This window comes from Bos taurus, chromosome 8 (assembly GCF_002263795.3).
Source record: "Bos taurus isolate L1 Dominette 01449 registration number 42190680 breed Hereford chromosome 8, ARS-UCD2.0, whole genome shotgun sequence".
Taxonomy (NCBI): domain Eukaryota; kingdom Metazoa; phylum Chordata; class Mammalia; order Artiodactyla; family Bovidae; genus Bos; species Bos taurus.
In genome coordinates this window covers 6532637-6676815 of record NC_037335.1, presented here as the reverse complement: position 1 = coordinate 6676815, position 144179 = coordinate 6532637, and the positions used below count along the sequence as shown (strand labels likewise).

General features: G+C 38.4%; 2 protein-coding genes across 15 annotated transcripts; one reads left to right on the top strand and one right to left on the bottom strand.

The window, feature by feature from the left end:
- Positions 1-42166: 42166 nt before the first annotated feature.
- Positions 42167-81219, bottom strand: CEP44 (centrosomal protein 44). Of its 14 annotated transcripts, none has more exons than XM_059889019.1 (15): positions 81003-81219; positions 79699-79807; positions 78217-78264; positions 74513-74569; positions 73892-74005; positions 72862-73000; positions 69654-69801; positions 66505-66651; positions 65784-65906; positions 62509-62670; positions 61617-61823; positions 61091-61166; positions 58430-58554; positions 58140-58177; positions 42167-44292 (listed from the first exon to the last, which is right to left on the bottom strand). In XM_059889019.1, the coding sequence occupies exons 6-15, from the start codon at positions 72948-72950 to the stop codon at positions 44082-44084; spliced, it is 1326 nt and encodes a 441-aa protein (XP_059745002.1). In that variant the 5' UTR covers positions 72951-73000; positions 73892-74005; positions 74513-74569; positions 78217-78264; positions 79699-79807; positions 81003-81219; the 3' UTR covers positions 42167-44081.
- Positions 81220-81463: 244 nt separating this feature from the next.
- Positions 81464-120917, top strand: FBXO8 (F-box protein 8). The gene is given in 6 exon segments (NM_001015667.3): positions 81464-81706; positions 97602-97938; positions 99478-99604; positions 116678-116796; positions 118826-119022; positions 120284-120917. Coding segments are annotated over 5 exon segments (960 nt in total). The 5' UTR covers positions 81464-81706; positions 97602-97609; the 3' UTR covers positions 120472-120917.
- Positions 120918-144179: the final 23262 nt, after the last annotated feature.

The following is a 144179-nucleotide window of genomic DNA, read 5'->3' as shown; positions in this document are numbered from 1 at the left end:
GAATAAAATATGAAAAAAAAATATTCCTCCCCATATCAGGTTATCTTACTATCCTCTTCAGACTTGGTAAAAAACAAATAATTAAACTATATGAACCTTCCTTGGATCTATTTAAATGTTTGGCTTATGCACCCTCTATCAGGGAAAACATTTAATCACAGGTTCACATGGTAATTACCATTAGGCTATGGTTTGCTCATCTGAAAAGTGGGGATAAGGATAGTACATACACTGTAGGATGGTGAAAGGATATCTCCTTTCATGGTGTGATGGCAGAGCATCCAGGTAGAATACATAGGCACTGAAAAAGAACATTCTTCAGCATGGTCCTTATGCTTTGCTATAAACAAAATATAGCTATATTGTATGCAGGTCAGGAAGCAACAGTTAGAACTGGACATGGAACAACAGACTGGTTCCAAATAGGAAAAGGAGTTCGTCAAGGCTGCATATTTTCACCCTGCTTATTTAACTTATATGCAGAGTACATCATGAGAAACGCTGGGCTGGAAGAAACACAAGCTGGAATCAAGATTGCTGGGAGAAATATCAATAACCTCAGATATGCAGATGACACCAGCCTTATGGCAGAAAGTGAAGAGGAACTCAAAAGCCTCTTGATGAAAGTGAAAGTGGAGAGTGAAAAAGTTGGCTTAAAGCTCAACATTCAGAAAACGAAGATCATGGCATCCCGTCCCATCACTTCATGGGAAATAGATGGGGAAACTGTGGAAACAGTGTCAGACTTTATTTTTCTGGGCTCCAAAATCACTGCGGATGGTGATTGCAGCCATGAAATTAAAAGACACTTACTCCTTGGAAGGAAAGTTATGACCAACCTAGATAGCATATTCAAAAGCAGAGACATTACTTTGCCAACAAAGGTCCATCTAGTCAAGGCTATGGTTTTTCCTGTGGTCATGTATGGATGTGAGAGTTGGACTGTGAAGAAGGCCGAGCGCCAAAGAATTGATGCTTTTGAACTGTGGTGTTGGAGAAGACTCTTGAGAGTCCCTTGGACTGCAAGGAGATCCAACCAGTCCATTCTGAAGGAGATCAGCCCTGGGATTTCTTTGGAAGGAATGATGCTAAAGCTGAAACTCCAGTACTTTGGCCACCTCATGCGAAGAGTTGACTCACTGGAAAAGACTCTGATGCTGGGAGGGGTTGAGGGCAAGAGGAGAAGGGGACGACAGAGGATGAGATGGCTGGATGGCATCACTGACTCGATGGACGTGAGTCAGGGTGAACTCCGGGAGTTGGTGATGGACAGGGAGGCCTGGCATGCTGCGATTCATGGGGTCGCAAAGAGTCGGACACGACTGAGCGACTGATCTGATCTGAACATCCACACGATCAAAAGTAAATGCTGGGACTTCCCTAGTGGTCCAGTGGTTAAGAATTCACCTTCCACTGCAGGGGACACAGGTTTGATCCCAAGTTAGGGAATTAAGATCCTTTATGCCATATGTAGTGGCCAAAATAATAATAATAAAATTAAAAGAATAAAAATTAAAAATACAAAACCTGCAAATTGGCTTCTCAGAAAAAAAGTAAATGCCAACACATAAATCAACCAATAAAACCAACATGGGCTCAAAAACTTCCCCAGACTTCCTCAGCCCACCAAAAGCATTCCTTTTCTCAGGTTAGCAAATGGGCTTCCTTATCTTTGTAGTATTAAAGGTTTAAAAAGACAAATAAAAAACTTTATGCTTCAAAGCAATATGAAACAAAGTCCTACTTATGTTGGAAGACCTTACAGAACTTGTTTATGTACTTCTCACCTCTTGATAAAGTGATTAAATCAGCACTTTTATGACAAATGACTGGGCTATCACACACAGAACAATCAATCCAAGAAATCACATCTTTGAGGGAAGCTCAAGTTTTTAGCTGTATTATATCTTGGACTAGGAAATGAAAGTCATCCACATGTCTGTCTGATTATGCTATCTCGAAAAATAAGCATTAATTAACAAATTTCACTTTGTTTGCTGTGCTTAGTCACTCAGTCAAGTCCAACTCTTTTGAGACCCCATGAACTGTAGCCTGCCAGACTCTTCTGTCTGTAGGATTTTCCAGGCAAGAATACTGGAGTGGGTTGCCATTTCCTCCTGCAGAGGATCGTCCAGACCCAGGGATGGAATTTGAGTCTTCTGCATCTCCTGCATTGCAGGTGGATTCTTCACTGTTGAGTCATTCATGGAACCCAAGCTTCACATAAGTGATTGAAATTCTAGTATTTTAGTGCAGATTAAAAAATAGGATGTAAACTGAATCCTCTGTTGTCAACTGATGGGTCCCTTGAGCTTATTATAAGAGCAAACTTAATGTAAACCAAGATGCTTCAAGAATTCAATCAACTGTTTCAATTGATGACCATCAGATTCACAGGATTTCTGAACTCATGGAAATATATTTTTAATTTTACAAGAGTTCTCATCAGAGCTTCACACTGGCTAGCGAGGATGGTCTCTTTGTGTTGGGCTCCCTACCTCATTGACTTTCCGGTCTCCAGTTCTTTCAGAAATCCAGAGCAGCCTTCAGTCCTAATTTCTGGCTCAGCCCTTTCCCTAGTCCCATGCTCCTGTGGATGGTGCACACAGGACCTTCTCTTGGACAATCTGCAGTAACATCTCCTGGTAACTGCTGGTGGGCTAAGGTGCATACTTTCATTTTTGTTTTGCATAGAACCTTACATCCTACAAAGTGAAGCATACCACCTTCTGACACACCTGTTTACTTTATGTCTAAGAACTGTGGTCCCAGAAATTGTAGATATCTACAAAGATGACAAAATCTTTCTAAAAACAACCCAGGCCATTATGAGAAACATTCCAATTGGACTATTTACTTAAGAAGTGAACTCAAAAGCAAGGACTCCCAAATCAAACATACTGAATATCTATTTTAATTGGCATGCAGAAGCCTCCAAAGGCTTAAAAATTGAAAAATAGCTTTGTGTAAAAATTTGTTGCACATGGTAATGTATAAATGGCAACCCCAATCTCCCAATTCATTGCACCTCCCTTCCTTGCCCCATGTCCAGAAATCCATTCTCTATGTCTGTGTTTCTATTCCTGCCTTGCAAATAGGTTCAGCCGTACCATTTTATGCATTAATATGTGGTATTTGCTTTTCACTTTCTGACTTACATCACTTTGTATGACAGTCTCTAGGTTCATCTGTGAATGATCAAAATTTGTTCCTTTGTATGGCTAATAATCTAGGGGGTCCAAGATGGAGCGGGTACATGTATACATATAGCTGATGCTTTTTGTTGTACAGTAGAAACTAATACAACATTGTAAGGCAACTATATACCAATGTTAAAATATATATATTGAAAAAGGTTAGTGAAAAATTAAAGACTGAGGTGCCTAAATCAAAAGATTGAGTGACATAACTTTTACTGCTCCCCTCTGTCCTCCTTCAGGTGTCTGTCTGCCTACAGCATCCAGTCCAGACAGAAAATTAAATTTTCCATTGTTCCCTCCTTTCCAAATCCAGACCCACTGTGAAACTGAGTCCCCCTAAAACTGAGCTCCTCTTCTGAGTTTATGATTAAATTATCTACCCATTATCCCCCTTCTCATCCAACACTTATTCTTCTCATGACTGATGACTATCAAAGAAAGGGGGTATTGAAACCAAGCAGGACCCTGTGGGTATGAATCCTTTCCTTGTTCCTCATTTTTTTGTTTGGTCTGTTTTCCTGTCTCTGGCTAACACCCCAAAATTAGTGAACTTTGCTTCCAGGCTCTGTAAAAAAGAAAAGGAACATGAGATAAGGGTAACTAGAATAAAACTTCTTGTGTTGTCTACAGACACTTAAAATTAGACTGGAATCCATGGCTGTCACTTTTTTCATCCTGATTCAGATACAAATTCCCAGGAGCCATTCGTGATTCAGTACTCACTTCCTCTGGTCAGGTCTTACTTCACTGGCCAAGGCTACCTGCTTCACCCAGATTAACACCTCTAGGGAAGTTGAAACTTAGTCACATAAGATCACTGAGTAAGCAGTGGGCTTAACAAGGTGGCTCCATCAATGGAGTCTTTCTTCGATTTATTTGATTTTGACTGGTTTGGGTCTTGGAGACTACGGTTCTGACATGAACACCAGACACTGGGAATTATCCTGTGTATAGTAGTTACAGAGTCTCCCTGGCATGCTCTGTACTCTCAAGGTTTTCAACGCCTGTCCACAGCCACTCACCACCAAGCACATCATCTTCCTGAGACTGAAACATCAAAAAAAGGAACAAAGAGAAACACTGACTTAAATATTGTGAACCTAAAGTTGTGGCATGTGAATATCAGAGAAATTAAGGTCATAAAAACATTATGAACAATGACTATCACACAAGGATCAACAAAACCTGCAAGAACTTCAGAATGGGAGCTGGAAATGGCCCTCATGCCTTGCAATTTGATTACATTTTTCAATGAAGCTGAGTGTCTAATCAAAAGGGGAGAATTGTTTAAAAAAAAAGAGAGAGAAGAGAAGCCCAGAATGGGGTCACTTGCTTCACATAACAGCAAATCAAGATTTAATATCTAACCTAATTACAGTTTCCGCCTCTCCCAGAAATGTGACCTTTAACCAGTTAATCTGGAATTACCTGATCAGTACTAATGAGGTCACCTGCAGGATAGAACCCCACCCATCTCCCAAAATACGACCTTGCTGGAAACAACCCACTCTTTGTTAGAAACTTCCATTTTCCACCCCTTTCTGCCTAGAAAACCCTTCCATTTTGACAGCTTCTCAGAACCCCTTTCTGCCTGCTAAATGGGATGCTCCCTGATTCATGAATCATTAAATAAAGCTAATTAGATCTTCAAATTTGCTCAGCTGGGTTTTGCAGAGACATCACTTTGCCGACAAAGGTCTATAGATTCAAAGCCATGGTTTTTCCAGTAGTCATGTATGGATGTGAGAGCTAGACCATAAAAAGGGAAGAGCACTAAAGAACTGATGCTTTCAAACGTGGTTCTTGTGAAGACTCTTGAGAGTCCTTTGGACAGCAAGGAGATCAAACTAGTCAATCCTATAACCCTGAATATTCATTGGAAAGACTGATGCTGAAGCTGAAGCTCCAATACTTTGGCCACCCGATGTGAAGTGCTTACTCATTGGAAAAGAGCCTGATGCTAGTAAATACTGAAGGCAAAAGGAGAAGGAGTGGCAGAGGATGAAATAGTTAGATGGCATCTCCAACTCAATGGATATGAATTTGAACAAACTCTGGGAGATAGTGGAGGACAGGGAAGCCTGGTGTGCTGCAGCCCATGGGGTCACAAAGACTCAAATATGACTTAGTGACCGAATAGCAATAGCAAACAAATCCTTCAAAACAAGTGCCCTATGGAAAAGGCAGTGATTTGCTTCATGATGAGTTCTATTCTAAGTACTTCAGATATCTTTTCTCACATCACACTATATTTATTCATTCATCTGTTAACAGATATCGAAGTTGTTTTCATATACTGGCTGTGTGAATAATGCTACAGTGAACTTGGAAGTGCAGATACTGCTTTGAGACACTTCTTTAAATTCCTCTGGGTATGTACTCCAAAGGAGGATTGCTGGATTACATGGTTAGTTCTATTTTTGGCTTTCTGAAGTATTTCCACACTGCTTCCCATAACGGCTATACCAATTTACAATGCCACCAACAGTGTACAAGTGTGCCAAAAAGGACTAGGTCTTGAGGTAGACAAATCAGGGCTTAAAACCATGATCTGTGAATTTATAGACATTTTTGCCAAGGGGGAAGGTTGGTGGGGAGGGACAGTTAGGGAGTTTGGGATCGACGTGTACACACTGCTATATTTAAAATGGATAACCAATGAGGCCCTACTGTATAACACAGGGAACTCTGGTTAATGTTATGTGGCAGCCTGGATGGGAGGGGATTTTAGGGGAGAATGGATATATGTATATGTATGACTGATTGCCTTTGCTGTCTTAAACAATCATACTTAAAATTATCATAACATTGTTAATCAGCTATACCCAACACAAAATGTTTTTGGTGTTAAAAAAAAATGAAAAAAAAAATCTAAAAAAACAGTAAGAACCGTGTTCTACCTTTTTCAAGCTATGTGATCAAAAGTCATCTCATCTCTCTGAATTCTAGTTTCCTTGTATGTAAAAAGAAATTTTCATCCTAGAGCTGTAAAGATTTGGTGATAAAGAGCAGTTTTATAGTGTGTGGCACAACACCCATCACATACAAGGTGTTAAAACAATTTTGGATTTTTTTTTCTACCTGCCCTGATTTCCACTCAGTTGTGAATTTGATAGCACAGATTAATAGCCTGCTCACAGAAGTAAACTGCATTTTCATAGGTACCGCCAAGTGCTTCTCAAGTGTTGGAAACCATCTTCTCCAGTGTCTTCTTACTCTCTGCTTTAACCTTGGCACTAATAAAAATGGAGTAACTGCCTCTTGCTACCTTGCTAAGAAGGCAGAGATGAGGTTGCATGTGATGCTGCTTAAGATGCGATCTGAGCATTTAAAAAGAGTTTCCATGTAAAGGACAAAGGATGCCAATCAGGTCAGCTGTGGGCAAGCTTGGAGGAAAATCTCTGACTTATTTATTACGATTTTAAAGCATGAAGTATTGAAATTTTCAGTGAGATTTATTCCAAAAAGTCTCTTCTTTATGACTCAGTGGACAATTTCTTTCCTACAAAGATTCAGGCAATTTTTTCAGGAATGTGAATTATTGGGAGCCAATGCTGAGCACAGGAATCAAATTAACTCTTACAGTAAAACATTCATCTGTTCCCCAGTGCTTTTCCTGAAATTACTAGAAATAAGCCTCTTAAAAACTGTTTCTAGGAGGTTCTAGAGACCAACTTCAAGAAACAAAATAGGTAAGGTCAAAGCTTTATCAGAATATGACAGTATTTAATCCGACAGGACAGTTTTGATATATATTCATCTTAAAACATAACACCTGGATTCTGAGGCCCAGAGCCATATTCTCTGAATGCCTGTCTGTAGCTATCTATATTACATATATTCTCCAAAAGATTCATTTGGATCAAGGATAGATTTCTCAAGGAGAAACATCATCAGCAAAGAAAAAACAGAAAAATGCAGGTGTTGAAAGGATTGAAGACAGTGGAGTGAAGAGACAAAAATACATGTTATGCAAGATTATCAGGTGTCTGAGCCTGTGCCAGGTTTTAAAGAAAAATGAAACTGAGGGGAAACAAGATCAAAAGTATAAAGCTGAGAGGATTTGAGGGAATCACTTTTAATTATTGATTTCTGTGTTAGCCTCAGAAGCCCCAGAGAATTTTCTTTAGGAAACTGTCTAATTTGAAAGTCCAAGATCCTGTTTATTATCAAAGCTAAAGCAAAGTAAAAAACTGATAAATATTTGTTGAGGTCCTTTAATGGACCAGAACCTGGTGGTCTGGAGTCGACCGACAAGAAAGTAAAGGAGAGAGAAAGAGGCTGACATTGCTTGGTTTACGCAGAAAACCAATAAAGCCCCTGCACGGGGCTTGTTCTGTTCACGAAGGCCTCAGGCACCCTCTCGATGGGGTGAAGGAGCAGGGAGCCTTCTCGAGAGGGTCTTAGAAGCCCAGGCAGGAAAGTGAACTCAGAGAGCCTCTGCGCTCCAGGGAATCAGCCTGAAAAAGAGAGAGAGAGAGAAAGCAAGACACGGGGACCAAAGCTTGATGGAGCAAAGGTGTTTTATTCAACATTGTGTAGATATTTATAGTATCTTACAAGATAGCTATTTTCAGCAGAGATAAAATCAAAACTTACAAGGAAACATGAGGTCATCCATATGAAAGAGAGAGGGTTGTAAATAATCACTTTTACCATATGGTTCATAAAAAGGAAGAGGGTACTTATCACCATATAGAAAAACTAACAAAGGAAATGCCTGGATTCCTAAGCCCCCGGAAGGAGGGGAGAGGCTTGCCTCTCCTCTTAAGTCCTGAAATTCAGGAATTAATAAAGAACAGAGAATTCCTGACAGATCCAAAACAGCACACAGGAAGCCTCCTGTTAAATGCTTCCTGACAATTCCCCCTATTTTATTATATTCATTAAAAAAAAGGTCCTGACCAAATGAGTTTGGTTAGTATTAATCAACCTTACAGAAAGTCAATGGTAAACAACAAATATAATTATCAAGACAATCACCAAAGTTACAGTTCCAGACCCGATACTGTGTGTAATACTTTGAAACCATCCTCATGGGTCTAGCCCGGATAATTTTTTCAGCATAAGTTTCCAAATTAGGGGAAAAGGGAAGATTTTTAGAAAAAGTTTTAAAGATTTCCTTTTGCTGTAATTGTATATTCAGAGAGGCATTGTCATGCATATTTTGTAAATAAAACTTGATTTGTTCCCAGTTGTAGGCACTATGATTGAATTGAACAGGAGTAACACAAAATTGAGTAGCTTAAAGAAATAGAGCAGTTCAGAGAGGTATATAGTCTGCAATTCATACAAGTTACAGAACGTAAAAGTCTTATTCAGTTCAGTTCAGTCGCTCAGTTGTGTCCTACTCTTTGCCACCCCATGAAATGCAGCACGCCAGGCCTCCCTGTCCATCACCAACTCCCAGGGCTTACCCAAACTCATGTCCATCGAGTCGGTGATGCCATCCAGCATATCATCCTCTGTTGTCCCCTTCTCCTCCTGCCCCCAATCCCTCCCAGCATCAGAGTCTTTTCCAATGAGTCAACCCTTCACATGAGGTGGCCAAAGTATTGCAGTTTCAGCTTTAACATCAGTCCGTCCAAAGAACACCCAGGACTGGTCTCTTTTAGAATGGACTGGTTGGATCTCCTTGCAGCCCAAGGGACTCTCAAGAGTCTTCTCCAACACCACAGTTCAAAGGCATCAATTCTTCGGTGCTCAGCTTTCTTCACAGTCCAACTCTCACATCCATACATGACCACTGGAAAAGCCATAGCCTTGACTAGATGGACCATTGTTGGCAAAGTAATGTCTCTGCTTTTCAATATGCTATCTAGGTTGGTCATAACTTTCCTTCCAAGGAGCAAGCGTCTTTTAATTTCATGGCTGCAATCACCATCTGCAGTGATTTGGGAGCCCCCAAAAATAAATTCTGACACTGTTTTCACTGTTTTCCCATCTATTTCCCATGAAGTGATGGGACCAGATGCCATGATCTTCGTTTTCTGAATGTTGAGCTTTAAGCCAACTTTTTCACTCCCCTCTTTCACTTTCATCAAGAGGCTTTTTAGTTTCTCTTCACTTTCTGCCATAAGGGTGGTGTCATCTGCATATCTGAGGTTATTGATATTTCTCCCGGCAATCTTGATTCCAGCTTGTGCTTCTTCCAGCCCAGTGTTTCTCATGATGTACTTACTCTGCATAGAAGTTAAATAAGCAGGGTGACAATACACAGCCTTGACGTACTCCTTTTCCTATTTGGAACCAGTCTGTTGTTCCATGTCCAGTTCTAACTGATGCTTCCTGACTTGCATATAGGTTTCTCAAGAGCCAGGTCAGGTGGTCTAGTATTTCCATCTCTTTCAGAATTTTCCACAGTTTATTGTGATCCACACAGTTAAAGGCTTTGGCATAGTCAATAAAGCAAAAATAGATGTTTTTCTGGAACTGTCTTGTTTTTTCCACGATCCAGTGGATGTTGGCAATTTGATCTCTTGTTCCTTTGCCCTTTCTAAAACCAGCTTGAACATCTGGAAGTTCACGGTTCATGTATTGCTGAAGCCTGGCTTGGAGAATTTTGAGCATTACTTTACTAGCGTGTGAGATAAGTGCAATTGTGCGGTAGTTTGAGCATTTTTGGGGATTGCCTTTCTTTGGGATTGGAATGAAAACTGACTTTTTCCAGTCCTGTGGCCACTGCTGAGTTTTCCAAATTTGCTGGCATATTGAGTGTAGCACTTTCACAGCATCATCTTTCAGGATTTGGAATAGCTCAACTGGAATTCCATCACCTCCACTAGCTTTGTTCATAGTGATGATTCCTAAGGCCCACTTGACTTCATATTCCAGGATGTCTGGCTCTAGGTGAGTGATCACACGATCTTGATTATCTTGGTCATGAAGATTTTTTTGTACAGTTCTCCTGTGTATTCTTGCCACCTCTTCTTAATATCTTCTGCTTCTGTTAGGTCCATACCATTTCTGTCCTGTATTGAGCCCATCTTTGCATGAAATGTTCCCTTGGTATCTCTAATTTTCTTGAAGAGATCTCTATTCTTTCCCATTCTGTTGTTTTCCTCTATTTCTTTGCATTGATTGCTGAGGAAGGCTCTTTTTTCTCTCCTTGCTATTCTTTGGAACTCTGTATTCAGATGCTTGTATCTTTCCTTTTCTCCTTTGCTTTTTGCTTCTCTTCTTTTCAAAGCTATTTGTAAGGCCTCCCCAGACAGCCATTTTGCTTTTTCCATTTCTTTTCCATGGGGATGGTCTTGATCCCTGTCTCCTGTACAATATCACATACCTCCATCCATAATTCATCAGGCACTCTATCAGATCTAGTCCCTTAAATCTATTTCCCACTTACACTGTATAATCATAAGGGATTTGATTTAGGTCATACCTGAATGGTCTAGTGGTTTTCCCTACTTTCTTCAATTTAAGTCTGAATTTGGCAATACGTTGTTCGTGATCTGAGCCACAGTCAGCTCCCAGTCTTATTTTTGCTGACAGAGCTTCTCTATCTTTGGCTGCAAAGAATATAATCAAATTGATTTCAGTGTTGACCATCTGGTGATGTCCATGTATAGAGTCTTCTCTTGTGTTGTTGGAAGAGGGTATTTGCTATGACCAGTGCGTTCTCTTGGCAAAACTCTATTAGCCTTTGCCCTGCTTCATTCCATATTCCAAGGCCAAATTTACCTGTTACCCCAGGTGTTTCTTAACTTCCTACTTTTGCGTTCCAGTCCCCTATAATGAAAAGGACATCTTTTTTGGGTGTTAGTTCTAAAAGGCCTTGTAGGTCTTCATAGAACCGTCCAACTTCAGCTTCTTCAGCATTACTGGTTGGGGTATAGACTTAGATTACTGTGATATTGAATGGTTTGCCTTGGAAACGAACAGAGATCATTCTGTCATTTTTGAGATTGCATCCAAGTACTGCATTTCGGACTCTTGTTGATCATGATGGCCACTCCATTTCTTCTAAGGGATTCCTGCCCTCAGTAGTAGATATAATGGTCATCTGAGTTAAATTCACCCATTCCAGTCCATTTCAGTTCACTGATTCCTAGAATGTCGACGTTCACTCTTGCCATCTCCTGTTTGACTACTTCCAATTTGCCTTGATTCATGGACCTAACATTCCAGGTTCCTATGCAATATTGCTGTTTATAACATTGGACCTTGCTTCTATCACCAGTCACATCCACAGCTGGGTATTGATTTTGCTTTGGCTCCATCCCTTCATTCTTTCTGGAGTTATTTCTCCACTGATTTCCAGTAGCATATTGGGCACCTACCGACCTGTGGAGTTCCTCTTTCACTATCCTATCATTTTGCCTTTTCATACTGTTCATGGGGTTCTCAAGGCAAGAATACTGAAGTGGTTTGCCATTCGCTTCTCCAGTGGACCACATTCTGTCCGACCTCTCCACCATGACCCACCCATCTTGGGTGGCCCCATATGGCATGGCTTAGTTTCATTGAGTTAGACAAGGCTGTGATTTCTGTGATTAGGTTGACTAGTTTTCTGTGATTATGGTTTGTGTGTCTGCCGTCTGATGCCTCCTGCAACACCTACCGTCTTACTTGGGTTTCTCTTACCTTGGACGTGGGGTATCTCTTCATGTCTCCTCCAGCAAAGTGCAGCCACTGCTCCTTACCTTGGATGAGGGGTATCTCCTCACAGCCGCCCCTCTTGACCTTGAATGTGGAGTATCTCCTCTTGGCCCTCCGGCGCCCTCGCAACCACCACTCCTTGGATGTCGGGTTGCTCCTTTCAGCCGCTGCCACATTAAATTGTAAATTTTCTATGGCTATAACAAAAGGAATTGGGACACAGGCTTGTATAAAATATAACTGATTATAGTGCAAGAAATAGTTACTATGACCATGACTAGTCCCTCAGAAATGCCTGGTCCAAGTTCCAAGTTCTTTGGTGCTCTGGTGCTTGCAGCAAGTTTCCAAATGTCCCATTGTTCCGGCCCACTCTGTTTACCCAGGACGATCCTAGGACGAGATGGGGCTAACCCGCTGTCAAGCCACCCAAGAAGTCCTTTGTCATACTAATGTTCCATCTTAGTGTCAGTGACCTTCCATCACACACAGTGTTGTTAATATCATCTGAGCAGTCAGATAACCACATACTATGGGGCCCCCAATCAACAACTGTATGATTAGCCACAAACATTGATTTTCTTGATTTGGTTTGACATTTGTCCCAATGAACAGGAGTATAAGTAAAGTTTTTATAAGTAAACCCCTTACATAATGTTCTTTGTTCTTTTCCTAACTCTTTCCCTAAAGTCTCAGAATTATAAATATGGTTCACAGACAAAGAAAGGGCAGTAAATAGTCTAAGCAATGTCTGAAAATCCTTTTGGGAGGCAGGGCAAAAGCCCAAGTTTGTCAGCTGACATTTATGCACAATTTTGCTGGGTCCATGCACAAGGGAAGGACTTCATAGCCTAAAGAAATGTTAATTAGTTTTCTTTCCTCCCCAGGGTGTGAAGGCCCTTTCACGTTCCTGGGAGGGGGTATATGGGTGGAATCATTGGTTGATAGGATCGGTGTTTTCTCTGTCCATTCTATGACCTGCAATAGAGGGGGTTGGGTAAGTTAGAGCTCGAATGGGAGGAGGCCATGCGCGGCGGCTGGGCATTGCCAGGAAAATGTATTCAGGACTCTGAGGCAGTCCCTGTTGAAAGACCAAATTTTCAGCTCGATTAGCAAGGGTTTTTATTTGTCCCCAAGTAGGGAGATCATAAGTTTGATGTCGCCGAGGCCGGTGCTTTCTGGAGATCTTTAGAGTGGACATAGCCCATATTGGAATTTCTTCTTCCTGGAGTTCTTGGTGTTTAATCTCCATTTTGAATGCTGGGGGCCTCCTTGGGTCAAATCTTCCAGAAGAGGTTAAAAAAAAATTTAAACAAATAAAGCTGTATTAACAATAGTTATAGGTTTAGAAAATATCTTATGTTGGAATCTAGTAAAGTCTGCCTTAGATAAGGAAGACAGTAGTGTACCTGTGTATTCCCCCTTTAATTTTTTTATTTGTAACTTTAGTGTGTGATGTGTTTGTTTGACTATGTCTTGTGCCTGTGGATTATAAGGAATACCTGTAATTGTTGAATAGAAAAAGATTGTAAAAATTGTTTAAAGTGTCTAGAAATATAGTCAGGGTATAGCATGTTGTGTAGCTTCACCGCAAAGAGGTGTGGCCCAGATAAAAGAGGAATTTGTGTCTATACAGAAAGAAAATGTAGGAAAGAAAATGGAGAAAGTTCAGGGCAATAAGTTCCATCCATTTGTCATAGTTCATTAGGTTGTAAACCACAAGGATTAATACCTTGTGTGATGGGTAGAGGTCTACAAGTAGAGCAATTACTAATAATTTCAAAGCCAATTAGAGTTTTAGTCCTATTTTTTTTATTGAGAATTATTAGAGCAATTAAATCAAGGTAGGGTGTAAGTGACTTTATTTTCTTAAAATGGGTATAGATCCACATTACTGGGTGTTTTAGTTGGGCAAGAAGACTTGTGAAAGAATGAAGAGAGGGGAGTAATACGTTGTCTATTAACAGCAAACCCAAAGTAATGGCAAGGTGTAGAGGTTTGAATTTTTTCAGGGGCGATGATTAATCCAGAGTTTTTTAAGCATAGTTAAGCTATATCAAACATGTGTTGAGTTTCTGAGATAGATGGAGCCGAAAACAATATATCATCCATATAGTGAATAACAAGAAAGTTAGGAAATTGCTTTTTCACAGGCTCCGGGGCTTTGGCTACGTAGTACTGACACATGGTGGGAGAATTCATCATCCCTTGTGGCAGTACAGTCCATTGGTACTGTTTATGAGGTCCAATATGATTAGGATAAGGGAGAGAGAAAGTGAATCTCTCTTGGTCTAAAGGGTGTAAAGGTATATTAAAAGAGCAATTTTGTAAATCAATAATAATAATATACCAATTTTGAGGAATAGTGGTAGGTGATGGGATTTTTGGTTACAATACACCCATAGGTTTCATAGATGTATTAACTTCTCTAAGGTCTGTTAGGAGATGCCATTTGTTAGATTTCTTTTTTATGACAAAAATAAGAGAGTTTCAAGGAGAACAAGATTCCTCAATATGCTTTAATTTTAGTTGTGTATCTATAAGTTCCTTAGCCACCTGTAATTTCTCTTTCGTGAGGGGCCACTGCTCTGCCCAAATAGGCTTGTCATACTTCCAAGTTATTTTAATAATTGTATTGTTTGTTAAATGAGCAGTGGCCCCCAGGAAAAATGTGGAATGTATATCTGAGTTTGTCATATCTTATATCTTTTTATTAAAAGCATATATCTAACTTTTCCTTAGCAACTATGAAGTGTCTGAATATTTATTATATCATATTATAATATATATATTGATCATATATAAATATATATATATATCAATATATTATACACTATACAATATATTTGTTAATAGTTTAAAATCTCTTTAGTTTTTCTGTAAGAAAAACTTTTTGTAAGAGGAAGTTAATGTTTAGTAATTAATGTTTTAAAATCTTATTTTATTTGGAAATGACCTAGCTATTTAATAAACTTTTATTATTTAGTTTAGTACAGCTCTAGAAATTTAAGTTATCCCAAGACTTCCCTGGTGGCTCAGACGGTAAAGCATCTTGCTTATAATGCGGGAGACCTGGGTTTGATCCCTGGGTTGGGAAGATCCTCTGGAGAAGGAAATGGCAACCCACTCCAGTACTCTTGCCTGGAAAATCCCATGGACAGAGGAGCTTGGTGGGATACAGTCCACGGGGTCACAAAGAGTCGGACATGACTGAGCGACTTCACTTTAATCCTAAGAGATTATTTTAGATTGTAATAATATTCTATCAAAAATATAATTATTTTAAATATAGTTTATCTAAAAGTTTTTATCTCATTTATATATTTATATATATATAAAGAGTTACCTTTTGTTGACAAATTTAGTTTACCTTAAACCTAGGCATAATAAAAGTATTATATAATGTTGATGACTTAAGACATGTCTTAATTAGATTAGCAAACAATTTAAATTATATTTATATTTAAATAAACATTGTATTTAATATTTTTCAGTTCATGTGAATTTGAATTTAAATAGAGCTCATTAACTTCATATTATGTAAAAACAAAGCTGGTATACCGATGGCAGCACTGCCGGATGTTGAAGATTTGAGGGAAAAGATGGAATTTGCCCCAGGTTTTTGTTGAAGGGGACCTGGGAGGGGGGTCCCCTGTTTGGAGTTTCTCGGAATAGGTTTCCCTTTAATGTGAATTTTAGATTTACAATCTTTGGCCCAATGTATTCCTCTATGGCAGTGAAGGCAGATATTTGGAGATTTTTTATTTTTATTTATTTATTTTTTTTTTTAGCTTTCTTAGGGCAGTCCCTTTTTAAATGGTTCTTATTTCCACATGTAAAGCATCCTTCATTCCCCTTTCTTAAGGCAGCAACCATTGTTTCAGCTACAATTTGCATCTTTTGAGTTTCTAATCCTAGATTGCGACAAGCCTTCAAATAATCAATAATAGTCCCTGTCTCACGAATTGGAGCTACAGCTTCTTTACATTCCTGATTTGTATTTTTATAAGCAAGTAATTTCTCTAGTTGCCTTTTGGCTTTTTCTCCAATTACAGTATGGTAAATAGAAGTTTCTAACCTAGCTAGAAAATCAGCATACATTTCATTAGATCCCTGAACTTTAAATAAGTGATGAAGTAAATTAGAAAAGTGATGGGGCTTTCCAGCCGTTTTACCCATGTCTTAATACTTACTGGCCTCAATAGGCCCTGGGGTCACTCCGTCCAAATCTCCCTACGTGTAACAAGTCCCTGTTTGGGTGCCACTTGTTGAGGTCTTTCAATGGACCGGAACCTGGTGGTCTGGAGTCGACCAATAAGAAAGTAAAGGAGAGAGAAAGAGGCTAATATTCCGTGGTTTATGCAGAAAGCCAATAAAGCCCCTGGCATGGGGCTTGCTCTGTTCACTGAGGCCTCAGGCACCCTCTCAGTGGGGTGATGGCGCAGAGAGCCTTCTCTAGAGGGTCTTAGAAGCCTGAGCAGGAAAGTGAACTCAGAGAGCCTCTGTGCTCCAGGGGATCAGCCTGAAAGAGAGAGAGAGAGAGAGAGAGAGAGAGAGAAAGAGAGAAAGCAAGACACAGGGACCAAAGCTCTGATGGAGCAAAGGTATTTTATTAAACATTGTGTAGGTATTTATACTGTCTTATAAGATAGCTATTTTCAGCAGAGATAAAATCAAAACTTACAAGGAAACATGAGGTCATCCATATGAAAGAGAGAGGGTTGTAAATAATCAATTTTATCATATGGTTCATAAAAAGGAAGAGGGTACGTATCACCACATAGAAAAACTAATGAAGGAAATGCCTGGATTCCTCAGCCCCTGGGAAAGGCTTGCCTCTCCTCTTAGTTCTTGAATATTCAGGAATTAATAAGGAACAGAGAATTCCTGACAGATCCAAAACAGCACACAGGAAGCCTCCTGTTAAATGCTTTCTGACAAATATTGAAGTAGTGAAAAATATTTTAATTGCTTCATCTCATTATCAGTTATAGTAAAATTATAGTATAGAAGAATTAACTATCTTTATTACTCACTTACAGAAATACAGAGAAAATAAACAATCTTATTCTTCTACTAAAAAATAGACCTTACATGCTGGGGGAAAGAGTTAGGGAGTTTGGGATGGACATGTACACACTGCTATACTTAAAGTGGATAACCAATAAGGACATATTGTATAGCACATAGAACTCTGCTCAATGTTATGTGGCAGCCTGGATGCGAGGGGAGTTTGGAGGGGAATGGATACATGGATATGTACGGCTGAGTCCCTTTGCTGTCCACCTGAAACAACCATATTATTAATTGTTCAATATGAAATAAAAAGTTTAAATTTGAGATAACAGTAAAAAAAAAATAGACAAAGACACCCACATTCCTTGAAAAGCTTGTTTTGCTATTTATACCAAAAGTGGATATACAGAAGTACTACTATGTCATGAAAGTCAGATTTCTTAAGGTTTGCTGATGTGTATAAAGTAAATGAGAGAATATCAGATATTTTTCTCTGCTGCTGCTGCTGCTAAGTCGCTTAGTCGTGTCCGACTCTGTGCGACCCCATAGACGGCAGCCCACCAGGCTCCCCCGTCCCTGGGATTCTCCAGGCAAGAACACTGGAGTGGGTTGCCATTTCTTTCCCCAGTGCATGAAAGTGAAAAGTGAAAGTGAAGTCACTCAGTTATTTCCGACTCTTAGCGACCCCATGGTCTGCAGCCTACCAGGCTCCTCCATCTATGGGATTTTCCAGGCAAGAGTAGTAGAGTGGGATGCCATTGCCTTTTCCAATATTTCTTTCTACTAAAGCATTAAGAATACTTGTTTATTTTTAAAGTCTGTTGTTCCAAGAAAATACCATGAATTAGCATCTTCTTATTTCAACCAGGTTCACAGACAATAGGATTTACTGATCACCTGCTCTGGGGTAGGAACAATGCCAGCCCCACCTTTTTTTTTTTTTTTTTTTTAATTTGGTTATGCTGAATCTTCCTTGTGGTGCACAGGCTTCTCCAGTTGTCAGTATGTGGGCTTAGTTGCTCCAAGGCATGTGGGTTCTTAGTTCCTGACCAGGGATCAAACCCTGGTCCCCTGCATTAATAAGGTGATTCTTAACTACTGGACCACCACAGAAGTCCAAATGCCAGCTCTTTCTTTCCTGGCACTTTCACCCTCAAACTCCAGGATGGTGCTGTTCTGTGTTACCATCCCAGCCTCACCATTGAAGTCTCATGGTAATATCACTCCTCCTTCAACATCTAGCATCCATAAGGTTTAGATGGCATTGTAGAAGGCAGACCAAAAGTTGGACCATTTGTTGTAAAAATTGTTCTGATGCCTGACTCATGTGGAAATTTGCTTTCACAATTCTGTGAATTTTCCACTGAGATTTTCAATGTATCTCTCCTACACAGAGAGCCCCAGACATAATACTCATTGTTTCATTTCTTCTGACATTAGGATGACACAGAGGAATAATAACATATGCAAATAAATGCCTCAGAAATATTCCTGATGACAGTATATAATTAGAGTGAGAAGCATGAATGGGTTAACCTTATCAATTAACCTATAGGAAGAAAAGCATAGGATTTCTCTCTCTCTCTTTAACCTAGAAAGTGTTTCATTAAAGACTAGGATGGAAGCCTCATGGGTCTGTCAACCTCCACTTCCTCACTTCCCCATTGCAACCCCCATCTCTCAAACCTTAATATTAAGTCAATGCTTCAATTTTCCCTAGCAAATAAATTTCACAGAAAATCCAGCAAGTGATATAGAGATTTTTCAAGATGAAAAGATACTGAGTATTTTGAAATGTGATAACACAAAAACAGCAGAATTTTTTTCCTCTGCTTCATATGGCCTTAATCTGTAATCTAAAAGAGGAAGACTTTTTCCCAGTTATGAAATGATGGAGTGGAGATAGAGGATAAATTAAGAGTCTGGTCTTAATATATATACATTACTATATATAAAATAGATAATAAGCAAGGACCTACTGTATAGCACAGGGAACTCTACTCAGTATTCTGTAATAACCTAAATAGGAAAAAGAAATCTGAATAATAATAGATATAGTGGCTCAGATGGTAAAGAATCTGCCTGCAATGCAGGAAACCTGGGTTCAGTCTCTGGGTCAGGAAGATTTCCTGGAGAGCAGAATGACTACCCACTCTAGTATTCTAGCCTGGAAAATTTCATGGACAGAGAGGAGCCTGGTGGGCTCCAGTCTCTATAGGATCACAGAGTCAGACACTACTGAGGGACTAACACTTTCACTTCATTTTTTCTTTTTCATAATTGGATAAGTTTGCTGTATACCTGAAATTAATACAACATTGTAAATCAGCTATACTCCAATACAAAATTTAAAAATAAATTAAGTTAAATTCAAAAGAAATGACAAGCAGCAGCTGAACTTTGAATAATCATTAGTGGGAGGAGTCAGAAATAAAAAAAATAGCTTAAAATTTCTGAAAGACATTAAGATTTTGAACTATAAAATCTCACTTGCCATCACAGAGCTCAATGCCAAATGTTTGTTCTCTGAAGTTGTTCATTTTCATCCAGACTGTTATCTCAAGATTTATTTTACAAAGCTTACTCTGCCTGTGATCTTTCAGTTTGTTATTTTTCGCAAGTTTATTTAACTTACACCATACTGATTATTTTTTAATGATAGCATTTGCAGCTTAAACCTTGCTAATTTCCAATAATATTTATCATTACAAATATTTATTTTTTATTTGGTTCTGAAAGCAGAACCAAATGTGTCCCTTATTTTCTCAGCCTTCCCCTGCCCCGCTCTCCTCCCCATGTGCCAGGCAAACAAAAAAGCAAACCTCTACTGCCATCCAGTGGTGCCTCTGAATTTTTTTCAAATAAAACCTCTGGTGCAGCAAACCATGACCAGATTTTAAAAGGATTCTCTCTCTTAAATGGCTAGAATGTTTTAGATATTTTAATCTGAAACAACTAGATATAAAAATTTTTTCAAAGAAACTGTGCATGTCTATTATATGTACATTATTATTGATAATACCATTTTTATCATTACAATAAGATCATGAATGAAGTGATGGCCCATTCCCATCTTACCATGTTGGACATGTGATTTCTTTAACTTCTTATTATAAAACAGAGATTCACATGAAGCTAAAAAATAGCATATAGACGCCCATGGAAAAAGTGCCAAACTCTTTTCAGAGTAGTTGTACCATTTTAGATTCACATTATAATTGTGTGAGAAATTTAGGTTCTCAGCATCCTTGATAGCATTTGGTCTTATTACTGTTTCTTATTGTACATACTGACACATATATAGTGATGTCTTTTTGCAGCTTTCAGGTTTATTTCCCTAATGGCTAAAGATGCTAAATTTCTTTTCATGTGCTTACATGCTGTCTATCTCTTCTCTTTGGGAAATACTTGTTTGTACCTTTTGCCCATTTTCTATTTTTTTTTTTTTTTTTTTGCTGCTGACTTTTGACAGTTCTCTATATTCTAAATATAACTCTTTTGTTAGATAAGCAGCTTGAAAACATTGTCTACCAGGATATAGCTTGTCTTTTTATTCTATTATTAACAGGAACTTTCATGGAGCAAAAGTTTTTATTTTTTTATTGTAATATAGTTGATTTACAATGTTGAGTTAGTTTCAAGTGTATATTAAAGTGATTTTATACATTTGTACACACATGCTGCTGCTGCTAAGTCGCTTCAGTCGTGTCCAACTCTGTGCGACCCCATAGATGGCAGCCCATCAGGCTCCCCTGTCCCTGGGATTCTCCGGGCAAGAACACTGGGGTGGGTTGCCATTTCCTTCTCCGATGCATGAAAGTGAAAAGTGAAAGGGAAGTCGTTCAGTCGTGTCTGACTCTTCGCGACCCCATGGACTACAGCCTACCAGGCTCCTCCATCCATGGGGTTTTCCAGGCAAGAGTACTGGAGTGGGGTGCCATTGCCTTCTCCAATACACACACACACACACACACACACACACACACACACACACATATATATATATATATATATACACACATACACACACACACATCAGATCAGATCAGATCAGTCACTCAGTCGTGTCCTACTCTTTGCGACCCCATGAATCACAGCACGCCAGGCCTCCCTGTCCATCACCAACTCCCGGAGTTCACTGAGACTCACGTCCATCCAGTCAGTGATGCCATCCAGCCATCTCATCCTCTGTCATCCCCTTCTCCTCTTGCCCCCAATCCCTCCCAGCATCAGAGTCTTTTCCAATGAGTCAACTCTTCGCATGAGGTGGCCCAAATACTGCAGTTTCAACTTTAGCATCATTCCTTCCAAAGAAATCCCAGGGCTGATCTCCTTCAGAATGGACTGGTTGGATCTCCTTGCAGTCCAAGAGACTCTCAAGAGTCTTCTCCAACACCACAGTTCAAAAGCATCAATTCTTCAGCACTCAGCTTTCTTCACAGTCCAACTCTCACATCCATACATGACCACTGGAAAAACCATAGCCTTGACTAGACGAACCTTTGTTGGCAAAAGTAGTATCTCTGCTTTTGAATATGCTATCTAGGTTGGTCATAACTTCTCTTCCAAGGAGTAAGCGTCTTTTAATTTCATGGCTGCAATCACCATCTGCAGTGATTTGGGAGCCCCCCAAAAATAAAGTCTGACACTGTTTCCACTGTTTCCCCATCTATTTCCCATGAAGTGATGGGACCAGATGCCATGATCTTCGTTTTCTGAATGTTGAGTTTTAAGCCAACTTTTTCACTCTCCTCTTTCAACTTCATCAAGAGGCTTTTAAGTTCCTCTTCACTTTCTGCCATAAGGGTGGTGTCATCTGCATATTTGAGGTTATTGATATTTCTCCTGGCAATCTTGATTCCAGCTTGTGCTTCTTCCAGCCCAGCGTTTCTCATGATGTACTCCATGGTTGGTTAATCTTTTAATAAAGACTACTCCTAAAATTTAAAATACTGATTATCATCATTGACTGTTATCAATAACATCAAATGTTTCTGGAGCCCTGATGTGTACAGAAAGTCCTGTGTTGGCTACTAGAGTTAAAAAGCTATAAAAGCAGTTGTTATGCAAGATTGCATGTTACAGTCCACAAGCAAAAGTAGGCCATTCAAAATATAAAAAGGAGGAAAGTGGCTCCCAGAGGCTTATGAGACTAACCAGGTTCAGTATCCATCAAGCCCAAAAGTGGTTAAAGGGCTGGACAATTTCAACTCCAACAACTCTATTGACCTAACTTTTAAAGACAGAGCCAGCTCCACAAAAACTCATGCAAATCAAGTTTCTCAGCTATCCTAAGAGAAAGAAGCAGAGATTAAGGAAATCTTCAGCTACAGAAGAATAGCAGACTCTGGTCAACAATTAGCATACCTGAGAATTAACCATCAACAAACAAAATTCCTTATGGTGCATTCAAGCATCACAGTTATTTATTTCTCATGAAGATAATGATCTACTTCATAATATTATTCTTTATATTTAAATATTTATATTATATTACTATAATATAATAATATTATATTTAAAGAATAATATTATGAAGTATTTAATATTTGGGCTTCTGCAGTGGTTCAGTGGTAAGGAATCCATCTGCAATGCAGGGTACACCAATTCAATCCCTGAGTTCAGAAGATCCTCTGGAGGAGGGCATGGCAACCCACTCCAGGATTCTTGCCTGGAGAATCCCATGGACAGAGAAGCCTGATGGGCTTCAGTCCATACAGGGTCACAAAGAGTCAGACATGATTGAAGCAACTGAATATGTATGCGTTTAATATTTAATAGCATTATTTTGAAAGAAAAGTATCACAGGCTGCTTGTTTGCAAGATCCTGGAACCTGTTAACATTCTAGAATATGCCAGATCACTGCCTACATCACCACTGCCTCCTGACAAGGCACCAATTTTCAGCAAATACAGAGTGACATCTTGTTGATTCAGCTCACCTTAGTGACAGAAAATACCTCCCTTGCCCAGAGAAGCATGATGACTCAGAAAAGTTAACTGAGCTCACTATAAGCAAAGCCACAGCTTGAGCAGGGGAGCAGTTGCCGGAACAAAACCACGAGGGGCTTAGCAAGTTTAGACTGAAAAAGTAAAGTTATTCATATTCATGTGATAAATAAGTAGATGCAACTTGGAAATCAAAGTCTCCTCTTGATTTTAGAACATCACTCTCTCCATCCTAGTCTATTATTTTTGTTGTTGAAAAATCGTAACAGCATTATACTTTTCCCTATGGATTATTTTGTTGAATATTTAACATTTTGAAGACAGAAAATCTTAGCACTGTTATTTATTTAGTCATTCATATATTTATTTTCAGAATCATGTCCATGTCTTTTCAGGAAAGATAAGAGTCCCAGTAATGTAGCCAAGATCTGAATGGCTCACTAAAGCTGAACCATTTCTGCCAATGGGAGCAGGAAAGAGAATTCACTTGCTGATGCAGTGCAAACCCTGAACCATCCTGAAACGCTTTGGTCACCAGAAATGCCCACGTGTCTGCTGCTTTTGATTTGCAACAGCCTGTCTCTCTGTTTTCTTGCACCTAAATGTAGTTCATAAACCCAAGGAAGTGCGATCCTAAGCAACTCAGAGCAAGAAGCGATGTAGGAATTGAGACCAAGATAGCTTGTTACCCTGTGAGGTGAAGGGGTACTGTTTGTTTTGGTTATTTTGAAGAGGGCTCAGAAAGCAAGAGAAAAGACTAGTTTCAACTGAGGGACTGTGGGTGTTTTATTTCAATAGCATCCCAGGGTCTCCCTGGTGGTTCAGATGGTAAAGAATCTGCCTGCAATGACGGAGACCTGGGTTTGATCCCTGGGTTGGGAAGATCCCCTGGAAGAGGGCATGGCAACCCACTCCAGTATTCTTGCCTGCAGAATCCCATGGAGAGAGGAACCTGGTGGGCTACAGTCCATGGTGTCGCAAAGAGTCAGACACGACTGGGTGACTAAGCATACACAGAGCCCAGGGCTGTCCACAGGTAAATTTCCATGGGTCAGTAAGACTTACGTTCTTGCTCCTGGCTCCATCTGGAATTTCTCTGAATGTGAGTTTCTCCCACACCTCCAATTCTAATTACAAAGACTGTCAGAGAAGGAACAGGAAATTGGAGCAAAATTCAATGTGGAGATCTCTGAGGAGAAGGGAGGAAATGGCCCAAATAAAGATATAACGTCACTGGATGGCGGAGGAAAATTTTCTCTGAAGAAAAAATTAAAAATTGACAACACTTGACTTTGTAGTTGAAGTTGCAAAGAAGAGACCTATGAAGTATAACTTTAAACATACCTCTGTGAGAATAACAGTACATAAATAGTTTCATAATCTATCTCCATTTAAAGAGTATGGATAAAGAAGATGGTGCTACATATACACAATGGAATATTATTCAGCTACTAAAAGCAATGAAATAGGGTTATTTTGTAGAGATGTAAATGGACCTACAGTCACACAGAGTGAAGTAAGTCAGAAAGAGAAAACAAGTATTGTATAGTAACACATCTATGTGAAACCTAGAAAAATGGTTCAAATAAATCTATTTGCAGGGAAGGAATGGAGACACAGATGTAAAGAATGGATATGGGCACATGGGAGGAGGGAGTATGGGGGTGGGACAAACTGGGAGATTAGGATTGACATATATACACTGGATCCTCAGGTGGTGCTGTGGTAAAAAATCCTCCTGCCAATGCAGGAGATGCAAGAGATGCAGGTTTGATCCCTGGGTCAGGAAGATCCCCTGGAGGAGGAAATGGCAACTCGCTCCAGTATTCTTGCCTGGAAAATTCCATGGACAGAGGAGCCTGGAAGGCTACAGTCCATGGGGTTGCAAAGAGTCAGACACAGCTGAACAACTGAACATACACACACGCACACACACACACACACACATATATATATATATTTATATATATATACACTACCATGTGTAAAATAGCTAGCTAGTGGGAAGCTGCTGTACAGCACAGAGAGTTCAGTTCAGTGTTCTGTGATGAACTAGAAACATGGGATGGTGAGGGTAGGAGGAAGGTGCAAAAGGGTGGAGGGTTATATATATGCTTATAGCTGATACACTTCATTGTACAGCAGAAACTAACACAACATTGTAAAAAAAATGCTTCAATTAAAAAAAATAAAATGAAACAAAACTAAAAGCACATTTTATCATTATGATCTTCGGTAGAGCAATTTTACTTTTCTCTTCTGATGACCATGTAAGCAAGAGTCGTAGATGCACAGGGATGTATTTGGCTTAGGAAAAGTCAAGACTAAGGTAGCACAGGTGAACAAAGAGGATATGGAATATGATTGACGTGAACAGAAGGATTTAACCTAAAGAATCTCATTCTATGTTAAAAATAAATGCCTAGTCATGGAGCCAACTTTGAAACAGTGTGAACTCTTTTCTGGTGTCTTTATAAATTGGTCTAAGTCATGTGTCATGTGGGAGCTCATCTGATCCTTGGTGAGCAAGGTAAACTTGGACTGAACCCCATGCTTCCACTTGCTGCTGAAATTCAAAGCCATTCTAGGACCCTTGGTGAATACCTAGACAGTTTACTATCACACAGCTTCCTCTACTTCCTGGGCTCCACATAGACTGACTAGGTGCCACCTCTCATCGATCTGGTTATACACACAGTTCCTGTATCATCATTCTCAGACGATGAATTAGAACTAAAGCATTTGTTAGTATGTGTGATTTTACTGATAATTGGAAAGGTGGGAACAAAAACACATTGCTTTTTTAAGGATTTTTTTCACGTGGGCCATTTTTTTAAGTCTAAATGTGTTAGTGCTTGTATTTTATGTTTTGGTTTTTAGGCCATGAGGAATGTGGGGTCTTAGCTCTCTGACCAGGAATCAAACCTATAACCCCTGCATTGGAAGGGGAAGTCTCAACCACTGGACCACCAGGGAAGTCCCCACATCACTTATTATATGCCCTGTTCTCTGGTCCATTTTACCACTCAAGACCAGAAGTTTCTCTCCTGGCTTTTTCTCTGAAGTACCTGTTCTTCTGTTTGGCTGGCTTATGTCGCTCTTCTCCTAAAACTTATCTCTCTCTCCTCCCCTGGCTTCCTGGTAAAAAACAATACATTCCTGCTCTCACCTCACCCATAGTATCCCCTGTCCTCTGAAGTCACCAGCCGAAACTTCCCCAGCGTTTATAAACTTGTTTTCTAAGCAGAAACAGCTCATAGAGAAGAATTCTGGCCCAAATGTTAGGCTGATATTTTCTAACCATATTATGTTATGTCTGCATTTGAATGAAAGAAATCTGGTGTGATGATGCTGAAAATCATTAGACTGGAGCAAATGACTTCTCAACAGTTAATCTCATTTAATCCTTACAAGTATAGGGATGGAGAAACTTTTCCTCTATCCTTTTGGGCTCAGTATGAAGAACTTGAGAATTAAACAGGCAAGAGACACATTAAGTAGAAAAAGAAATGTAAAATTTATATTGATGTTAATATTTTTACATGCACAGAGGCATCACAGAAATGAGAAAAACCTCAAGAAGTGGTCAAATTAAGGGGCCTATGGAACATTTTAACAAGGGCCAATAAATTGTAGGGGTGTCACAGTTGGTAAAGAATCCATCTGCCAATGCAAGATGTGGGTTTGATCCTTGGCTCAAGACAATCCCCTGGAGGAGGGAATGGCAACCCACTCCAGTATTCTTGTCTGGATAATTCCATAGACAGAGGAGCCTCGTGGGTTACAGTTCCTGGGGTTGCAAAGGAGTCGGACACAACTGAGTGTGCACATGCACAATAAATTCTGAAGTAGGTAGAGAAAAGAAGAGGGATTTGGGTCTTCTAAGGCTGATAAATTATGTGAGGAAAAAATATATATGAGAGAAACTGATGCTACAAACTTGACCTCTGTGTACCAGTGCCAAACCAAATCTCAGAGACAGAGTTTTGAGTGAGGTAGAAAAGAATAGCTTCATTGCTTTGCCAGGCAAAGGGGGACACAGTGGACTGGTGCCCTCAAAAATTGTCTGTCCCAACCTGGAGGGATTTGGTGAGGTGTTTCATAGGAATGGTTCAAGGGCAGGTTTATTGATAAGGATCAGCGTGCACATAGGGACTGGATTCCTTTAATCTGGCTTTAGGTGGTCTCCTGATGAGCTGTGGTTCCTAAGGTTCTCAAACTTTGACCTTCTCTCTGGGATGAAGAATGCTTCCTCAAGTAGTTAACATCTTCCATTTGTTGATGGTTTTATTTCTGCAGTTGAGCTCAAAGATATTGTTATACATATCCCTTCAGGAAAAGCTATGACAAACCTAGACAGTGTATTTAAAAATAGAGACATTACTTTGCCAACAAAGGTCTGTCTAGTCAAAGCTATGGTTTTCTAGTAGTCATGTATGGATGTGAGAGTTGGACCATAAAGAAAGCTGAGCACAGGAGAACTGATGCTTTTGAACTGTGGTGTTGGAGAAGACTCTTGAGAGTTCCTTGGACTGCAGAGAGATCAAACCAGCCAATCCTAAAGGAAATCAATCCTGAATATTCACTGGAAGGACTGATGCTGAAGCTGAAGCTCCAATATTTTGACCACCTGATGTGAAAAGCTGATTTATTAGAAAAGACCTTGATGCTGTGAAGGCAGCAGGAGGAGAAGGGGACAACAGAGGATGAGATAGTTGGATGGCATCACAGACTCAATGGACATGAGTTTGAGCAAGCTCCAGGAGATGGTGAAGGACAGGGAAGCCTGGCATGCTATAATCCATGAGGTTACAAAGAGTCGGACACGACTGAGTGACTGAACAAAAAATCCCTTGAAGGGGAACCAGGACCTTGCCCCAAGGTTGGGCAATTGTTTCTCCACTGCTCTTCCCTTGTCTCTGCATACCCTCCCTGAGTAGCAACTGTTTGAAACTGCCCTTTGGAACTCAAGAAAGTTCAAGAAACAGGGGACACAGAAAGAATTTCAAGCCCCAGGAGCCCCATAAGGTTCTATTCAGTTTCAGAATTAATGGAAGTAAAATGTTATTTTAGTAAGGTTTTTCTTTATATGGACTCACCTTGGTGCCAGCTCTCCAACTCTGGTGATAAGAATTGCTATCCTCATCTTGGTACAGTGTTTTTGGGAGGGAGTAGTTTGTGCGTATATGCTCAGTCATGTCCAACTCTTTGCAGCCCTACAGCCTGTAGCCCTCCAGGCTCCTCTATCCATGGGATTTCCCAGGCAGGAATCCTGGGAAATCACTGTGGTAAGCGGGTTGCCACTTCCTCCTCCAGGATATCTTTCTGACCCAGGGATCAAACCCACGTCTCTTGGGTCTTCTATACTGTCAGGCAAGTTCTTTACCACTAGCGCACCTCGGAGGAAGTTTATACTCTGCTTTTAGGTAGAAGGGTGAGGGCAAAGGACTTTTCTTGGATGTGCTGTGTCTCAGTTGCTTTCAGTTAAAAAAAATGAATATGTCAAAGTAGCAAATTTGGGGTGGTGTGTCCTGATCCCCTTCACAAAACAGTGAAGTGTCTTTATGCTCACTTTATAGATGACAGCTCTAAAGCAATAAAAAGCTAGGAAATTTCCTCAAGATGGCTCTGGAACTGTCTGGAACCAGGATTTAAACAAGATGAACAAATATTTGAGCAGAAGTATTTGGAAGCATCATCACTCGGGATTAAACTTTAGCAAAATGCTATGAAATGCAGTTTGACACATATAAATCAGCCAATCTCATTTTCCCCTTATTGTTGTTTTGACCTTTCCCAGGAGTTCTTTTTTCCCAAGGTTATTTACTTTAACTCTTCTATCTGGAGCCTTGTGTCTCATTAAGCCCTTCTTTCTATCTACGATATCAGTCAAGAGAATTCCTTGACAGTCCAGTGTTTAGGACTCCATGCTTCCATTTCAGGGGCATAGGTTCTATCCCTGGTCAGGGAACTATGATTCTGCATGCTGCTAGATGAAGCCAAAAAAAAAAAAAGATATGAGTCAAATAAAACTATGCAGTTAAACAGGATTAAAAAAAGAAAGAAAATCAGGTTTCAGATATGAGTTATAAATATCTAACCATTCATGGTGGTTTCTGATGTTATTTCATTTCTTTTTTCTTCTTTATCTTTCTTTTTTTCTGAGAAAGGGGAAAGAAAGGAGTGCTGAGGGAATGTTAGAAATATTATATCACTAGTTAACTAGAACAATTTTTGATTTTCATTATGTCTATTAAGCCCTCATCCTATACATAGCCTTCAAACTTTCTATTCCAGAATTTATACATCATAGTGCACTGGTTGGTTCAGACGTCTTCCTCTACTAAACTGTAATCTTCTAGCACAATTGTTTTTCAAAAACTATTTTTGGAATAAGGCAATAAGTATCAATGCAATTTTATTGAAATTACTAAAAGAAGTTCCTCAATTTTCCTCTAGAGGCTTGATATTCAACCAAAATAGTGGATTGAATCAAAATGAGTCAATCTTGAATTGGGGTTATTAACATCTTGCTCCAAATGGAGGAGGAATTCTATCTCACAATGTTTCATTCATGTTTCATTAAGTGTTATCCACTTACCCACAAGGGATGTGAACTCTCATTATTTGGTTTTTCTCTAATATTCTGTTATATGCTCCCAGAGCCACAAAAACTGTGTTGGTTGGGTTAGAGTAATTTATTTTCACAATTTCCTTGATGAATGTGTAGCTCAGAGAAGTAAAGTGAGCTGCCCAGTTCTTCATTATGATTATCAAAATCATGCTCAGGTTTTCTAGAAAGAGCATCCGTGCTGCAAGCCAGAGTACCTGGAGCACAGCTGATGAGTAACTGAAATGTATTAAATTAATAAATCAACAAGTTAAAGCACAAGGGGGTTAAGTCCTAAAAATACACATACTTTCCCCTTTATTTAAACCATCGGCCTTATCCTCCCTGAAACAGTGGTAAGAATTTGTCAATCAGAATTAACCCCCATCTTTGACCTGATGTGCAGGAGAGGAATGGATACTTCTCTCAGTGACTTTTTCTAAAACAAAGGCCCACATTATCTACCTGAGGTCCCCCCCACTCTGCTTTTTTAATTTTTTTTTTTTTTAACCTGCATGACTGGGCCTGAAGGATCTTAGTTCCCCAACCAGGAAGAGCCCCTGCAGTGGAAGTGCTAGAGTCTTAACCACTGGACCACCAAGGAAGTCCCTTAGCTTATCATGTTTAATTGTTGCCAGTTTCTTTGATTTTGACTCCAGGTTTCTCATCAGTGAACACTTGCCAGTAAGTCTCCCTCATGGGAAGGTTGTTCATCAGAGGAGGACGTGTACTTTCTCTACCTTCTGCAGAGCACCGAACAACACCTGGGCCACCCCAATGATTATAGGATCACAAGGAGCTCTCTTACCCTTTGTTGAGGTCCTTTAATGGACTGGAACCTGGTGGTCCAGAGTCGACCAATAAGAAAGTAAAGGAGAGAGAAAGAGGCTGATATTCCTTGGTTTATGCAGAAAGCCAATAAAGCCCCTGCACGGGGCTTGCTCTATTCACGAAGGCCTCAGGCGCCCTCTTGATGGGGTGAAGGCGCAGAGCGCCTTCTCGGGAGGGTTTTAGAAGCCTGGGCAGCAAAGTGAACACAGAAAGCCTCTGCACTCCAGGGGATCAGCCTGAAAAAGAGCGAGAGAAAGAAAAAGAAAGACATGGGGACCAGAGCTCTGATGGAGCAAAGGTGTTTTAATCAACATGGTGTGGGCACATTTACTGTAGTTATTCTCAGCAAAGATAAAGATTAAAATTCCAGACTTACAAAACATAGGCGATCCATATTAAAGAGACAGAGAGTTGTAAATAATCACTTTTACCATATGGTTCATACAAAGGAAGAGGGTACGTATCACCGTATAGAAAAACTAATGAAGGAAATGCCTGGATTCCTCAGCCCCTGGGAGAGGCTTGCCTCTCCTCTTAATTCCTGAATATTCAGGAATTAATAAGGAACAGAGAATTCCTGACAGATCCAAAACAGCACACAGGAAGCCTCCTGCTAAATGCTTCCTGACAACCCTCAACTGATTTTCTGGGCTAAATTGCAAGGGAGGCAGAGTGATTGAAGAAAATGACAAAGCTATTGATTAGAACGTTCACTCCCACTTCACAGCACAGGTGGCCAAGTTCAGCATCCTCTGAGCACTACTGCCTTCTCCCTAGGGTGTGCCCTTGTCTGCGTAACGCGCCTTCCCAAAGCATGACTGGGAGAAAACAAATCAGGGCAGGATTCTGGGCTGATGTTGTTCATTGCTGAGTGTGATGAACCCTTTCCAAGGCTGGGAAAGACAACCAGGAGCCAAGGTTTCTCCAGGAGAGGAGAAGCTGTGCTCTCCTTCCTCCCCATGAAATCTTAGCCCAGCCCTTACCTCTATTTTTTAAGGTTTAGAATGATGCTGATTCTTGTCCTGCACCAAAATAATCATATTAGATGCATCAGCATAATAGGCAAAATTTGAGGCAAACATTTGGCTCTGCTCAGAGAAGCCACATTTAGGAAAGCTCAGTTAACAACCACTGGCCATTGCGGGAGGCAAAGAATGCAAGTGAAGAGGCCCCTGTGGGATGAGGTTCTGTCTGCCTTTGACAGAAGGATGAGGATGCTTCAGAGTCTGCAGGGAAATAAGTGCTGTGCTATCGGCCTCAGGGGCCACCCCGTCAGGTCCAGACACATGGTTTAACATGTCAGCACTTCCACCTGTCTCCAAAGGCACCCTCTTCACAGATGCTATGACTCCAATAACTTCAGTTTTTATGTGTTTCTTTAAGAATAGATGCATTATTATCTTGAAATGGAACACCAGAAACACATCACTTTTACATCTCTCCCTTATCTAGAGTTCAAAGTATTGCAACAGAGTTCTATTTCTTTTCTGTAAGAAACCACGGCAGGTGACCCAGAGGTTTCCCCAATGTGAAGAGTCAGGGGTTTGAAGATTTTAGCTCGTGAACTAAACGTCCACATTAACCATTATGTCAGTTTGGAATGACCTGCTGTTGGAAAATAAACTGCTCTAATAGTTCAGAGCAAACACTGAGTTTTGTCAAAAATCTGTCATCTTCAATGAGAATGAGGATGACATTTAAGGAATCATTCTGCTTCTTGCTTTGCAGATGTACTTTCCGACATTGCCTATAAAATGAATCTGTGGAAGTGATCAAGACTGTCTAATATCCAATGATGATATAAAAGAATCACTCAAGAATTATTAGTTTATTTTGTTTTGCTACATACTCATCACAAAAAGGTTCCAACCTACTTTATTGATAATGGATGTCATCTATTTGGATTTAACTCTTTAAGTTCATTTCTCGGAAACAAGGCACATGATTCTCTCTGTGAAAGTTCAATTACCAGCTGAAACCGCATTAGGTTTTTAAGCTACTGAATAATATTAGGTGCTTTGAAAACAGTCATTGACTGAAGAGCTTAACATCAAGCTTTGAGAACACAGAGACATTTGCAGTGAATCAATGGTATTGGCAAAGCTATCTCCTGGCTTGCCTGCAAATAGTGAATTGCAGCTCCTATTTTTTGAAAATTAATGTGTTTTCACACTGGGAGTAAAATTGCCTTTTTTTCCCCTCAAATATTCATCTTAAGAAATCAAATCTGAGAACAGGGAGAGAGTTATATTTTAGGGAAAGAGGCCACCAAACAGCCTCCAAACCCTGAAGTGGAGGCAGTGAGGCCTTCTTTGTTTAGTTCCTTTTCTTCAGGCTCCACCCCTAAGCATGCAGACCTTTCTGCTCTTAGGACCCACAGCCCCATCCTCCTCTCCCTCAGCTTGGGGACCCTCTGTGTCCTCTGGAGGAGAATGTGTTCCTTGATGTTCTTCCTAGGCATTCTCTTTTCAAATTATACCCCACCCCCACCTCACTTCCTGCTTCCTCCTAAACCTAACTTCCCTGAAGGTTTGAGCCTTTGAAGATACCAAAGAATGATTTGCAAGCCAGTTGCACTTTCTGCCCTGCCTCTAAATTGTTTAAAAGCAGAAAATACAAAGGGATAATATGCATTTACACACACACATCATATGCCAGCATATATACCACACGTTTTACATATATTGGCTCATTTAAACCTCCTACAACCACATGAGACAGTATTATCTCCATTTTATAAGTGAGAAAACTGAAGCTTAAGGATATTAAATTATTTGTCCAGGTTTAAAAAAATAGTTCAAAGTAGAAGAATTCAAGCAAAAAAACTTCTTCCCAAAATCCATCTAATTAATCACTTCACTAACCTATGCCTAATGATAAGTTTTCTGAAGATAAAATAATGTGGTTCTTTATATTATGTAGATCTACTGAAACAGCAAGGGACTTCAGAATGACCTGCCTTTTATTTATAGTTACGTAGAGTTTAAAGTGGAGAAGGCAACAGCACCCCAACTCCAGTACTCTTGCCTGGAAAATCCCATGGACGGAAGGGCCTGGTGGGCTGCAGTCCATGGGTTCGCTAGGAGTCGTACACGACTGAGCAACTTCACTTTATTTTTTCACTTTCATGCATTGGAGAAGGAAATGGCAACCCACTCCAGTGTTCTTGCCTGGAGAATCCCAGGGATGGCGGAGCCTGGTGGGCTGCCGTCTATGGGGTCGCACAGAGTCAGACACGACTGAAGCGACTTAGCAGCAGCAGCAGAGTTTAAAGACATTAGTCCTGTTTCCCAGAGGAATTTAGGAAAAAGAACTTTAACATGGATATAATAACATCCAATATTTTTTTGAAAATTAGTCTTGAGACTTTTTGAGGACAGGGTTAACACTCCCCTCAAAAATGCCTAACACATCCGCTCTAAATAGTAAATAATAAACAGTAATTTATATTCCTACCTGTAAATAGATCTGGGCAATTGCTCAGTGAGGCTCATACAGGGCTCAGGGTGGAGGTACAATAACTATCTTGGGAAAGCAAAGCTTTAAATACTCACTGCCAGAAAACCTTGTGCTTATCTTTACACTAGTGCTTTTTTATTTTAGGAGGCTTCTCAACTATGCTGTTGATTCACAGGTGGCGCTAGTGGTAAAGACCCCACAGGAGACATAAGAGACAAGTTTGATCCCACATCAGGAAGATCCCCTGGAGGAAGGCATGGCAACCCACTTCAGTATTCTTGCCTGGAGAATTCCGTGGACAGAGAAGCCTGGCAGGCTATAGCTCATAGGGTCACAAAGAGTCAGACAGGACTGAAGCAACTTAGCATGCATGCATGCATGCATTGTGGTGTAGGTACCCCATTACCTTCTTGGGGTAGGTGGTCTGGTATTTATCCCAAGAAAATTCAGGGATAGAGTGGCAAAGCATAGAAAATTGTGACAATCCTTTAGAAAAGGGACTTAAATATATGTATCAGATTTGGGGGTGCTTCCCAGGTGGTGTAGTGGTAAAGAACCCACCTGCCAATGCATGAGATACAAGAGACGTAAGTTCAATCCCTGGGTCAGGAAGATCCCCTGGAGAAGGAAATGGAAACCCACTGCAGTATTCTTGCCTGGGAAATCCCATGGACAGAGGAGCCTGGTAGGCTACAGTCCATGGGGTTGTAAAGAGTAGGACACACATCAGAATTTATTTTTAAGATCCATTTCCTTTAACTCAGTAATTCTACTTCTAAAAACTTTAGCCCTGATGGTCTTTGTTGTTGTTGTTGTTCTTGACGGTCTTTTAATGAGTCAACTTTGCTAAGCTGCTGCTGCTGCTGCTAAGTCACTTCAGTTGTGTCCAACTCTGTGTGACCCTATAGATGGCAGCCCACCAGGCTCCCCCGTCCCTGCGATTCTCCAGGCAAGAATACTGGAGTGGGTGGCCATTTCCTTCTCCAATGTATGAAAGTGAAAAGTGAAAGTGAAGTCGCTCAGTCGTGTCCAACCCTTAGTGACCCCATGGACTGCAGCCCACCAGGCTCCTCTGTCCATGGGATTTTTTCAGGCAAGAGTGGGTTGCCACTGCCTTCTCCTGCTAAGCTGCAGTCCTCAGTTATTCATAAACACTTATCCAAATGTTGCCATGAAGGTTTTTTTTTTTTTTAAAGATGTGATTAAAGTAAAAAAATCAATTGACTATAAGTAAAAGAGATCATCTTTGTCCATGGGGTCACAAAGAGTAGAGCACGACTGAATGACAAACACTTCACATTTTATTTGGTGGGATTTTTAGGACTTCCATGTCGGCTCAGATGGTAAAGCGTCTATCTACAATGCGGGAGACCTGGGTTCGATCCCTGGGTCAGGAAGATCCTCTGGAGAAGGAAACTGCAACCCACTCCAGTACCCTTGCCTGGAAAATCCCATGGACGGAGGAGTGTGGTAGACTACAATCCATGGGGTCGCAAAGAGTCGGACACCACTGAGTGACTTTCACTTCACTTCACTTAGGACTTTGAGCCCAAAGACAGCATCTCAAGTAACCCTGAGAGAATTTCTCCAAGGAGGTGAGGGGAGGAGCCAGGTTATATAATAATAGAAGTTTTGCAACAAAGGGCAGGTTATTGTTAACTAAAGAAAACCCAGGTTAAGGAATTTAATACTTTTCCATGTATGGGAACATGCAAGAGTTTGGGCTTACTGAAATCATTCCTATGATATGAACCTCAACTCTCTGGTGCCAGTTTCTTTGTGTTTTCACACCCTGAGTTTTCTCAAGGCTCACCAGCTCACCATCCATAGTGGCTAATAATTGCTGATGAATGTGACATCCTTTGTTTACTGGTATGGCAGGAAATTTTCCATTTCTCACCTGCAGTTCCATACTTGGCTGGCTGGCCTCCACGGGGTGAGCCAGATCCTTACAATAAATCCCTTGGCAAACATGTCCTACTGCTTCTGCTTCATAGGGTAAGTCCTGACTGATACTATAAAAGAAATAATCTGAAATGTGTGAAACTTTCACATACTAAGGTTACCATGAGAGCTTTTCTATAATAGCAAACTTAAAGGTGCCCAATGGCTCAGAGGGTAAAGAATTTGTCTGCAATGCAGGAGACCCTAGGTTTGATCCCTGGGTCCGTAAGATCCCCTGGAGAAGGGAATGGCTATCCTCTCCAGTATTCTTGCTTGGAGAATTTCATGGACAGAGGAGTCTGGAGGGCAGCTACAGTCCTTGCAGTCCCAAAGAGTTGGACATGACCTAGAAACTAAAACTTTCACTTTATTATGAATTCAACTAAAGTAATTATGGCACAGTTACTTGTTGTATTTATATGTCTGAAATTGTGATAATATCATAAGAAAACATGCTTAAGTTTAAAATGCAGGATAGAAACTATAGGGAGTATGGTCCCAGTTACATAAAAGTGTATCCAAAAAAAAAAAAAAAAAAAGAGCCTAGAAACGAACTTGTATTAAGAGAGGGTGTCTTTGGGAGGTAGAACTATTTATTATATTTTAAACTGAGACAAAAACAAGAGGAAATTTTAATCCTTTAAAAAAAATCTAGCAGCTTATGTTGTGCATTCTTTCAGAATTAAGGATATATCCAAATATACATAATTTTAAAACTAGTGCTTTAAATTCATGGGCATTTTTCCAAGAAATCTAGTGCTTTAAGATTTTATGCAATGTTAATATATTCTTACATAATACACAAACTTGGATAACTTTATTGTAAATCTGGTGGAGTACTTGATTCTAGAACCAACAACATAAATAAGATGAAACCAGAAATCATTGTAAACAAAGGGATGAGGGCTCTAAAGTTTCAAATATTAATGACTTGCTTTTATTTAAGTCACACATTGTGATACATTCTGTAGAGTGCTAGGATAGGCTTACTATAACTAGCACAACCCGTCAGAAAAATATACACATAAAAAGCACAGAAAAGATTGTTCCTACAATTCTGCTTGCTGAATAGTTGCCTGAAATTAGATTTTGAGCTAGATATCTTTCTGTCAAAATGAACCATAATTTTAGCAGATGTTATAATAAGAATATATTTTAACACTTGTGTATCTGTTGCTATGCAAAAATATATATATGACGAATGTTTCTCACAAGCCCATGCCCCTCTCACCCCACGATCTGTGTGTGCACACGTCTGAATACGTCTTCCCTCTCTTAATCTGTCTTTGAAAATCAACAGTTTTTGTTAGAAAAAGTCAGGAAAGAAATAAAAAGAGATAGATGGAATCATGGTTATACACCCATGAGACTTTTTCAGCAGTTAAATCTGATTGTGTACAGAAATGAGGTATAAAGTGAATTTTCTGTCTTCTAGGATTTTTCCAACAGGGATTAAAAACTCAGCAATATGCCTTAGTTCAAGCTTCCACATTCAGTTATCGACCATCTAACCTCTTAGCACGTCTTAAACATACTTTATGCATACATTTAAATAGACATTGAGTCTAACCACTACAGTGGAAACCATTGTTTTATGTTATGTTGTATTTTATGTGTAAGAACCCATCTTTTCTTTTATATCGTGAATGTATGTACTGTGAAAATACACGTGTATATTCAGAAGGATAATGACATTTAGATAGGTTAACTTTGAAAATGTATACTTGAAAGTCACAAGAATGTGGATGCCAAATACGGGGTCAGTGGCTTTCCTTTTCTGCTTGCCTTGTGTCTCTAGATCTGGAGTGCCTCGAGATTGTCAGATTTGAAAGAAGTCAAACTTCGGAGATTCTGAGGTCAGACAGCAGGGTTTACATGGGGGACATCCTCCAATATGTGTGTGCATCTCCCTTCCCCCCACTCCAGGGGGTAAGAGCTTCTTTGGAAAAGGAGAACATCCTGGGGAGGCATGCTCTTTAGCCAATAGTCCTGAGTGCTATGAGGTCACAATCATAACTTCATAAAGAAATGCTGGAAGAAGTCAGTAAGGTTTGGCAATGTGCTGTGGGCATATGAGCTTGTTAGGGAAAACATGTAGTGACTGTGAAGAGTTGATGACAATTCTGGATCCTCTTCTTCGAAGCATCTGTTTTCATTTATATTCAGTTGTTCATCTGCTATTCATTTAGGAAGGATTTTTAGTAGCTTAGATATATATAAAAGCAGTTGAACAGTTGAATCTATCAGTTTAGTTCAGTTCAGTCGCTCACTCATGTCCGACTCTTTGTGACCCCGTGAATCGCAGCATGCCAGGCTTCCCTGTCCATCAACAACTCCCTGAGTTTACCCAAACTCACGTCCATCGAGTTGGTGATGCCATCTAGCCATCTCATCCTCTGTTGTCCCCTTCTCCTGCCCTCAATCCCTCCCAGCATCAGTCTTTTCCAATGAGTGAACCCTTCGCATGAGGTGGCCACAGTATTGGAGCTTCAACTTCAGCATTAGTGCTTCCAATGAACACCCCGGACTGATTTCCTTTAGGATGGACTGGTTGGATCTCCTTGCAGTCCAAGGGACTCTCAAGAGTCTTCTCCAACACCACAGTTCAAAAGCATCAATTCTTCGGCACTCAGCTTTCTTCACAGTCCAACTCTCACATCCATACATGACCACAGGAAAAACCATAGCCTTGATTAGACAGACTTTTGTTGGCAGAGTAATGTCTCTGCTTTTTAATATGCTATCTAGATTGGTCATAACTTTCCTTCCAAGGAGTAAGCGTCTTTTAATTTCATGGCTGCAATCACCATCTGCAGTGATTTTGGAGCCCCAAAAATAAAGTCTGACACTGTTTCCACTGTTTCCCCATCTATTTCCCATGAAGTGATGGGACTGGATGCCATGATCTTTGTTTTCTGAATGTTGAGCTTTAAGCCAACTTTTTCACTCTCTTCTTGCACTTTCATCAAGAGGGTTTTTAGTTCCTCTTCACTTTCTGCCATAAGGCTGGTGTCATATGCATATCTGAGGTTATTGATATTTCTCCCAACAATCTTGATTCCAGCTTGTGCTTCTTCCAGCCCAGCGTTTCTCATGATGTACTCTGCATAGAAGTTAAATAAGCAGGGTGACAACATACAGCCTTGACATACTCCTTTTCCTATTTGGAACCAGTCTGTTATTCCATGTCCAGTTCTAACTGTTGCTTCCTGACCTGCATACAGGTTTCTCAAGAGGCAGGTCAGGTGGTCTGGTATTCCCAACTATTTCAGAATTTCCACAGTTTATTGAGATCCACACAGTCAAAGGCTTTGGCATAGTCAATAAAGCAGAAATAGATGTTTTTTCTGGAACTCTCTTGCTTTTTCCATGATCCAGCATATGTTGGCAATTTGATCTCTGGTTCCTCTGCCTTTTCTAAAACCAGCTTTAACATCTGGAAGCTCACGGTTCACATATTGCTGAAGCCTGGCTTGGAGAATTTTGAGCATTACTTTACTAGCATGTGAGATGAGTGCAATTGTGCAGTAGCTTGAGCATTCTTTGGGATTGCCTTTCTTTGGGATTGCAATGAAAACTGACTTTTTCCAGTCCTGTGGCCACTGCTGAGTTTTCCAAATTTGCTGGCATATTGAGTGCAGCACTTTCACAGCATCATCTTTCAGGATTCAAAATAGCTCAACTGGAATTCCTTCACCTCCACTAGCTTTGTTCGTAGTCATGATTACTAAGGCCCACTTGACTTCATATTCCAGGATGTCTGGCTCTAGGTGAGTGATCACACCATGGTGATTATCTGCGTCATGAAGATCTTTTTTGTATAGTTCTTCTGTGTATTTTTTTGCTACCTCTTCTTAATATCTTCTGCTTCTGTTAGGTCCATACCATTTCTGTCCTTTATCGAGCCCATCTTTGCATGAAATGTTCCCTTCGTATCTCTAATTTTCTTGAAGAGATCTCTAGTCTTTCCCATTCTGTTGTTTTCCTCTATTTCTTTGCACTAATCACTGAGGAAGCCTTTCTTATCTCTTCTTGCTATTCTTTGGAACTCTGCATTCAGATGCTTGTATCTTTCCTTTTCTCCTTTGCTTTTTGCTTCTCTTCTTTTCACAGCTATTTGTAAGGCCTCCCTAGACAGCCATTTTACTTTTTTGCATTTCTTTTCCATGGGGATGGTCTTGATTCCTGTCTCCTGTAAAATGTCATGAACCTCAGTCCATAGTTCATCAGTCACTCTATCAGATGTAGTCCCTTAAATCTATTTCTCACTTCCACTGTATAATCATAAGGGATTTGATTTAGGTCATACCTGAATGGTCTAGTGGTTTTCCCTACTTTCTTCAATATAAGTCTGAATTTGGCAATAAGGAGTTCATGATCTGAGCCACAGTCAGCTCCCGGTCTTGTTTTTTTCTGACTGTATTGAGCTCCATCTTTGGCTGCAAAAAATATCAGTTCAGTTCAGTCGCTCAGTCGTGCCTGACTCTTTGCGACCCCATGAATCACAGCATGCCAGGCCTCCCTGTCCATCACCAACTCCTGGAGTTCACTCAAACTCACATTCATCGAGTCAGTGATGCCATCCAGCCATCTCATCCTCTGTCGTCCCCTTTTCCTCCTGCCCCCAATCCCTCCCAGCATCAGAGTCTTTTCCAATGAGTCAGCTCTTTGCATGAGGTGGCCCAAGTACTGGAGTTTCAGCTCTAGCATCATTCCTTCCGAAGAACACCCAGGGATGATCTCCTTTAGAATGGACTGGTTGGATCTCCTAGCAGCCCAGGGGACTCTCAAGAGTCTTCTCCAACACCACAGTTCAAAAGCATCAATTCTTCGGCACTCAGCTTTCTTCATAGTCCAACTCTCACATCCATACATGACCACTGGAAAAACCACAGCCTTGACTACAAGGACTTTTGTTGACAAAGTAATGTCTCTGATTTTTAATATGCTATCTAGGTTGGTCATAACTTTCCTTCCAAGGAGTAAGCGTCTTTTAATTTCATGGCTGCAGTCACCATCTGCAGTGATTTCGGAGCCCAGAAAAATAAAGTCAGCCACTGTTCCCCCATCTATTTGCCATGAAGTGATGGGACTGGATGCCATGATCTTAGTTTTCTGAATGTTGAACTTTAAGCCAACTTTTTCACTCTCCTCTTTCACTTTCATCATGAGGCTCTTTAGTTCTTCTTCACTTTCCGCCATAAGGGTGGTGTCATCTGCATATCTGAGGTTATTAATATTTCTCCCGGCAATCTTGATTCCAGCTTCTGCTTCCTCCAGCCCAGTGTTTCTCATTATGTACTCTGCATATAAGTTAAATAAGTAGGGTGATAATATACAGCCTTGACGTACTCCTTTTCCTATTGGGAACCAGTCTGTTGTTCCATGTCCAGTTCTAACTGTTGCTTCCTGACCTGTATTCAGGTTTCTGAAGAGGTAGGTCAGGTGGTCTGGTATTCCCATCTCTTTCAGAATTTTCCACAGTTTATTGTGATCCACACAGTCAAAGGCTTTGGCATAGTCAATAAAGCAGAAATACTGTGCTGTACAGTAGGTCCTTATTAGTCATTATTCTTGGGAGTTAGATTTTTTCTTTTTCTTTTTAATTGGCATATTCTTGGGAAATTTAAATGAGATCATACATGTAATCCTCTCTGCTCAGTCAGAGTACTCAACTATGTTAGCCATGATAAGAGTTATTGCTATTATCATAATCTTTATCTTGTGTGGGAGGGAGCTTTTTCAAAAGTCTTGGCACTTCAGGTGACTAATGTTATAGCCTATGAAGCTTCCCACTTTGAGAAAAAATATCATTATGAGCTATGGTGTAGCCCTTCTATAACACTGGCTGAAAATTACTCTTCCTGACAAGGAAAGTGGAGGCATTTCTCCAAAAGATGGCTGTTGAATGCAAATATGTTGCTGGTTAAGAGAGGAAGAAACTTTGCGGTTCTTCTCCCTATTAATCTATCAGCTTATGCACGCATGCTAAGGAGCTTCAGTCATGCCTGACTCTTTGTGACTGTATGGACTGCAGCCCACCAGGCTCCTCTGTCCATGGGATTTCCCAGGGAAGGATATTGGAGTGGGTTGCCATTTCCTTCTCCAGGAGTTCTTCCTAACTCAGGGATCAAACCCTGGTCTCCTGCATTGCGGGCAGTCTCCAGCACTGCAGGCAGTCTCCTGCATTGCTGGCGTATTCTTTACTGACTGAGCCACCAGGGAAGCCACAATAGAGGCTGATCAAACACTAATTCTTTTTAAATCTTCCCTTTAATTTTTTTGCATAATTTTCAAATTTTTACAAAGTCTTTCTCAGAAGTACATTAACTGTTATACTAACAAGTGTTAATGTAGTTCCTGTCTTTCCCCGAAAGGACTATAAAAACTGCAAGGCTTTTAGGATTTAAGGCATGGATAGAAATACTCAACCCAGGTGTTTCTAAATCACCTTCCACCATCTCAAACGAAGCTGTACTTGAACAGGTCTGGCAAAATGTCTTAGAATGTCATCTGTGTTTGTATCAAGTTATGTTACATCCAGAATAAATGCATAAAATAAAGAAAAGCGTGCTGACATATTTATTTTCAGGACACTTCTGTCATATGAACTTTATAATCATATTTGAAAATCCAGCTGTAGAAAGGTATGTGTACTAGATGAACGGCTGTTGGTCATTTGCCAGACCACAAAATTGAACTGCATATAGTAAAGAAAATTACAAACCAATGTTGGAGCAGTTCATCCTTTCAAGTCAAATTCTTCAATTAATCACCTAATTGCTGTCAATATCAATATAATAACCCTTCTAACACCTATTAAAAATAAAAAAGACTACAACATTTTTCTGAAATCTTGCTAAAAGTGATTTCTAGCTTTTAAAAGCCTTATCTAAAGTGTTTGTATAAATATAAATGTCCTCTGTGGCCAATGTAATCAATTTTCCATTTTCAGTAAATTCCAGAGAATTCTGCCCTCTGCAAGAAGTGTTGGCTGGATATCCTGGTGGACTGGTTTTACTAGCAAAAGTGTTCGTTACAGAGGAATGTCTCCATGTGGGATAGACTTCAATTCCAGGAAGGCGACAGGTTCAAGCCTAAGTATTATTTCTCCCCAATTAAGAACAAAATTGTGTTTATTACCCCCAAAATACATTGCTTGAGCCGGAATTTATGGATCTGCGTAACTAGAGTAATTTTCTTTTTAGGCTGAGACCCTTTCTGGTGGTAGCCCTATGCTTTGAGCAAACATACAAACCAGAACTCTAAGTGGTTGTGGTTAATGCACACATTGCCGGAGATCTTTGGCAGTTCAAACATGAAGCACATAAAATCTCTGCCACTTTGAGACCCAAGACCACTTGGGGAGATATTCTCTGTTTTAAATATGGTCATAAAAATGAAAGTGAATTTTATTTGATGAGAATGATATGAAAAAAAAATTATACGTTAGGTATTTGAGGAGTCAATAAACGGGCTGAATGGAGCCAAGGCCTCTTACATGTGGTCTAAGGAAATGTGTTTACAAGATGTGAGTGATGCAATTAATAGAATGGATCTAGCACTGCCAATGCTGCAGGCTCTCAGGCTAAGCAAATGGTATCCCCATTATATTCCCCTTTTTTCCTTTGCCACTGCTTTCTCCTACTCCACTGAAATGAATGCCATGGTATAGCTTAGAATATATTACCACTCCAGGAGGAGCAATCTTAGATACAAGGACTCAATCTGCTTTCTCCTTGTTGCCCTAGCTCCTGTGAACGCTACCAACCCTGTGTGTGTGCTCAGTGGCTCAGTCTTATCCGACTCTTTGTAACCCCATGGACTGTAGCCACCAGGGTCCTCTGTCCATGGGATTTCCCAGGCAAGAATACTGGAGTGGGTTGCCATTTCCTCCTCCAGGGGATCTTCTCAACCTGCGGGTTGAACCTCTGTCTCCTGCATTGGCAGGCAGGTTCTTTACCACTGAACCACCTGGGAATCCTTACCAACCCTAGAGAACTATCTTATTTGCCCTGCCCAGCTTTTTCCTAGTTTTCATTGTTGAACTACATTTTAATTCCTACCTCTTCAGCCTGTTTGTCCCTTTCACTATTCTGGTTACACAGTCCTTTACATTTGTGTGGACTTAGTTGAGGATGGGAGGAAAGTAAGGACGGGTGTTTGTCATATCTGAATATTTTTCTAGCAATCTTGCCCTAATTTTGTATTTTTGTATTGTAAAGTCAATGAAAATATTTGAGTGAATGAAGCACGTTTTCTATTCGAAGCAAGCATGTATTTCCCTGCCCATGGGGCCCTCCACCCCGTTTACCACGACAAAGGTATAGGTAAGTTATAAACGCACATGAGGAATATGGGTGAGGGGCCATCAGCTGGGGTTTTCATGAGCTGGTGGAAAATGGAAATCAGATGGACAAGAGCGATGCTGCAGAAAGGAAAAGCGGAGGGTGAAGGTCCACCTACTGAGAGACTTACTGCTGAAGAAGGGGCTCCAGGTTTAGTGGAGGAGCTCCCCTAAAACATCCGAGTGCAGCAAGGGAAGGGAGACATGGGGTCCCAGAAATGAAGAGGCAACCTGGGAGAGGGACCAGGGAGAGTCCAGGACGAGCTGGCTGGAGGAGGCCTAGAACGCAGCCGGCTGGGGTGGGAACAAGAGGATGGGACACTCCATGTGGGAAGGTTCTAGGAAACAGAAAACACAACACAAGAGATTAAAATAGTGTATAAACAGATTAGCAGGATGGGTACATAGCACTTAGAGTGCTAGTTCTTCCTATTCCATAATAGGTGGTCTAGAGATAAGGTCAGAAGTAGACCAAATGAGCAAAAACTAACCAGATTATTTACAAATACAGTTAAAACACTAGAGAAAGACTTAAAATGGTCAAGATTTTTTCCTCTGGGGAGTGGGGCTCAGGTGAAGAGCTGTAGGGATAAGAAGCCTCAGCAATCATCTTAATCTAATAAAAAATATATATAGTAAATACAATGATGACATCATAATGTAATAATATAGGTATTGATACTAATTAGTAGAGATCTACAAAGTGAATATATTCAATTATGGCAAGTGTATACTTCAAAAGTCTTGTAGAAGATATAACTTTTGTGGACATAAAGTCAGAAATAGATACCAATTACCTTAATCATTGCATATCTTAAAAACTTATCCCAAGGAAATATGTACCATCAAAGATTTACATGTAGGAAGGCTTATCATGGGCACTTTTTCTATTTAGGAACTTTATAAACCAGTAAAATGCACAATAGAGAAATTATTTAAAAGATCATGGTATTATGCCCAGCACATTGAAGAAGGTCAAATGACTGTTAAACTTCTAGGACAGAATAGTGTGAAAAATCCATATTTTATATTTAGAAACATAATGACATGGAAAATGATCACTAGTCCCATGAAAAAATTAAAATTATATCTAAAATATAATCTCCATTTTAATAACCCACACAATTCACATGAATGTGCACATAGAAAAATAAAAAAGATAACACCAAAATATTAACAAAGTTTAAGGTGCTCTTTGTACTTTAAAAAATTTTCAAAATGAGAATAAAATGAACATGTGGTACTTTGAAAATGTTAAAAACAGAGAGTGCTATGTAGTAAAATAAAACCATAAAAGACTGTATTTCTTAATCATTTTAATAAGAAGCATGAAAGTTGAAACTATAATAAGTTTTCTTATCTAAAAAATTTGAGTTTGCGTATTCTTTTTGACCTCAGGGTAGAGGATGTTATTTGTAACTCATCCAAACTCATCTTTTAAAATTTAACAAGACAGTTCAGTAGTCTATTTTTACTATAAATCTATCTTGAGCAAGAATGTTGATAACCTGAAGGTTAACATATATTCATTAGCATTTTTTTTACTAAGTCAGAGAACAACATAATCCAAACAGTCTTATCCTTTCTCTAAACTTAAAAAAAAAAAAAAAAGGCAAAAAGTCATGGACTACCTTTTGAACTTTTCCCTTCAGTTTCTCATAACAGGCTTCATTTTCCCATGAGTACAGTACATTCTTAAAGCTATAAAGTGTGAGAACATTATCCTGGAAGCAAAATGTTATTGTTAAACTACCAGATATATTTTAACACTGACTACTTTATAACTTTGAAGATACACTGAAAACAATTTAAAAACACATGTCTCCTTTAACTTTAGCTTTTACAACTTAAAATCAAATAAAACTGGACTAAGAGGGGAAGAGGTGGCAACTTATCTGAACATTCTTATGACCAGCTCTTTTTAAAATGTAATTTTTTTGTGTGTTTGAGCAAAGTGCTTTCCTGTGTATTTTCCTACTCCTCCTGATTCACTTTCCTGATAAAATGGGAAAGTATAGTTGTCACAGGGTTTCCCCAGTGACTCAGTGGTAAAGAATCTGCCTGAAATCGAGGAGACGCAGGTTCAAGCCCTGGATTGGGAAGATCCCCTGGAGAAGAAAATGGCAACCCACTCCAGTATTCTTTCCTAGGAAATCCCATGGACAGAGGAGCCAGGCAGGTTACAGTCCATGGGGCTGCAAAGAGACATGACTTAGTGACTAAACAACAACATAGTTGTAATAATTCTTTACATCCTACTCTTAAACGTTAAAGGCTCACTGTTGTTATTGTTGTTAAATGATAGTTTGGACCTGAAAAGTTAAGAACAATTGATACCTTCTATGTTGAAGCTAATTTGCTTGAGTTGTATACTTATATCTTTTACATGTGTCAAAGTATTAGGGTTAAGAAATCATATATATCAAATAGTTCTTGTCATGAGAAAATAATTAAAGAAATAAGGTTGATTTTTCCCAAGAGTTACACATAATTTTCTGGGTACGTCATTACACCCATAAGGTCTCTAATAATAGCAGTGTACTGTTTCATGGCAGTGAAAGTCCACAAGGAGACTTGGCTTTGCAAGAAGCTTCCTTCAGCATCTTAAATGCTGTGACCCCGTACCTTCCTCTGTGGGTTCCACATGGCAGCTTTTCACTCAGGTGCAAGCAAGTATATCAACTCCAGAGCCACACCCTCACATCACACTGTACAGAGCTAAGGGTCTTTTCTGATAGCTATGGAGGCAAGGGAAGGAAACTCGTCTTCCCCAGAAGACCAAGCTCTTTGCCTACAGTTGGGTGGCCTGCTCATCTGTCAATCAGTGTCTGGGAATCAGTAGAATGAGTTATAAGGCAAGTGGGCTTATACCTGAAGTCATTTTGCTTGAGGCTTATAGTTGTCTTAGGGCTTCCCTGGTGGTTCTGTGGTAAAGAATCCCCTGCTAATGCAGGAGACACAAGAGATGCAGGTCAGGAAGATCCCCTGGAGAAGGCAATGGCAACCCACTCCAGTATTCTTGCCTGGAAAATCCCATGTATAGAGAAGCCTGGCAAGTTACAGTCCATTGGGTCGCAAGAGTCAAACATGACTTAGCAAGTAAACAACACAACAACACATGGCTCAGAAAGGGAAAGCATTGTTACCCACTAGGAAATTTGGGTAAATCCCCCAAAGAAAGTTAAGCGTGAGAGCAGACAGCCAATGTGTCTACAATCCCCATCACCATTTAGTAGATTATTGCACATTAATAATTATACTTCTTCACTTTTCAGGGAAAACAAACAAAATGAAAAGACAAACAAACAACAACAACAAACCCCCCAACCAATTCTATGGTCTTTAATTCCAAAACCAAAATGAACGTCATCTGTTTTTGACTTGAAGATAGGCCCCAGTTGACAAATCCATGCACAAAAGTTGCCTTTTGATAGCACTGGGAGAACAGAGGAAACAGGGCCAGTCCCAGGACATAGCAGAGACCATCCTTAAGTAGTCCTAAGAAAAAGGGCTGTAGTTGAGTCTTTTAGGAGAACTTTGTAAAACTACTGCCAGAAAACTGATTGCTACTATGAAGCAACTAAATCATTGTTTGAGGTAGACATTATACTAAATTGATATCAACCAGTATAAAAGAGCACAGCCAACAAATCAAAATATTTATCTGAAATGATCTGTTGGATGTTATTTATCCTGTTGGACTCATTGGAGATAGGGCTCTTTAAAGTGACTCCATGGGACTGCTGTCAATGCTCTCGGGTGATTATCACCCATCCAAGGCAGAAACACCCTTCCTTCCTTATCCAGTCAGTATTTCTCTTTTCTGTCCCCTCTTCATCTCCAATGCTCCTTCTTTACCTTCAGCCTCTTTCTCTCCTGGATCCTGTAAGCATTCTCTAACTAGTCCCCCAGCCTCCAGCTTTGTCTTCTTCTTGTTCCTCCTCCAACACCACCAGGGACATCTTCCTAAAACAATATTCTAGACCTCGTGGCTTCCCATTGTTTCACAAGGTAAAGCTCCTTAGGATAATATACAAGATTCTACCTCTTCAGCCTCAGTTGTCACCAGTGGTTACTATTTTTGTTGGCAATTTGATGAAATGCTACTATAAATACTATGAATATCCTTATAAATTCTGTCAATACTTATGAGGGAATTTATCTAAGGTATATGCTGTGGTGCGGCATTGCTACTTCATAGGACATGCACATCTTCCAAGTTTTTTGCCAAACCATCTGCAAAGTCATTGTACTGACTACACTTCAGAGTTATTTAAGACTTTGTTGACCACAACCCTAATAAAACTTAGTAATGACTTAAAATTTTGCACATTGACTGTTTTTATTGTATATTGCTCATCCAGGATGTCTTTTCTCAGTAACTCATCTTTTGTATTCTATTGGAATATTTATTTAGGGATGTTCTTTTTACATGCTGAATACCAACTTGTTGGTTATTCCTACTGAAAAAAATTCTGCTTTGTCATCTCACATCTTCTGATAGACTGAAATATTTTTAAGGGATTCTCAAATTTTTATTTCAGTGGTAAAAATCACATGGGAATAAGTCATATAAGAATAAAATTTACAAATGGAGAGGGAGGTATCGGCTGGGAGTCATGGGGGACGAGTGCTCAGAGTTCCTGGTGCTCCTCTCAGGGTTTCTGTGCTTCCTACCAAAGTCCTCCAGGAACTTCTGGAACCTCCATGGGTTCCACAGTGCCCAGTTTGAGAACCAGTACCCTAGCGCAAACTTCCCTTCACAGGAGAAGAAACCAAGCTCAGATGTTGAGCTATTTGCCCCAAGAACCCTGGTGGTGGCTTCCTCCACCACGGCTATCAGGAAGGAAAGGATGGGGAAATATGCCTGCATAGTGGCCTTGGTCTCAGAGGATGGCCCTCCTCCAGCATGGTCACTCCTCGTTTGGCTTCCAGGTGTGTGCAAACTGAGGGCTTCAGCCAGTGCTGCTCCAGAGTGACCTTGCACCCATGGCATCTGTGTGGCCAGCTCACCTCTGCAATCTCAATTGGCTCCACTGTGGACATATTATGTGATATCAAAGAAGAAATGTGAGTGCTGGAACCACTGTCTTCTCACACTCTGTTGGGGAAGATCAGGGCTCAGAGAGTGGGTGAGGTGGAAAAGGAGAAAGTAGAAAATACAGATGTGCAATGATCTGGCCATTCTCCATGACCCGCAGTTTGGTCTCTTGCCATTGAGGTGGAAGGGGCGCTCCAGGTTGCAGGTGCATCTCCAGTTGGTACAAAGCAGCTGAACAAGCCTTCTGGAGATGGGAGACTGGGCTTGACAGTCAAGCCAGAGCCACCAGCACTAACTCATGCCTCTTTGAACTCATCCTGTGTTTCGTCCATATGAACATCTATATCATCTTGAGAGGCACAAAGGGTGCTGGTTTCGGAACTGTTAAAGCCCTTTAACATTGACAGCATTTCCACAGACAGGTCTAGACAGTTGCCCCTCAGCATTCATACCTGGGCTTTGTGGGCAGACATCCTGTGGGATGGCAGGGGGTGGGGAGATGGGATAGCAGGGCAGTCATGAGCCCTAACCACCTCTCCTGCACACACACCATGGCTGCCCACACTGGCCCGAGCCCCAGTGCCTGATTCTCATTCCCTTCCAGATTGGAATGCCTGCAGAGCTGTTTCCTCCTTCTCGGTGAGATTTCTGGGCTCTGCCATGTCTATGGTTCCCTTTACCCATCACATTGTTTCCTGTTTTGGCTAGTTTAAGCCAAGCCATTTGTGCAGGAGGTGTAGGACACTGGGGGTGCTCAGCAAGTACCTTCCAGCCAACACATCTGCAGGGAGAGCTACCTTCTGCATGAACAACCAACCCTCCAGGAAGCCACCATCTTTCTAGTCAGTAATTCAACTCCCGTATGTCAAGTTTATATTTTCTTTTATGACCTGTGCAATTTGAGTTAAGAACTATTTCCACAAAGATCATTTTTTCCAGTGCTTCCCTAACGTTCATATGCATATTTTTAAATGCAGATTTAGTTCGCACGTGATGCTGGTGCTGCTGTTCATAGACCTCACTTTAATTTCTATTTCCATATTTATGTCTTTCATCTACCTTTAAATGACTGAATGGTATAAAATGAGGCTCTAATTTAATCTCCCGCACCCCTTGACAGACTGGCCTTCCTAAAACTATTCACTGAATGTAGTCTAACACATGCTCAGTCGTGTATGACTCTGAGACCTCATGGACTGTAGCCCTCCCCAGGCTCCTCTGTCCATAGGATTCTCCAGGCAAGAATACTGGAATGGGTTGCCATTTCCTTCTCCAGAGGATCTTTCCAACCAAGGGATCAAACCCATTTCCTGCATTGGCAGGCAGATTCTTTACCACTGAGCCACCAGGGAAGCCCATATTCACTGAATAGTCCATCCTTTTCCCACTAGTCAGTAATGCAGTTTGTCATAATCTTTATTCTGTGTAGAGTCTGGTAGGAAGCTCTGTACTCTGCTCATTGCAATAGCCTATTTTTCTGCCCTGCAATACCATAACTACTTAGCAATCATAGTTACTGTTATAATTACAACAGTTTTATAATAATTTCAAATACCTTTTAGGAAACCTCTTTAAAAAATAAATAAATGTTTAAAGCCAAAATAATGACAATGTTTTGTGGAATTAAAACATGTAGAAGTAAAATGCATAACAAAAAAGGCTTGAGGGGTGAATGTACATGTAGTTATAATGTTCATATACTATACTTGGCGTGGTATAATATTACTTGAAGTTAGCCTGTGGTAAGTTAAAGATGTATCCTGCAAACCTGTAGCAACTACACACATTATAAATATAAAATATAATTAATAAGTCAAGAGATAAAATAGAAATATTAAAAAATACTCAACTAATGCAAAATAATGCATAAAAAGAGGTTAAGAAAAGAACTAAGAACAAATGGGAAATAAGAAAACAAATAAGGTGGTATATTTAAACCTAACCATGTCCATAATCAAGTTAAATGTAAACCATCTAAACACTCCAGAGATTTACAGATTGCATGCAAGAGCAAGGACAGCGTACATATTCTCTTCAGGAATACCACTTCAAATAGAGATGCAGATACATTAAAAGTAAAAATTTGGGGAGTAATACCATAATAATACTTTCTAAAAGAAAGTTGGAGTGGATATATTAAATTAGACAAAGTAGATTTCCAGATGAGAGAATATTACTCAAGATAAAGAGGGCCATTTCATAGTGATAAAGGAATAAATTTATCATGAAGAAATAACAGCCCTAAGCGTTTATGAATCTATGTAACAACAGATTCAAAATACAGGACAGAAATGAAAGAAATGAGAATCTTCTGCAGCCTTCAACTACAGTTATAATTGGAGATTTCAACACTCCTGTTACAACAACTAATACATTGATCAACTGAATGTCATTAAAATTTAAAACTTCTGCTCTTTAAAGTACCTAGTTAAGGGAAATGAATTTGAGAAGTCAGAGAGTAGGAGAAAAATCTTTGCAAAACAGGTATTCAACAAGGGACTCCCACAACTCAGTAGGAAGACAAACCACCCAATATAGAAAAAAATAGGGACAAATTGAAGAAACTTTCACCAAAGAATATACACAGATAGCAAATAAAGACATGATACTCAACATCTTAGAGGAATGCACACTAAAACCACAATGAGAGGGACTTCCCTGGTGGCTCAGTGCTGGAGAATCTGCCTGCCAATTCAAGAGACACGTTCAGTCCCTAATCTGGGAAGATCCCACGTGTCACGGAGCAACCAAGCCCGTGCGCCACAGCTATTAAGCCTGTGCTCTAGAGCCTGGGCAGAGAAGGCGATGGCACCCCACTCCAGTACTCTTGCCTGGAAAATCCCATGGACAAGGGAGCCTGGTGGGCTGCAGTCCATGGGGTCGCTAAGAGTCGGACACGACTGAGCGACTTCACTTTCACTTTCATGCACTGGAGAGGGAAATGGCAACCCACTCCAGTGTTCTTGCCTGGACAATCCCAGGCATGGGGGAGCCTGGTGGGCTGCCATCTATGGGGTCGCACAGAGTTGGACACGACTGAAGTGACTTAGCAGCAGCTAGAGCCTGGGAGCCGCAGCTACTAAGCTCACTTGCCCCATAACCCATGCTCTGCAACAAGACAAATCACCACAGTGAGAAGCCTGCACACTGCAACTAGAGAGTAGCTTTCACTCACCACAACTAGAGAAAAGCCTAAACTGTTTAAAAAAAAAAAAAAAACACCATGAGGTACCACATTGTCACCTCCTGTTTACTAATCACTGGTGAGGAGGAGCGTCCTACCTTAGGGTGATGGAGATGCCTAATCTTAGGACAGGTGAGGTCGCTTAACAGTTTCTCAGTTAGGTGTGCTCACCACCTGTGGGAAGAGAATGCTGCAGGCCAAGTGGGGTTGCGCTTGTTAAGTGACCAGCCAGGGTCACACACCCACCAAAGAACTGACAAAACCAAGTGTTGGTGAGGATGTAGAGCAAGTAGAACTCTCAGACTGCTGGTGGGAAAAGTAACAGGGCACAGCCACTTTGGAAAACAGTGTGGCAGTTTCTCATAAAAGTTAAACATAACCTATCACATGACCCAGCCATTCCATTGCTAGGTATTTACCCAAGAGAAGCAAAAGTGTATTTTTAAATAGACTTGCATCCTAATGTCCACAGCAGCTTTCTTCATTAACATTCCCAAACCAGAAATAACCCAATGTCCATCAACTGATAAGTCATCTAGAAACTGTGGTATTTCCACACAATGAAATATGGCTCAGTGATATGAGGGAAAGAACTAATACAACATGCTGCTGCTGCTGCTAAGTCACTTCAGTCGTGTCCGACTCTGTGTGACCCCATAGACGGCAGCCCACCAGGCTCCCCGGTCCCTGGGATTCTCCAGGCAAGAACACTGGAGTGGGCTGCCATTTCCTTCTCCAATGCATGAAAGTGAAAAGTGAAAGTGAATTCGCTCAGTCGTATCCGACTCTTAGCGACCCCATGGACTGCTGCCTACCAGGCTCCTCCATCCATGGGATTTTCCAGGCAAGAGTACATGAATGAACCTCAAAAGGAAAATACTGTATGATTACATTTATGTGAAATTTTAGAAATGGCAACATTAAAATGACTGAATGCAAACCAGCGGTTGTTAAGACAAGGGTGGAGGTGGAGGACTGGGTACAGAGCAGCATGTTCTAGATCTTGATTAGGGAGGTAATTGCATGAACATAAAAACTCACTGAATTCTGTTAACTGGTGAATTAATTTAAAACATTTGTATGTAATTAAAAAAAATTTTATTTATTTTTGGCTGTGCTGGGTGTTCTTTGCTGAGCACGGGCTTTCTCTAGTTTCAATGCATGGGCTTTTCATTGTGATGGCTTCTCATTGCAGCGGCAGCTTCTTTATTGCAGAGCATGGACTCCAGGGCTTGAGCTTCAGTAGTTGTGGTACTCTGACTTTGCTGCCCTGAACTTCCGGACCAGGAATGGAACCCTTGTCCCCTGCATTGGCAGGCGGATTCTCAACCACTGGACCACCAAGTAAGTTTTATTATATGTAAATTATTCCACAATCAGGCTGATGAGAAAACAAGAAGGAAAAACCCTCAAGGCCTTAGGTTCCTACTGTCAACAAACTACCCCAAGTCAGCTGCAAGCCCTCTGAATTCTTGCTTCCTCTTCTTTAGGGCCTTAAGAATTTCTTTCTATTTCTTGTGATAAATATTTAGCGCATTTCCTCCAGAATGTCTGATGGTTTCTTGCAGGAGTTTAAAAAAATTCTTTCAATATCTTGTCATATTGCTGCAAACAGAAATCTCACTTTTTTTCTTAGTAAAAATTCTCTGGCTTTTAGTGCTTTATATTAGACCTACCTAGTTTTGTGCAAGCTTTTAAAAATATGGTAGTTTCTAAAAATTGCTCACCTTTTTTACTGGGAGAAACTTACTGCATTAAGGCTCAGAAATATTAGTGCTTTAAGTACGGGAAACTATGTTAAAAATTATCAACTTATAAATTCATGCTACATATTATTTTCCACATTTAAATACATTACCAGATACAGCAAGATGATATAACATTTAAATGACTGATGTTAAATTGAAATTAAGATGTCAGATTCAGAAATCAGTAATTATGACGCCCTCCTTTATCTTAATACCCATCCATAATATATAATTCAAATAATTTATACATTTGGGATACTTATTGAATAAATGCTTTTTTTTTTTGGCTATACTGGGTCTTTGTTGCTGCCATGGGCTCTTCTCTAGTTGAGGTAAGCAGAGGCTACTCTCTAGCTGTGGTGTGACAGCTTCTCACTGCAGTGGCTTATTGCAGAGGACAGGCTCTAGGGGCTCAGACTTCAGTAGTTGAGGCATGTGATTTCAGTAGTTGTGGCTGCCAGGCTCTAGAGCATAGGCTCAGCAGCTGTGGTGTATAGGCTTTAGTTGCTCCGCAGCATGTGGGATCTTCCCAGCAGGGATGGAAGCCATGTCTCCTGCAATGGCAGGTGGATTCTTTACCACTGAGCCATCAGGGAAATCCAAGTGCTCTATTCTTAATCTTAAAATGTTGAGTTGAATATTTCATATTAAAATTTTTTTAATCAAATAATTTTTGTGATTTGTGAACTTCAGAGACAAATAAGACATACATACTATACAGTCCCCATTCCTACAAGTATTAGATATAAAAACCATAATCAAATGAGTATGGGTTTTGAAAGATCCCCTCCCACCCCAATAAATCTGCATGTTCTCCGTGTCACTACTGCTGTCTTTTATCACTCTTGGAGTGAGTAGGGTAAGAAACCTGACATTTTCACTAGATGAACTTGGGAATTGTTAAAAAGTAAAAATTAAACCTATAATGTTATTGGATCTCAGAAAGTGTTGTAGTTTGTAAAATTGACAAGGTTCATTTACTTTTTAATGCCTCCCCAAGTGCCTGTCAACGATGTAAAGCTGTAGGAATGAGTAGCATGAAATGCAGCCTCCAAAGTCTTGAAGTTTTATTTTTCAGGGAATGTATTACATGTTAAAACATGACATTACAAAGTGTTAGACTGAAACAAACAAACAAATGTAGAGCCATTTTTTCCAACTTAGTAGTCCTGAGTTATGCCTACAATTTTCATAGAGTTGACATTACTTCTTACTTCACCTTATGAATTCTCAGTGTTTCTATCTGATCTCTTTCCAGATGTATTCAGAGCACAGTATAGGTAGGGCCACACCAGCTGCTGATGCCTTTGTGGGCAGTATAATAAATACCTTTCATCCCACTTAGGGGAGAATTAAGGGGATGGAGTTCGTGAAAATTCTAGTTAACTGCGGGTTTAATTATGTAGCTCCAAATAATCTCACCAGGAGCCCCTCCTTACTTTCTTAAGAACTTCAAGTGGCTGGTTTATGGTTTCAAGCTACTCACCAAATTACCTAAGAGGAAAAAGTTTTCTACTATTTCCAGGAGAGTTAGAAGAATAATAAATAACTTCAATGAAGTCAAATTTGCTTTCTTTTCCCCAAAAATTACATTCTCAAAGTAGTAAGATTCTTTGTAAGTGTAAACGCATGGTGTTCTTGTGAGTTGTTTTCATTAAGTCCTGTGTAAGTGTGTTAGATAAAAGCATGAAAAAATTTGGATTCCAAATTCTACTAGATAATATGACATCTTTTATTATATTTTCAATAGAAATTTATATTTGGCACACTTAATGTATATCAGGAAATTTAAAATGTTTAAAATCTTTTAATTGGTATTCAGGGCTTCCCTGGTGGCTCAGTGGTAAAGAATATGCCTGCCAATGCAGGAGATGCGTGTTCTATCCCTGTCAGGAAGATCCCCTGGAGAAGAAAATGGCAACCCACTACGATATTCTTGCCTGGGAATTCCATGGACAGAGGAGCTTGGCGAGCTACAGTCCATGAGGTCGCAGAGTGGACACAACTTAAGAGCCTAAACAACAACAATTGGTATATGTGTATACTACACAAAGGAGAGAGAGGGGAAAAGAGAGAATGAGAAAAGAAGATAACTTCTCTTTTGTGCAGAAAAGAAGATTCCAAAACCTTTCTTTTAAAAACTGGAATCTGGTTTTTCAAAGGGAAAATAAGATCCTGTGTTTCACGGGAAACCACGTATCTTAATAAAAGGTAAAGTACCAGCATATAAACCACAAGGTGGTGCTACAATTCCACGCCTACAGATACTAAATTTTTAGAAGTTTCATTGATAAAGTGGTTTTTCATAGTCTCTTGGTTTATAACTTTTTGCAACTGAAACAAATAAAGCTAAATGGATTCATTAATTCTAGAAACATTTACTGAAACTACTAAACTCAAAGTTGTATGCTAACTTCAAAAGTTCATAATTTTAAAGTATGATGACTACACATGTCCCTGTATTAGAATAATAAAAGTATTTTTTAGGTTACTTATACTTAGAATTTTAACTTACTATTAATGTTTCACATGTGGGAAATATCAAATTACATTATATAAATATATGAGTAAATAAAATAATTCATCTAGTTATTTAAAATGAATTCCACTTTTCTCTAAGTTCATCTAAGATTATTTTCTCTCTCAAAAAGAACATAACTTCCCATCATTTAAAAAAACAAACAAACAAAAATACTCATTGGGTATCTTGTAATACAGACAGCCACCATCTGTGTCTGAGCTGCTGGTCTTAAAATGTGTTACGGAATAGAGTACTAAAACACTCAACACATTTTCACAACTGTCCATCTTGCTTCCAAACACAAAAGGAGAATCATGCCATGACTTCCTCAACATTAATTGAAAATGTGTTGCTGCCTTTTGACTGCGCATGAAACAGTTGTATTTTTGTTTTATTTAAATTTCAATGAGTATTTTCAACTTTTCATTACAACATATTCGTTAGTACAGATGGCAAGATGGTATGTACGAGAGCCTCCTGGGGACAACATGCAAGTCCCAGGTGGAGCGTTTCCAACAGGATGTAAACCATGGTCCTCAAGCCTGTACTTTAAAAAACATATTATTTAGCACACTGTCAACAAATGTCGACACAAAAATACAGTGCTGGAATGACTTCACGCTCTAAAAGAAGCGTACTGGCACCTCAGCTGTCCTAAGAATAGCAAAACAGTAAAGCAGTATAATCAAAGCACAAAAATATTTAAGTATTTATTCAATATGGAACCAAAAAGCAAATATACCAAATGGAATTCAAATTCTAATAAGAACATTCCAGTGTATTAAAACTGCATAGAGAACTCTTTAAAATATACAACATGTACAGTAGCCAAAGTCCTAGAGAAGTTCATGCAGACAATTCTATAATTAGTGATTTGGACATTTCAGTAACTCTGCAGTTTCTTCAAACCTGAAATATAATACATAAATAATATATTAAGTAAATAACTAATCCATAGCGAGGTGTAGGATTTAGGTTGCTGAAATTATGGTGTTGAGCCTTATATAAACTTCAGTGCCTATTTATGGGTACAAGTACTGCTAATAAGTACACTGTGGCCAGGAGGTAAAGTAAAACAACTAGAGCCAATTTTAAGTCTTTAAATCGTGGAGCATAAGTTATTTCAGCACATTTCAAATTTCAAAAAAAAAAAATTATAGTTTTTTAAAGTAGTAGGCTGCATGATAATCTTACACAATTTCATATTTTATTTCAACTTCTCTTTAAAAAATACATATAATTTATATTTGTATTAGATGAAAGTATCATATTCAGTATTATCATACCAATAACTTTCTGAAAAAGACTAGCAACACTTTAACAATACTTTTATGTCCCCAAACCATTCATCTACATACATAACTTAATAGTTTGACAAAGTAGTTATCAAAAATTGATAATTTCTTGATTAACTATTAATATTAACCAAAAATATCACCGCACTCTTTAATCTGCAATTAATTTCATTAACAATGTTTTACATCGATTGTTGGAAACAAAAACAGTGACTCATCTCACAAACACATAACTGTAGATGGATTTATTATTCACTGGAGTCTTGAAGGAAATTCCACACCTGATTGAGAGACCTTCAAGGTTTGAAACACACATGTACATTCTTTATGTACTGTAATCCAACACAATTCCCTATAGAGAAATGAATCTCTGTTGCCCTTTTTTTGGTTACTTACATTTTTTTCATCCTTTCCATTTTCTGCATTGTTGTTTCCTTTAATTTAAAAAGCAACAAATTTAGGCGATTTCTCAAAGCAAATCATAATCCAAGATGGACCGTGAACATATAAAACACAGTCTAAAACACTGCACTAAGTACTGTTTATTTATCACAAAGAATTTTTATGAAATTAAGATTTATAGTTTCACTATTTTTCTTGCCAATGGCATCTACAACTAAATCTAATGCTTACTTTTTCTGACATCACAAAGGAAATCATGTAAGTGGTTGCCAGATTCTTCTTACCTCTGAGATCTCTTTCAAACCACAGTAATTAACAGTTGAGGTTCTGGGAGTTGAATCTGATGACACTGTACTATAACCAGAAGACAAAGGAATATTTGCATGCCTTTCCTCTTTGCTTTTTCTATCTGTGGAGAAATTAATTTTTAGATTACCTTTTCCTTTCATGGAGAGTCAAATATCTAAAATATTATGTATAGAGGGAAGGAAAATAAACATCTCAATATAAAATGGCTACTGGTATAGGTCTAGATGAGTCCTTAATATTCTTTTAGGATAATGACCTGCACATGAAGATCTAGATGTTAAAAATTGGCCAATAAAAATCAAGGAAAGCAATATCTTTATAATTATCTTTATCATGATAGCAATCAACTGAATATACAGGTTAATGTATTTTTAAATATAGGCTACTGACCCATGAATTTTCTTTTCTTAAAACAGTGGCAATTATTACTAAAACTGACTGTATATACTTCCTAAAAATCAAGAAACATTCTACCCTTAGTTGATATGTATGGGAAAAATTGCTTAAAATTCAGGGTTCAGAGATTTATTTCTCTCTATAACTGAATAACTTTCCTTTTCCAGTATCCTGATATTATTCATTCAGCAAAATGATGGCAAGTCTTTCCTACAACTGAATCAATTACAGAACATCACAGAAAAGACAAGTTTCTGTCCAATCAACCCCATAAGCCCTGCATTTTTAGTCATGGTACATTTGCAAAAACAAAGCAAAAAAAAAAAAAATCAGGTACCCACTTAAACTATCGTACACAGTTTACCATAAGCCTACACAGACAGTCTTTGTATTGTGGAACAGAGTATTACCACATGAGAACCTTAGTCTCTCATCAAGCCACAGTCTCTTGCCTGTTGGCTCCGTTCCTCTACTCACTCATCAGCATGAACTTCACAGAAACCACCCCCAACCCAACATGATTCTAAGACCAGATTGGTGAACTGCTGCTCTCAGCATCAAAAGAAGTCAAACCCTCTTCTTCCAGGCAGCATGTATAGATAAGATATAATGCATAAACTTCATAAATTTGACTCTTAATTGATCAGGGTCAGACTAAAAATTTTTTGAGACAAGTATTCACCTCATTCCTAATCTATAATCCATGTCAGACAGTAGTCTGTCTGCTCATCACTCTGAGTCCTAGCGCAGGTCTTAAACTTGGTTATGTGTTTAACTAAGGGGTTAATAGCATGTGCTGCAATATGTTATTTAAAAAGTTTAAGCCCAAACAGGCAACATCGAACTTGGCAAAGACAATGTTTGCAAATAGCAGGCATTCAGTATTCTTGCAATGCATGAAAACTTGATTTCTACCACAAATATTTACTGGGGACAAAAATACAGACATTATGCTGGACAGACCATAAGATAAAGTTCTTGCTCTCAAGGGTCTTGGAACTGAGCTTAGAAATTTGTTGAGTAATGAATGATAAAGAGAAAAAAAGTCAACTTTTACCAAATCTGAAACTTGTAGTCTATAATAAATTTAGTGCCAGAAACAGCATCTCTAATAACTGTACCTAATAACCTAAATATTGAAATTGTTCTCTGTGAAATGAAACTGGCATGTACACTTAAGTATGCAGTGCTGATAAGAAAATGTCAGAGCTAATTTGCCTCCATTCAAACACGTCCAATCATTCAGTAGCTATGTGGCTTTTGGCAGTTAAATATTTAATCTCTCTTCCTCATCTGTAAAATATGGATAATAAAGCACTTGTATTGTCCTGAAAATTAAATTTTTATTACTACAGCTTCATTATGAATTCTCAGTTGGAAAAATATCTCTTCTGCAAATATGATTTAATTATAACATGAGACAAAATTTAGACCTTTGTCTTTTCAAAAAGTTTAAGAATCAAAAAAAAAAAAAAAAAAGCTATCACTGAAAAGCAGCTTAGAAACCTTATCCCTGCTGTTCAGTCACAATGGAAATGCCAGTAGCCAAAGAAGGGACATGGAGATTTGCCCTAATTTTAGGTCCTTCACATTCTATCATCATCAGTGAACTGTTGAAATATAAGAGGTTTGTAACACATTACAGGTTACTGAAAAATGTGTTTTTTTTTGTTTTGTTTTACATATATTATTCACATATGTGAAAGTTATGATGTGTTAGGCACTCAGCTGTGTCCAACTCTTTGTGATCCCATGGACTGTAGCTGCCAGGCTCCTCTGTCCATGGGATTTTCCAGGCAAGAATACTACAGTGGGTTGCCATGCCCTTGTCCAGGGGATCTTCTGAACCCGGGATTAAACACCCAGGTCTCCTGCATTGCAGGCTGATTCTTTACCATCTGAGCCACCAGGGAAGCCATTCCTGGTGAAAGTTACTGCTTAAGTTTAAATGAGAAACTACAGAGGTCCATTTATTATTCTAAAGCACTTTGCAAATAAAAGAATAAAATGCCTCTACAAGTTTGCAATTTTGTACATTGGAATTTATTCCACTGCGATATGTAAGTTGGCTTTTCTAGCAACTCTTAACTTATCTATAAGTTCAGTATTTTCTTTCTTCTTAGGAGTTTTGCAATTTCTAAAAAAATAAGGTTCCAGGGATTAAAATAATCGAATACTATAAAAACATTTTTGTAAAATCTCCTAATCATATCACCAATTCCAATACACCAAGAGCTCACCTGGATTGAGACTGTCCATGTCGCTACTGGAAGAATAGTCTTCACTCATCTCATTAAACTGTATATATTCATCATTCTAAAATAACACAATTTAGCATTTAGAATAAAATGAAAAGATATATTCTCAATTTATATTCTTACTGCTAAGCATAACATATATAGATGACATAAAAATGCTTAGATACTTTTATTTACAAGCAAAACATAAATATCTCTACATATAAAATTGATCTTTCAAATGTGGAAGGAGATAGAAACCTTGAATCTACTTTTTAAGAAGGAAAGATAGACTAGGACCAGAAGTTGATACAAGTTCATCAGATTATCTTACTGGATGAAGGGAAAAGCGGTAGTCACAACAGGCACCACCAAACGGGCTGTGTCCAACTAGGACTTCATTCCAACTAAACACTTCCCAAGACCCAAAATAGTCTCTTACTTAGCATCCCAAAGAACACACACATAATAATGAATAAAAGTACTTTATTATCTGAGATACTCTGTAAAAGCAAAGGAAAGAAAATACCTTTTTAGATAAAAGCATTTCTGTTTCAAGTAGAGTGACACGACTCAGAAGATTAGCCCAGGTTTTTTCATTCACCAGCACTTTCCCTTTCATTTTTTCTTCCAAAGATTCTAATCTACTCTCTATGCAAGTCAGTTTCTTAAGCTTTTCTTGGCATTCAGCAAGCATAGACTGTAATGCAGTAACCTCAGGATTGACTGTTATATCCTAAAATGATAGAACAGTATCAGTTAGGAAAATAAAACTGTAACTAACTAGCTTCTTATAATTAGGAAAACTAAGAGGAAATGACCAACAAATGAAAGTACACTGAGATTGTTCCCTTTGCTGTAAACAGGAAATAAGCCTAATGGATATCTGGTGGCTTTTACATGTCAACTATATACCAAGATGTAAGTCACAAGGCATAAAAGACAGAAAAAGAAGTTTAACAGAAGCAGTAATGACCAGACACTGTAACAGGGGTCTGCGACTACAAAGTAATACAAATAATACTCATGGAGAGAGAGGGAAAGAGGGCACAGAGGACAGCAAGGGTCCCAAGAGGAAAATGAAAGGGCTGTAGTGCATCACGTTTTTCCATTCATCAATATAGGCAGGAGGTGGAAAAGAACCTTCCCTACAAAGCAGTCTGAGTCTCTCACTAGATTGTAAAGCTTGAAGAAGTCCTATGTCTTATTCATCTTTGCATCATCTCTCCTAGTACCCTAAACATGAGGAGCAAATAATATCTTTTTAATTATATTCAGTAAGACTTAGTGATTCTTAAGTAATGGTAACATGCCATGATCAATAGTTTAAAAGACTAGAAATGTTACAAAGGTTAGACGCTTAAATAATTATATACATCAAAGCAAGACATCCATCTGTTCAAGAAGCTCCAAATTCTTACTTCTTGCTCACAGTTAATGTCAGGAACCTGTAATTCAGGAATTGTTATTTCAGCAGCCTTTATGTCACAAACATCAAATGCTTCGTTAACATCTGTAACTGTATCTTCAGGAATGTTAGCACCATCTTCATTGTACAGGTGTCGGATCACCACAGCTTTCTTCTGCATAGAGAAAAACACATCAGAGATGCTTTCATGCTCTCTTCCACAATTATGTTAAACACACACATAGTAATTTTTCAAAACAAACATCCTATTTTCCATTTAAGATTTATAGAAGTATAAATTAACATATATGCATACACCAAATATTACAAATTTATTAATATTTTATATGTGATGATAAAGTGTGGTCATGATTTTTAAAAAGCATTTTTATACTTTACAAAATATTGAAATAATCTATTCAGTGACGTCTGTGACTTGTTTCAAAAGGTTTCATTTGGGGGAAAAGATGTTGAGAAAAGTGATTACAATTAAGATAAAAGAAGATTAGCAAAGAGTTGACAAATTGCTGAAACTCTGAATGGATACTTTGGTAAGTGTTTGAGACGGTCCGTGGGCTCCAAAATCACTACAGATGGTGACTGCAGCCATGAAATTAAAAGACGCTTACTCCTTGGAAGGAAAGTTATGACCAACCTAGATAGCATATTCAAAAGCAGAGACATTACTTTGCCAACAAAGGTTCGTCTAGTCAAGGCTATGGTTTTTCCTGTGGTCATGTATGGATGTGAGAGTTGGACTGTGATGAAGGCTGAGCGCCGAAGAACTGATGCTTTTGAACTGTGGTGTTGGAGAAGACTCTTGAGAGTCCCTTGGACTGCAAGGAGATCCAACCAGTCCATTCTGAAGGAGATCAGCCCTGGGATTTCTTTGGAAGGAATGATGCTAAAGCTGAAACTCCAGTACTTTGGCCACCTCATGCAAAGAGTTGACTCATTGGAAAAGACTCTGATGCTGGGAGGGATTGGAGGCAGGAGGAGAAGGGGACGACAGAGGATAAGATGGCTGGATGGCATCACTGACTCGATGGACGTGAGTCTCAGTGAACTCCGGGAGTTAGTGATGGACAGGGAGGCCTGGCGTGCTACAATTCATGGGGTCACAAAGAGTCGGACACGACTGAGTGACTGATCTTATCTGATCTGATAAGAGGAAGCTGTTTTTAAAAGGTTAACACACTATTCATGTATACAGATAATTGAGCTGGCTTTATGAGTAGGACTCATTGCAATGTTTTTTTCTATTAACTAAACCACAAAACATCAGACCCTCAATAACAATTACAAAGGTAAAGTTTTGAGAGGAAGGCTTTAGGTGAAACTGCATTTATGCAGGACTCTTCTGCCTACTTCCTTTCCTACAATCTGCATATGTACAATGAAAACTCAGCATACGTGACACAGAAGTCACAACTAGCACTCCAGAAAAGCATGGGAGGAGACAATTTGCTTTAGCACTGACTCAGCTTCTCATGTAAACCAGTGTACTTACTGACTCCAACTTCTCTAGATTGGAAGAATTTTAATTCCTACCCAAATTTCTGATAATTTTGATATAATTGATAAAACTTTGATGGATAACAAAAAGAAATTTTAAGAAAATTAAAAACAAGTCTAATGTCTTAAAATTTTATCTTTTTCTGTTAAGACAATTTAGATCATTCCTCAGCCCCACACTGAAATAGAAGATTGAAAAATGTATTCAGTTATATCAACTGAGAGGAGAAGGCAGTGGCACCCCACTCCAGTACTCTTGCCTGGAAAATCCCATGGACGGAGGAGCCTGGTAGGCTGCAGTCTATGGGGTCGCTAAGAGTCGGACACGACTGACTTCACTTTCTCTTTTCACTTTCATGCATTGGAGAAGGAAATGGCAACCTACTCTGGTGTTCTAGCCTGGAGAATCCCAGGGACGGGGGAGCCTGGTGGGCTGCTGTCTATGGGGTCACACAGAGTCGGACACGACTGAAGTGACTTAGCATAGCACAGCATATCAACTGAGATTCATTAAGTCCTTACAGTGTACCTAATACTGTGCTAAAAAAGCACAATGAAGATTTGAAAAATTCCAGAATAAGAAATTCCTTGGTTAGATAAATTCTAGTTGGGAATGGATTCAGGACAGTTTCATTTGTTTTCACAGTGCCCTCATTACCTGAGACAGAACAGGCACAGTTTTCTTTTTAAGTTACTGACATAGGAGCCTTTTTCTTATAGTTAAGTGTCACTACATTTTATAATGGAGTAAAGTATAAATAAATTCACAGCTTGTTTATATAACTCATATTATGAATTGGGGAAAAATAATTCCCTGAATCTTACTTCAGCTAAAATATACTCAAATCCTGTATGTAATGACACACTGATTATTTGTCTGGTAGTCTATCCTTCAGTCTCGATGGGTTTACCCCATGTGGAAGACAGCTGAAAGCATATTTACCATTATAAAATAATATTATGGCTTCATTTTCCCTTCGGAGAAGGCAATGGCAACCCACTCCAGTATTCTTATCTAGAAAATCCCATGAATGGAGGAGTCTGGTAGGCTGCAGTCCATGGCGTCGCTGGGAGTCGGACACGACTGAGTGACTTCAATTTCACTTTTCACTTTCATGCATTGGAGAAGGAAATGGCAACCCACTCCAGTGTTCTTGCCTGGAGAATCCCAGGAACAGGGGAGCCTGGTGGGCTGCCGTCTATGGGGTTGCACAGAGTCGGACACGACTGGAGTGACTTAGCAGCAGCAGTAGCAGCATTTTCCCTTGGAGATAGAAAAACTATCCCTAAATGCATTGAACTCATTCAGCCACAGCTTCTTGAAGCAGACAAGGGCAGGGCAAGTATCGACCAACAAACAGAAAATATTCAAGACACTATCCCCAAACCCGATTATACATTTAAGGACTATCAACCATTGGCTAACCTACATTCCTGGTACAGAAATATGAATGTATATAAATCAAGACCTAGAACTAAAGCAGAGGCCTTTAGGAAGATTAGATACATAATTAAGAGTAAATTTTCACAATCACAAGAGGCAGAATTAGGGATTAGAAATATACAGTGTTCAACTGTACATTTCTACCCTCTTCTAAATTTAGGAATGTTCCCAGATGATACATAATATGTATTGCGAAAAATCCTTACACTCTAATGTCTGAGCAGAATGTTTTTCTAGATGTTAGACAGAAAAGTGAACCTTGTGTGTTGGATCAATTAGGCAGGTAATTCTTAACACTAATGCGACATACTGTCTTTGTACTGTCCCACCTTTCCTGAAGTCACAAATCTGCCGGTGACATCAATGCCCACAGGTTCAGTAGATGTCTTCTCAGTACTTGAACAAGGTTCTGACTTAGCAGAACTGGTCTTTTTTCTTTGTTGTGATGGAGTCTAAAAAGAAAAGGTATTAAGACTTCATAAACTATGTGCTTCCCTGGTGGCTCAGAGGTTAAAGCATCTGCCTGGAATGCGGGAGACCCAGGTTTGATCCTTGGGTCGGGAAGATCCCTTGGAGAAGAAAATGGCAACCCACTTCAGTACTCTTGCCTGGAGAATCCCATGGAGGGAGAAGCCTGGTAGGCTACAGTCCATGGGGTCGCAAAGAGTCGGACACGACTGAGCGACTTCACTTTCTTTCTAAACTATGTGGGAAGGTAGCATGTATATATTAAATTCCTCTGTCATTTAAATATTCATGAAATGTGACTGCCAAATACTGCAAGTCTAATGAGACCACATGCTTTTTGAAATCTACAAGTGATGAAAATGTGTTATGTTAGTTTGTTATAGTTTAGGACTAGTAGCTCCAAGTCACAAATGTGTCAAAACAAGTGACTTGTATTTAAAGCAAACATCAGGCACTGTAAGGCCACTCAGATCTGTGAGTAGCACAGTAATTGGACTGTGCATTAATTTGCTGACTAGGTATTGATTTTATATATTAAAATATAGCCACTTAACATAAGTTATAATCTATTAATAAAATTACCTTCTCAAGACTACTTAACTCCTTGTGTTTCTTCATCACACAATTCAAAATATCACATATAATTTGGATTTTCCATTCTGCAAATCCACACTGGATAAACTGCTTTTTTGTCAAGATTGGTTTATAATTAAATTGATCACGAAGAAGCTGTAAAGAGGAAATAACAGACCAGCATAAAGGTTGGGAACAATTTCTTTCAAAAGTCTAAAATGGTAAGTGACCAGGGATGTACTACCATTTTTAAGAGATGGGGGAGGATTAAGCCACTATAGAAAGGGCACTAAAGAGATTTGTAGGGGTGCTATGAGATCTGATCAAGTAGGAAATAGGCAGAAAACAGGTAGCTAGGAATGTACCAGATAGCTATCCAGAAAGATGGAAAAGATAATCATCAAAAGTTTTAAATATTCTCATAGGAACTAGAAAAACTCCTTTGCTTGCTAATACCAGGTATCAGAAAACCATAGTTCTCTTTGTTTATAGAAATTATGACAATTTTTAGACAAGTCAGTAGGCTACTCAGTTTCAATTTCTCGTGTGTAAAACGAAAGAAACAGATTAAAACAGTAATTTCCAAAATCTCTTCTGTGTAACCTCAGATTTCCTAGAAGTCCTTTCAGACTTCCATGGATGCTTTCTGAGGTAAGAGGCAAAGAAAGGGAAGATTAAACCGAGACTACATATAAAAGCTACCATCTCATCAAACTCTTAAAAAAGAAAAAAAAAGCAGATTTGATTTGATAAATTGGCTTTTACTATTTTTCTAAGGTTACATAAACCACACTATGTAAATAAAATTAATCATACAAAGAAGGGCTTTGAAAAATCAAACAGATTAAGTTCAGGATACATGTAGTACAAGTGTAGATGCCAAAGTAGATAATAAGACATAGTTTCAGATCTCAAGGAACACAAGTTGTTCTAACATAAGTTGCAGTTCCTTCTTACAAACAACTAAATTAATGAATTAACTCACAATTCTATGAACCACAAATTTTACTTAATAAAACTACATTCACTCTAACTTCTGCCAATATACCAAATTTTACTAAAAACAGATATAAAATAGACAAATGATAATCAATGATAAATGTTTACCAGTCATATTTATTAGAGTATGAAACATAGAAGCAAACAAATTGCATCTTGATTGTAACAGAGACTGCATTTACATAAGATAAATACATATGAAAATACTGTCAACTATATATGTATATTTTTGAGATTAGTTGTTTGTCAATTGCTTCATTTGCTATTATTTTCTCCCATTCTGAAGGCTGTCTTTTCACCTTGCTAATAGTTTCCTTTGTTGTGCGGAAGCTTTTAAGTTTAATTAGGTCCCATTTGTTTATTTTTGCTTTTATTTCCAATATTCTGGGAGGTGGGTCATAGAGGATCCTGCTGTGATGTATGTCGGGGAGTGTTTTGCCTATGTTCTCCTCTAGGAGTTTTATAGTTTCTGGTCTTACGTTTAGATCTTTAATTCATTTTGAGTTTATTTTTGTGTATGGTGTTAGAAAGTGTTCTAGTTTCATTCTTTTACAAGTGGTTGACCAGTTTTCCCAGCACCACTTGTTAAAGAGATTGTCTTTAATCCATTGTATATTCTTGCCTCCTTTGTCAAAGATAAGGTGTCCATATGTGCGTGGATTTATCTCTGGGCTTTCTATTTTGTTCCATTGATCAATATTTCTGTCTTTGTGCCAGTACCATACTGTCTTGATAACTGTGGCTTTGTAGTAGAGCCTGAAGTCAGGCAGGTTGATTCCTCCAGTTCCATTCTTCTTTCTCAAGATCGCTTTGGCTATTCGAGGTTTTTTGTATTTCCATACAAATTGTGAAATTATTTGTTCTAGCTCTGTGAAGAATACCGTTGGTAGCTTGATAGGGATTACATTGAATCTATAAATTGCTTTGGGTAGTATACTCATTTTCACTATATTGATTCTTCCAATCCATGGACATGGTATATTTCTCCATCTATTAGTGTCCTCTTTGATTTCTTTCACCAGTGCTTTATAGTTTTCTATATATAGGTCCTTAGTTTCTTTAGGTAGATATATCCAGAAAAATAAATGACCCAATCAAAAAATAGGCCAAAGAACTAAATAGACATTTCTCCAAAGAAGACATACAGATGGCTAACAAACACATGAAAAGATGCTCAACATCACTCATTATCAGAGAAATGCAAATCAAAACCACTATGAGGTACCATTTCACACCAGTCAGAATGGCTGCGATCCAAAAGTCTATAAGCAATAAATGCTGGAGAGGGTGTGGAGAAAAGGGAACCCTCTTACACTGTTGGTGGAATGCAAACTAGTACAGCCACTATGGAGAACAGTGTGGAGATTCCTGAAAAAACTGGAAATAGAACTGCCTTATGATCCAGCAATCCCACTGCTGGGCATACACACTGAGGAAACCAGAAGGGAAAGAGACACGTGTACCCCAATGTTCATCGCAGCACTGTTTATAATAGCCAGGACATGGAAGCAACCTAGATGTCCATCAGCAGATGAATGGATAAGAAAGCTGTGGTACATATACACAATGGAGTATTACTCAGCCATTAAAAAGAATACATTTGAATCAGTTCTAATGAGGTGGATGAAACTGGAGCCTATTATAAAGAGTGAAGTAAGCCAGAAAGAAAAACACCAATACAGTATACTAACGCATATATATGGAATTTAGAAAGATGCTAACAATAACCCTGTGTACGAGACAGCAAAAGAGACACTGAGGTATAGAACAGTCTTACGGACTCTGTGGGAGAGGGAGAGGGTGGGAAGATTTGGGAGTATGGCATTGAAACATGTATAATATCATGTAAGAAACAAGTCGCCAGTCCAGGTTCGATGCACGATACTGGATGCTTGGGGCTGGTGCGCTGGGACGACCCAGAGGGGTGGTATGGGGAGGGAGGAGGGAGGAGGGTTCGGGATGGGGAACACATGTATACCTGTAGCGGGTTCATTTCGATATTTGGCAAAACTAATACAATATTGTAAAGTTTAAAATAAAATTTTTAAAAAAAAAGGAAAAAAAAAGAAACTATATATGTAAGGAGTTATAAAAATATGGATCTAAAAAAACCATTTGATGACTTCTAAAAGAATTATTATTTCATAAACTCAAAATACCTTATAGACAGTATCTATGAAGCGCAAGTCATTCTTTGCTAGGAGCTCAATGTTGGAGTCGACCAGAAGTTCTGCTACATAGGGTGAGTATGAGGTAAGGGAATAGCTGATGATGGGCAGAGAGGCTGCTGTATCTCCCTTTACCAAACTGTATGGAAAAAAAGAAGAAAGATTTTTAATATGCTTAATTCCACAATGAAAAGCTGTTAAAAACTCATAATTTAACATAACAGCCATTAATAATTAGGGGATGCATGAGACCGTTCAGATTCTACCCCCTACTCTAAACCAGTGCAGCCAAATTACTATGAAACAAAAACTCTTCAGCATCAATACCAACAGTCTGTTTATCACAATACTTATTGATTTTCCAAAGACTAGCCTTACTTGATCAGTCTATTTTCTCCTACCAATACAGCAAATGTACCTCCTTACAGTACACAAGTAGGCTTTACGGTTTTGCAAACATTCTCATATTACCTCACTTACTCTCTATCATAAACCTCCAAGAGAAAAATACTATGAATTCTAAGTTACAGATGAAGATATCAGGGCTGGAAAAGGCACCACTGCTAACAAGGTTGACCAGTTTACGATCTTCCCCTGACAGCAGGCTCATTTGGAATCTACCTTGTTAGATTATGCTAATTCTTCTAGCCTAGAATAGTATGTCTTTCTCTTCAGTTATGTGTCATTCATTCTATATGAATAATCCATCCAATCTCAAGCCTTCCATGAAGCCATCTTTCTGACCCACAAGGATCTCTCTAGAACAACTCCCCAGGTGTTCAGGATTAGATGCCTCATGCCCTTGTCTGGTACTGTTGTCTAACTGTCTCCACACATGAATCTTTCTCACCAAGAAGTGCCTTCACTGATTCTCTCTCAACAAAGCACAGCACGTATTTGTTCAACTGATGTAACAATGTACTTACTTCAAATGATTGTTTTCCACAAAATTCAAACATGTACATAAATCTCCCCATCCTGCCCCAAATTTTAAAATAAGGAAGAGAACAAATATAATAACATTACATTTTGTTTTTTCAGCACAAATATAAATTGTTTCTCTTTTATCTTTATGGCTACAATTATAATTTATTCAATGAGAAAACTGCTCTGGCAACTCTGTCTCTCTGTAAGACAGTTCAAAACAGAACATGAAAAGGTACTTTTTTTACAGAAAAATCTGTCTATTTTATGAACATTATAATAGAAAACAGCCAGTCTGTAATGAATACCTCTTTTGCTAAACAATCTCAAAAATCTTGGTTATCCAGTTTCCATGGACTTAAGACTAGAAATAGTAAGAAAAACAGAAAAACAGATACTATAAATTGGCAAGCCAACACAAAAAACAACAGATGTCAGGATAAAACTTTAAAAAGGGAAAAAAGTATAAAGAACCCAAAATACGTGGAGGGAGGGTGCGTGTGTGTGCGTGTGTGTGAGGCCAAGGAAAGCAATCTGAAGCAGCAAGATAGTGTTACCTCCCCCAACCCCATGTCAATAAACCCTGCAGACATTACTACATTATAAAATAATCTAAACTTGTTCTTAATGATAAGCATAGGTCAATAAGAAAAATCAAATGTTTGAATGCTATATTCAGAATACAGGAGAATAATCAGTATATTTCAGAATTATTTCTATCCAAAATGCCTTTTAATATGTTAATGCTTAAAAGTGGGAAGAAGAAAATGTGGTTACTCAAACTGATTAGTCCCTGCAAGTCTGGACAATAGAGATGTCCCCGTTTTGAGAAACCAATATATGACCAGTACATAGTATGGGAGCAGATTAGGGAATAACCTGCTTCTCACAAATGATGGTCATAACAGTCATCTGAGCTAAACTTTCCCTAGTCTCTTCACTACCCTTTCGACGGCAGCCTTCTCTTAGTTTTCCCTGGTTCACAATCAGTTCTAATGAGGTGGATGAAACTGGAGCTGATTATACAGACTGAAGTAAGCCAGAAAGAAAAACACCAATACAGTATACTAACACATATATATGGAATTTAGAAAGATGGTAACGATAACCCTGTATGCGAGACAGCAAAAGAGACACAGATGTCTAGAACAGTTTTTTGGACTCTGTGGGAGAGGGCGAGGGTGAGATGATTTGGGAGAATGGCACTGAAACACGTATATCATATGTGAATCGCCAGTCCAGGTTCGATGCATGACACAGGAAGCTTGGGGCTGGTGCACTGGGATGACCCAGAGGGATGGTATGGGAGGGAGGTGGGAGGTGGGGTTCAGGATGGGGAACACGTATGCACCTGTGGCGGATTCATGTTGATGTATGGCAAAACCAATACAATATTGTAATTAGCCTCCAATTAAAATAAATAAATTTAAAGATAATAAAATAAATATTTAAAAAATAGAATATCTAGGATGCTATTGAGTAGTTGGTTTAACTCAGATTCACTCACTACTTGAACACATACCTAATATGAACTTGTCCCTCAATGCATACATAGAATAAACGTCTAATTAGCTTCTAAGATGTTCCATGCAGTTCTAGAAAGGGGGAGACTGCAGTGAATTGAATAAAAGCACCAGATGTTAAGCTGCATTCTACTGGGAGAAATATTTAATCACTCAGCAATCCCACATAGGAAGGAAAAGAGGTATCAAAGGCTAAAGAATGATAGGAGTGTATATTAGACTAGCAGAATTAGAGAAGAAATGTATGTTGCTATATTTTACAAAGGCAAGTCAGTCATATTTGGACAGTGGAAACTAAAGCAAATGGTTCAAAGCAGGGCTATTAAGTGAGACAGCTTAATAACAATCTTCAAGTATGATATAAGTTGTCATAAGAAATCTGTTAACTAGAATCCTCCAAATCAAAAAGGAATACCACCCAACTAAATGTGGGAGGCTAGTAAACTACAGAATTAATGAAATCCATTATACTTGCATGAGATTAAAAGTTGTACAGAGACCATACCTTATACTTACAATGTCGTGCTTCTACTTCTAAAAGCTGTTTCAAATCTCCTGAGTTGGAATTTTTCATTAATTCCTACTGAGAAACAAACTCCTAACTGTGTTCTAAAATATCTCAGTCACTTGGATGAAAAAAATTAAAGGACCTATATAAAATCTGTATTTTTATTTAGATACTCCTCCCATGTCAAATGTTACCTCACATCATTAGTGAAAATAATACAAAGAAGTTCAATATTGCAGCTTACCCTACACAATCCACCTCTCTAGGATAATTTAGCGAGCGAAGCACTTGTTCTAAGTTCCGTAAGCTTCTTTTTAAGTCACCTGTTGCCATTATTTAACGTTTGATTCAACTCCAGCTTTGAAAATTATCTAATTTTTCACCTAAAAAGAAAAGAAATCCATGAGACATTGTTTAACTCTTTGTATTTCTGAAGCTTATTTAATCTCTTTTGTTCATAGCTCACACACACTTATTGTATTCATTTTAGCTATTTCTCCCCAATTTGTCTTCCCTATTGGTCTGGTATCCTCTATATATTCCTGAATGTCAGGTGCACTTTTCCCTTCAATATTTTTTCATTAAAAAAAAAAAGTAAAAGATGTTCACCTTCTTACAATGAGTCTGATATTACCTGTGTGCGTTCTCAGTCATGTCTGACTCTTTATGATCCCATGGACTGTAGCCCTCGAGGCTCCTCTGTCCATAGCATTTTCCAGGCAAGAATACTGGAGTATGTTGCCATTTCCTCCTCCAGGGGAGCTTCCCAACTCAGGGACTGAACCCACATCTCTTGTGCCTCCTGCACTGGCACGCAGATTCTTTACCACTGATATTACACGACACTCTCGCAAATATTTAAATTATGGTACACCAAAGTACCATTTGGGAAGACATATCCCCCTAAAATAATCTCCATCAATGACTATTTTGGCTACTTATAAAGGGTACACAATAAAATCAGTAGGAAATGGAGACAAAGAAATTAAGCACAGGTTTAGTCAGTATTCCCAGGGCTCTGAACTTACATAGCTGTAAATCAGATGGCTTGCTTAAAAAATAAAAATAGATGAGTTTAAAAAAATTCAGGATTCGGCTAATTACATATGGCAGATTAAAATGTATGTTACCTTTATTCCCTTTTCTAAACTCCAGTAAAATGAAAGTAAATGACTAGAAACCATATATATTCATCAGGAAAAAGAAAACCAGAGGGGACTCCGCATGACAAAATTTTGGAAGATGGAAAACAGATGGATGAGTTAACAACCAACCTAGCAGAGCAAAGTTAGATCAATCCCATTCACCTATTTAGGAGGAAACCGACAACACCAAGACAGGTTCAGAAATGAGGGTCCTTGATTATCCTGAGGGGTACAGCCAGGGGCCTGAAATAAGAATGATTATTTGAAGGTTGACATAAGAAGCGACTAAACCCTAGAGACTTACTGTTTCTCTGCTTCCACTCCCTCCCTCCATATATAACCTGCTCTGATAGGCAACTACCTCTGATCCCCAGGTTTATCAATGAGTTTTTAGAATAATCAGCACAACCCACAAAACTGAGTTGGAATTCATTAAAATTTAAAACTTCTACAAAATAAACTGTTAGAGAATGAACAGATAGGTCACAGACAGAATATTTATAAAATACTACTGGATAAAAGACTTATTTCCAAAGTACACAAAGAACTCTAGAGTAAGAAAACAACCCTATTTAAAAATGGGCCTAGTATCTGAAAGTCTCATTAAAGATGTGGTGGTGGTGGTTTAAGTGTGTCTGACTCTTTGCAAACTCATGGTCTGTAGCCTGCCAAGCTCCTCTGTCCACGGGATTTCCCAGGCAAGAATACTGGAGTAGGTTGCCATTTCCTCCTGCAGTGGATCTTCCTTACCTAGGTATCGAACTCCCGTTTCCTACTTGGCAGGCAGATTTTTTACCACTGAGTCACCTGGAAAGCCCCAAAGAAGATATAGATGCAAATAAGTATGTAGGATGCTCAACATCAAATGTCATTATGCAATTATAAATTAAAAAATGACACCACCGCATATCTTATTATAATGGTTAGAATCCAAAAAACTGACAGTACCAAATGCCTCTGAGAACAGCAACAGGAACTCTCATTTTTGGTCGGTGGGAATGCCAACTGCATAGTCATTTTGGAAGATGGTCTGGCAGACTCTTACAAAGCTAAATGTCACACAATCAGCAGTTGTGCTAGTAAGTATTTACCCAACTGATTTAAAATTTTAAATGTACATACAAGATTCTGCATGGAAATGTTTATAGTAGCTTTCCTCTTAATCATCCAAAACCAAAAGATATTAGGATGTCCTTCAATAGGCAAATGAATTAAAAAAAAAAAAAACTAATACATCTATACAACAGTGTATTATTCAACAACAAAGAAAGGCAACCAAGACAGAAATGAACCTTAATGCATCTTGCTAAGTAAAAGAAACAAGTTTGAAAAGACTACGTATTGTTTGTTTTCCATTTTATGACATTCTGGAAAAGGCAAAACTGTAAAGACAATAAAACTAGAGATCATGGCTGCAAGGATTCAGAAGTAAGAAGAAAGATCACAAAGAGTTAATGTGCAAAGCAACCTCACAGAAGGGGAGGGTGAAAAAGCCAAAAGCTAAGTTGACTCTGGAAATGAGAGGCACCTGTAAGACTAAAGGAAGAATGAACTGCACATAAACACTGTACTCCAGTTATAGAGTCATTTCCCATGTACATGTGAGTTATGATGCTTCCACACATATACGCTGCAATTGAACAACTCGGTAAACAGATGGCTGAATAGTAGAAGGTATGATTCTCACTGCTGGATGGGAGTTTACAGAGAAGCAAAGGAAGGCGACTGGAATCAGCCCTGCCTTGTGGATTAGTTCAACATATCAGTATGAACTCATGTTTACCTTAGTATAGATACAGAAATACGTGCAATGCTGGCTCCCTGGAGAAATGGCCAATTCTCAGACTGAGGGAGGAAATATACAAGATGAGCCTGAGGCTCATTTTATCATTATATCATTCTAGAAAGTAAAAAAGTACACACAAAACAAAGAAACCAATCCCATACTTGATAGGAGTATGGCATAAGGAATGAAACAGCTTCCAGAGATCAAAGCTGAAACTATCTGAACAACAACAACAAAAATCAGTATAACTCAATGTGAACAAATAAAGAAAAAAAGTCTTATAATGATTTCAACATATGTAAAATAAGCATGTGATAGAATTCAACATTTACAATATTAGGAACAGAAGGGAACTGCTTCCCATCATCTACAGGATATTTACCAAAAAATTACTGTAAACATCATATGTAAAGGTGAAATATTGAAAGCTTTCTTCCTGAGATGGGGAAAAGGCAAGTTTATTCACTCTTACCATTTCTATTCAATATTGTACTACGGGTCTTAGTACAAAAATACAAGAAAAAAAAAAAAACTAAAAAGGAAGAAAATAAAAATGTTACTACTCACAGACTGTATTTGAAAAAATTCAAAAGAAATAAAATGAATTTAGCAAGGTTGCTGGACTGAAGGTTAATATACAAATATTGATTGTATTTCTCTGTATTTCTCAAATAATTTAGAAAATATGTTTAAAAATATACATATAAATAATTCACTAGCCTCAAATATCGTAAATGTGTGAATAAATTCAAAACAGATCTGTAAGACCTCAAACAAAACAAAACAAAAAAACAGAAAACTTTATTGATACAAAGCCCTAAATAAGAGGTCTACATTCAGATCAAGGATTTAAAGACTCAATAAGTTGATCCCATAATTCAATGTATTCCCTCCATCCCATGCCCCACCAAAACACACTGTAGTTTTTTAAAGGTGGAAATTCACAAGCTGATTCTAAAATTTGCATAGATATGCAAAAGATAAACAGAAAATAACACCATGGTGAAAATGATCAAAATTGGAAAATTCAACCATTGGATATAGAGAGTCATTATAAAGTTAAATTTAGAATTATTGAAAATATCTACCAACACAACAATGGAATGGAATAATGCACAGAAATAGACCATGCATATATCAACACTGCTGCTGCTGCTACTAAGTCACTTCAGCCATGTCCGACTCTGTGCGACCCCAGAGACGGCAGCCCACCAGGCTCCCCCATCCCTGGTATTCTCCAGCAAGAACACTGGAGTGGGTTGCCATTTCCTTCTCTGATGCATGAAGGTGAAAAGGGAAAGTGAAGTCGCTCAGTCGTGTCTGACTCTTAGCGACCCCATGGACTTCTTGCCTGGAAAATCCCATGGACTGCAGCCTGCCAGGCTCCTCCGTCCATGGGATTTTCCAGGCAAGAAAGTTGATGGAGAATAGCCCTGGAAAATGGATAGTCTTTTTCAATAAATTGTACTGTGTCAACTGAATACCCAGATGGGATAAAGAAATCTTGACCTCCTTGATGTAAAGGGAACTTTATATCCTTTACAATCAATTACAGGTTTGTCAAAGATCTAAATGTGAAATATAAGACAGATAGGTTTCTTGGAGATTACAGAATACATGATTCTTCAGGTAGAAAAAGATTTCTGGTCTTAAGACTGATAAAATGAGTCACAATAAACTTTCTATCTTCTGTTCATCGAAAGATACCATTAGAAGAATGGAAAGATAAGTCATTGAGGGGAAGTTGATACTGTCAATATACATAACCAACAAAAAGATTTAAAAAAAAATCCTACAAAGTAATAAGACAGACAACTCAATAGAAAAACAGGAAAGAGATCTGAACAGTAACGTAAACGTGAAAACAACAAAAATGTGAAAAGATATGCAACCTTAATAATCATTAGGAAATTACAAAGTAAACCCAAAGGCAAGGTTGCAAAGCATCTGAAACAGAGCACAATGCTGTCAAAGTATAAATTTGTACAATGATTTGGGAAACTTATTGCTGCTGCTGCTGCTGTTAAGTCGCTTCAGTCATGTCCGACTCTGTGCAACCCCATAGACGGCAGCCCACCAGGCTTCCCCGTCCCCAGGATGCTCCAGGCAAAAACACTGGAGTGGGGTGCCATTTCCTTCTCCAATGCATGAAAGTGAAAAGTGAAAGGGAAGTTGCTCAGTCGTGTCCAACTCAGCAATCCCATGGACTGCAGCCCACCAGGCTCCTCCGTCCATGGGATTCTCCAGGCAAAAGTACTGGAGTGGGGTGGGAAACTTATTAGTGATATCTAGTAACATACTCAGGGTCCATGAAACAGGAGTATGAGGCCAATGGATACAAATAACAGAATATGTGTGTACTTTTATGTGCACAAAAAGATAAGAACAATATTTGAGATTTTAAATGGTTCATTTTTTTTAATCTCAAAGAAAATAATACCATGGAATTACATTTTTAAATGACTCATTTTATGGCATGGGGCAGGGCTTTCTCTAGACTAAAGGAGGTTATTCCAAGGGAGGTACCTAAACTAAACAGGTAAACAAATGGTTAAAAACTTTTGCAAGAAAAAGACAAAGGGCTTCTAAACTGTAACCAATGAGGCAAAGCTCAGTAACACACTTCAAAATATCTAGTATTTATAACTGTCCAAATATATAACAATACCTTGAGTACTGAATCCTCTGGGAATGCTGCTCCTCTCAAATGAAGTCACTGACATTAAAAACAAAACACAACAATCCATAAATCAGGGGAACTAGAGTCAGCATGATCATGTCCCCCTGGTCAACATCTCAGCAGTTGCCTAGGGCACAAATCACCTTCTCACACACCTTTTCTGTATCTATATATAACCTGAGATGGGGTACAAATGTGCAAAATCCTAAATTTAGTAAACTTTCTATATTAAGCCACTACTGTAATTCTGTACCCTTTCCTTCTCTTAAACACAGTATCTTTTTCCTTATAGCTCAGCTGGTAAAGAATCGTCTCCAATGCAGAATACCCAGGTTAGATTCCTGGATTGGGAAGATCCCCTGGAGAAGGGATAGGTTACCCACTGAAGTATTCTTGGGCTTCCCTTGTGACTCAGTTGGTAAATAAGCTGCCTGTAATGCAGGAAACCTGGGATTGATCCCTGGGTTGGGAAGATCCCCTGGAGAAGAGAAAGGCTACCCACTCCAGTATTCTGGCCTGGAGAATTCCATTGACTGTATAAGTCCATGGGGTCACAAAGAGTCCAGTGCAACTCTCACTTCCTGTTCCAAGTCTCCCCTCCTTTATCCACACGGTAAAGAACACATTATTGAACATACTTTTAAATGCCCATATGTGAGTTTTAGTCAATATTTTCCAGCCAATCAACCACTTCAACTAAGTATTTACATTTTTAAGCAGAGGAAATTTCAAGTGTGTCAAATGCAAAAAAAACTAGAAAAAAAAGGAAGTCATTCTAAAAATCACTTTCAACAATATATTGGCCAAGAAAGATCAACCTTATTTAACATCTTTCAGGATAACTGGCGGAATATATGTATATAGGGAAGCAGTTAAGGATGACTTCCCAAGACCAGCCTTAATTTTCTTGGAAAAGATGAAGTGGGAATTAATCTGGCTGTTGACTGCAAAAAATATATATAGTTTTGGGTGTTGTCACTGGCCAATATAGTAAGTCTAAGTTTGGTAAGTTCCAGACCCAGGTGCATGTGCTAAGTTGCTTCAGTCGCCTCCGACTCTTTGCAACTCCATGGGGTGTAGTCTGCCAGGCTCCTCTATCCCTGGGATTCTCCAGGCAAGAATACTGGAGTGAGTTGCCATGCCTTCTTCCAGGGAATCCTCCCCACCCAGGAATAGAATCTGAGTCTCTTACCTTCTCCTTTACTGGCAGGTGGGTTCTTTACTGCTCATGCCACCTGGGAAGCCTCCAGACCCATGTACCTTAATCAATTCTTCTAGGGGCACCTTTTCTCCTAAGACATTTCTATTAACTTTAGTATAAATTTTATCTCTTTCCACAGACTTCTTTTAACCCTTTTTGAGGTATATTCTGTCTCTGTGATACATGAAATTTTGTTTTATTTAACACTTTATGGTATCTTTCCTTTCTCTTAAGTCCTGTAACATATATTAATGTCTCATTATTTCTACCTCTGGTAATGGAATTTCTGACAACAAAGTATGTCCCTGGAACACATCCTCTTCTGTATCAGCAGAATAAATATTCTGAAGAAGAGTATGATAAAAGTACTGCTGGGATCTGTAGGTGAGGAAGATAAGTGATAAAATAGGAAAGAAAAAAATTAAAGGATTAAGAAAATTGAGTATTACAGAAAAAAATTACAGCCACTGCTCTACATTTACATGGAAAGCTCTACATGGAAAGTTTATTATAAAACTGAAAAATACTAAAAATTAAGACATTAACAAAAAGCCAATCTAGGAATTGTGCACATTTTAACACAGTAGTTTCAGACATGAAAAATAACTTTTTAGGAAGTCACTTAACATTTTCACTTTATAACACTTATAAAAAGAAATTAAAAGACAAAGGCATATACCACTCAGCTTGTAGCAGATTCAACCACTAAAATGGTCTCAATATTGCTTCCTAGCTTCCTCCAGAATTCTCTGCTACAAGTTAGATCTGCCCCACTGTATTACAGGAGGCATCGTGGAAATGGTATAAAACAGCAGTTTAAGACGATTAATCTAATTCAGTCTCACTGCCACTAAAGGTCATTAAATGATACCTCCCAATGGAATGCCAATGAACTCAGTGATTTTTGTTCAGAATGAAGCAATTAAACCATTGTTGTAAGGACTATGGTTGATGACTAAGGGTTTGTGACAGCTATTGATATTATCTATTAAAAGTAATAGAGGAGAAAATTGGGAGAAAGGGGGAGTAAGGGTCAAGTATATAACTGCGGGATAGCTGTGTTCATATATAAAACCGTGTAAAGGTCTGTGGATAATTTTAGAAAAAGTCTACTACAGCCCTGATTCCAGAATCCGAATTTCAGTTTTTTCTCCTAGTAACGAAAAAATCCAGTCCTGTATGAAAGTGAAGTACTTTTTCTTTCCCCCTGAAATACTCGGGAAAGGTAAAACAAGGAAAACATCAACTATCCTCAGCTCTTCCCTCTCATCAGTATTTCCGAGGAGCCGGATTGCTCAGCTCAGAGGCTCCAAAAAGAGGAATCGGTCCGTCCAGGACCCTAAGTCATAACCTATCTGAGAGGATGAGCTCTTCCCACTTGGACGTTATCAAAAGGATACCCGAGTCGGGTTCATGGGCAAGGCACATCTAGGGCTCTCCTCCTCCCACTTAATTTAAAAGGATAAGACAGAGCTGTTTACTTCCACCTCTCCCAGGCCTTCGGTTAGGGCAGCGAAGAGAGGCGACCCCCGCCAAATCCCGGGCGCAGCCCCGTCGGCTCCCCCGCGCTCACCCAGAACGGCCCAGCAAAGAAAGGGCTCCGAAGGCCTCTGGCCCCGCACAACGGGCAAAGGAGGTGGTAGCATATGCAACCCGAGAACCCCGGGAGCCCAGCCTCCAGCAACGAGTCCCTGCGGCCCGACGCCGCTGCCGGGGCGCGCTTCTCGCGCCGACCGTTTGTATTCCGAGCACCGCTGCAGGATCTTCAAAGCTCTCGGTTCCTCCACGTCCTGGATTCTCCGCCGCAGATTCCACAGGATGTCTATCTAGAGCCCTTGGAAGACTAGTCCTGCCGAGAGGTTTTTCTACATTCAGTCAGATCCCAAGGTGCAGATTGGAAGTCTGCCCAGTTCTGAGGCTCAGAGGGCCTCGAACTGGAAAGTGAGAAGCCGAGACGCCGTGGCGAATCGTAGACCATGGAGATGAAAATACTTTCTGAAGCCTCTGAACCCTGACGTCACTTCCGGCAACAATAGGAAACGTCAAAACTCGGCCGCTGAGGGGGCTGCAGCTTGAAGCTCTCTGAGTTCGGAAGGATCCGGTCCTGTTTCTGGGATTCTCCCCTACCTCACTTCCACCGGCGTGAACGAGTGAAGTTTGAACCGGCTTCTCCATGGCCTGGGCGCCCGTTCCCGGCTGAATCGTTTTCTTTTTGGCTGAAAGCCCCCGCCCGGAGGCCGATTCGTCGCGGCGGCGGTGGTATCGCAGGTCGCCCAGGTAAGGGCGTTACCCTACGTATTTCATAGCTCTTGAGTCTCTTCCCTGTACACCCCTACTTTTCTCCTCGGAAATAATGACAACCGATGCTTACCAGTTGGCAGAAACTTGCCAACCTGTAAGACTTTGGGGCCAATGACAGAGCAAAACATCTTGAGTGACAGCGGTGCTGGCTAATTAAAATAAGGAATCCGTGTCAGGAGGCGGGAGTAGGTGTGTTCTTGTGTTCCTAGGTCACTGGGGTGTAGGTCAACTTGGGACCCCAGGTAAGGGTCCGGCTTCACTCTGAAATAAAGCCGGGAAAAAGCAGAGGTTACTCTTCTAGCCCAGATGTAGCTTTTAAGTAGAGTGGGTTTGGGGGGGGGTTCATAAGCACAGTTTTCGATTTCTTACATACTTTCTAGTAACATGAATGGAAAACACTAACATACAGTTAATGTCACGATGGATTGCTAGCTGCTTTAGCTGTTAAACTTTGGTTATAAACTTGGCAAATTCTTAATTTGTCGTCTCGTTTTTCTCTGTGACTGGGCTCTAGTTTCTTACATGGCTGCTCAATTAAATATTATTAAAAGTGGATGAAATCACAAATGGATCCCAATCCTCAGTCAATTAAGGGTTTTACTTTAGGTTTTGTGTATATTTAACAATTTAATCTTTGAATCTACTTCTTCTAACAACTGGAGTTTTTATTTTCAGGGATCCCAGATGTTTCTCTCCATATCAATAGATCATGAACTTTATTACTGTAAAGTGAAGCTAATTTAGTTTTCCATTTCAGCTTTCCTTGTTTTTTTTTAAGTTTGGAGTTGGTGACCATATTTCTGGGATAGAGGGGATTTTTACCACCTAAGAAAATGGTTTCCAAAATTGAGAAGATATCAGAATGAGAAATAAGTTTTATTCTATTTTCAGGTTGAGTAGGAAGCTTGCAATTTTTATCCAAATAACTTGACAGTTTGTCTGAGGTATTGTACACACTGTGGCACCGGGCTTTCCCTCAAGTGAGCAGTCTAAGAGAGTGAGCACCCAAAACTCTCTCTAGTTTTTTATAACCTAGTATCGGAAGTTGCCTCCTTTCATCACTGCTGCCAACTGCCATATTCTTTTGTTAGAAGTGAGTCAGTAAATCCAACTCAGTCATTGTGGAAAGAATTACACAAGGGCATAAATCCCAGGGAGCAAGGGTCTTTAGGAGCCATCTTAGAGGCAGCTTAACACAGTTACCCTGGCTGATAACTTTTAGGAGTTAATAGGAATAACTGAGCAAAATTATATCCAAGAGAAATGCCTGGTTATAATGAAACAGGCCAACTTAGACAAGAATTTTCCTTCTTGAAAAGGGTTTTTTTTTTTTTTTTGGAGGTGGGGAGAGTTGTGTAGGGGGTCTTTTTTCCTACTGATTACATAAAGAAAGGCTTATTGTTTTTCTTGGAAAACTGCCTGAGAAATGGCATGTGTGAGAGGAAGGTTTGTCTTTTAAGGATATACATGAGCAGAGTACCTCATAACTGGAGATTATGTATTCCTTACCGATTGCTATTTTTCATGGTTGAAATGATTTCAAAATAAACATGGGCAAAGATAGTTTTTAAGGTGGAAAGAAGTTAGGAAAAGCTAGAGGTGAGCCTTTCTAGTGTAGAAAGAATGTGGCATGTCTATGTTGGTATGAGAGCAAATAGGGATAGGAGAGGTGTGTCTGAGAACAGAACCACGTTTGTGTGTTTGTTTTTAAGCATTATTAGATGTCAGGTTACATTCTTTCAGCACTACTGGATGCATATCACCAGAACAGATTTTGTCAGTGAACCAAATAAGCTTATTAGACGTGAAAGGTATAGGCTTCAGGGTTTATTATTTTGGCTTTGACCCACTGTAAAATTGCCTATGCTTCTTCCAATTTTGAAAGATGTTGTCAATCCTTAGTAAAGCATTGTTCAAGTTTATCTTTTAAACTTCAGGTGCTTAGCACTAGCCAGTGTAAATTTTCAAATTGTAGATTTGGCTTTTAAAATGTTGCTCCCTATCAGGTTAACATACTTCGTTTGTAGTAGAATATAGCCAATTAACTAATGTACTTGTAGGCCCTTAGATGTCTGCCAAATTTTAAACAGGTGCTTGCAAAAATAACACAGTTGAAATACTTCATTCATAAAAAATATTTTATGGTAATAACTAGATAAGCTAAGCCATGCATCATAATTTATTATACCTCTGATCAGTTTAATAGGGAATGTTTTGTGCTTTTGAATAGGTTAAAAATAATTATTTTCCTTACTTCAAGTATGCTGCTAAGTCACTTCAGTCGTGTCCGACTCTGTGCGACCCCATAGACGGCAGCCCACTAGGCACCCCCGTCCCTGGGATTCTCCAGGCAAGAACACTGGAGTGGGTTGCCATTTCCTTCTCCAATGCACGAAAGTGAAAAGTGAAAGTGAAGTCGCTCAGTCGTGTCCAAGCAATGAATTACCAAGAAATTATCTTTACTTTGATCACAGAGCATTGAAGTTAGTCATTCAAATTCACAAATTTATCGTTCATTACTTAACCAATGGCTATATACAAGTCTGTTTTTTCCCCCTACATTTTGATTCAGATTTGAAAATTGAGGGTAATCCATTGGCTGATATAATAATGTGTCAAAATCATTAATATGAAGTCTGTGGATTATTTGTCTACCTCATGTTGCATTTTCATTGATTATTTTACTTAATATTTTAAAACAACTTTAGTGAATACATCCACTTCTAGAAATTTATGTTCCCCATTTATTTTTTTTTCCTCATGGTTTTGTTTTTCTGATATTTATTGACATAGATTCTATGGTAAAACTTGAATGAGTTTATATTCTATTTAGGGTAAATGTTTTTATGATGGAGAGATGAGAAAAGACATTTGGTTTCAAGTTTAGGCAGCAGGTTTGGTTTAGGTCTATGATCAGCAATTTGTGTATTCTGCAAGAACAGGTTGCAGAGGATTTCATAAGCTATTTGAAAGAAGGAACATGATTTCAGCAGGTGAGCCATGCTTGAAGAACCCCTGTTTGCTTATGCTGAGCAGTAATTTGTAGGAGTCACGAACATAGGGAAAAGACACAGAAAGGATAGATGCTAAATACACACGTACATGCACACACACGTCCATCTCTATCACCTCTTCATTTTGTTTTAATTTTTCGGATATTCTCATCTTTAGAGGATCACAGAATTTTATAGCTAAAAGAGAACTTAGAGATCATCAAGTTCAAAACTCTCTTTATAGGTGAGGAAAGTGAAACTTCGAGTATTGTGCCTTGTATTCACAAGTTGAAGGAGCCTGAATAATGCACACATTTTGTGTTAGTCTGTTTTCACTGTTAGATGTTTTCTCATCTCACTTCTGACTTTTCTATTGGCAGCTGTCAGTATTTATTTTATTTTAGAGACTTCCCTGGCCCTCCAGTGGTTAAGACTTTATGCACCCAATGCAGGGGTCACAGGTTGGATCCCTGGTTGGGGAACTAAGATCCCACATGCTGCAGGGCATGGCCAAAAATAAAATTAAAAATATATTTATTTTGTTTGATACTTTGTCTTTATTTCTTTAAAAGTATGTCAGTAACAATGACAGTTTTTGTTTTGTCTTTTTAATTCCACAACTCTGATAAGAGTGGCCTTGTGGTCAGTGGGCATGGAGTGTGCTGTGCCCTGAGGGTTGGGAATGTGCTGCCATGACCACTGCTGATACAATTGGGTCGAGTAAAGAGTGCAGTCAGTGCAACTAAAAAATAATGCTGGTGAGAAATTCAATAAATTTATTTTACTCAAAAATTAAAACAGACAGTGGAACATCTCTCTGCAAAAGAAGCTGAAGAAATAAGTGAAATTGAATAAGCCCCCAATTCTCTGCTTTTTGGTTACATTTTAAGTGACATATCTTAATTTTTACACTTGTTTAGATACCATTTGGTAACATTCATTATAGAATCAAATTAAACAACAGGATAAAAAACCTTCAGAAAACAGTGATATTGTAAATCTTTTTTGATTTAAAAAAAACTACAAATGGTATGCCTTTTACTAACAAAAAACTGCTCTTGCAGGACCAGATCTTTAAATTTAATGAGTGGGTTTTTTTTTTTTTTTTATGTGTTTAATGTACCCTGTGACCTCTTAGTACTTAGCTATTTCCCTTTTCTCCTTAGAAGGACCTCCTTGTGGACTTACCCTCCTTCATTTCTCTACAGTTGTTGCCTTTCAAATTTAGAAGTGTGCTTGGTTATCAGGTTTTTTTTTTTTCTTTTCTTTTTCCCCCCTCTCCTCAGTCTGTTTTAAACTACCTTGGTGGTCTGTTCTTTTGGAAAAAGAGAAATAAATGCTGGGGCTGCCAATTTGGTTATAAATGTGGAAAATATTTTCTCACAGAATCTCCCATGTTCTTATGCAATCACATGATAACACTTAGAAAGTAACTAAAAATCTGGTTACTTCCCAGTTGGAAAAAAATTTTGAAAATTTCCAAGGCAATATAAAGGAGTGAATTTCCTCATTTGGTACACAGAGTTTTAGATCTTTATGTGAAATAGGAAATTTCTTATTTGTAAATCCAACTATTTAGACATTTAAGAAATATTGAAAAGTAATGATTTATAATGAGTATTTAAAGTAGCTCATTCATGTCGCTCAACACAGACTGGTGATTTAACACTGCTTACTCAGGAAGACACTTTATAGAATCTCCTTTGCTTCAAATGAAAATGTTTAAAGCAGAATGCTTTTTTGAGACCTCCAGACTCCTTTGTGTTCTTCCCATCTTCCCCTGCGTGTCATCCATCCATCTAAATGGTGTATGAACCATTCTTTATCACATATATTGTTTCCACAGCATGTGCTGTTTGAATCCTTAGTGCCATAGAATTACTGAAAGCAGTAGAGCAGTGTGTTCCTTTAGAATAATACTTTATTTGATGTTTAACTTGTTACATAGGGATGTTTTGATTAAAGATGATTAATATACTTTATAGATAATTTTATATTAGATGTACCAGTAGGTATTAAAAGCAATCTTTAGCATTCTTTTGTGGAAAAGTTCTACTTTTTTGAAAAGAGAACAAGATATTACAATAACAGAAAAGTATTGTTCTCAGAAATGTTAATAATTAACTTGATAGAGCTTTTGGTAATTAATATAATCTATGCTGCCTTCTAAGTGGAAGTGCCTTTGTGCTGTTACAACAGTTACGTTTAGACTGCCACTGTATCTCTTTTTTTTAAAAAATGAAAATTATATCTAAAATATGTCAGAAAAGTTTCTCAGATTTTTGCATTAGAGAAAAGGGAATGAGTCAGGATATACATACTGCTTGACAATTAAAAGATGCCTTTATATATTCAATATATTATCTCAGTTAAGACTGATAGCAATCCTGTAATATAGATAGGAGTGATTTCCTGCATTTTGTAGGAAACCAAAGATCAGAAACCTTGTTTGAAATATCTGAGGTCACACAGCATATTGTGTAATTGGAACTCCAACTTTAAATTCACTCTCCAAAATAACTGTGTCAAAAAAACCTGCACAGTTCTCTCATGCAGACCTCATATAGGCCACATTCTCTAGTCTCAGCATAATAAAACTAGACATTAATTTTAAAAACCAGAAGGCCTAAATAATTAGATTAAAAAAAGAAAGAGCTCTTCTAAATTATTTGGTCAATGTGTAAAAAAAAAGTACTATTGTTATTGTCACTGTTATTTTAATAGAAATAAGGATAGTAGTTAGGAGATTAAACAACTGATGGTTTTTAAAAATATTTTTAAAATATTTTAAAGAAATTATATCATTATTCTCACAAATTTGAAATATTATAAAATTATTATATTGTAACTTTTAACATTATTAATATTATAAAATTATCTCCAGCAATCAAAATTAAATCACATTATTTCCTGTACTTTGATTTTTAATGAGTAAACCACTTTTAATGTAGTTTGCATTTATTCTGTTTATTAGACCCAGGAAGAGGCACACATCAATTCTTTTGTATTTATACCTCCACTCGATTATTGATGTATCCTAAGTAAATAGCCTACACATTAATATAATTTGTATGCTTAAAGATTTGTATTCCTTGATTCTCTCTTCTTTTGATCTGTATAGTGTGTTCCACAAAGTCAGAGGTGATTCAGAGGTCATAGAGTTTTAATAATTAGTTGGATTTCCTTAAATCTAAAATAGTTACTATTTGTCAAATGTCACTAGACTTGCTGTGTCCTTGGTCACCCTCTTTAGAGTGTTTATTAGAGTGTCTAGTTATTTAAAGAACTTTATTGTGGCATCATTTAGATATAAAATTCACTTGTTTTAAGTGTACAGTACTCTGCCTCCCACCTTTTTTAGTTAATTGTAGATACACATGCAGTTGTGAGAAATATAGCAAGAGATCTCTTGTACACTTTGCTTAGTTTCCCTGGGTAGTGTGACATATTACAAAATCATAATATACTGTCATAACCAGGATATTGAAATCAACATATCTCACCTATCTTATTCAGAATTCTGCAGTTTATTTTTGCTCACATGTGTATGTGCATGTATGAGATTCTGAGCAGATTCACATATCTAGTACCACAGTCAAGACACTGAACAGTTCAAACACCACTGGGACGGATCCCTGGTGCTGCCATTTAAAACTACAGCCACTTCCCTTCTGGATAGTGATGCTGAATGTCTATCATGTAATTATGTACAATTTGTATATCCTCTTTGGCAAAGTATCTGTTCATGTCTTATGTCCTTTTTTAATTGAATTGTTTGATTTTTTTTTTTGCTGTTGTGTTTGAGATATTTTCTCTCCATCTGTAGCTTGTGTTTTTGTTTTCTTCATATGGACTTTTCAAAGAGCAAATGTTTTTAATATCGATGAGGTTGACTTTACCAACTTTTATAGTTTGTACTTTTGATTAACTCTTTGCCTAGATGTAGACCCCTAAGATCTCCTTCTCTATGTTTTTCTAAAAGTTGTATTCTTTTATTTTATTTTTTAACTTTACAATATTGTATTAGTTTTGCTATATATCAACGTGAATCCGCCACAGGTATACACATGTTCCCCATCCTGAACCCTCCTCCCTCCTCCCTCCCCGTACCATCCCTCTGGGTCATCCCAGTGCACCAGCCCCAAGCATCCAGTATTGTGCATCGAACCTGGATTGGCGACTCATTTCATATATGATATTATACATGTTTCACAGCAATCAGAGCAGAAAAAGAAATAAAAGGAATCCAAATTGGAAAAGAAGAAGTAAAACTCACTGTTTGCAGATAACATGATCCTCTACATAGAAAACCCTAAAGACTCCACCAGAAAATTACTAGAACTAATCAATGAATATAGTAAAGTTGCAGGATATAAAATCAACACACAGAAATCCCTTGCATTCCTATACACTAATAATGAGAAAACAGAAAGAGATATTAAGGAAACAATTCCATTCACCATTGCAATGAAAAGAATAAAATACTTAGGAATATATCTACCTAAAGAAACTAAAGATCTGTATATAGAAAACTGTAAAACACTGGTGAAAGAAATCAAAGAGGACATTAATAGATGGAGAAATATACCATGTTCATGGATTGGAAGAATCAATATAGTGAAAATGAGTATACTACCCAAAGCAATTTATAGATTCAATGCAATCCCTATCAAGCTACCAATGGTATTCTTCACAGAGCTAGAACAAATAATTTCACAATTTGTATGGAAATACAAAAAACCTCGAATAGCCAGAGCAATCTTGAGAAAGAAGAATGGAACTGGAGGAATCAACCTGCCTGACTTCAGGCTCTACTACGAAGCCACAGTCATTAAAAGTTGTATTCTTTCATGTTTTGCATTTTAAGTCTATGATCTAGTCTGATGATTTTTTGAAAGATGTGAAATTTAGATAAGGTTGATCTAATTCAGTTTTGCTTGTTGTTTACCATTTAAAGATTCATTCAGTCAACAAATATTGCTGAGTGCTTTGTAGGTCTGAGGCACTGTGTTTGGTACTGGATTTTTCCTCGTAGCCTATTGGGTTGAATCATTCCCCCGTCTTAGTACTTACAGGCAGTTCTTACTCTACATGGTACCATGTAAACTGAAATGTGTGCTTTTTAGAACCATGGCCTTGCTATGCAAAGTCCCATAGAACTGTTATTCAGTAGTTAGCATGGTCCTGTATAAGAACTACCTGTATATATATTTTAATTTGTATTTCTTACAGTAATAAAGCACAATATGATAGGTGAGTTCCAAAATTATTGTTGTCTTAAGGAACATATGTTTGAGTAATTCATATTTTATAATCAAGAAATATGCTTAAAAATACAGATCTCAACAGTTGTAAATTGATTTCAGAGATCTAAGAAATTAGCATTCTATACATAAAGCTGTTTATAATTCAGGTTCCTAGGAATGTGAAAATGTCATAAAGATCTATAGTAGAAATTTCCTGTTAATTAATTTAGTTTGTAATACTGCAAAAAGGACTTTTGATATATTGAATCTTCCCATGAAGTCATAAAGTTTCCATTTCTAGAAATATATCTGTAGTGATTAAAGATGATGATAGTACTGATACTGAACTGCCAAAATGGTCTCTCTCTTATCACTGACTGATGACTATATACTTGACTTTATTTGTCAAACTGTGTCAATCTAAGCAAAGTTAGTTTCTTCTAACTTTATATATTTACTAGATGTTAGTTTTCTTTCTCCTAGCAAAAGTAAATGGCATCTCCAAATTCACAGATCCTAAGTTCATGAAATTTAGAACCAGGATTGTAACTGTTCAGATCATTATGTCTAGAATAATCAGGTATACTCTGAAATGGAAGAACCAAAATAAGAGTTTCTTTTAAAGGGGGTTGAATGGTGACTACAAAACTACCTGTGATGGTAAATTACCTATATATTAGGTTCTCTTAACCCCTCTAAGTTCTTTGGAGTAAGAGTTATTCACTGTTTTCCTGATGAGGAAAATAAGGACCACAGACTATAGTCTAATCAGATTCTGTGTAGGCGTTTGAAGTAGATCTTTTTTCACATCAAAGCCTATGTGCTTTCCACAAGAACAGTAGCTTGAAAGAGAAACTGCAGCTGGAAGCAACGGTGGAGGTAATAAGCAGCTGCAGAGGTAAAAGAGATGAGAGTTAGTGATGAAGAAACACGGTAAATTGTCTTTGCCAGTTCTGCACATAGGGCTCAGCAGTTAGGAATAAAAGCTTTGGACTCAGACCTGAGTTTGAATCTTTAGTTTACCACTTGTCAGCTCTGAGATTTTGGTCAAAGTTGCTTAACATCTCTGAGTCACTATTTCCTCAGCTGTAAAATAGGTAGAATAATATCTAATATCTACCTGTTAAGGTTGTTTTGAGGACAGAAATGGCATAATGCAATTAAAGCTTCCACAGTGCTTGGCACAGAGTAAGTATTAAATAAATTGTGGTTTATAGTACAAAAACAATATTATTTGTATTTAAATATATTTAAAATATTGTGTACATAGTATTACACACAAAAGGAGGGAACACAGCCAGTAATCCCAAGCCTTAAATCTGCTCACACAAAATTAAAGGGTTTTCCCTTCTACTTTCATTAAGAAACATTTCTTCTCCCTTTAAATAAAACATTTTTATCACAAATGGCAAAAATAATTCTTACTGTTTTAATGTTTGCCTTGACAAGGGTCACTTACTACTCTTAAACCGTGATGCTGAACTTTTATCTCCTTAGTGATGGTTTTCAGTCTGTATGACACTAAGCTCAAAGAACAGTACTTCATAAACTTCAGTTCAGTTCAGTCTCTCAGTCGTGTCCGACTCTTTGAGACCTTATGAATCGCAGCATGCCAGGCCTGCCTGTCCATCACCAACTCCCGGAGTTCACTCAAACTCATGTCCATCGAGTCGGTGATGCCATCCAGCCATCTCATCCTCTGTCGTCCCCTTCTCCTCCTGCCCCCAATCCCTCCCAGCATCAGGGTCTTTTCCAATGAGTCAACTCTTTGCATGAGGTGGCCAAAGTACTGGAGTCTCAGCTTCAGCATCAGTTCTTCCAATGAACACCCAGAACTGATCTCCTTTAGGATGGACTGGTTGGATCTCCTTGCAGTCCAAGGGACTCTCACAAGTCTTCTCCAACACCACAGTTCAAAAAGCATCAATTCTTCGGTGCTCAGCTTTCTTCACAGTCCAACTCTCACATCCATACATGACCACTGAAAAAACCATAGCCTTGACTAGACGAACCTTTGTTGCAAAGTAATATCTCTGTTTTTCAATATACTATCTAGGTCGGTCATAACTTTCCTTCCAAGGAGTAAAGGTCTTTTAATTTCATGGCTGCAGTCACCATCTGCAGTGATTTTGGAACCCCCCAAAATAAATAAAGTCTGACACTGTTTCCACTGTTTCCCCATCTATTTGCCATGAAGTGATGGGACCAGATGTCATGATTTTCGTTTTCTGAATGTTGAGCTTTAAACCAACTTTTTCACACTCCTCTTTCACTTCCATCAAGAGGCTTTTTAGTTCCTCTTCACTTTCTGCCATAAGGATGGTGTCATCTGCACATCTGAAGTTATTGATATTTCTCCCGGCAATGTTGATTCCAGCCCAGCGTTTCTCATGATGTACTCTGCATAGAAATTAAATAAGCAGGGTGACAATATACAGCCTTAACATACTCCTTTTCCTTTTTGGAACCAGTCTGTTGTTCCATGTCCAGTTCTAACTGTTGCTTCCTGACCTGCATATAGGTTTCTCAAGAGGCTTAAACTTAGTGCATATCAAACTCGGTTATTTTCCAATTTCACATGCTTGGATTCCTTAATCAGAAGATTTCTGTTTACAGAAAGGTTGTGAGATTAATAAAAATAATTGGTGCATACCTTTTATCCTGGCAGCTCAGACAGTAAAGAACCTGCCTGCAATGCAGGAGACCTGAGTTCGATCCCTGGGTCAGAAAGGTCACCTGGAGAAGGAATGGCAACCAACTCCAGTATTCTTGCCTGGAGAATTCCATGAACAGAGGAGCATGGCGGGCTACAGACCATGTGGTCACAAAGAGTCAGACAGGACTGCCAGACTAACACTTTTCACCTTTTACTCAGATTCACAAATTTTAAACATTTTGCAACATGCTTTAACATTCTCTCTGTGTGGAGATTGACATTCCTGTTTTTCTGAACCATTTGAGACTAGGTTGTATATGTTATGCCTTAACAATTCAGTATTTTTCCTAAGAACAAGAATATATTAAAAATTCATTTGGGTTTTTCTTTAACATCTAACATTACAAGCTTTTTGGCCAACCCAATATTCTGGCAAAGCCACTACACAGTTATCAAATTCATTAAAGTTAACATTGATGTAAGTATTTTTACCCAATCTTAGGCTGTATATCTAGTTTTTTAGTTATTCCAATAATGTCCTTTATAGCACTTTTTTTCCGTATATGATCCAGTCCACACATTGAATTTAGATGTCATGTTTTTCAGTCTCCTTTAGTCTGGAATTATTCCTTTCTTCAGCTTCATGGCATTGGCAATTTTGAAAGAAAAAAAAAAAAAAGATTGTAGACTCGGGTTTCTCTGATATTCCTCATGATTAGATAAAGGTTATACATTTTTGGCCAAAATACTGTATAATTGTTATGTCCTTCTCAGGGTCCAGAGGCACATATGTTCAGAGGCAATATGTCTGTTTGTCTCTTATTGATAAAAGTTAAGTTTGAACACTTGGTTAAATACTATCTGATTTCTTAATTTCTTTTTGTAATTAATGAGTAATTTGTAGGGGCAGATACTTTGAGACTCTGTAAACTTTCCATTCTTTATCAAACTCCAGATTCAGCACTCATTGATAATTCTTGCCTGAATTATTTTTTCTATGATTATAGTAAAATGATAATTTTTCTAACTCCTTGTTATTCAGAATTTTACTATAAGGAAGAGCTTTCCTCTCTTCTTTATGTGTTTATTGATCATCAATGCAGACTCACTCATGGATTCTTCTTTATGTGATAATTGGAGTATCATTCTATAAGTTTTATTACTAAAGTGAAAGTCGTTCAGTAGTTTCAGACTCTTTGCGATCCCATGGACTATGCAGTCCATGGAATTCTACAGGCCAAAATACTGGAGTGGGTAGCCACTTCTCCAAGGGATCTTCCCAACCCAGGGATTGAACCCAAGTCTCAGGTCTCCCATATTGTAGGCGGATTCTTTACCAGCTGAGCCACAAGGGAAGTCCAAGAATACTGGAGTGGGTAGCCTGTCCCTTCTCCAGCAGATCTTCCTGACCCAGGAATTGAACCAGGGTCTCCTGCACTGCATGCAGATTCTTTACCAACTGAGCTATCAGGGAGCTATTTATTATTGTTTATTATATAGAGAGCTATGTATTACCAAAAGGCTCATCATTTTCGCTCTGTAAAAATATGATTTTGTCTAAACAAATGAGCTAACATTTTAAAATTATCTGTGAAGTGAACTCTGTATGTAATATTTAATACACCAGCCCTTTGAACTGTGTGTATTACTATTATATTATATGTACATTATCACCTTTAATATGACAGAACCAGAGCTTAGACTGCATGTGTGTGTTAGTCGCTCAGTCATGTCCGACTCTTTGCGACCCCATGGAATTTCCTTCTGGAGTGGATTGAAGTGGAGTGGGTTACCATTTCCTTCTCCAGGGGATCTTCCCAACCCAGGGATCAAACCCAAGTCTCCTGCATTGTGGGCAGGCTCTTTACTGTCTGAGCCATAGGGGAAGTAAATTCCCCAGAGTCCTGTAAGTGCTGACCAGTGGAGTCAGGACTTGAACTCAAGTGTCTGTTCAGCATCAGAGTCCTCAATACCATGCTCCCTCTGTGACTTGCTTCACAACTTCTGCAATGGATCTCATGTCTTTTTTAGTTTAATCACTTTTCTGACAGTTCCATCCACATGCCACACACCTGTTACCCTAAGGAAGACTGTGAGTAGGATGGAGCACTGTGGACACCCTTTCCTTTCTCCAAAGGAGAAATTTATGATATTGATCCTTCTCAAGTGATTTATCATGCTGCGTTCTTCCCCAGAATCCAGAACTGCTTTAAAGGGAAAAAGACATCCCACAATGGTAATTTGCAATATTATTTAGCAGTAGAAGGATAGAAAATGCAGTTTTCTTTGTCTGAATCATGTGTATATGTGCCTCAAACCTCCACCCTCCCCATTAACTTTTTTTTTTTTTAATCCTAAGAACCATCTGCTGGCTTTCCCTCTTTTCTACCTGCTGGATGCTTTCTGAGTTCCTTTATCCAGTGCTCTATTTAAATGATCCCATTTAAGTCCAGAGCCTAGGGAAATCACCCTGATTCTGCGTTCCCTAGCAACATCCCTGAGAAGAATAACAGCTGCCTAACCATATGCCACCATAAAGAGGTAGGGAAGTACATACAAATTGACATTAGATGCCTTAAATCTTGAGACTTCAGACATCATAGTCATCATATTTGATTATTTACCTTTGGTAGTACAAGTGCAAAAGAGAAGAATAAATATAATTATCTAAAATGACAACAGATATACTGTGATGAGCTTAGCAGTCAGTTCAATTTCTAGATATGTTCTTGCTAAGATCAGCAGAGAAATGGCTATGATAAAATTTTTTAAATGTTTATGAGTCATGTCAAAATTAAGCTGTACTTATGTTGTAATATGATAGCATATTTAAACCTTAAGGAAACTTAAAGTTCCTTCCAAATTTTTTGTTGATATTCTGTGCTTTTTTCATTGTTAATTTATTGTCTGTGGTTTTGCTTCTTCAGAATGTCTTATAATTGAAATCACACACACGATGTAGCCTTTTCAGATCAGCTGCTCTTACTTAGTAATATATATTTAAGTTTCTTCTGTGTCTTCTCATACCTCATTTCTTTCTAGCACTAAACATTCCTTTGTCTGGATATATCACAGTAAATTTATCCATTCACCTATTCAAGGACAATTTGGTTGCTTACAAGTTTCGGTAATTATGACTAAAGCTACAGGTCCACGTGCAGGTTTTTGTATGGACGTGAGTTCTCCACTTATTTGGGTAGATACCAAGGAGCATGAATGCTGAAGCATATGGTAAAAGCATGTTTATTTTTGTAAGAAACTGTCAAACTGTCTTCCAAAGTGACTGTATTGTTTTGAGTTTCCACATCTTTCCAATATTTGGTGTTATCAGTTTGGTATCTCAATCATTCTAATAGAAAATAAGAATTTAATTATTATAGCTTAAGTACTACTTTAGGAACTGCTACCATAATGGTAATATGTGTTATAAAGAGGAAAAGTTACTACCTTTTGTGGTTTCTTTGAAAAAACAAATTTTCCTACATTTAAAAATTATTAATATGTTCCTTCTCTCTATACCTCCCCCTTCCCCCCCCACCCCCCACCTCACCCAATCTCTTTATAGCTTAAGCTTTTGGATTTCCAAGGACGAAGAGTGAAAAATTATCCTGGACTGTTTTTCCTGTTTTAATCAACAAGTAGTCATTATCCAAAAAATAACCAACAATTCAGTAAATATACATGCTTTTTTAAATATTGAAAAAATAGCCTTTGATATTCTTTCAAATTCCATTCAGTTTTCAAATTTATTTGAAATATTTCAATTTTCAAAAATTATTCCTGATAATTTTCAGAATTTCTGGTCACCAATAGTCTGGCGGAGGGGTTGCTTTTTTTATTTTGATTACTACTCTTTATTGTAAACAGCCAATTAAAACAAAGCCATATTTTAAGGTTAGGTCATGCAATGAAATTTAATGATTTTGAACAAAAACCGGTTTCTTCCTCCAAATTTTTAAAACTCATACACATTAGTAGAAAAATTGGGTTTTTAAAACAGGAATATTTTATTTGTAAAAGAGATCTTGGAAATAATTTATGTTAGTTAAAAACACTTCCTGGTTTCATTTTTCTCAATGAATTTATTTGCCCTGGGAAAGTTACTTATTTGCAAAACCAAATGAAATGGAAAGGCTAGACCAGTAGCCTTCTAAATATTTGCATATAAGGAAGTCTGGTATTTGTAACAGATAAAGGTAGAACTGCTCTGGTGGGAGGTGGAGTGGAGGCAAGAGAGACTGGACCACCCCTCCCTTTCTCCTGCCTTTTCCCAGGGACCTCTGAGGAGTCCATAGGACCATATGGAGAAGAACTGGAAAATTGATTTCAAGATTTGTATTTAAAGCAGCAACAGAATCAAATAGTCATCACTGAGCTCTTTATCGTGGAGTTCTAGGTGTCTAATTTATAAGATTTCTGAATTAGACTTCAGGGCCTATGTTACATTTTATTACAGCCTACAACTTAAGAGCAGACTGGCAAGAATTAAACGAAAAGCCTGTTTCACAGCTGTTATGCATCTGGGAATTTGGTTAAAAGGGGCTAGCTTAGCTTAGCCTGGGTTGTGATAAAAAGCAGTGTGTAGGGACCTTTTAAATGAAGTCCTGTGCTCTGATCAGAGTTGTATTTAATACTGGCCCATAAGTCCACATAATTATAATTTTGTAAGAGTCTTTAGGACGTCAGTAACTTTTAAATCTTACCTTGTGAAAAATGATTATGTCACCTGTGGATTTTAAAAGCAGTTAGCAAACTGAGATAAAGGTGATAATCAAACCAAATAGTTCTCCAAATCCAAGTTTCATACTTACAATGTTCTGACTGTTCTTTGTAATTTGCTATTCTATTTAATATGTTTTTAATGTTAAAACATGTTAATTCTGATAAATGAATGCTTCATGTAGACCTGTAGTACTGCAGGGAAAGGTGGATTACTTTCTTAATAGAGCCTTACTCCATTCTGGCTTTTCTCCCAGGCTTGCAGATGGGTCAGGGGCTGTGGAGAGTGGCCAGAAACCAGCAGCTACAGCAGGAAGGCTACGGTGAGCAAGGCTACCTCAGCAGAGAGCAGAGCAGGAGGGTGGCTGCCAGCAACATGTCTCACACCAGTCATCGCAAACACGTCCAGGGGGGCATCGACATATATCATCTTCTGAAGACAAGAAAGTCTAAAGAACAGGAAGGATTCATTAATTTGGAAATGCTGCCTCCCGAACTAAGCTTTACCATCTTGTCCTACCTGAATGCCACTGACCTCTGCTTAGCTTCCTGCGTTTGGCAGGACCTGGCCAATGATGAACTTCTCTGGCAAGGGTAAGTTCAACTTACCATATTTGACCCAGATATCACCAAGTATAACCTTGCCTAAATGCTTTTTTTTTTTTTGGAGGGTGGAGTGCTGCTTTTTTCCATTTTAATATTCCCATCAAACTTAATTTATGGTCCTATATTTAAACTTTGTAAAAAAAAGTTTATGTCTATGCTTATTAGAACAGGATTTAAATCTGGATTGTTCATTTCTAAGAGAAATGCTTCCTTTATGCCTATATCTCTGACTCTTGGATTTTTTTTTTCCTTGATAAATTAAAGACTGGATTAGTTTTTGTATTTTAATTTAGGGGAGGTTCTGTTGCTTTTACATAGCTTAGTAATAAAAGTCAAAAGCTATGGGACTAGAGTAAAGAGGCTGCTAAAATGATAATTTTCTAAACAAGTTACTAAACTCCCTGTTACAGAATCATCTCATTTGGCTGGGGAAAAAAAAATGCAATGATATAAATTAACTATGAAGAAGATATTCCCATGTAAAAGTGAATATTCTACCCACTTTCCTCAGAAATTTTGATGTTATAGGCTGAGACAGTAACTTTCTTGTTTTCTTGCAAGCTCTCTCTCTCTCTGTGCGTGTGCGTGTAAAAGAGAGAGAAAAGAAGGAAATTTGGAAGTTTGAGTCAAAAATTAATAATACCAGAAAGTGAAACTATGGTATCCATCCAGAATTTTTTCGGAATTGTAACAAGATGAAAGGTTAGCTTTCAAATAATAACCAGTAGCTAATGCCCCTGAACAAAATTGGAAACAAGTGTCCCAATGTGTATTAATAGAAACAGTGTGTTTTGAGGTATTTTAAGTATTACAGATTTTGTAAAAAGTCATGTTTAGCTCTGATAGTAAAGAACCAGTGTTTTAAAGCAATATCCTAACATATACTAATCTTAGTGTTGCAGCTTTTCATTGAAGTATTAAAGTTACAGCATTACAGTTTCTCCCTCTGCCCAGCAGTTCCCCCACCCCCCACTCAATTATATTTCACAATGGAGCACATAGTTGTTTAATTCTGTTTAGACTCTTGGTTAGTACTGCAAGCTCGAGAGTAAGTTCCTTTGATTCAGATCCTGCCTCTACACAAATTAGCTGTGTGACCATGGGCAGCTTTTTTATGGTGTCTGTGTTTCTGTATCTGTAGTGCCAAATCATAGGATGGTTGTAAAGATTAAACAAATTAATACTATTAAAATGCTTTAAATAGTGCCTGGCATCTGTTAAGCACTTGGTAAATGTTAGCTGTTATCATTGTCATCATTTATGTTTAACTTCAGTGGGACTCGAATATTACCAATCTTTGTAATTCACATTTATTAAGTGTTGTCAGAATTGCTAAATTGAAGGCGTTTGTCTGTTTTACTCTAGTAAATAAATAAAGCAAGCATAAAATTAAGCAGTTTATACTTCAGAGCTGTAAAATCCAATTTTATATCATTTCATATCACTATTTTATCATGTACATACATCTTTAACTTAGAAGATTCAATCTGGTCATGTTTTCTCATCTGATTTTTATCATACTTACAGGCTGTGTAAATCCACTTGGGGTCACTGTTCCATTTACAACAAGAACCCACCTCTAGGATTTTCTTTCAGAAAATTGTACATGCAGCTGGATGAAGGCAGTCTCACCTTTAATGCCAACCCAGATGAGGTAAGTGAAGAATTTGAACATTTGTAACTGTTGAACTTAATTGCTCCAACATAATAAATTTGCAAGTAAAATTATAAGTCTCTTAACATGACTTTTGAATCACTGTGAAGCCCAGTGTTTGGAGTTATTGCTATATGACTTAGTCATTTCTTTCTTCCTTACTATGTCAAGTACTAATCTTGCAATCTGTTCACTTTGTATGGCAGCTTCCATGATGCGCATGCAGCCATCACCTACATTTGGTTGAGATACCACTACATTATCAGTTGAGAGCACAAAATATATTCATCAGACTTTACCTGCAGCATTTTCTTCATTTCCTTACTTCCACTTAGTTATGATTATCAGAGGATACAAAGGATATTTTTCTAGTTCGTGACACATCAAAATGTCTTTAAATAATGCCTTTAAAAATCTTAATCCCATGATAACATAGAAACAACTTATAGATTGTTATAAAATTGCATAGTTTTGCATTAATTATCTGATTCTTTTTTTTCTTAAGACAGTAAGCAAACACAAATAAAGAAGAGGGAGAGTGGGAGAATCAAAAAGCACTGCTTGAAATGAATTAATTATTTAATCCTTTCTTAACATATGAGTGATCAAAATGTGAAGATAGTTCTGTCACTGGCTCCCCTTCTCACCTATTCTTATTTCAATATATTCTGGAAAGGTTCAGATTTTTAGAAATGTTTCTTATTCTTATAAATCTAATAGAAATTACATAACACTCAGAACTATGACTTTTGGGTGGATCATTTAAGTCTTAGCCCCACAAATACAGTAAAGTATATATGTTATAAAGCAAATACATTATAAAGAACAGATATGTTATATTTGTTCTCTTCTTTCACCACTTTTATTTTCAATGAATAGAAGACATACTTTTAATGAAAGTAGAATGATTTATTAGAAGTTAAAGTTCAAAGTATACATTTAAAACCAGTATAATATTGATGTTGCCAGTTTAAACAGGTCATATGACTAGTGTTACAATAAGAAATATTTTGCATTAGTATCTTGAGTTAATTGAATGATGATTACTAGAAAATTGAGGCAGAGGGGTATGGTGTTTTACTCTAGATACGTGGGAATCAGGAAAGGCAGCTAGCTATTACAGGCCTGTCTTATTAGGACTAATTTATCAAGTCATACTGGCTCCAGTCATGAATTATGCCAATATTGAGCAAAACTGTCATCCCCAATTCATATCAGTTGCAAATATTACATTATAAGGAAAGTGTAACTCGGTAAGTACTGAGTTGTACCTTTGCAAAGTCAGAAAAGTTGGATATAACTGCTCATATTGATTATGGTAAGTAGTCATTCCCTGCTAAAAGAGTACCATTTTTAAAATAAATTATAAAGCATCCTTTTTATGCAAAAATGAAAATATAGATAGGCCCTTATATACTAGAATATTATATGGGTAGTTTTAAATATCTGAATTGGAAAAGTTAGATGTCAAAATATGTTTCCATCTTTGCAGCTACATATATCAGACTATAGAGTTCTTTTGTACCTCCTCTAGAATATTTGCGGGGGCGGGGGGAGGGGGGCAGAGAAAAGAGGTAAGATTAAAGTCCTCTTTATCTGACAATAAACTATAAAAGTCAAATGTTTGCCTAAAGAGGGGATTCAAGTTACTAATTAAAAATAAGATTTTTAGATCTTCAGATTTTTACTTATCCATCCTACCTCCCATTATTATTGAGAGTTGGCTGTATTTTCTTTCTTTTACTCCCTGGCCTGATTCAAAGATATCCTGGAGCATTCCAGAAGTATTGAATTCACTGTTCTGAAAGGGGCACTTACTGTTGTCAGGCAGCGTGGAACTAAACCATTCAAAGTGACTTTGGTTCCAGAATTCTGCTTCTGTGCTTTTATGAACATCACCCAGGCTCTCAGCAAGCAGCTGTGGCCTAATAACAAAATAGAATTCTCTCTTTACCAGAGTACCCTTAGGACATAAGTAGGCATGGAAGGACACTGAAGTACACTTGTAGGTGCAGGGAAATGAAGAGAAGTATTTTAATTAATATTCCACACTTGCTTTCATTGACTGATAAATAATCAATGTCAGTTTGGTTGCTTAACCAACCAAAATATAATCAAAAGATCATCCTAGTAGATGTTTTTATACAGAACTCACCTACATGAGTCATATTTCATCCAGGTCTTAGAATGACTCTTGCCATGATTTTTAGTGCTAGCAATCAGAAAGTACCTATGGAGGTTGATTATTTTTCCCCCTCACTGGAGCACTGTCATCAGATGTGTTATTTGGGTTTATTTAAGCCTGAGAAGTAAACTAATTACGTTTGATGTTATGTTTAAATGTAAGCGGTGTTTATTTTAAGTACCTGAGATAAGATGTATATAATTGTTCAATATTGTAATAAATCTACTTTTCCATAATTTCTAGTTCTGTACTTAACATTTTGATAGCAAGCATCATTAAAATATTATAAAAATAAGAATACTTACAGCCACAGGGAGCAAGATTCTCCAAAGGACATCGTTCATGTCACGGATATGGGTAACCAAACTCCACAGCAGCTGCTGGCAGTGGCTCATGGGGTGGGGGAGAACTTCTGCACAGTCTGTGGTACGATTGTCTAGCACGCTGCTGTTATATGCATGATGTTGTGATCTCAGCTGTTTGAAAGTCTTGATCTTGTGCATGAGCTTGTGTACCTTGTGGCAGGTGACCACATTCTAGTAAAGGAATGTGCTAAAAACCATCTGTTTACATTAGGCCATATTTCCCCTGCATGTACAAGTTATGTGTGTGATTTTATTCCCCAGCATTATTATAATAAAGTAATTTTACGTATCAACCAGTAACTTATTCCATTGAGTAATAAATGTTTTCTTGACAGTTATTTGTAAATTTAAAGGATGAAATTGGTAGTGAACATGGTTTAACTTTATAGGCTTATTTTTGTTTCTATATATGTTTATAAATTTTTAAAATAATACCCTCAGTAAAGTGAAGTCGCTCAGTCGTGTCCAACTCTTTGCGACCCCATGGACTGTAGCCCACCAGGCTTCTCTGTCCATGGAATTTTCCAGGCAAGAGTACTGGAGTGGATTGCCATTTCCTTCTCCAGGGGACCTTCCTGACCCAGGGATCAAACCCGGGTCTCCTGCGTTGCTGCTGCTGCTAAGTCGCATCAGTCGTGTCCGACTCTGTGCGACCCCGTAGATGGCAGCCCAACAGTTGCAGGCAGACGCTTTACCGTCTGAGCCATCAGGGAAGCACCAGTATCCTCACTGGGGTCAGGTAAAGAAGATTTTTTAAACACTGTATAAACACATTTTTCCTGTGTTCATGTAGAAAGAGCCACATGCATACAATTGTGTGTATTTTATAAGACAGATCTGGGATAACATCTATTATGAGAAACATTTTAAATTTTACCTAAGCATATATTTAGATGTAAATGTGTAAGCAAATTATTTTCAAGGGATCATCTTTTTGTTGTTGGACCAGCTAAAATACAAACAGGAAATTTGGAGGAGTTCTCCATTATAGAAAAGGACTTGGGTGTTTGTATTCAATTTTTACATTGTCTCATATATAAAATCTTACTTTTTTGGTCCAATATTCAGCACCAAAATGTTCACTGCCATGACTTCATACCATAGAAGCAATGATGAACAGTAACTATTTTCCTGGAGGTAGAAAACTCTGATATCATCAGAAAGTGCACATTTCCCAAATGTATTTTTTGGAATAATTATTCCATAAGATAATGGACATAGTCAAAAGATTTCCCAAGTCTAATAAATTTGATCATGATAAGTTACAGTTAGTTGGCTTATTTAAAGAATAACTTTTCAAAGCCTTTATAATATATTGATTCCCATTGTGAATATCTAAGAAGAAAGTGTTGTGAGTGAGTTTATTTGTCATAGTCTCTTTTTGGCGAGGTGGGGTGGAGGGCTATAAAGTAACATTCTGGGGAACACATTCTGAGGTATGCTAGGGTAGATTATCTGTAGTCTTACTCTGTGTGAATGTGTTTCTAAATGAATTAAATAAAGCTGGATTAAATAGTGGAAATACCCTTATTCACTGACAGCTATATGATGTTTATTTTACCTATAATCTCCTTTCCTATTTAAAAGTCTATGGATCTATAATTTTTTGTTCTCTTTCCTTTGGTCTGATAGTATTAATTACAAAAAAAAAATAATAAAACAGAGTTGAGTCTAGACAACCAAGAGCTTTATTCATGTTCTATATTTTGATTGTAGTCAAACATGTTAAGTTTGGAAAATAAGGGTAGGACATCAAACCTGATAGCAATATTGTATTCAAATAACAACCTGTAGACACTGATTAAGTATTTGTATCACTAACTTGGAACAGATCATTCATCAACATATCCTTGGTGTCTCATTCTCTACACTAACTCTATTAAATCTCCTGCACCAGGGGTATTCCCAGGGAAGATTGACAGGCCACAAAAGATGCTTTTTAGTTTGGCAAATGTACCGCTTTTGGGGGTTTTATCCCAGCTCTGCAGGCCTTGAAGTTTGACTTTATCTTTCCACTGAAGTTAGATCAGTCTCTCAGGAATAAACTTAAGCCATATAGTAGAACCTGAGCCAGTTTGACAGTCAGATGGGTGTACTTTAAACAGTGCCTCATAGCACAGAGAGAGAATGCTTAAGCTCTTAGCTAATGTCACAAACTAAAATATGTCTAGGAATGATTGGGTCCTCACTCCCCTTCACTGTCCTGCTCTACTCAGTACCACATTTTATAATGTACCTGTAGTACCCACTTTCCCTGTATGGTTCATCTAGGTGTTTTTGGCTTGAAAGAACAAAGAACCTAATAATGGTTTAAGCCGGATAAATTTATTTGCTTCAGAAGACACCCAGAATGGGTATCCCAAAGTTGTTTCAGTGATACAGTGGGAGCTCAATGTGTTGACTGGTTACCACTACTCAAGGCATCACATTCTCATATGAAAGTACCCTCAGCACAAAGATCAGCGGCAAACTCCTCATATTCCTTATGCTGATTAAGGAGAAAAAATTCTTTTCTGGAGCCTTCAGTATGCTTCTGCTCATTTCTTATGACCCAAACTGAATCACATGAACGCCTCTAGACCAGTGGAGAACAGAAGAGAAAGGGTTATGCTATTGGCTTAGACTTAACATGACTTAGCAACTGTGGCTGACATGCTAGAAGCAGTGAAAGAGCAAAACGGCCTTTGAGCAGGCTTCCAAGAGTCTGCAGCACTGTTTTCACTAGTGAGCCACTCGAAAAATGTGTGATTCTACTTCTCTTGTTCCTGGGGCTCTGCTGGTTTAGAGACATTAATAGTCAAGGCAAGAGTATTGACACCAGAGGCACAACAATGCAGATTGCTGGCAGAGACCACCCTCTCGCTGTTTTAGGTCCTCCTGCCACTGAACAAATAGACCTAAAGGGAGGAAGAAAAGGTACAAGCGTAGGTAATTATTCTGTGGTTGAAGTGACTATACTTAATTACCAGAAGGCAATAGTTACTGCTACACAGTGTGGAAAAACAAAAGAATATAAGCGGAACTCAGGAGATGTCTAGAGTTCCTTCCAGTTCCACTATATTCTATTGTGAAAGTTATTTTTTAAAAAATCCCTGTAGTCCTATATGGGTAGGATTTAAACCCCATCACTTAGATACCTCACTAGATAAAGACCCTCAACAGCCGAGAGCCCAGCTCCATTCCTCAGGAGTTGAGTATAGATTATCCCAAGCTAATCATGTTGCTTTCATTCCCTTTGGCTTCCATGACATCCATGTAGTCCAGTGCCAATCTATGAGACTGGAAGAAAGAATACTGTGTGCTGTATGTGCACGTGTGTACTTCTGGGCATGGGTGTGTAGCAATGTAGTGATAGAAATACCTCTGACCTCCTTGCAGCCATGTAGGTTGTTAACACACCCAGACAGACACACTGGAAAGAAAGAATTGGGTCTGTGTTCCGTGTGTGAGCCTAAAAATCCTAGAGCCTTAGTAATTTGGGACTTCTTATACAAGGCAATAAATCACTGGACATTTTTTGAATTGAGGTTCCTGCTCTTTGTAGTTAAAACATACTAATGCTACATAATCATTATCACCCAAACTCATAGGAGTTTGACATGTAATTCTGAACCAAGTTTTTCAGAAAAATAGACATTGCTGGTTCTCATTAGCAAATTAATTTTATCTCCAGTTTGCTGATGAGAGTTTATTTAGAGCAAAAAGAACTTGTTGACAATGAGAGGAATCCCTTACCAAATATACCTTCTCTATGAAATATATATACTCAAAAGACCTAAAATGCTCTCATTCATTAGCAAAATCCCTTTACCTTGATCATTGTTAGAGTCAAAGTACAAAAAAACTCTGCCTCTCAGACACTGAATATTAATTAACTTCTGTCTAGATAACTTAATAACCTTCTACCTGGTACAGCTAGTCAAGTCATACTAAACTTAGTCACACATAACTAAACATTTAGTCATACTAAACATTAAAACTCTCTTAAGGTCAACATGATGTCAGTATGTGCATATGTATGTATGTTTCTGTTTCAATCTGATCTATTATGTGTTGGTTTTGTCTGGTGTCTACTAGATCAACTTTATTTTACACTTCGCCCTGACCATACTGTATCTTTGACCATCCTCCCATACCCTCCCCTGTCTCCAAGTCATTCCCTCACGTGGTTTAGAATCAGTCCGTAGAAGGACACTTAGAGACTTGGCATAAACCTTTCAGAAGCTTCAGAGAAAATTAGTTTTCCAGGACCCTTTCTAGTCTGTATCTAATTGAAAAAGATTCAGGACTAGAGTATTCCACAGTTTATTCATCACCCAAACCACCTGATGGGCTTTGCTTTTGTTTTCCTCTGTATGTTATAGGAAACACTAATTTGCTACTGGAGTAAAAGCATACTGAAATTAATGCACAGTGTACTGAGAACTAAGAACTAGAGGAAAGAATAAAATTAGTATATTTTAATTATAATATTTTTGACACCACAGCACTAATACTTCATATTTTAAAATAGGAAATGCTAAAAATGAGGGAGATTTTTTCTTTGTATGAATTTTGTTACCAATTTAGATAAATGTTCCTAGAAACTTTGCAGTATTGTATTTATATTTTAAATACATATCCAAGAAAATTCTGTTTGCCTTTTATTTCCTTATTATACCCTATCCGACCACCTTGACACCTCTCCAGTGTTCTTTTATCTGATGTAACCAGTTTCACTGAAACTTGACATCGCTTTCTAGATTTAAGTTCTCAGCTTTACCATCAGAAGTAGTTGTCTCCCCTGAATGTCTTTCCTGAATTTGAAATTGTTGCTACCAATGTCACAGTAGATGTCACTCAAATATGACTGCTTTATCAGAAATTGAAAAGATAGTATTTCCTCAATTATTGGATGTCATCAGTTGCACACCATCTATCAATTTAATTGCAGCTTTGAAATATGGAAGTATTAGAGAAACACTATGCATTTTCAACCAGCTAGTTGTGGTGTACATTTAGCCATAAGATTATGTAACATTTTTCCCTTTCATAAGATTTTTAAAGATACCTTCTATATAATAAAAGTCTTAAGATCTTTCTGAACCACTTATTAGCAGTTAAATATATCATTAGAATGACATGTCACTTTTTATTTTTGGAATAGTGATTTCAACCTTTATGAGTTTATAATTTGAGGTGTTTATGGTGCACCTATCTAATTCATAGGTTTTAGATACTTTTTTTTTCTTTTTTATGTTACGATTGTCTTTTCCCCCCCGCCCCCCTCCCCGTTTGAATTATATAATCCTTACAAGTTTACAGCTTCTCTTGAAAGTCATCTGGAAGCTTTATACAGAAAGAGTTGAGCATTCATTCAACAAATATTTATTAAGTATCTCTCCACTTCCTAGGCGTATGACTTTGGCCTCGTGCAAATTATTTACACCTTCTATGCTTCAATTTCCCCAACTCCAAAATGGAGATAATAATAGTATGTATATCATGGTGGTGTCATGAAGATTTAATGAAATAGTATGGGTTAAATGCTTAGTGCTCACCAAACTGTAGCTTTATTTTATACTAGAAGCACAACTGCGCACACCATAGTATCAGCAGCAGACCCTGCTCTAGGTTAGGGGTTCTTTGTCTCCTGGAACTTTTGGATTGTAGTAGATAAATATTTGACACCTGAGCAATGGTCCTTCATCAAGTATGTACCAGAAACACCAGCATCTTCTAGCTTTAGATAGTGATAAACTTTGCCTTTAATTTTGTTTTCTGACATGTGATGAGCAGTTTTTGCATATTTTAATAATAGTTAATGTTATTAACCAGTAACTTTTTGGTTCAGTGGTAGTGCTTAGTTTAATCTTTTAAAAGACATTTTAAGCAATAAATCGAGGTACATACAACATTATGCTCAAATTTAAACATGTTTGGACTGAAATAGTGGTAGGATGAACAGAGACTTCAATTACATGAAAAAGTATGCACATGTGATGACAGCAAAACTACCATTTAAACCCCAGCTTCTCTATTAATAAGATTTGGGTTTTTGAAAAATCTTTTTTTTGTTATTTTAACGTCCTTTTAAAAGTATTCTCAGTCAGGAAAACATTTAAAAAGTCTTGTTTATTTGAAAATTGCTTCAGAGCTGTTAAAATATATTTATAAATGTATATTCCAGATAATATAAAATTGTAAGTTTTATTTATCAAAGTCTGTCATTTAAATAGCTACATATGTATGTGTGTATGTATATTTCTATAATTGCACATATTGCAAGTAAAATGTTTGTGTGTGATTTTTATAAAGCAGGAATTCTAGACATAATATTAGTGCTTAAATGTGTCACTTTGTCATTAGTTTGAAGTGTTAGTAACCATACCTTAACCTAATAGAGATTTATCTCCATATTTTGATTAATGCTATTTTTTTCTAATTTACAGACAGATTAGAGATAGTACTTTTTCTAGAAGCTTACATAGCCTACCAGCAATTTTGTCAATATAATTACAATAATGATTGCTGTATTTAACTTTTAGTAGTAATTTGTCTCCTCTTATGGCAGAAAGTGAAGAAGAACTAAAGAGCCTCTTGATGAAAATGAAAGAGGAGAGTGAAATAGTTGGCTTAAAGCTCAACATTCAAAAAACTAAGATCATGACATCTGGTCCCATTACTTCATGGGAAATAGATGGGGAAACAGTGGAAAACAGTGACAGACTTTATTTTGGGGGCTCCAAAATCACTGCGGATGGTGACTGCAGCCATGAAATTAAAAGACAGTCCTTGGAAGAAAAGTTATGACCAACTTAGACAGCATATTAAAAAGCAGAGACATTACTTTGCCAACAAAAGCCTGGCTAGTCAAGGCTATGGTTTTTTGAGTAGTCATGTATGGATGTGAGAGTTGGACTATAAAGAAAGCTGAGCGCCAAAGAATTGATGCTTTTGAATTGTGGTGTTGGAGAAGACTCTTGAGAGTCCCTTGGACAGCTAGGAGATCCAGCCAGTCCACCCTAAAGGAAATCAGTCCTGAATATTCATTGGAAGGACTGATGTTGAAGCTGAAACTCTAATACTTTGGCCATCTGATGTGAAGAACTGACTCATTTGAAAAGACCCTGATGCTGGGAAAGATTAAAGGCAGGAGGAGACGGGGACGACAGAGGATGAGATGGTTGGATGGCATCACCGACTCAATGGACATCAGTCTGAGTAAACTCCGGGAGTTGGTGATGGACAGGGAGGCCTGGCATGCTGCAGTCCATGGGGTCACAAAGAATTGGACATGACTGAGCAACTGAACTAAAGTGAACTGAGTAGTTTATCACTTTGGAAGTAACGTCATTTGCATGCAGTGGTCTGTCCCAGTGATGGGTGTGACTCCTGGTGACTCTTAGAACTCACAGATACAGCTTGCTTTCTGTTTGAGGCTGTTAGAATAAATGAATAGGAACTTTGTAGTGTTATTTGAGGGAGAAGGCAATGGCACCCCACTCCAGTACTCTTGCCCGGAAAATCCCATGGATGGAGGAGCCTGGTATGCTGCAGTTCGTGGGGTCACTAAAGAGTCAGACACAACTGAGCGACTTCACTTTCACTTTCCACTTTCATGCACTGGAGAAGGAAATGGCAACCCACTCCAGTGTTCTTGCCTGGAGAATCCCATGGATGGAGAAACCTGGTAGGCTGCAGTCCATGGGGTCGCACAGAGTCGGACACGACTGAAGCGACTTAGCAGCAGCAGCAGTGTTATTTGAAACCTTAAACAACGAAGTTCATGTTATTTTTGTCTGATGGCATTGCTTTCTCTCCTATGAAAAAGAAACAGAAAGATCTGTCCTCCACCTCGCCTCCATTTTTCCTGGACTCCATTAGAGATGATTTTCCATTTTTCTTTTTATTTTCTTTGAACTATCCCTGCTTTTTTTGAGTTTCCTGTTGACATTTTCTAATAGCCACAAATAATTTAGGGTGTAAGTGTGACTGTTCTTAGCAGTTCCTCAGCATTGTGTACTTTCATGTACCAAAAGCCCTCCATAAATTGTTTTTGGAGACTGAAATCCTTGCCAACTCAAACAGGTCCATGAGTAAGCTGACTTCAGTCCATATTCCATACTCATGACTTTTCATCATCCTCCAGACAGAATATGGGGTTCTGACCAATTCCAGTTAGAGAACTTTAAAAATTTGGTCAGAGCTTTTCCTTTAGTCTTTTCAGTCGATTGATTAGATTAACCATCATTAAATTACCATGAATAAAATTGCCATGAGTAAAAGTGTGACATTTCTGAAGTTACATGCTGAAGGACAGTTTTATACACCAGAGAGTGGCATAGCTAAACGTAGTGGGTAGAATGAAATGAAATGACAGCATAAAAACAAGGATACCTAGTTTTAAAACTTGCCCTTTAAGTAAAATAATCTTTATTTTACTTTAGCTAAAAAACAAAGTGTTGATATTTTAATTTGCAGAGTATTATATCCCTAGAAGAATTTCTAGATGTGTTTTTTCCGTTAACTATAGTGCCCATGTTCTCTAAATAAATAGGAAGAACGAGAAATTCTGGGCTGGCTAATATTAATAGATTTTACATTTTTATTAGCAATTATGATAGCACTAGAAAAAGGAGAAATAGTATCAGAGCTGTCATCTTAGCCAGTGCTGCTGCTATTTTCAAATAAGACAATGGGAATACTCTGACCGGGCGAAGGACTTCCCCTTTTAAAAAATAATTAAAATTTTAAAATTAAAGCTTTTACAATATAATATCTTATTTTTATGTTTTTTTAGTATGAAAATGTTACATTTCAATTGCTCATTTCCCTGTGGTTAAAATGTACACTTGACTATTAATAGATCAGTTCCATATTGAAACAAAAATTAGAAATCTAGATTGAAGTATTTCATTTTATAAATATTTATTGTTAAAATTTAAGGATCGTAATTCTAAAAGTTTTCAAATGTCCTTTTAAAAAGGAAATTAAATGCAGTGTCCAGCTTGCTTTCTGTTGTGTAATGCTCAGAGGACAGATTTATTACCTGAAAAGTAGTAGCTGTAATACTTGGTTTTTACATTTTATACAACAGCAAGTTTAAACAAAACTAGTTAAAGCAAATTTTTTCACTAAATTTCTTTCCTAAGTTGTTCTTTAGGAAAACACATTAAAGATACTCCCTAATATGTCAGTTTTGTTTTATTAGTAATTTTTTCTGTTGATACCAACTGTTACACAAAGTTTCTGCCAAGTGTCTGGGCCAATTGCCAGTACTTTCAGTACTAGTATTCAGCACTTAAAAAAAATATATTAAGACTTTATCATTTAAAGCAGTTTTAGGTTCACAGCAGAAGTCAATATTTTACATGCCTTGTTTCCTAGAATTCACTTTGTCCCCAAATATATATTTTTTGGTTCTGAACATATATATATAGTAGATTTTTGCCTTTGAAGTATACTATGGGTAATAATTTGATTTTTAAAAATAGGAGAGAAAAACATGAGTTTAATACAATAGAAGAAAAACAAAGGATGTATATCTTAAAACAGCAATTGCTGTGTGAAAGAGCCATTCTTATAGTAATAAGAAAATGGGAAGATGCATTGTGTAGAGGACTGAGCTTCATTCAACACATCGTTCTTCAATCTGAATTCCTTCTTAATACTGGTTTTAGCTATTTGCATATGTTTTCTTAACTTATTTGTTTTTGCCACCTAAATAAACCTTTTGTCTAAACAACTTACCACTCTAATTATATTGTTTAAGTCTTGGTGTTGTCATTTGCGTAATAAATTTTAGTGATATACTCCATGGAGGATGCTTTACAGAATTTCTTGATATATATATATTTTTTTATCTTTGAATCACTGAAAGCATGTATTCTATTTAAAGCTTTAACATGAGATAAGATGAATTCACCTTAACTTCTTTTGGGTTTTCATTGCTGCTTACCATTCCTTTTGTTTATTCCTAATGGATTTCCTGTTATACCCTCCACCACTGTTGATAGAAATCTTTACCATTTTGCTCAAGGAGCTAAGAGTTTGCTCTTGTCCAACTCCTTCTGGATGGCTTATCTTCCCTAAAAAGAAAACCAACATGCACTCTGTTTTTGTCTTTTAATGCTTTCTCCAAACACCTGTTTCTGAACCAGTAGAGCCATCCTGTCCTCCAGGCTGAGAAAGTGTCTTAGACCCCACCTGTATTTTCGATCCTTTCCCCCGTTCTCCTCTACTTGCAGCTCCAATTATGTCCTCTTACTTTTTTGCCATTAATTTTGCCATTTTTTTTCTCCTATGGCAACCCATTCCAATATTTTTATCTGAAGAATTCCATGGACAGAGGAGCTGATGGCCTACAATCCATGGGGTCACAAAGGATTGGATATGACTGAGCGACTAACACACATACATACACACACACACACACACGTACTAATACATTAAGTCAATAGATTTGTATTCAATTTTCTCACCTTGCTCGTGCCTTAGTTTTCTACTTTTCGCATTACTATGTGAAAAGGGACCCCTTGAAAGTCACTATTTTTATATATTCTTAGAGTGAAACTCTGATACTTGTTACTCTCTATCACTGAAAACCTAGCAGTATGCATTTTGGGGAGCAAGAAGTTCTAAGTTTCATCAGTTTAAAGTCTTCACTCAAACCACACACAGTGTTTCTTTGTGACACAGATGTCACAAGTCTTAACCTCTTCAGATGTCTCAATGTCTTAATCTTTTCTTTTTTCCTAAATAGCTTCATCTTTAGACCTAATATCTCTATCTCCCTTGGTTCTTCCTTATATAACATAAAGTCTGACCTTGCAACAACTCACTCAGACCCTGGTTTCCTTTATTCAGATGGTTCTAGTTTGTCAATATGTCCCATAAAATGCAACATCCAGAACTGGACACTCATTTTACTATACCATGTAGATGATAATGAGCTACACCCTTCCTTTTTCTGGAAACTATGTTAATTTAGACTAGTCATGATTTCCTTGCTACCTATAAGATACAGACTCACAGAAGCACATATCTGTACTGCTGAGAGTTCCAGTCCTGATTAATAACTATTATTAATGCTATAGGGTCTAGCATATTCCTCTGTCCATGGAATTCTCCACATTACCTGCCATCTGAGAAACCTGTGTTCAGGAAGCAACAGATTGGTTGCTGACATGGAAAAACAGACTGGTTCAAAATTGGGAAAGGAGTACGTCAAGGCTGTATATTGTCACCCTGCTTATTTAACTTATATGCAGATTACATCATGTTAAATGCCAGGCTGGATGAAGCACAAGCTGGAATCAAGAGTGCCAGGAGAAATATCAATAACCTCAGATACACAGATGACACCACTCTTATGGCAGAAAGCTAAGAGGAACTAAAGAGCCTCTTGATGAAGGTGAAAGAGAAGAATGAAAAAGCTGGCTTAGAACTCAGCATTCAAAAAATGAAGATCATGGTATCCAGTCCCATAACTTCATGGCAAATAGATGGGGAAAATGTGGAAACAGTGTCAGATTTCATTTTCTTGGGCTCCAAAATCTCTGTGGGTGGTGACTGCAGCCACAAAATTAAAAGACTCTTGCTCCTTGGAAGAAGAGCTATGACAAACCTAGACAGGGTATTGAAAAGCAGAGACATCACTTTGCCGATAAAGGTCTGTCTAGTCAAAGCTATGGTTTTTGCAGTAGTCATGTACGGTTGTGGGAGGTGGACTATAAAGACAGCTGAGTACCAAAGAATTAATGCTTTTGAACTGTGGTGCTGGAGAAGACTCTTGGTGGTAGAGTCCTTTGGACAGCAGAGAGATCAAACCGGTCAATCCTAAAGGAAATCAACCCTTTTGATTGATTTCGGCACTATTCTGAAGCTGAAGCTCCAATTCTTTGGCCACCTGATGCAAAGAGCTGACTCACTGGAAAAGATTCTGGTGCTGGAAAAGATTGAGAGCAAGAGGAAAAGGGGGCGACAGTGAGATGATTGGATAGCAATCAACAACTCAATAGACATGAGTCTGAGCAAACTCTGGGAGATAGTGAAGGACAGGGAAGCCTGGCGTGCTGCAGTTCATGGGGTCACAACTTAGTGACTAAACAACACCTCCAATAGGGTCTAGGGATTCCTCTGTAACATTCTTCTAAAACTTTATTTAAAAATCAACAATATTTATACATGTATTAAACAAATATATAGTTATTCAACAGAGTTCATGCTATAGTTTCTTTTATATTTATTGCTTACAAAACAAGATAGTTTTGGATGGTTGCCAGCTTGCTTATTGAAGACGATTGTAATCTGGTCCTATGCCTCTTTATGTTGTGTCATCTCTTAACCCTTCACTCCAATAGCCCTTCTGAAGTAATCTTCCTTTCCAGAGGAATCCCAGGCTTGAAACTGAGGCTGTCTTTCCTCAAAACCAACAGTGCTAGCTGATTTCAAGTTTGTGTTGCTGGTTTTCAGGATTGTGTTTAAAACCATCTGTTTCCTCCTCTGCATTTAATTGATTTCGGAGAACTTAAGTGAGATTATATGTTAAATTTTCAAACATAGAAAAAAGGAAATGACCAACAATTTTATGATGCTTGCATAAGGCAAATGCCAGTGTTCATTTATAAGTGAGGAGCATCAAGCAATATTAAAAATGGCGTATATCATATAATTAGAGAATTATGTACTATTTAATAGACCACATTAGTTTTTTTTTTTATATTTTGTAAATTTTTAGAAAGTAAATTAGAGTTAGTTTTGTATCTCTTAAATACTGATTTACAAGTAAGCGTGAATAAAGAACCTGTTCATTACTGCTTAACTGACATTCCTTTGTCTTTGAATCACTTGGATTAAAATTAAGCACTGGAAATACTTCTAATATTTTGTTACACTTTTTAAATGGATGAATTTTGGAAAAGAAATCAAACCTGACTTAATCTTGCTAAGTAGATAAATTATACAGTCAACTCTCGATTGTTCAAACTAATGGAGGGAAGGATGGAAAACTCATTCCTATTTCCCTGGTTCCTACCCCCTCAGGCTCTTTCTGAGAGCCTTACTGCAAACAAGTTCCTTGGCTTTCCTTTCCATCTTGACCATATTACATGCTCTAGCCTCCTATCCGGGTGCAGTGCAGTCTGAAAGATGGCTTCGCACTGAGTTGACAGAGTCACATATTCTCACATTTTGTTCTTTTTAAAGTCGGTGCTTTTTAAAATCAATGCTTTTAGGATTGCTTTTACACTTTTAAAATTCTCACGAAAATTTGATAACATTGCTAATATCCTATTATCTTGATGGCTCATAAAATTTTGTATAAAAATCTTATCTTTTTGAATTACATTCTATAGATAATTATAACCTTTCAAAAGCATAACCTCATGGTACCAAACTGCTCTAAAAATGTAATATAAAATTTTTATGGGAGATTTTATAAAAATTTTTCCAACTCTTTGAATTCCCAATGTATGCAGTGTTTCTGAGTACTGTGTCATTGTTTGTAAAGGGAAGAAATGCTGAAGGAATTTATGTGTGAAAACAGTATGTTACATGTATATAATATGTCATTTTCTCTACCAATTAACTGCACACATTGTGCTATTATCCAGACATGGGCATTCATGGGAATGCATGTATCTGGATAACTGTGAGTTGAAATAAACACACCTGCCTTTTATTTCAATAGCTGCACATTCAAATGCACATAAGACATTTATTTGAATGTGACCTTCACATACATGAGAAAACATTGGTTTCAGTGTTTGGTTTTTTTGTTGTTGCTGTTTTGTTGTTGTTGGTTTAAATCTAAAGTAGGGCACAGCCTTATGGATAATGCTTCTCTGGAAGACTTTGCATGCAGAGAAAAGGAAATTCAAAGATAAACCCTATGAAAAACATTGAAATTGTTTTGTCTTACTATGTTTTGCCTCAGTATGTATTGGAGCCAGATTCTTATAAAACGTAGCAATACTTAACACCAAACTGTATACAACCCATAAACCAGTCTAGAATTCTGCCCATTTTACATTAAGTTAAATAACTTAATTATTATTCTTCCCCACCCCCCCAAAAAAATGCTAGTCTGTGATTTGCAGAATCCTTTTTTCTCAAGAATCTGTTTCCTTGAAAAGTGTGTTAGAATGTGTATCTGAACTTTCATGTTTTCCATTGGGCAGTTGAAGTTTTCGTAATAAGGCTTATTTTTAAGATCTAAGGAATAGTTATTTGTTACCCCTACCCATAACCCAGTTTAGGTGATATTTCTGGATACTTTTTTTTAATTGACATGAGTCAGAAAATTGAATCAGACTTTCTTTAGAAGTCTAAACTTTGAATTTCCTACTTTTCATTGCATGTAAACTATCAACCATAAATAATAGTGTCAGTTCAAGTTCTAGCTTGTATTTTGCATGTGAAAGCTATAAACAGTCTGTTGATGCTGAAAAGACTCTATAGCTATTGTTTTGCTATTGCCTAATTGTTAAATTTATAAATGAAGACTGATTTTATTTATGTAGACTTGTCTTTCTGTCTTAGGGAGTGAACTACTTTATGTCCAAGGGCATCCTTGATGATTCACCAAAGGAAATAGCAAAGTTTATCTTCTGTACAAGGACACTAAATTGGAAAAAACTGAGAATTTATCTTGATGAAAGGTAAAAAAAAATTTAATTTTTCATGAGAAAAGAGTTGAGGAATGCTTTTAATTAGTTAAGTTTTACTTTAAAAATCACAGTCATCTAGTTGTAAAATTGAGTGAAGACAGGGAAAAGATTCCTGTACCTTGCAAATCATTACTCTTGTGAACTTGAACTTGTGTGTGAGTTTACTGTTGTAAACATTAAAAAAAAAAAAAAGCCCAGGAAGTCCAACATCTTTGTGATAGCAAAGATCACAAAACCAAACATTTTTGAGAAAGTCGAAGCCTTTTTTCCTTATAACTAGCCCTAAGATCTAAGGGTTTGGTAGCTAAAAGTTCTGAATTTTGAAATTGCCCATATAAAAATCAAATAGACAAATTGTACCCGTAAACACAATCCTAGAGGTATAAGATGTGTATATCTGTGATACAGTACCCAAAAAGTGTCATGTAAAAGTGTGAAAATTCGAAAAGTATGATTTAATAGTGTGCTCTCCAGAGACAGTGTCTGATGTGCTGTCCTGACTTGATAGTTATCCATTTGTACTCTTGAATTCTGGGTATCAAGGACATAAAAATATTGTGGAAATATTTTGATATGACATCACCATAAACTATGGTTTTAAAAATTATAGATCTCATAGTAATCTAAAGAATGTCTCAAAAATAGGTTTACCTTTTCATTTTGATTCTCTTTTTTTTTTAATTTCTCATGATTTTCCAACAATTTGTATTTATTATATGCCAGGAACTTTGCTAGAATTTGTAGTATGCAGTTGATTAAAACATAATCCCTACCTTTGAGGGGTGCACAGTTCAGCATATTGGTCACTGAAAAAAATTTCTTACATAAAGATGGTATCATTAACTCTTTTTGTTCTGAAATGCTAGGTACCTATGGATTGGCAGGGTTTTTTTGTGGAAAAACCTGATTTTTCTGTAAATATTTTAGACTTTGAAGGACATATGATCTCTGTTGCAGCTACTTATAACTATGCCATTGTCTCATCAAAGCAGACATGGACAATAAGTAAACAAATGAGAAAAGCTGTGTTCTAATAAAGCTTTATTTATAACAACAGCCCATGGGCCTCTGTAGTATTTGGCCCACTAGCTGTAGTTTGCCTGTCCCTGCCATAAGCAACTGGTAGAAATTAAGATTATGATCATACAAACATTGTTGATTTTAGTGAGGATTGAAGCATACTGTAACAAAGCATGATTGTGCTGTGCTTAGTCAGTCATGTCTGACTCTTTGTGACCCCATGGACTGTAGCCCACCAGGCTCCTCTGTCCATGGGGATTCTCCAGGCACGAATCTTCCCAATCCAGGTATTGAACCCAGGTTTCCTGCATTGCAGGCAGATTCTTTATCATCTGAGCCACCAGGGAACTCCAAAGCATGATTATTGGAATGCTATTGATAATAAGTATATATGTACATATGTACACAAATTGTAAACAACCTAAATGTATTTCATTAGAATTATGTCCTTAAGGTGGGATACTGTGGAGCCATTAGAATGAATGAGTTAGATCCATGTATAAAAACACAGAAAGCTGTTCATATTATACTAGGAAATAAGCAAAAGCAGATTCTAGAACAATATAGGGTATAGATAGACACTTTAAAAAGCTTCACATCAGCAGTTGTTACCTCTGGCAATGTGGATTGGTACGGAAAATGTAGATTCTCCTTATTTTCAGAATTAAAAAGGTAAATAATTCTGTTGATCATATGGATTTAGCCAAGAAGATTCTTGAAAATAAGTTAACATTTTTCTGAAAAATTCATTTTTTCATTTCAGAATTAAAATTTCTAGTTCACCTTGTTTTTTGTTCTATTCATGAAAGATTTTTTAAAATTGTTTAACTTGATAATCATACTTTGATTTTTTTTTAACTTTTAAGACATATAGGCTTTATAAGACTGGTAATAAATAGTAAAGTATTTTTATCCAAAAAGTAAATAATCTATGATTTTTCTCATCTCTTTTTAATAGAGAAAAGTTAACTAAAGCTGTACCTTTTTCTTTTTCTACTAGGAGAGATGTCTTGGATGACCTTGTAACACTGCATAACTTTAGAAATCAATTCTTACCCAATGCACTGAGAGAATTTTTTCGTCACATCCATGCCCCTGAAGAGCGTGGGGAGTATCTTGAAACACTTATAACAAAGTTCTCACATAGATTCTGTGCTTGTAACCCTGATTTAATGAGAGAACTTGGCCTTAGTCCTGGTAAGAATATATATAGTGAATTCTTTCCTTCTCCCATTCCCATCTCTGGGTAAAAATAGTAGTAAATGAGACATTTTCCTCACTCTGGGGAAAAATGCTTCCCATAATTAGAAATACTTGTTTCATTGCTTCTAGCAGTGACTAGTTTGTCAGAGCTATTATTTACATGTAGTAAATATACTGTTTTAGGAGGAAAGTTACACTTAGATATGTAAATTCTTACTTAAACATTGGAAATTTTTTACTAGTCTAATCAAAATCTTGAGAAATTATTTTTAAAGCTTTTAGTAATACACATATTACATAGGTAACAGCTAGAATTTTTCTACTAAAGTGTATTTTTGGTATAACTAGTTTTCACTCTTTGTGTGTATATATATGTGTGCATGATGTAGCCTGAGTCATCTATGTATTTTTTCATGTAATGCAGCTTTATTTCTTTCTTCCTGTCAAGAATGTTGTTCTTATCTTATTACAGAGATTACCAAACCTTTTCCTAGCATACGAAATTTGTTGAACATGCTTGTGTAAGACAGTCTTTATTAAGACTGCAAGATTCTGAAAAATAAACACCATAGTAGTAGTAGTAAGCAGTTGTAGCAAGTATCATGAGGATAACAATAAGCATCAACTATTGCCCTGAAAATATATAGAGAAGAAAATATTTTGCTGCATGGGCTCATGTATAGCAATCTAAAGATGTACTTTTGAGATTAATATGTAAATTCAATAGAATTTTTGTAGACCTTTTATACATATCTTAAATAAGAAGAATAATTTTATGAGATGTTTACATTTTATTTTCTAGTACCAAGTTAATACATTTTCTTGTTGTGTAAAATGCTTCCAAATTAAATTAGGCTTCTGTAAAAGCATATGTAAATAAATATCTTACTTTGTTTTAATAGGATATACTGAGAGTACAAATATATTTTATGGATAGTTGAATGGGAATATCACATTCGAGAGCAAGAGGAAAATAAAACCAATTCTGAAATTTTTAAATTTAGAATGACTTTTCACTAAAAACTCCTAAATTACTTGAAGAAAATGCTCAATGAATTGGTGTTTGGATAATTGACATCCCTGTTTGCCCAGGAGATGAGTTTTCTAGGACACAAGACTTTCATCACCAAATTGGAAAAGGCCCAGGCAGTTCTCTTTAATTATAATCTAATCTTTTGGAATTACGAACACTTTTCTTTTGGGACCACTGTTTAATAACCAGCTAATAATTGGAGGTGTTTCTTTTTCCTTCCAGATGCTGTCTATGTACTGTGCTACTCTTTGATTCTACTTTCCATTGACCTCACTAGCCCTCATGTGAAGAATAAAATGTCAAAAAGGGAATTTATTCGAAATACCCGGCGTGCTGCTCAAAACATTAGTGAAGATTTCGTGGGGCACCTTTATGACAACATCTACCTTATTGGCCATGTGGCTGCATAAAAGCACAACTGCTGGGACTTCAGCTTTTAACTGCAAACTGAAGCTACCCAAGGACCTATTTAGCAGATATGGGGTGACATTAGTGCTGGTCATTCTAGCCTCTGTATACAATCAAGCTTGAGTGTACAACTTTTTTTCTTTTACTCTTTTCTTTTTTAGTGACTTCTTTGGGGAACTAAAGAATTTTGCAGAATTTTTCTTAATTTTGCTTATCATGTTTTGCACAAAGCAGAGCCATTGTCTGACACAGCTGTTTAAGAATGTTAAACTGATGTTATATTCTAAAAAAGATGGTATATTTGTGCATTAGATTTTGCCTGAAAACTTTATTCATTTCCATTCTTTTTTAAAATACCATGTAATATGTACATATTTAACTAAAAATTTATAATCATAATTATTTTATTGTAAAGATTTTGACTAAAGCCTTTCCTTTTTCTCTCAAACTGAGTTCTGAGATTTATTTGATAAGAAATTACAACTGTCTTCATAAAAGTTGCATCTAACCTGGATAGAAACCATACCAGCTTCTCTTTCCAATCTTTGAAGAGTATATTTGTCTCTATGCAAAACAGGCACTTATTTTTAAACATAAATTCATCACCTGACTTCATTTTTAAAATTTCTGCCTTAGTTAAGTCTGAAGTCCTTGAAACCATAGCAAAACACATTAAAATCTAAGGTTTCCACACATAAGAACAAAATGCTATTAGAACTTATATCCAAAGTAATTAGTCAGACCTTACTATTCTAATTGTGATGATTTCAGCTCTGAATCAGCTGGGAAAGAAATCTTGTGAATGATAGTGAACTGTCTTTATTCACTTATTCAGTAAATATTTATCAAGGGCCTTCCATGTGCTAATATTGTGCCAAGTATTCTTGGTACCTGGACAGGGGCTCTGCCTTCACAGATGTTATGAGATTGGGTCATGAGAGGAAAACTACTGATTGGTGCTAAGTCACTTCAGTTGTGTCCGACTCTCTATGACCCCACAGACTGTAGCCCACCATGCTCCTCTGTCCATGGGATTCTCCAGGCAAAAATACCGGAGTGGGTTGCCATTTCCTCCTGTAGAACTACTGCTTAATGGAGAGCAAATGTATGAAGTAGATCTTAATTAACATCTTAATTAACAGTTATTTAATCATTAAAACACTTAGCATTGGAGTGATAAAGAACAATGCATGTATATGGTAAGTCACAAATGCCCTGGAAATGTCTCTAGATGAAAAGTATCAGCTTTGGCATGATACAGCTGCTATGTTTAGGGGGAGTGAAATGGGGGAGGGGGAGCCCCTTGCTGGAAGTGTAGGATCCTGGCTTACAGATCTTGCCCTATTATTACAACTGAACAATGGACTACAGAATTTTCAAAAACAAGATAATCAAAACAGCTTTTCTGAGAGTCAAAGGGACTTTTAGGCTGGTAGTAAACACTTTCTAGGGTCTTCCCAGGTAGCACAATGGTTAAGAACCTGCCAGTGCAGGAGACTTGGGTTTGATCCCATGGGGAAGGGAATGGCAGCCCACTCCAGTATTCTTGCCTGGAAAATCCCATGGACAGAGGAGCCAGGGGGGTTACAGTCCATGGAATCACAAGAGTCGAGCACAACTGAGCACACAGCACACACACACAATTTCTAAGATTCCAAAGCAAATATCTGATTATGTTTCACACGTACATAAGTTTGAATTCCACGACAAAATAATTCTAATAAATGTCTTTATAAATGCCTCACCTATGTAAACCAAACCCATATTTCTTTTTACAAGCTATTCTTTCTGATATCCTTAACTCTTTTTTTGTATCTAAGGTCCCCCTACTATCATAAGATCCACTTCAAATATAATTTCTTGGTCACAGCTATCAAAGACTGTCTCTATTATACAGTATATACCACTGGTGTTAATTAATTTTCTACATGTCCAACTTCTTTATCAAACTGTAGTCTTACTAAGGTCAAGGATTACTGTTAGTCTGTGTATTCTATTAGATTCTATTCTAAGGCTTGAACTAGGCAAGTGGTGGAGGAGTTAGTGAGAAAGAAAAAGTTTTTAAAAACACACAACTGAAAATTGATAGGATTTAGTGATTTGGAAGAAAAGTTTCTAATATGAGGATCTGCTTATTCTATTATCAAAGGTAACTAGTAGGAAAACCAACCAGTGGAATGAAGTGGAAAAGATAATGATTCTAATTTGGGGATGTCTTGAATTTGAAAGTATCAATAGAACATTGAAGCTAAAGAATAAGACTAGATACGTAAGTTTGAGGGTGATTAGAATTTGGAGTATGCTATACGAGATGAAGCATGAAGTCCGAAAACAAAGGTTTGTAAAAACTGTAGAAGGACCAGGGAATAATGGAATCCCAAGAGCTAGGGATTCAAGAAGGATGCTGAGCTTTGCATGTGTTGCAGCCCAGTAGATTTGTTTTTCCATTTACACTCAGGCCTTTTTTGAGTTCTTTGAAGCTAGAAAACAATGGTAGTGCTAATGCCTTTTGTATTGTCTCTGGCCAAATACCTCCTTGTTCAGTGTGTAATCTGAACTCTGCTGAAACCCCTAAGAGTGCTTATGGTCCTCTGCAACTCAGACCCGTCTACACTTTCCTTCCCAGTAAGGGCTCTGTTGTTTCAAGCCCAGAATACACCATACCAACTGCGTGCTGCTAGTCCTCCTTCCTATACACCATCACCACTTATACTTTAACATACAGTACAAGTTCTATTAAGAAAAGCAAAGGGAGAATGTGCTTGAAAACTTTTAGAGCCTCCAAATTTATCATCAACGGGGTTTTTTTCTAACATTATTATTCTGTCCAAACTAACACTCTCTAATCTCATCTGTTCTACTTTCTCTCTGGAAAGCTTATAATCCCTATTTACCTGTTGAGATGTTATTTGCCCTTCAAAGTCCCCTCAGACTCTTTTGCCTCCAGGGCAGCTTTCTCAATTCTTGCAGGTGGGAACTGTATTCTTAGATCTCCCTCAATACCTAACTAACATAGACCTTGGCCCAGAAGCAGTTTCTCAATAAACCCACAATTGTATTATTCTAGCCCTTGTTTAGTTTCTATCTAAGTATACAGAAAGATGGCTTTACTATTTGCATTTCAGAAAAATACATCCAGACCTTTCAGGTGTACCCATTTTACAAATCAGGATGTATTAGAGTTAACTCAAAATAATGCAGATTCAACCTATATATTATTCTAGTGAACATTTTCTTAAATGTTAGTATTAATAATGCAACTAACTGACTATGGTTTCTTTCCAAGAATTGTAAGCGAATATGTCTACTTTAGGAAACCATCCTAAGGAAATAAACCAAAACAGAGGAAGGGCAGTAGGTACAGTCTTCGTCACATCATTGTTTTAATAAAAAAGAAAAAGAAACAATTGGAATGCCCCAAACTTGGGCTGTTCTAACAAATAATAAATATTTGAGTTTATACTTGACACCAGAAACTAAGGACTGATCAAGTAGACCAGAACACATCCTCATGACTATGATGCCATGATGTTAATAATGTGTTAGCAGTTGTAAATTATGGTAAATATTTAAAAGGATATTGAATTACATATATACACACACATTACAATCACTATGTAATACAAAGCAAAAGCCTATGACTGGAAAGAACAGATTGGCACACAATATACCAAAATAGTATGGATAATGAAATTTTTAAAATTTCTTCTTTCAAATATTCTCAAGGGTCATGTATTTTAGACAGAACAAAATAAATTCTTTGAAGTATTCAGAAAATGATAGAGTGTTCCTAATTTAGCTGGTAGAGTTTCCCTTCATAATGTTTCCATGCATTTTTATTCAAAGCTTGTTTTATTTTTAAAAGACACTTGGTTGATCTGTTAAATCATATCTGGATAAATGTTTTGTTTTCAAGCTTAGAAAAGTGGATTGTTTTGTTTTATTTTTGTCTCATCAAATTAAAGACCAACAAGAGAAAGATACCAAATCTTTACGGAGGAAATTTTCATTTGTTTAAAAAAAAAAAAATGACTTTCTTCTTGGCCTGGTCGGACAGGAGGGTTGGATTTAATTTAAAATGATTAATGAGATTTTGTCAGGCTTCTTGACTTTACCCCACTGCAGTTTGTCAATGCAACAACCTGGGAAGCAGGACGCCACTCTGTCGCCCAAAACCACTCTCTGGGGAGAAAATTAACTGGCAGAACTAGTGCCAGGCACACATCAATGGCATCGTCTCTCGGGCATTGACAGTTTAAAAGTCTCAATTGGAAAATGTATGTTTTAGGAACACACATACCTGGGATGTTTTCAGTCTCTTGCAAGTGGTTAATCGCTTTTTAAATATTTAAGTGTTGATGTTTTCCAAAGGAAACTATTTAAAGACAAAATCTTTACTAATATATCCCTTTTCCCTAAATCATTTTAAAAATTAAACAAACAAGGAATCCTACGATCTTGGGATCATTTTTTTTTTTTTTAACTTAAAGAATTAAGGTGGAGCTTTAAAAAAAAAAAGTGAAATGATTTTTCACTTTTGAAAATGCTTTTTAACCATTAGCATGACCAAATTTTAGCATCAAGTTTTTGCAATAAGCTATAAATTTATGATCTGACATAGTACACTCCTCTTTTACTTGAGTACTTTTATTTTTAAATAGTCAGGGATATGACTTGCTAAAACAGAGTTGCTGAATGTGGCTAGTTATTGGGGGTAAATGCAATATGTGTTTTTGCTTTGTTGTTTAATTAACCACATAAGGAAACAATGCTAATGTTGGTCTCTCTTCTTTAGAAATAACATAATGTCTACTTGCCAATTTTTATCAGAGCAAAAAATTAGCAAAGAGTGCTTTCCTATTCACAATATCAAGATGGTGATCTCTTCTGAACTGTGTGCCTGTAGACAATCTGAGGGAAAAAATTCTCAACCAGAGCCAGGCTTCCCATGACTGTCGGCTTCATTCCCATGGTAGGAAAGCTGAGGAAAGTACAGAGAAGTGGAAATGCCTTGAGCAGTTGATCAAGACTGCTGTTCTTACAAAGAGAACAGTAAAAAGCAGTATGTGTGATCTTAGTTCCCTGACCAGGGATCGAACCCAGGCCCCCTATTTGGGAGCATGGGATCTTAGCCACTGGACCACCAGGGATATCCCATAAATATTAATACATAAATAAGTTTTGTTAACTGAAGTCACTTTCTACCAGATATTTTCAGTATTTGCTGCTTGTTTTCTTTCTGTTATGCTAAGTGGAACAATAATTTTCCCTTCTCAGCAGTTTCTCTTTTTATTGACTCAGAATGTTTCTAATACTTTCATGATTATTACATCAAGTTATTTAAAACTTTACTATAGCTAATCACTTGGGCATGGTTTGCTCTTCTAAAGTTATTCTGATGCATTTTTTTGTTTTTCTATTCAAGGAGAATTTCATTTCTCACATATTCAGGATCACTATAGTTCCCCAGTATGTATAATATGACATGAGTTTACAGCAGTACATTTTACATGACAGTGAAATTTTCATTTAAATATTTAAGTAAGCATTTAAATATGGCTCATTTTGTGCAAGGAAGGATTTAACCAGGTGCTGTAAAAGAAAGCAAAAGCAAAATCAAAAAAAAACTATGCCCTGCCCTCGAGAGCTTTGCTGGGAGGAGGATAACCATTATCACATACAATTCTACAATACTTTATATTTACCACTGCAACTTTGCAGGGGTCTGGAGATGTTATGTGAGTTTTGGAGGTTCATGTGACCATTTATAGGGATCAGGAGAGACAGACCCCGAGTACATTTGGTATTTTACTAACCATAAAAACTTTGGAAGATGTGTTAAAAAAGCTTTCTTTAAAAAAAAAAAAAAGCCCCCCTTAAAAAGATAAAACAACAATATGACCCAGCAATCCCACTCCTGAGCATATACCCTGAGAAAATCATAATTCAGAAAAACACATACACCCCAGCGTTCATAGTAGCACCATTTACCATAGCCAGGACAATGGAAGCAACATAAATGCCCATCAATAGACAAATGGATAAAGAAGATGTGGTACATATATACAATGGAGTATCAGTCGGCCATAAAAAGAAACAAATTGGATATTTGTAGTGATGTGGATGAACCTAGAGTCTGTCACACAGTGTGAAGTAAGTCAGGAAGGGAAAAAAACAAATGTTATTGCATATATGTGGGCTCTAGAAAAAGGCTTCAGATGAATCTATCTGCAGGGTGGGAACAGAGACCCAGACACAGAGAACAGACGTAGACACAGGGAGGGAAGGGTGGGGTGAGATTAGGATTGAATATACACACTGCTGCTGCTGCTGCTGCTGCTGCTGCTAAATCTCTTCAATCATGTCCAACTCTGCGACCCCATAGACGGCAGCCCACCAGGCTCCCCCGTCCCTGGGATTCTCCAGGCAAGAACACTGGAGTGGGTTGCCATCTCCTTCTCCAATGCATGAAAGTGAAAAGTGAAAGTGAAGTCGCTCGGTCGTGTCTGACTCTTCGCGACCCCTTGGACTGCAGCCCACCAGGCTCCTCCGCCCATGGTATTTTCCAAGCAAAAGTACTGGAGTAGGGTGCCATCCTTACTATGTGTAAAATAGATAGCTGGTGGGGACATACTGTATAGCACAGGAAGCTCAGCTTGGTGCTCTGTGATGATCTAGAGGGGTGAGATGATGGGGGTATGAGGGAGGCTGAAGAAGGAGGGGATATATGTATACTTATACCTGATTCAAGTTGTTTTACAGCAGAAAGTAACAACATCATACAGTAATAATTATCCAACAATAAAAATTTTTTTTAAATATAGGGGGAAAAAGTAACAGAAGTTTGTTATGGAGTTAGTTAATAAAAACACTATGTCTTTTTTTCCCCCCTCAATTTTATGGGGGGAGAAAAGGCCCTATGATTTTATAAAAAGAAGAGTGAGCGATTAGTATTGGCTCACCTCATAGCTCAGTGAGTAAAGAATTTGCCTGCAATGCAGGAGACCCGGGTTCGTTTCCTGGGTTGGGAAGATCCCCTGGAGAAGGAAATGGCAACCCACTCTACTATTCTTGCCTGGAGAATCCCAGGGACAGAGGAGCCTGGCAGTCTACAGTCTATGGGATCGCAGGAGTCAGAAATCAGACTAAATGTACAGACAAGTATTAAGGAAGGAATGTGATATCAGCCTTTTCATACTGTTCATGGGGTTCTCAAGGCAAGAATACTGAAGTGGTTTGCCATTCCCTTCTCCAGTGGACCACATTCTGTCAGACCTCTCCACCATGACCTGCCTGTCTTGGGTGGCCCCATGGGCATGGCTTAGTTTCACTGAATTAGACAAGGTTGTGGTCCTAGTGTGATTAGATTGACTAGTTTTCTGTGAGTATGGTTTCATTGTGTCTGCCCTCTGATGCCCTCTTGCAACACCTATGGTCTTACTTGGGTTTCTCTTACCTTGGATGTGGGGTATCTCTTTACGGCTGCTCCAGCAAAGCGCAGCCGCCCCTCCTGACCTTGAACATGGAATAGCTCCTCTAGGCCCTCCTGCACCTGCGCAGCCACCGCTCCTTGGACGTGGGGTTGCTCCTCCTGGGCACTGCCCCTGACCTCAAACGTGGGATAACTCCTCTTGGCCACTGCCCCTCAGGCATCTGGTCCTCCCGGCTTCTGCCCCTGACCTCGGACATGGAGTAGCTCCTCTCGGCCGCGCTATGTGTGCCGGAAAGGTCCATCTAGTCAAGGCTATGGTTTTTCCAGTGGTCATGTATGGATGTGAGAGTTGGACTGTGAAGAAAGCTGAGTGCTGAAGAATTGATGCTTTTGAACTGTGGTGTTGGAGAAGACTCTTGAGAGACCCTTGGACTGCAAGGAGATCCAACCAGTCCATTCTGAAGGAGATCAGTCCTGAGTGTTCATTGGAAGGAATGATGCTAAAGCTGAAACTCCAGTACTTTGGCCACCTCATGTGAAGAGCTGACTCATTGGAAAAGACTCTGATGCTGGGAGGGATTGGGGACAGGAGGAGAAGGGGACGACAGAGGACAAGATGGCTGGATGGCATCACTCACTCAATGGACGTGAGTCTGAGTGAACTCTGGGAGTTGGTGATGGACAGGGAGGCCTGGCGTGCTGCGATTTATGGGGTCGCAAAGAGTCGGACATGACTGAGTGACTGAACTGGACTGAACTGTGATATCAGCAGGTATACTGCTGGATGGGCAACAGCCAGACCAAAAGCTTGGAAACATACAAGTGTCTGAGGTCATGGAACAGTGAACAATTTGCTGGAATTGGAGGGCAAGTTCTCAGCAATGATTTAGTGAAAGAAAAGGCTGGAAAATACAGATTGGATGAAGAGAATGCTACAAGGGAGAGTTGGGACTTTTTCTAGGCAATTGGAGATATTCATGAACACAGATGTCACTTCTGATCTATGATTTACGAAGCTCTTTAAAGCCAATCTAAAATGTTAAACAAAAACACACTAGAATGTTTTATAAGGAAACTAGTGAAAATGCTTCTGGAATTCTGGCAGTGAAATTTGGTGCAAATCTGAACTTTAGCATGGCTATTGGAATGGAAATGACAGAGGAAAGATTTGAGAGATATTTCAGAAGTAAATCCTCCTGGCACAAGACTGAACGTTGGCCATAAAGATGAAAGAGTTAAAAATGATTCTGCATGATCTGAAGAAGGTGTTGCTGCTATAAACAGAGAAAACCCAGGTGACCAACAAGTTTATTTGGGCTGGAAGTAAGGCAGTGAGGAGAGAGAGAGGATGAGTTCTCTTTGTGTGTGTGTATGTTAGCTACTCAGTTGTGTCACATGCTTTGCAACCCCATGTACTGTAGTCCACCAGACTTCTCTCTCCATGGGATCTCCCAGGCAGAATACTGGAGTGGGTTGCCATTTCCTTAAGTGCAAAGAGGACACTTATGTGAAAGAATTCAGCAGTTAGTTTGAAATGTAATCTAATGCAAGGATTGGAGATAAAAGCTAAGATTACATTTTAAGAGAGTCCTCTGCACAAATATGATAGAAAAGAATAGATACATATGTTAAGGTTGTCAAGATCATTTTGTACAGTAATGGGGGTTAAATGAGCAAGTTGATATTGATGAGTGTTCTCAAATATTCAAAAATCTCAAAGTATTTTAATAACATACCTTAGAGAGGGAAAAAAGCACCCTGTTACATTTGAAAGAACCTTTCACAACCCAATTTAAAAACTAAATAACTGAGGTTGATCTGTTCAGAAAAGTGTTTCCTCTTGACCATCCATGTCTTTGCCAGGATATGAATGTACTGTAGCTCATGGACTTTAGCCCACCAGGCTCCTCTCTCCATGGGATTTCCCAAGCAAGAATGCTGGAGTGGGTTGCCATGCCCTCCTCCAGGGGATCTTTCCAACCTAGGGATCAAGGCCAGGTCTCCTGCATTGCAGGCAGATTCTTTACCATCTGAACCACCAGCGAAGCCCAAGGGCTCTATTTATCAAATAGCCTTTTTTTTTTTTTAAATAAATGGAGAAATTCCAATTGACCCTACCGTTGGAATACTCAAAGCTAAAAATGATAATAATCCAAATAAAATCTTGCACTGATGATTAAGATCCATGCAACCCACTACTCCCATCCCCACACCCAAGACACCCAACCTGACTATTTCTGAGTCCTTGGAAACTCAAGTTGAGTTGCCTTCATGGCATGCTGAGGTTCAAAGTATCTTTGGGTTATGTCTTATTGCCCTCACTTCCTTCACCAGGACGCTGTTCCTGATCCACGGGTAACTAAGCTCTAAAAGAGCCAAAATGATGCTCTTCTCTGCAGTCTCCTTGTCGTAGGATATGGTGTGTTCCTAGCAGAAATGGAAGGCAAACTCCTCACAGGGCTTATAGCACAATCTCTGAGGCCCTCTTGACTCTCCTCCACTGACTGCCTTTAGCCTCCAGAGTTTCATTTTCCCCTCAAAGCCCTGCTCTATGTGCAAATCGGCCAGACATCCCTGGGTCACCAGCCTTACCAATTTCTCCAACAGACCCACCCACGGCTGAGGACCACCCCAGTGCTCCTCAGCCTCTCCAGCCAGGCACCTGCCTCATAACCTGGGGGTCTATAGACTTTATTGTCCACACCAGGATACTTCTGAGAGTGCTAAAATGCTAAACCAGATGGTACTTCAAGCCAACGTGCGTCAACTAGGAAGTGTGGTCGCCCTACCTGTGACTATAATACAATGTGATAAACATGATAATAAAAGTTTAAACACTTTGCAGGGGGAACATTTTGAATGTAACACACCGATGGGTCCAAATTTGTTTCCAATCAGAAACATCTCTAAATTATTTTTCAATCAGCATCCATGATAAAAAACCACGCTGTTAAGCCAGAGTTATTTGCACCAGGCAGCACAGCAGAGCTCGAGCTCCAGAAGGAAGTAATGTTTCAGCTTGTTGGAAACACATTTGGTAATTTAGAATCTCTGGAGAGGAGCTTGTTTTGTAGTTTGGTCAATATCCTAAGGAATTGAGTCTCAGAAACCTCTGGAAAGATTATGGGGGTATTTAATTGGGAATGATGATAATAAAATAAAAATTACAGATAATGTTTCTCTTATTTAATATTCACAAGTGCACACAGAGAACATAAATGTAACTTAACTTACAGGTCATAGGCTTGTGAGTCCTGTATACACGGACATATTTGTGTATCCGTATCTGTCTAAATATTCCATCCACCCTTGAGCAGATCTGGAGAAGAGTCTGCCAAAGCACCATGCGTGCATGCTAAGTCACTTCGATAGTGTCCAACTCTTTGTGGCCCCATGGACTGTAGCCTGCCTGGCTCCTCTGTCCATGGGATTCTCCAGGCAAGAATACTGAAGTGAGTTGCCATGTCCTTCTCCAGGGGATCTCCTCAACCCAGGGATCAAACCCATGTCTCTTATGTCTCCTGCATTGGCAGATGGGTTCTTTAGCACCACTTGGGAAGCCCATGCCAGAGCAGAGAAAACAGCAAATACAAAGACTCTGAGGCAAAAACAGTCAATGGTGCATGGGCTGATTCATGTACCATAGAATGAAAGCCTCAGGAAGGAAACACTTTTATTTTGTTTTGTTTTTTAATTTAGCCATGCAGGATGTGGATCTTAGTTCCCTGACCAGGGTTAGAACCTGTGCCCCCTGCATTGAAACAGCAGAGTCTTAACCTCTGAACCACCAGGGAAATCTCAGGAAGACACTGCTTTATTCACTCTTCTATTCCAAGCACCTAAAAATGTCACTGAAACATAAGAAAAAGTCAGTAAATATTTAAGGAATGTGTGAACAAATGAATGGATGGATGGAAGAACCCCTGATGATGGTTTTCTAACATTAAGTCCCCAGTTTCCCTATATTTCACTTTTTCTTGTTTTGGTGTTGGTGGGAATGGAGTACAATGCACTGCCAGCTTCAGAGAGAAGCACTTCATATACTTGAGCACCTTTTAATGATCCCTTCTTTTCTTCTGGGCTTCCCTTGTGGCTCAGCTGGTAAAGAATCTGCCTGCAATGCGAGAGACCTGGGTTTGATTCCTGGATTGGGAAGACCCCCTGAAGAAGGAAAAGGCTACCCACTCCAGTATTCTGGCCTGGAGGAATTCCATGGACTGTACAGTTCACGGGGTTGCAAAGAGTCAGACACAACCGAGCAATTTTCACTTTAGCTCTCTTTTCTTCAGAGGTAAATCCTGTTACTCTTAGAAGCATGTTAGGAATAGATTACTCACACCACACCTTTAGCTTTGCTACACTGAGAGTTACAAATGGACTTTTTTTTTTGGCCATACCGCACATGAGAACTTCTTCCACCACAGGACCATGAGGGAAGCCCCTGCTGCTGCTGCTGCTAAGTTGCTTCAGTTGTGTCCGACTCTGTGCGACCCTGTAGATGCCAGCCTACCAGGCTCCTCCATCCTTGGGGTTCTCCAGGCAAGACCACTGGAGTGGGTTGCCATTTCCTTCTCCAATGCATGAAAGTGAAAAGTGAAAGGAAAGTCTTTCAGTCGTGTCTGACTCTTAGCGACCCCATGGACTGCAGCCTACCAGGCTCCTACATCCATGGGATTTTCCAGGCAAGAGTACTGGAGTGGGGTGCCATTGCCTTCTCCGGAGGGAAGCCCCTACAAATGGATTTTATACAAATGATTTCTGCATGAAATCATCCTCATTATCAGTAATGAAGTTGTTACAATTCAGCTTACTCTGGGGCCCCCAGCAAAACAGGGCAGGTATAAATCAGTGCCTTCTTCATATACATATTTTCACTTTCTATCAAACAACAGTGGCCCTAAAACTCCACAAACTCAAGAAGAGCCACATTTGCAAGAAAACTTACCCACATTTCCAGTTTCTGTATAAAATCATCCTTCCTTTCTTATTCACAGCTATTATCTAATCCTATGACCAAACTGATAAACTCTACTGTGATCCATGCTTTTCAAATATATGAACTACCGAAGCCAAAGTGAAAATGCAAGGAGAAAAATTTTCAACAACACTTACTAAAACGTGAGTGTTCTACTAATTCTGTCCTTGGGAAAAGAATACACAAATTGGTTGACGAGAGCATCTTTCCATATAGAAATGTTTCTCTGTAACATTTCATTTTTAGGTTGAAAGAACACTCCTCCAGAAACAAAGATTCACACAGTACACAAGCAGAGAAAAATCTCAAATGCTTCATTTAAACCCCTCCACAAGTATTCTTACATCATGTGTAAACCATTTTTTCCTGGGAAAGGAAGATTCTTTTAAAATGTCTTTACTAGATCTAAAAACAAATGCAGATCCCAATTTTATTTGGGACTGATATCTTCATTCTGTCCCAGAGAGATCTGATTAAATTAAGTAATTTTGTTTCTTTGATGTTTCCCTGGTGGCTCAGACAGTAAAGAATCTGTCTGCAATGTGGGAGACCAGGGTTTGATTTCTGGATTGAGAAGATCCCCTGGAGAAGGGAATGGCTACCCACTCCAGTATTCTTGCCTGTTGAATTCCGTGGACAGAGGAACGTGGTGGACTATAGTCAATGAGGTGGCACAGAGTTAGACAGAACTGAGCAACTAACACTTTTTCACTTTGTTCGATGTAAGTATAAGATCTTATTTAAGGGACCTCTGTGGAGAAGGCAATGGCACCTGACTCCAGTACTCTTGCCTGGAAAATCCCATGGACGGAGGAGCCTGGTGGGCTGCAGTCCATGGGGTTGCTAAGAGTCGGACACGACTGAGCGACTTCACTTTCACTTTTCACTTTCATGTGTTGGAGAAGGAAATGGCAGCCCACTCCAGTGTTCTTGGCTGGAGAATCCCAGGGTCGGGGGAGCCTGGTGAGCTGCCGTCTATGGGGTTGCACAGAGTCGGACATGACTGAAGCGACTTAGCAGCAGCAGCAGCAGCAGCAAGGGACCTCTGAATACAAAATGTATGCATGATTGTACGAATGTATATATTAGCAAATGTGTTTGGCTACTCCACAGCATGAATGTTACTCTAAGATCTTAGTGTTTTTGGACAGTATCTCCTCAAATTAGCAAATTGAAGTCTAATGACTGAATTTCTCTATGTACATTTGAATAAAATCGACCCAAGCCTTCCTGAGGCCCTATGCAAAGCCAGATATTCATATCCTTAGACAGATGTCTATACCCCACACACCTGAGGGTACAGAGAAATAAGGTAAGGAAAGTACAAAGACGTCTTAGAATAATTTTGGGATTCTTGCAGACAGGACTCCAGGAAAAGCATCTGGCAATGCTTTATAAACTAAACACAAGATGTAATCCGACCATTAGCTGTTAACTGTAGTGCTCAAAAAGAGACGGTTTAAGCAAAATATGAACGAGATTTTCAAAGAAATACGCTATTCTTTGCACCAAATTTTGCTCCCCAGTAGGCGGTCAGTTTTTCACATTTTGCCACCTAGTGGACAACTCGAAAACTACAGCCTTCCTTCGCCCCTGTAATTTCCATACACGTGGGAAAGAATTGCGTGCTGCTGCTGCCAAGTCACATGAGTCGTGCCCGACTCTGTGCGACCCCACAGACGGCAGCCCACCAGGCTTCTCTATCCCTGGGATTCTCCAGGCAGGAATACTGGAGTGGGTTGCCATATCCTTCTCCATGAGAATTGCGTAGGAGGAATTTATTTGTTCAGTTCATTGAAGATGCTCCTGCTACAGTGCCTGGCACTTAGTAAGCCATCACTATAGAGCTGTTTAATGGAGGATGACTTATCATTGGAGGTACTCACCATTTAAATATTATTATTATGGAGAATGTCATTGAAAATACAGTTACAATATGATGTTGGCAAAATATGTTTCCTAACTGAAATAAAAGTTCTAAATTATTTCAAAAGTAAATGGTGCTCTATATTCTCAGGTTAGAGAAATGTCTACATAGCTCGTTAGAATAAGAGATGTCTCATTGCTCTGTGTAGACAGATTATCCAGTTGACTTAATTTAGAGAGTGAGCACCTACCTCTTCTTCACCTCAACTGCTCCAAATAAAGCTAAATTTACCCTGGAAAATGCCCTTTCTCCTTTACTTAAAAAATCATGACTGGCTTTCTTCTCATTTGGTCTGTGATACTTGCTATTCCTTTTTTACATTGCTAAAAATTATGAAACCTCTTTAGGCCTCTTTTTAAAAAGAGTACATATGCACATGTATGAATATATATATATATATTTATTTATTTTTATTTTAAAAATAACATTCTGTGCTTCTACTTCAATGAGCCTACAGTGTTAATGACTCTTAAACATATTTCTCCTGGCATAAATATTGGTAATTTTAAAGAGCAGAATGATAGCTTTTAAGTTGAATATTCCTCTAACTTTTTTTGATTTTTAAGACTTTCTTTTGAAAATATTTTAAAAAGCAAAACATATGACTGTGTTTTAGTACCTTAACATTAGGCTAAAGATAATTCATTAGGTAATCACCTCAAATTTCTTTCTCAGGAGAATCAGTTTCCATTTTAAAATCAGCAAATAGGTATACATATAACATAGGCTAGTATTTCATTAAAATAACTTATTCTTTTATTTTTTTTAAATTAGGTTGATCTTAGGCTGACAATATCCTAACACATTTTAATAATATATTGTCAAGATATAAAGCCTGTTTTTTTTCCAGCTGAAACATATATATTCATTATATAAAACTCATTTATGTCGCATAGAATGAAAACTCTCCAGAGTTCATAGTCTTAGACAGATTTGCACACACACCCAAATAAATGTTAAATGCAAAGCATTTTGACAGAGTTAATGAGAAAGGCATACCTTTGTCACATACCTAGCCCACCAAACCACAGAAAATTTTTAAGTGCCAGCTTTGAAGAAGCCTAACATTTTTTAAGATGATAAGGATATAAGTTATAAATTGAAATATTCAAATTTCAAAGGCTTTAAGCAACTGCTTTCTAAGGTGATTTTTGCCTCTCTGAAAACAAAGGGTTTAAGTAGTATTTGTATCAGTAAAATAATTTCTTTCATATTTGTGTGAATGAGGCTAACATTCATATGTACATACAAAAATATTCAAGAAAAACAAGTTTAGAATACCAGGTTAATTATTTTTTAGTGTATGTGAAATATTGGTTTTCCTCAACTCCGTCCCAGCGTCAAGGTCTATAGCTTTTATTGGAACCAGCTATCTCATTTTCATAGGGTCCCAGGAGGCGAGAGTCATACATTGTTACTTCAGCCTTCAAAGAGGCAAAGCAGTACAGAGCCTTGTACTGTAATAGACAACACAGAACAGTCCCAATTTCAGTTCCTGTTATATTGACAAGCCTCCTTTCAGGTAAGAGATGGAAACATTCTTTTATCATTATAAGGTTAGTGACCATTTTAATGGAATAAAAAGATTATTCTTACTGCATCGGGGATAGAAGTTTGGGGTGTGGATATGTGGGGAAGATCTTTTCCCTTTCATGTTCATGTTGCTCAGAAGTTCTTTTTAATTGGTATAAAGCTAGCTCTATAATCTCAACATTAATACTGGAGATCAAAACTATTGAGGACACATTATTAATATATACAGAGCCTAACCAAAGAATTCAGTGTACTTTTCTTTTTAATCAAGATAAGATAGGTCATTGATTTTCACAGGCTGAAAGGTTTTCTCTTTTAACATCAATAATATAGTATTCCTTACATTTGCTCTATCATTGTGAAAAATAATCTAAATTTAGTTTACTCACCTCATACATACAATGTGTAACATTTTTAAAATAAATATGAGTCTCAAAATTAACTTTTCCTTCCTGATATACATGACTTAAGTGGGGAAAGATAGTGAAAGTTACACAAACACATATTCACATATGGAAATTACGGAAAGCAGAGATAAAGAGAAAAAATACCAACACATATAATCTCCAAAGTTGTCAAAAGACTTTAAAATAGCCAATTCCTTTAGATTTTATATTTTGACATAATTTGCTGCTTAAGGAAAAAGATCTTTCATTGGGGAGAGGGGTTTTTTAAAGATAAAGGAAAATAGTAATACAACATGTGCTTAAACTAAACAATAAGGCTCCCATTTTGTTACAAAATACATTTAACATAAGTGAATTATGTTTCATAAGAGTATGAAATTTATAAATGACAGTTTCATACAGAGGTGAAATTTATATAAATTTTATTTTCTAGTATGTTTATGTTTTATTATGTTTTATAATCTAGAAAGATTATACAATGTTTAATCTTGCTTGTTAATGATTTCTTAAAAACAGTCATTTATTACTTTTCAATCAACATCTAGGAACTAAGAAGAAAAAATTGTTGAAACCAAAGAGTTAGCTATTTATTCTTGGTTTAAATAGGTCAAATTCTGATCTCATAGAGGAGGAGGTATTATGATAATTCCTAAAATATGTTTTTAGTGTTTTGTATTTGTGCCAGATAGTTAAAGACATTTTGTTTTAAAATAACTATATATGTTTAAAAAGCCAAAGGTACTAATTTTTCTGCAGTCAAGTTTTATAATCAAAAGTCATCAATTTTGAAAGTCTGTTGAAACCACCAAAATAACTAAATTTTATTAAATTAGAAAATGTATTTTCTTCATTGTAACTGGCCTCATAAAAGTTATGTGAGCATTTTGTATATGGTTATCTTAAAATGTTACATGTGTCTTTTAAAACATTCTTAGTTCCCTTTTCCCTTTCACTTTAACAGTGTTCTGGCGCTTGACTAGCACAAACAGTACCAGATCCCTTTCAGCGGAGACTGCAAACGGAATAAAAAATCACTTGAGGTCTCTAATACATTTGCAGTAATATTTATGAATGAGAGAGGGTTGTCTCCTTTTGAGCTTCGTTGCGTCGGACCATTCCTGTGTCTTCGCATCTTAGCATCTTGTTAGCGTCATCTTAGCATCTGTCTTAGCATCTTCTGTGACCTGCACCAGAACTGGGCAAATCGCGTGGCCTTAGAAGAGTCTGATCTCCTGGTGGGTGGGAGCGTCTCTCCAGCCTCCTCTCCATCCATTTCCCCTCCCTCCAGGTGTGTGTGTCCTGGGGAGGAGGTGGGAGATATAAAGGAGAGGAAGAGCAGGGAAGCAAGGCCCAACTCCTCAGAGATCTCCACACCTCACCCTCGCAGTGCATTAAGGCCTGACCCATGGCCTTCTGGTCTCACCTTCTTCCTACTGGTGCGCAGAGATGCTTGCTTTTCCCGCGTCCCTGCATCCAGGGCGGGGTGGGCTGGGGATGGCAGTGGGTTCGAGATTACACACCTGAGCCAGGGAGAGGAGCCCCATTTCCCGCCCCGCCTGGTTTCACACCGTGTCCACGTCGCTGCTTGTAACCAAGCAGAACATAGAGTTGGAAGAAATAGGGGGAATGAATCCTAAGGGGGCACAGCCCCCTTGTCTCAAGCTCAAGGGAAAAAAATCTCCCCGAAACGTGGGTGCCTGACTTCAGTTTAATTCTTGGCAGTCTTTCTTAGTCGCGCGTTGTTGTTCACAGACGATTATAAAATGAATGTTTGAACCCCTGGGTTGACAAAAGAACCGCGGAGGGTCCAGCCAGCATCCCCCAACACCTTAGAAGTCCCGCGGCCCCGCCCGAGGCCTGCCGGGCGGAGGCGTTCGCTTTGTGGTCCCGGGAGGCGGCCTCCAGCCTCCGGGAAGGCAGCTGCTGTGGACTTTGAACCGCGAGGGAAGTACTGCCTTGGCCGGTGGCTGTAAAACAAACAAACAAACAAAAAACTATTTGCAACCGGATTGATCCAGTCTCGCTGCTTCACAGAGAGCGCAGTGTGGCCGCTTGCCTGGCGCGGGGGCTATAGCCGCAGGGAGGCTGGGCTCTGGCTCTGGAGGAGTTGATGTCTTAAAATAAATGACAGGGACAGTTCTTTCCCGAGGCAAAGCATCCACCCCGCCCCCGTCCCCTATGAAGGCAGTTGGCTTTGAACTCTAGGACAACTCTCCCACCTTCGGCGCGAGACCTGCACCTCGAGTTCGGTCCAGGGCCCAGGGCTCGAGGGCGACACATCCAGGAGTGGAAATGTCTTCGGTTAACCGAGAAGGTTGACACTGAATCCAACTGAGCAGGAAAGTCTGCCGTATCCGCTCGCTGGAACTGCGAGCACCCGAGAGAGGCGTGCAGGCTGGAAGACCTTCCTCAGCGCCGCGCTGAGCGGTCCTGCTTTAACTCCGTGCAGCCCCCGAAAACCGTCTAGCCATCCAGGTTCACGGCCGGCTTGTGTCACCGGCGCATAAATCACTGTCAGCTCGGACAGAGCAGGCAGAGAGAAAGCTCGCTCGTCCTGGCCACGCGGGCTCTAGGCAGATTAACTGTCAAGGCTCAGAGCGAATTGCCCGCCCAATCTCCTGGTCTCCAAAAGCGAGCTTGCACTTTCTCGGACGCGCAGAGGGAGCCAGGGAGATGGTTCTAGCCACCTACAGCCTCTTCTCCACAGGGCCTGATTACTGACCTGCAGTCAGGGAAGTCGAGAGCGAATCATCATCAGATCTCATTTTGTGCACGGGGATCCCTAAGCCTATTAAGGTTAAAGTGACATTCTCAAGGTCATTTAAAGCTCTAGGAAAACTTATGCTTGACCCGAAGTCCCTTGGTTCCCGCTATCACTGCCTGGCACCTCCATCGTCCTGCCTCTCAAATTCCTGGTTTTAGAGATGTCAGGATGTAAGGATGCTAATAAAGGGAAAATCACTATATGCTGAATTTGCAATGAACCAGTATAATTTTCACCGTGATATTTCTAGTTATAGTCCCCGAAACGTTCTTCAGATCTTTCCTCATTCTACCTAAGAAATTCAGATACGCAGAATCTCGGGCGATCTTAGATATCAGGGTGCTAGACACCCAATCCACCTCCCGACACTTTGCACCCCCACCCCCACCCGGCAGTGGGTTCTGGGCCCTCATCCAAGTCAGGAGGAGGAATTCCGAGCAGTCAGAGGACTGGAGGGGTGGGGGACCTGGGGCAGGCGCGGGCTCGGGGAAATGCCGATCCAGGCGAGTGGTTAGGCAATCAGCTTTCACCTTCCCATAAACTATTAGAGAAGGGACTGGTTTTCGTCCAGCAAATTCTGCCCTTAGGCGCTCTGGGCTTGACGCTATCTTACTATTGCTCACTATTCACATTAATTATTCTAGGAAAGCTCAGCACACCTCTGCACTGTTTGAGTAAAGGCAAGCCATTTCGGATTCTTTCTCCCAGTGGCATTCTTTTTTTTCCTCCCAATCATTCATGCACGCATTCACTCATTCACTTAAATCTGGGTTGGAAGTTGGTGGTCCCTCAAAGCATTTATTTCTGTAAGAGGCCTACAGTGATGATCTCTTCCCTTTTATTCTCAAATGACTCTCTCTCCCTCACCCCCACCCTTTTTTAGTCCTACTGTAGAAGAGAGAGAAACCCCAACCTTCAACTGTCAACTGTTTTCCAAACACGAGATTAATGTTCCCCAGGACTCGGGGGTAATGTGACCTTTTTGTTTTCAGATGTGTTTTTCAACATGTAATCGTTTGTTTGTTATGTCTCCCGGTGTGGACTCGGGGAAAGCTGGGAAGGGGTGTGGGTTGCCAAGGAGGGAAATGAATTTGGAGACTTTTTATTCCCTTTTCAACACAGGAAAACTCAAAGCATTTTATTTTTATTTACCAGAAGATAATCCCCTGAAAAAAAATCCACAATACTGATACTGAAAAATCTGAGCATGTGATGAGCAACTATTTTAAAAAGCATATCTCCAAACCAAAAGCAAACCTATTTTTCTTTTAAATGAGGGGGACTTCTTGGATGTTGGTCATGTTTTTTTCTGATCTAGGTAGTTACATGGGATGTACCATTTTTAATTATTTATTGAGCTTTTAATGTATGATTTGTGGCTCTTTTTGCATTGTTATACTTCAATTAAAAGCTTTAAAAATCTAAAAAATAGGAAACCTCTGGTATGTGTGTTTGCCACTAAATCTCCTAAAATCTATTTCTAATGAATTTCCAAACCAATATATTTGTTAAACTATATTTAAGAAATTTACCAGTAACTTGGTTTCTCAGTAATAGGTTCTGAATCAGACTGAGAACAATGCACTTGAATTAGTTATTAGAAAAACAGTATAAAAATTGGATGGCTTTCTAATATAGTAAAATATCAAATGAGCAGTGAGAGTTTAAAGCTTGCCTAAGAAAATACCTAAAGAAACAAAATAGCCATTTGGTTAAAAACAACAAGTAGACTTCATACTTTAAAACGGTATTTAATTGTTTGATACTAACTCCTATTCGAAAATGTTTTATCCCAAACGAGAATTTTAAAAAGGGTCTCAGCCATACTCAAAAGTTAATTTCTGTCACTAGAAAGAAGGCAGTTTGAAACGTGTTTTCCCTCCATAAAATATTGTTAGGTTCCTTTCATGATCGGTCACTTTGTATTTCACCAAGAACCAAAGACTAAATTGTTCTTCCCATTTAATCAATAGCTTTTATTGCTGGCATCAACGACCCCACTTATGACTTTAAGCTGCCTAATTTTTCTGCTACCCTGTTCCATTAAAAAATAAAAATCGTGATTCTCGAAAATCTAGTAAGTGATTTTCCGACAAATGGCTTTGTTGTTGACTCCACGCCACCCCAAACCCCTTCCCTCTCTCTCTCTCTCCCTCTTTCTCTCTCTCAAGGACCCTTCGTCTCCAGGAACGGTCACTGAGCCCGCACTGCTCACACCAAGGCTTACTTTACAGGCCCTTCCGCGGTTTTATGATTGGTTGCTGTGGTTGGAATGTTTATAGATAATAAACAACTAATCCGCTTCTTGCCTAATGAATTGCCCCACCCGCGTACCAGTGGAACGGCTGTAACTTAGCTCCAGGAGAGCCAGTGATAGCCGGGACCGAAACCACCCAACATAGCCGCAGCTCAGTATCAAAGCCGAAAGATCCAAGGCCAACAGAAGCCTATTTCGCATTTTCGAGTTCCTCTGCTCTGGAGCCCCTAGACTCCACTCGTGCTTTGCTCCACCCGCTCCTCTCCCTGTCGGTTTGAAGGATGTATTCCAATGAACAGAGGCTTTCTGAAAAGCGTGCATCTGAAAAGCGGGGCAGCGGTGTGGAGCCTGGTCGCAGGCACAGGACCCGCACTCCGCGGACCGCGGCGCTGGGTCCGCAGCAGCTCTCATTTGGCCGCACGGGCCCCTTCAGTCTTCCGGCGGCATATGGCAGTTTGAATCGTCCTGACTCTGAATCAGATTTTGCACTCGAAGATGCAAAAGGCTGGGTCTGCCAGGGCTCACGCCCTCGAGTCCCCGCGCGCCTGGGGCTGGCAGGGACGAGCGCATGGCTGGGAGGAGGAGAGGGGTAGGAAGCGCGCAAGGTATTCAATACTTTGTAATCTAGTCTGAAATAAAGAAAATGTGTGTTTAGACTCCCAAGAGACCCGGGAAACGGGGGGAATCTGCCAAAAACATTCCAAGAACAGAGGAAACCAAAGTCTGGGAGAGGTTATTGTATACACATTATGGCAGCTGCTTGAGGCCTCGGTCAGTAGCCGGCGGGTGGGTGGGGGTAGGGGCTGTGACAACGGGGATTGGGGGCCAGAACCTAACCTGGCATCGCCTGGTCTCTGAGCAGCGAAGGGGACACTGATGTCGGCCATGGAGCATCCTCTTTCCGTAAGGACCCACAAGAAGGAAGCGGAGAAAGAGTCTAAACCAGAAGCTCCAAGATCAACACTTAAAAAAAAAAAAAAAAACTAGAGCCATTTCCAAAACCCGTTTTTCAGTTACCTGTATTTTGAATGAATACATTTCCTTTACGTAGTAGTCTGCAAGTTCTGCAGTTTTGCATTAATGCGTTTGATGTTTATGTCATCTTTCATCTGATCACCCAGTACCCAGGATCTCTTTTCTCCAAGAATCTCAGGAAAGGTCGTTAGAAGTGCTCAGGCCCCTGCTCATGCCAAGGTCCCCAACACACGTGTGACTTTGCTTCCCTTATTCATAAAGAGTAGGTGAAGATGGTGTTGGGTCAGAACTTATCTTCCTGGGTGGCCAGTTCTTCCCCAAACTGTGGTTAGAAAGCACTTCTTTTTACCAGTGTCTCCCTTTTTCACTGGCTTTGGTTTATAAATCCCGTTGTTTCATGAGGATGGGGAGGGAGGAGGACATGGAAAATTCTGTCAATGAGCAAATATGCATGCCTGCCTGTTTAGGTGATGGGGACACACAATTAAAAATCAAAACAACAACAAAAACAAAACTCTTTTCTAGAGCTTTTACTCTAGTGGGGAGTGTCAGTTTTATATTAGGACTCACTTTGGGCTGGACACACAGAGGATGTGATTTTTAACAGAAGCATAAGGTACAGTCCTAGCCATCTGGTTGAGACCTCTCTCCTTGTCACCTAAGAGGTTTCCTTATTGTGTACAATCCTATTACATAGTAAATCAAATTACACTGCCTTTCTTTCCCCAGTCTTTCTACCAGGTACCTGCTTCGATACAAAGCAGATAGCAGCACCCTCCATCCTTTTCGCCTGGCTCACACCATTTCCATCTGTGTGGCGGTGGGTGAAGGGCTCTCCATACCCGTCTCAAACTTGTGTTGGTCTTGATTCAAGCCATGGAGTCAACAATTCAGTATACTTAGTACTGTTTATGGGATCTTGGCCCCATGGATCTTGAGTGACACCAGGACAAACTCAAGACAAGGAACAGGTCACATCTCTCAGGGACAGAGGGGGTTTTCTCCCTTTACCTACCTGGGATCTCACTGCCCTCTCCTTTCTGGGGATAGAAGTGTTGCCTGGGGAAAGCTGAGAATCTTCTCAACAATAGCCAGAACTGGCTGGGTTTCCAGGTAATGTCTGGTTTTGCAGAAAGATCTCCCAGTATCTCTGTTTCTCCACTGAAGCCTTCCCTTGGGAAGTTGCCCATTGAGTACCAAGACATGGTAGCCATCAGGGTCTCAGAGATTTTGCCTGAACCTGGGGCTATGACCTGCCCTGGGGGCAGGAGACCTATTTAATTGCCCTTGATGAAGAAGACAGTTGAAAACGATCAGAGGAGGAAAACGAACAAACACAAAGGCAAAAAGCCTTCCACGAGCTGTTTGATTATTTTCTCGGACTTTGCTGTTTGATTTGAACCTGCCTCATTAGAAATAAAATAAATAAGAACACAAAAT

Coding starts and splice junctions, on each gene's coding strand:
- CEP44 (XM_059889019.1), bottom strand. CDS start 72,950: ATGGCAACAGGTGACTTAAAAAGAAGCTTACGGAACTTAGAACAAGTG. Junction 62,671..65,783: donor GATTTGTGACTTCAGGAAAG/GTGGGACAGTAC, acceptor TTCTCTATGCAG/AAGAAAGCTGTGGTGATCCG. Junction 44,293..58,139: donor ATGGAAAGGATGAAAAAAAT/GTAAGTAACCAA, acceptor TCTGTTTCCTAG/AACCTTCCCACATGGAGTGT.